Consider the following 137,010-nt stretch of genomic DNA (forward strand, 5'->3'; position numbering starts at 1 on the left):
CTACCCGTGCTTAGGGGGTAAGGAGCTTATCCAATATATATATATATAGGATAGTTTACCTTATTTTCTGACTTCACACAGCTGCTAGTTCCTTTTATTTTATTCTTGTTCTTTTTTCCTCTTTCTTCCTCTTTCCCTCCTTTTTCGTTCTCCTCCTTTGATTGGTTTTTCCTTTCTTTTTCTTGGATTACACAATAGTCTTGGTATCTTGTGTGGATTTTTTTTTGTTTGTCTGCTCCTTCCATCACCCCTATTTACAAACCTTCCCACACTAACCTACATACTTTTTCCCCCCAAAACTTTTCCCCATAATATAACTCCTGGTTTAATACTCAAAGTATTTCTTATATCCATAATTACTCTACTAATGACAAGAGTCCTACTAGTTAACTCTCTCTCATTCCTAGCAAGATATTACCTTATCATACTTAAAGTCTTTCTCAACCTAAACATATCCTCTACCTAATCCGACTCCTTTACCAATCACCCCAGCTCCTCCCACATCACCCACCCTCAACACTGGAAAGGCTCTGCTGACTTGCCGATACCCCTAATCTCCTAATATTAAGATTAGACTAAGCATAATACTCACGAATGATGGGTAGAAATCAGAAAAACAGGACAGAGAATGCTATAAATATGAGAACCAGGAATTATGAAGAGACAGCAGAAATCACGAATACTGACCTACTAGAAATGCAAGAAGGGGAGTTCAGAATCTGGAGGTTCAATATGATGAGAGGATTTAAAACAAGTATATAGGAGGTTAAAGTTGAATTAGAAACACTAAAAAAGAATCAGAAAGAGGTCTGGAATGAAATGAAAGAGGCAATAAGTGAAATGAAGACAGCAATAGAAAGAAATTCTGGAAGATTAGATGAAATGGAAAACAGAATATCAATATTAGAAGACAGTACATCCCAAACCGAAAACACAGTCAGCGATATACAGAAATCTTTACAGCAACAAAACCTAAACATCCAGCAATTATGGGATAATATGAAGCGTCCTAATTTACGGATAATAGGCATTGAGGAAGGGATAGAGGTATAGACCAAGGGCATCTGTAATATCTTCAAGGAAATAATCTCAGAGAATTTTCCAAATATGGAAAGAGACTTGGACCTTCAAGTCCAGGAGGCATACAGAACTCCACTGAGACAGGACCAAAGAAAGACCACTCCACGCCACATAATAACCAAAATGACCAATATAGAGGCTAAGGAAGGAATCTTAAAAGCAGTGAGAACAAAAGGACGGGTGACATATAGAGGCAAAACAATAAGAATCACCCCAGACTATACAACTCAGGTCAGGAATGCTAGGAGAGACTGGTACGATGTGATTCAGACCCTGGAAGAAAATAACTTCCAGCCCAAACTAATCTATCCAGCAAAACTACTATTCAAGATCAATGGGGAAACCAAAGTCTTTCAGGATAAACAGAATCTCAAAAAATTCATGAATTCAAAGCCAACACTAGAGAAAATTCTTAAAGAAATAAACCATAAGGAAGAAAAAAGAAGCAGACTTCAGAATCAGAAAAGAGAGGAAGTTAATAAGTGGGCCATTTAAGTAAAGAAGAAAGATCACACCACCCAAGAGTAGACAGAACACAAAATGGCAGAAAACAAAAATCATATTTCAATAATATATCTTAATGTCAAAGGACTTAACTCACCAATCAAAAGACATAGACTGGCAATGTGTATTAGGAAACATAATCCAAATATATGCTGTCTGCAAGAAACTCACCTCACAGCCAAAGACATTCACAGGCTGAAGGTGAAAGGATGGAAAAAGATATACCATGCCACCAGTGACCAAAAAAGAGCAGGGGTAGCAACCCTGATATCCAACAAAACAGACTTTAAACTAAAACACATCAAAAGAGACAAATCAGGGCACTTCCTTTTATTAAAAGGAACAATACATCAAGAAGATATAATGATAGTAAATATTTATGCCCCAAATGTGGGTGCAACCACATTTGTAAAACAAACCCTTCTGGACATAAGATCCCAAGTAGACCCAAATACAGTAATTCTGGGAGACTTTAATACGCCTCTCACACCACTGGATTGATCTTCAAGGAAAAAGATGAGTAAAGATACTTTAGAACTAAAGGAAACCATAAACCAAATGGACCTAATAGACATTTTCAGATTATTTCAACCAGGAACTACAGAATACACTTTCTTCTCAGCAGCCCATGGAACCTTCTCCAAAATAGATCACATCCTGGGACACAAAGAAAATACCAGCAAATTCAAAAAATGTAATATAATTCCTTGCATCTTTTCAGACCACAACGGAATAAAAGTAGAAATCAACAACAGGAAACTCAAAAGAAAGTATTCAAATTCATGGAGAATGAATGATACACTATTGAATGACGAATGAGTAAGAGCAGAAATTAGGGAAGAAATAAAGAAATTTATGGAAACAAACGAAAACAGAGACACAACCTACCAAAATCTATAGGACACCATGAAGGCAGTATTAAGAGGAAAGTTTATTGCATTGAGTGCCCACATAAAAAGGACGGACAACCACCAAGTAAAGAACCTAATGACACAACTCAAGGATCTAGAAATTCTGCAACAGTCTATTCCCAAACCCAGCAGAAGGCAAGAAATCATCAAAATTAGAGCAGAAATAAATGAAATAGAGAACAAAAAAAATTCAAAGAATCAATAAAACAAAAAGTTGGTTCTTTGAAAAGATTAATAGAATTGATAAACCCCTGGCCAACCTAACCAAAAGAAAAAGAGAATCAACTCAAATTATCAAAATTAGAAATGAAAAAGGAGATATCACCACAGATAGTGAAGAAATTCAAAATATTATCAGAAACTACTTTAAAAATTTATACTCCAATAGACTTGAAAACCTGGAAGAAATTGATAGATTTCTAAGCACAGTTAACCTTCCTACACTCAGCCAAGAGGACATAACAAGCCTAAACCAACCAATAACAACCAAAGAAATAGAAACAGCAATAAAAATTCTTCCACCAAAGAAAAGCCCAGGCCCAGATGGGTTCCAAGCTGAATTCTACAAAACCTTCAGTGAACAACTAATACCAATACTTCATAACATGTTCCGGGAAATTGAAAGAGATGGAACTCTCCCAATTCCTTCTATGGGGCCAGTATCACATTAATCCCCAAACCAAATAAAGATACCTCAAGAAAGGAAAACTACAGACCAATATCCTTAATGAACATAGATGCAAAAATTCTAAACAAAATACTAGCTATACGCATTCAAAACTATATCAAGAGAATAATACATCATGACCAAGTCAGTTTCATCCCAGAAAAATAAGGCTGGTTCAACATACGCAAATCAATACATGTTATTCACCACATAAATAGAACCAAGAACAAAAACCACATCATCATAGCAATAAATGCTGAAAAAGCATTCGACAAAATTCAACACCCATTTATGTTAAAAACACTGCAAAAAATTGGGATAGAAGGAAAATACTTCAACATCATTAAGGCAATATACTGCAAACCCAAAGCCAACATTATATTGAATGGGGAAAAACTGCAAGAATTTCCGCTACAGCCAGGAACAAGACAAGGATGCCCACTATCACCACTCCTTTTCAATATAGTCCTTGAGACTTTTGCTGCAGCAATCAGACAAGAGAAGGAAATCAAAGGAATTCACATAGAAAGAGAGGAATTAAAATTATCCTTATTTGCAGATGACATGATCCTTTATCTGGAAGACCCAAAGAACTCAACCAAAAGACTTCTGGAGCTGATTGACAAATTCAGCAAAGTCGCAGGTTACAAAATCAACCTAAAGAAATCAGTGGCTCTTCTTTATGCCAACAACGAATCCACAATGAAAGAAACAAAGAAAACAATTCCATTCACTATAACCTCAAAACCTAGGAATAAACCTAACCCAAGATGTAAAAGACCTCTACAACAAAAAGTATAAAACATTAAAGAAAGAAATTGAAGAAGACCTTGGAAGATGGAAAGATCTCCCGTGCTCATGGATAGGCAGAATAAATATCATCAAAATGGTCATTCTGCCAAAATTTATCTATAGGTTTAATGCAATTCCCATTAAAATACATTCTTCAGAGACCTAGAAAAATCAATCATGAACTTCATATGGAGAAAGAAAAGACCTAGAATAGCCAAAGCAATTCTCAATAATAAGAAACATGCAGGAGGCATTACAATCCCAGACTTCAAACTATACTATAGAGCAATAGTATTAAAAACAGCATGGTACTGGCACAAAAACAGATATACTGACCAGGATTAGAATAGAAGATACAGAAACAAACCCACACATCTTTAGTCAATTAATCTTTGACAAAGAGGCCAAACACATACGCTGGAGAAAAGACAGCCTTTTCAACAAGTGGTGCTGGGAGAACTGGCTAACCATTTGTAAAAAGATGAATCTAAACCCCTATATCTCACCAAACACAGGAATCAATTCAAGATGGATCAAAGACTTAGAAATTAGACCTGAGACTGTGAAGTTAGTAGAGGAGAGCATAGGTTCAACACTACAACATATTGGCACAGGCAGTAACTTTATCAACAAAACCTCCAAAGCTCAGGAAATTAAAGCAAGAATAAACAAGTGGGATAACATCAAACTAAAAAGTTTCTTCTCATCAAAGGAAACTATCAATAACCTAAAGAGGAAGCCTACAGAATGGGAAAGGATCTTTACCAGCCATCATTCTGATAGGGGGCTAATATCCAGAATATACAAAGAGCTCAAAAGACTCCATACTATCAAAACAAACAACCCAATCAAGAAATGGGCAAATGAACTAAATAGACACTTCACAAAAGAAGAGATACAAAGGGCCAATAGATACATGAAAAGATGTTCTTCATCACTGGCCATCAGGGAGATGCAAATCAAAACTACACTGAGATTCCATCTAACCCCAGTCAGAGTGGCAAGCATAAAGAAATCAAACAACAACAAATGCTGGCGAGGATCTGGGGAAAGAGGAACTCTTTTACACTGTTGGTGGGAGTGCAAACTAGTTCAACCACTATGGAGATCTGTGTGGAGATTCCTAAGAAAGATCCACCATATGATCCAGCTATACCACTCCTGGGTATCTTTCCAAAGGGGTTGAATTCAGAGAACTACAGCAACATATGCATACCTATGTCCATAGCAGCACAATTTGTAATAGCCAAAATATGGAACCAACCCAGATCACCATCAACAGATGAATGGATAGCAAAACAAGGACATATGTTTTTGAGTTGCACATATCACTTTATAGCATGCACTTCTTGGCATCAATCCTCATTAAAATATTCCTTTATCCCTAAGTTACAAAGTGAATGGTGTTTTCTCCAATAGACACCATTATGTTACCTGAAAAATTGGAGGCCTTCCCCCTCCCACTGGACAAATGTTTGAGAACCAAAATACTCCAAATCTAACCATGGTATTATTTTATCAAAAGTGTTTTAAAATATCAATGGTACTGATATCAATCTTTAATAAATATACATATGAGATCTGATTGTTACAGAAGCATATACTGAGAAAAGTCATAAGATGTGTGAGTGGAGGTAAGTGGAAATGATGTCATGGGGACTCAAGTCCATAGGTAAGCAAGATCAAACCCTTAGATGGTGAGTTAACCAGCTGACTGCCCAGTGCTCCACATCTTATGATAACATTAATGAAATAAAAGAAAAGGGTTCCTCTGTGATTAAAAAAAGATTTTAAAAGAAAGGTGATCCATTGTTTCTTGATAGAAGTAATGAGAAGACAGTTATAATTCTTAACTGGAAAATAGAATTTGAGGTAAATCAAGCAGTGAAATGTGAAATTCAGCAGTGACCTGGTTCTCTGAGCATAAACAATTCACCATATACTATCCACAGAAAAAAGAAAAAAAATCTTTTAAAAATAGTTTCAGCTGATGTCTCAGCTAGCATGAAAATTGCTCAAGTAGGAGATAAAATTTTAGTGGAATTTGAAAAGACAATTTGTGGTATGATGATATGCACAAGAAGCCTATGCTTATTGAGAAAACTGATTTGGGTGAAATGCAGAAATTTCCATAATTAATATCATGGGGATTTGTGAAAAACTACATACTTATCTTTCAAATGGATTAGGTATTTATATCTGTACCTATATCTATATCGATTTCTATCTGCTTGCCTGTTTGTCTACATGTATGCTTCTGTCATTAATGCATCTGCCAATAAAACTAGCTAGATACTACCAACTATCATTATCTATCACATATGTATATATATATATATATATATATATATATATATATATATATATGTATATATATAAAGCAAGGGTGATATATGTCAGACACTGTGCTAAGAGAATGGATAGAACCCTCAGGGGAGATAGATTCTGAGAGGAAGAGGTCTAAGTCACATCACCATGGAAAACACCTATGGGATAAGGACAGCCCTGTTTTAGAATTTTAAAAAAAACATAACCTTTATGGGTTACCGCTTCTTATTATCAAATTTCCACTCACTGTACTTTTCCTCACTAAGCAATTTGACAGGTACACACATCCACCCACTCAATCTTATCTATCCTTTGACTTTTTTTCTTCTCAACTGTTTTTTAAACACTCCTTGATTAATTGGCCCTGCAAATTATACATACATGGCAGCTAGTCAACAAGGAATAAGAACTTATACAGAACTGAAAATAATGGTAGTTCTCTGTGCCTTTCCATGGGATTCTGGTGACTTGAGAACAAGTACTAGGGCTTACTTCCTGTTGCAGAATTGCTTTCCACATGGGTGGGGAGACCAACATGGGTGTCAGTGATTACGTGGCTTCAGAAGGAGGAATCAAAATCTGGGATTCACTTTCTATTCTTTAAGGTCTGAATATATATACCCATTGCTTCACCTTATTACATTTTTTTTGGCAGTGGTAGGCTTTGAACCCAGGGCCTTGTGCATGCTAGGCAAGTGTTCGACTATTGAGCTATACCCCCAGTCCTTATTCCATTTTTTAGCTCCTTTTTCTACTCTGATAATAATAGCAAACACATTATGATACAGTTATTAAAGGGCCTTTCCTATGTTAAATCCTTTATTACTTGCAACTACCCTGGGAGGTAAGTGATATTATTACACCAACTTTGCAGATAAGGAAAAAGGGCCCAAAGAGATATAATAATTGCTCAAAATCACATAGCGAGTAAACTATAGACCCTGGATTCCAAATCACAAGCTCTGGCCCACTCTGCCTCAATTACTTACTATACTGCATCTTGCACCAAAGGTAACCAGATGGGGAAATGTCTCTTAGCTATCAGCTCCTCAGCATTGCAGGAAATGGAAGAAGACTCAAGGCAGTCTTCTTCCATCAGACTTTCTACTGACTGTCCTTTTCCATGTCATTTGATTGACTCTTGTGGAGAAAGGGCAAATACTGTTAAGTTTCAGAGTACAAGGCAGGGAGAACTAGGAGAATGCTGAGTAACATTTCCATATGCTCTGCTTGTGATCCTGGCTCCATGTCCATTTGGATGCAGTGAAGATAACAAAGGTCCTCACAGGAAGAGATGTGTTCTGTTAGAAATGTCTCCCTTACTCTACCACAGTAGGTCATGGATTGCTGCCTGATGAGCAGTAGCCAGGAAAGCTGTTTGGTTATTTATCAGAGGTTTCTGTTACCTTGTTTCACAATGATGAGCAGCAGGTACAGTGCAATAGAGGATCTAGGAAAATGCAGGACATGTGCCAGGCCACTTCTTCCCTAACTGGGCATCTCTAAGTCCTGTTCACTCTCTGCTTTTGACACAGTAATAAAACACATGAGAAATAAAATAAAAGTCTCAGCTCTGTGTAGTCTTGACCTTTTTATCCCTTGTGAAAAAGAGTTTTTGAGACTATTTGAAGTTGTTGAAAGAAGATTACACCTGGATACAGGTTAGAACAGCCATGATTGGGCTGGGGGGACAAAAGTTCAGGAGAATGACTAAGGTTCCAGGAGTTTTCTGCCCTTTTTCCACCAACTTTGCAATATAAGACCCTTGCCCGTGGTGTGGTTAGATGACAATTGGAGATGCTTGTGACAAGTATCTCCCTGAGTCTGGAATTTGTTTCTCTGCCATCTGCACAGGTGGTCACGCTGTCCTAAGCCCTGAAAGAGCAGAAGAATGTCCTGCCTTCCTTATATAGGATATCTGCTCCCCATTTTCTTTCCTTTGGGACTACAAAGAGTACATTTGTATGGAGGGGAATTCAATTTAAAATATGGTTGTGAATATTTTTGTCCTAGTTGGGCTGGATCTGAGAGTATAAGTTGCCCCACTTAGATTCACAGGACTGGGTCACTACTGGATTTTACATTCCAATTCTTCATTTACCTTAAACTTCTGTTTTCTGGTTAAGAATAGTAGCTGTCCTTGACCTCAACCTTGTCTTTGTTTCTATCAGCAAGGGAATCTTCCTTTTTCTTGGCTTTGATTTTCCTAATCAGAACAAGTTCTTTGGAAATAATCTTGGGATAAACTAAAACAAAAAGATATCTATCTTTAGTGTGTGTGTGTGTGTGTGTGTGTGTGTGTGTGTGTGTGTGTGTGTTGCTGGGAGTGGAACGTGGAACCAAGGGGCTTTTCTGACCTCCAGGCTATACTCCTAGAACTATTTTTATACTTTATTTGGAAACAGGGCCTCACTAAGTTGCTGAGAGCCTCACTAAGTAGCTGAGGCTGGCTTTGAACCTGTGCGATCCTCCTGTCTCAGCCTCCCAAGTGCTGGGATTACAAGTGTGCACCACCACGCTCGGCTCTATGTGTCTTTCTTTAAATCATGTGTGTATGTGTGTGTTTGTGTGTGTATGAGAGAGAGAGAGAGAGAGAGAGAGAGAGAGAGAGAGAGAGAGAGAGAGAGAGAGAGAGCCTGGTAATTGAACTCAGGAGTATTCTACCTCAGAGTTATATCCCCATCCCCAACCCCTTATTTTATTTTTATTTTAAAGCAATCTCATTAGGTTAATGAGAATCTCACTATTTGCTGAGGCTGTCCTCAAACCTGTAATCTTTCTGTTTCAGCCTCCCCAGTACTGGGATCACAAGCGTGCACCAAACCTGGCTCTGTCTTACCCTCCATCAGACTGTGCCTTCCCCAAGAGAATAGCTCTCTGACATAGATCAGAGCTCAAGAAATGCCCACTGAGTAATGAACATTCAGGCCACTTTCCTCTGCAGGAAACCAGATGCATTTTAATTCTTGGTGTCATTTTGCTAAGCATGTGGCCCATGCTTTACCACATAATAACCCGTGAAACTGGATAAGTTCCTTTACCTCTTTATTTCTTAATGTCCTCATTTTTAAAAATGGTCTTAATGATAGGACCTACTTCATTTGGCTGTTGGAAAGGGACAATCCATGTGAAATCCTTCCCGTGTCACCTGGCTTATTGTAAACCCTCAATACATATTACCTCTTGCTCTTGGCTCAGAGCTCATGTTTTCCATGGATGCTCAGCTGAGTTCCTCTTTTCTGCTGAGGATACCCTGATGTTCAGCACACTTTTGGAGCCGAGGTGACTCCTATGTCCCTTGCATAGGCCAAGGCAGCAGGTCCAGAGGCTGTTGTGCCTGAAATAGTGGTGGTCCGGCTCCATTTACCTTAGAGGTCTGATGTACCATCCCAAACTCAGATGCATAAAACTGCAACCACTGATGCAGTTCTGTAGGGCAGGGATTGAGGAAGGACCAAATCGGGTGGACTGTCTGCTCACAGTGCTGGGTTCTCAGCAAAGAAGACTTGCTTGGCTGGGGATTGCATTGTTTGTCCATTTGGCCCCTGGACAGGTGTACAGATGTGTAATTCCCACAAAAAGCCCATTGTAAGTTGAAAGTGTCATAGGTCCAAGATGTATTTAATACATTTAACCTATCAACACCCCAGCTTAGCAAGGCAGTGCACTGTGTAGTATTGTCATTTCACTCCATGACTGCAAGACTGACTGGGTTCTGCAGTCAGCTGCTGCTGCCCAGCATCTCCAGAGAGTACTAGCCTGGGAAAAGATCCAAACTCAAAATTCAAAGTCCAGTTTCTACTAGACACATATCACTTTCACACCATTGTGAAGTTGAAATATTGTAAGTTGAGTCATTGCAAGTTGAGGACCATCTGCATCCCTTTTCCAAAGATGGTTTAACAATATAGTAAGCACAAACAACAGAAATATATTCTCACAGTTCTGGAGTCCAGAGATCCAAAATCAAGGTGTCAGAGAGGCTGTGCCCCTCAAATCCCCTAGGAGGGGTCCTGTTCCTGTCTCGTCCAGCTTGTAAACACCAGGTGTTCCTTGGCTTATAGCAACAAAGCTTCCATCTCTGTCTTTGTCTTCATATGGTTGTCTTCCCTGTGTGTCTGTGTCTTCACTTAACACTTAATTTTCATAGAAGGACACAGAAAGACCCACCTACAGCAACACAACCACATCTTAACTAATTATATCAGCAATGACTATTTCCAAATAAGGTCACATGCTGTGGTACTGAGGTATTAGACTTCAACATTGCTGACATATTGGGGATTAGATTTCAACATATCTTTCAGTATGACACAGTTTAAACTGTAAGAGCTGGGATGACTTGAAGACCAGGCTCAGCTGGGACTAAAGTTTACACATGGCCTTTCCACCTGCCGGGCATCATAGCCTCGTGGCTGAGTTCTGAGAAGGAGCATCCTGAAGGCAAGTATTCCCAGAGAACCATATGGGGGCTGCACAGGCCTTCCAGATTCAGTCCTGATGCTGAACATCATTATTTTAACTGCATTTAATCAGTGAAATAGTCATAAGCCACCCACGTTCTCCCTTTCAGTGGGAGGAAAGTTAAAAATTAAAATTTTTATTGTCTGGGGATTGAACCCAGGCATGTTCTACCTCTGAGCTAACCCTCAGACCTATTTTATTTTTTGTTTGAAGCACGATCTCATTAAGTTGCTGAGAATTAAAGATTTGGGGCCCATGTTTTAATTCCCTTTTTATTATCTCCCACCCATTGATCTGGGAACAGTTTTTATGGATTTGCTTCTTTTGATTTCCCTATAGAAATGCAGAAGACAGGATCTCCTTTGAGGAAGTAGAAAGGTTCTTCTCTCCCACATTCCCCAAACACATTTTTTCAGTGTCATTTTGAAGACAGGATCCTGAGTGGAACCGGTAGATCTTTGTATTTTAATATTCAAATCATCGAAGAACTTTAAGGAGGGGAAAAAATAGACTGAGGGAAAAATCTGAGCTGAAAATAGACAACATGACTGAGGTGAATACAAGCTGTTGCTGGGAGGCAGGAAACGGCTGTCAGGTGAGAATACAGCGATTCTACAACTGCAGAAATCAGAGTCCTGGCATGAGCCTATTCGTGGCCGCTTGATTTTAGGGAAAAAAAACTGCCAAAATATTGTGGAGCCATGATGTGATTGTCAAATCATCTTATTTTCTTTTGATAGATTCCTAAATATACTCAGCACACACTTTCTTACCGAGCTTTCAATGGTGAGGCCTGGAGAATGGTTAAACACTTGACTTTTAGGTCTGATATTATTTAAAAATGTGATTTGCTTCATATTTACCCAAATCATAATAAATCAAGAGGTTTGTTCATAGCAGCACTTTTAGAAATCATCCTAAAGAGGAAGTTACCAAGGTGCTCATGGACAGCAAAATGAACACCTTGTGATACACACAGTGGGGAGAAAGATCGGCCCCTATTTGCAACCATGTGATGAATCTTACAATAAATGCTGAGGAGAATAATATAGACAAAAGATAGCATATTGTACCATTTTAGTTATATAAGATACAAGCACAGAAAATCTTATCTGCACTCTTAAAAGGCCAGAATATAGTTACTCTCCGGGGGAAGAGTGACTGGAGGAGGGAAGGGAAGCGACTTCTGGTGACTTTCTATTTGGGGACATGAGTGCTGGCTGCATGGGTGTATTCCATGTGTAAGGCTATATACTTATGACATGTAAGTATATTTTCCTTCAGTTAAAAAGATTAAGATAAAGTATACTCAAGTAATCCCCAGGCAGAAAATAGTATTATTTAGAGAAAACAATAAGAACTTGCATCACTGAAATTTATACTGCCCATACCCAAATGACCAATTCTTTTGACCTTTCTGGTTTTAAAATAGCCCCTTCCTGGGGAGAGAAGGGGATGGGGGCTGGAGGAGGGCTAATTGGATGATGTGTGCTTGTATATCCTCTCAAGTCTTGTACTCCAATGTGATTGATATATGACTACAATGCACCAATTTTAAAAATAAATTAATTAATTAAAAAAAATAGCCCCTTCCTTCCTTCCTCCCTCCTTCCCTCCTTCACTCCCTCCCTTCTTTCTTTCTTTCTTTCTTTCTTTCTTTCTTTCTTTCTTTCTTTCTTTCTTTCTTTCTTTCTTTCTTTCTTTCTTTCTCTTCTTTTTTTTGATACTGGGGATGGAACCCAGGAGCATTCTACCTCCGAGCTACACCCTAGCCCTATTTTTATTCTTTATTTTGAAACAGGGTCTCACTGAGTTGCAAAGGGCCTCACTAAGTAGCTGAGGCTGGCCATGAACCGTGATCCTCCAGTCTCAGCCTCCCAAATGCTGGGATTGCAAGTGTGCGCCACCACGCCCCGCTTCCTTTCTTTCTTTTCAGTGCTGGCGATTGAACACATGGCCTTGCACATGCATGTATTTTTATTTTCCAAAACCAGTAAAATGGATACCATATCCAAAAATGTCATTCAACTCCAACCTTTGCTTAAGGAGATAAAAGGGACTTCTGCCTCCAGGTGTGTGTGTGTGTTTGTGTGTGTGTGTGTGTGTGTGTGTGTGTGTGTGTTTCATATTGGGGATTGAACCTAAAGAAAATGTACTTCTGAGCTACACTCCCAGCTCTATTTTATTTTTTATTTTGAAACAGGGTTTTGCTTAGTTGCTGAGAGTCTTGCTAAGTTGCTGAGAGTGGCTGTAAACCTTGTGATCCTCCTGTCTCAGCCTCCTGCGTACTGGGATTATAGGCATGCACCATCACTCCCAGCTGGAAACAGAACAGGAGAACCATATATATGAGCTGGGAACAGAGAAGATGAGGAAGGTGGCTTCTTTGGAGCTGGGATCTTTCAGGATCCCAAAAGTTTTTCCATCTTCCATTGCTCACTCCTATTAGTCATTTTCTACTTCCCCAGGATATAAACATAGAGTTCTGCGAAGATTCTTTCCCCTTTTGGTGACTTCTCTGGTTTACTTCTTCCACTAGGGCTAATGTTCACCTGAACTTTGGGTCCTTGGTCTTTTTGACAAATCATCCTCATCAGGTTTAATTGAGGCCCATTGCCTCAAGGACCTTAGAGATTTTACGGATCTAGACAGTCCCTCTCCCTTGCCTTGCAGGAAGCAAGAGCTGAAGACAAAGATGCTTTTGGTGTGCAGCAATGGCAGGGAAGGAATGGGGGTCATTGGTTATTTTGTTAAGGTGGCAGCAGCTACCTTGGGAAAAGATTGTGTCACTGGTATTTATTCAGAAGAGCATCTAATGCAGGGGGGAAGCAGCCATAAGCCAAGGTTTGAGCTGAGCGATTCCTTGAATGCACCCATAGGAGCGCCATGTAATAACTGACCCGGAGCGCTTCCCTTTGGTTTGAACAGCCCTCACTTCCTCTGTCTTGGTGAGGTGAGTAGCATATTTAATATCAGTTTCCGGGGCCTTCTGCAAACCTTCCCAGCTCTACTCTATTCCTCATCTGTGTTTTCTTCTTTGTTCTGAAAGAGCAGCATTTTCACTACAAACTAAGGCACCATCTGAGCGAGCAGACTGGTTACTAACAGGGACACTGGCACTGACAACTTTTCAGGTTTTGATGGGAGAAAAAGGATATCTTCACATTAGAATGTTCTACCTCTCAATGAAGCATCACACACACACACACACACACACACACACACACACACACGGAGAGGGGGGGAGGGAGAGAAATTTAGTTGTCAGGCCGTGGTGCAGTGTCAAAGCCACTTAGATAATGAGAAATACATCTTTTCAACAGCTTAAAGGCCACAGATCTCATCTCTGTTTCTGGCATGAGCAGCTCAGGCAGGCTCCAGAAATGCTAGCCTGTAATTCATAGTTCCATCACTCATCAGAGGAAGTAATTAAGTGTTTGACTGTGGCATTAGCTATGGAATCTTCCTTACTAGTTTTATGAATCTATTAGATCAGCTAATTTCATTAGATTTATAGAAACATCAGAGATACTTTGAATTAGAAGGGTTCAGAGAGATAATCCAATCCCATGTAAAGATAATTCAGTCCCATGCTCTTGCTTAAATTTAAAAAATTAAACAACAACAGCAAACAAACAAATTGAGAGAATAAGTGATTTGTCTGAAGTATTCATTCAACAACAGAGCAGAGACTGACACTGGGTCTTACTGCCCTCGGCCTGCTAAGGGCCCTATTCACAGAGCCACTTTGATGACCCACTTCCTGTAGGAGTCTTGAGAGTCAGAATGACTTCTTGCCTGAGAGGTACATGTCTCTAGGATAAGAATAATTTGAGGAGTGATCAGAGAAGAAATAAGATGAGTCAAATGTCTTTTTCCTCATGCCCTCTTCTTTCCATGAATTCAGGATGTTGAATCATTTCCAGCATCCATTGTGTGCCTAGAACTTAAACACCAATGACTTCTAAGGAGCCTGTACTAGTCTCAATGACTCCGGAGGAGCTGGCTATGCCCTGAGCCATTCCTGCTACACAGAGTACTAGGGGGCTTAGGGATCATCTGGAAATGGGGGTTGCTCTGAGCTAAGTCCAAGCATTCTGCTCCTACCCCTCACCCCCATCCAATGCTTCCCCGAGCCTGCACCATGATTCCCAAATACCCAAGACAGTCAAGATATCTTCCTTTCCCCCAGAAGTCTTTCTGACATCAGATCTAAGCTGGAGGCAAACCATTAAACGACTTTCTACTGAATTTTGAATTTATGCCTGGAAGATTTGGCCCTTAGGGATAATAGTGTTCACCTATGTAAATTGTATTCCAATGACATTTTTATCCTTAGGAGACATTCACAGTGAGACCGAGAGAAGACTTATATCTTCTGAGTCATAGATGTGCAAGAGTTTTGCCAGGCAGGATTTACATCTAACAGTGACGGTGTGCAGAAAGTCAGAGGTAACACTCTGTGCCACTCACAACATTACAGATGAATTGGCAAGTCTGAGTTTCCCATTCTATGTGACAAATACAGCTGTCACAGGAAGCAATCCTAGGAATCTTGTGGATGCTTCAGAAAGATGTGAAATTTCAGAAATCCCAGATTTTATGTTTGCTCACACATATATTCCCAATATCTAATTTATTCAATAAATATTTATTCAACACTTACTGAAGACTCTTGGATAAAGCTGAAAAGTGATATTTTATTAAGTTCTTCTGGCATGCCAAATACTTGTGTTGCTCTCAAAGTACTATTGTGGGTTAGGTTTTTTTTCTTACAGACTCTGAAATCGTGGCTCAGAGAAGTTAGGTGAGCTGTCCAAAATATACAGCAGACACAAAGCCAACTCAGTTAGATCATGAGATTTGGATTTCTGGGGAGTTTCTACTACCCCTGTGTATTCTAAGAATGTACCCTCAACCACTGAAATTGTTGACAAGAAATGTGTGATTATTTTACCTAAAAGAACCTGCCAAACTCCAAATCTTTGATTTGGCCAACATTCTAATGTACCCATACTCAAAATATAAGCAATAGTGATTTGATATGATGACCAATCAATGTAGTATCATTTAAAGTCTACCTAGAAGTGCATTACATATCATTTTGACAACAGATTTATCTTCATTGTTTGGTTGCAAATAACTTTAAAATTACTTTTGTTTTCTGGGCTTATATCAATTTTAAAAAGACGGCTAATTTTGATGTGGCATGGCATGCGCGTCAGCTGATCTCTGGTGAGGGCTCTCAGCTACATCACACCATGGTGAAGCACATGTGTGAAGAAGAGATCACTTCAAGAAACAAGACACAGACTCAGGAGTCATGACACTGGGTAGAACGTCTCCTACGGTTTCTATGGTTCGGATATGGCCAGAGTGTATCCCCCAGTGACTTATGGACCTCCCACTACGTCCATCTCTTAAAAGTTCTCTCATCTTTTTTTAATCACCACACTGAGGACCAAGGTTCCAAGACAAGATTCTTAACCCAGCTCTTGTGGGACCCCCAAGTTTATATGGAAGGGTTGTTGTGCAAAGAGCAAGACCAGTTCCACCCAACTCTCTGACTTCCTGTTTTCCAATGTGATCACCAGACATATGCTGTTGCCATGATGCACTGTAACCAAAGGGGCCCTCACCAGAGTTTGGCACGTGTCCTTGAACCACCAAACTGTGAGCTAAATGAACTCTTTTCTTTATAAAGTTAGCTTGCCTCAGATATTTTGTTATAGTAACAAAAATTAACTAATCAAATATATACTTTCTTTTCACTAATGTCCTTTTCTCATTTATTCTGTCTCTTTTCCTCAGCGAACTTCTACTCATTTTTCAAAACCCAGAACTATTATTTCTTAAAAATTATAATATCAAAATACTTAAAGCCTTTGCTGTATGAATGTGTGTATCTGAGTAAGGAGAATATAGGGGAAATGTTGCCTTTTTTCTTTAACATGCAATGGATTGAGTCCCATTCCCCAATCTATATAACAGCAGGAGGTCTGGGCATCTCCCTTAAATATTTTGAGAGTGTTCTGAGCTCTCCCATGTCACCCAAGTCACCTTCAGCTATCACACATGCCTTCTTGCTCTGCTAGTTTGTTTTTTATAAGAACTTTTTTCATGTGATCACAGCCTTTTTTACTTAGTTTACTTCAAATCTTGGATATGGTATCTATTCTTTATTTTCTAGTGCTTAATACACATGTGAGATAATGATGTATAACATATCTTACTATGGAGAAAAGCAAAACTAAAGCAAATATAATATATTGTTGTTGCAGATTCTGTCATCCTGTCTCTTTGAAGATAACCCTCTGCTTGTTCTCTCTCTTCTCTGGCCCCTGTCTCCTGTCACTGGAACAAGGGTCTGCTCTCCTCCACATTTGGAAGTTTCCTTAATCTTGTCCTCACCAAATCGACAACCAACATAATAAAAAGCCTGTTGACAACATAATAATCGATAGTGTAATCAGTGTGCCTTGTACAGCTGAAGATAGAATTTGTCCTTGTTAGAGTAGTGAGCATTCCCCATATGAAGCATCCCCTTACAGTTGGAACGCTCCTTCTATTCAGGGCTTCTGCGAGGCGAGTAAGTAGGTGCATCTATATATGCACGACTGAAAAAGACTCACCAAAACCAACTGCCAAGAATAAATGTTGGAGAACCTACCCCCAAGGATACATTCTAAATCCTGCCCAAGGAGCAGATGCTTGGGATAACTTCCTAAAATAAGTTTCTTTTTCAACACTAGATATATAAAGAATGATATACAATCTCTGAGTAAAAAGAAATTCTCTCTCTCTCTCTCTCTCTCTCTCTCTCTCTCTCTCTCTCTCTTTCTCGTCAGTTGGCTTCCCATTAGACTTCTTTTCTGATTTTCCTAGACAGTATTTGTTGGTCCCTTATTGGTGTTCCCATTCTTGTATGTTTATGCAAACAGCAGTGAGATTATATCTCTTATCACAGTGTGTGATTGCTATTCTTAATGGGATGATCTATCCTGGTACGCTGTGAGCTATTTGAGGGCAAAGACTGGTATATTTCTCTTTATATTCCTGGCACATAGTAGGCATGCAGTAATGCTGCTGCCAAATTGAATTGGCCATGGAAAAAGAACTAAATACTCCTCAGTCCACATTTGTTTTCCAGGATCTATTCCAATATTCTTCCAACTCAAAACTGTGATTTAAAAGAAAAGCAGAGAGTGAACTGAACTGATTGTTTTTAAATCAAAATACTTTGTCTTTAAAGGTAGATTCAAAATCAACTACTTTCCCAAGGTGGATATTTTGTCCCACATCTTCTTATGTATGCAGTGAAATGTGTGCTCTGATCAGAGAGGACCTAAGAAAATAAATAAAAGTCCAACTCTACAACTGCAGCCGTGAGCAAGGAGGAGAATGATGACGGACATCATTACCATCCTGGTATTTTTAGAAGTTCTTTGGTGACAGGTCAGGTTTTTGAGAATTGGAAAATGATAAAAATAATCTTGTTATTCCACAAAGGAAGATCTAAATATATCAGGCTGATTTTGAGCACTGGCTGAGAATGTTGAGAAAATATTTTTAAGTGTTAGCAAAATGATAAGCTTTGGGGGCAGCCTTGTTTTATAAAAGATTTATTTTAGCCAGGCGTGGTGGCTCATGTTGGTAATCCCAGGGAGTTTGAGATAGGAGGATCGCAGGTTTGAGGACAGCCTCAGCAAGTAGTGAGACTCTCATCAACCTAGTGAGACCCTGTTTCAAAATAAAAAATAAAATAGAAAAGGGATGAGGGAGTAGCTCAGAGGTAGAATGCCCTTGGGCTCAATTCCCACTACTACTACTACTACTACAAAAAAACAAAAAAACAAAAAAACAAAAAAAATACACTATTTCTATTTGGGGGAGTTGAGAGATTTTTACTGATGTAGGCAAGAAGCCAGGGTAAGTGAGTGCAGGGTTTTATTGCCCAAATTTTCAAGAGAAATATCTACATGGAAGAATTTTATTAGATGTGCAGAAAAATAAAAGTTGTTGCTGAAGGCTTTAGTGGTGCCTAGAAAAGCCTTATCACCCCTACAAAATGACCATGCCATCTAGATCTTATGAAACGTTAGACTTTCATTAACTTGAGAATGCAGGGCTCCTCCTCCTCCTCTTCTTCCTCCTCCTCTTCCTCCTCCTCCTCCTCCTCTTCCTCCTCCTCCTCCTCCTCCTCCTCCTCCTCCTCCTCTTCCTTCTTTTTTTTTTTTGCGCAAATGGGGATGGAACCCAGGGGCATTCTACCTCCAAGCTACACCCCCAGCCCTATTTTTTATTCTTTATTTCAAAAAAGGGTTTCACTGAGCTGCAGAGGGCCTAAGTAACCAAGGCTGTCCACCAACTGCGATCCTCCTGTCTCAGCCTCCTAAATTCTGGGATTACAAGCATGTGCCACCATGCCCAGGTAGGGTTCTTCTTTTTTAAAAAATATACTTCTATTGGTGCATTGTAATTATACATCATAATGAGGTATAGAGTGATAGGAACATGCATGGACACAGCCCTTGGTGTGTTTTCCTCCAGATCCCATCTATTTCCCTCCCCATCCCCGTACATGTCATTGAGGTTGGTATTGGTAATTTCACATATGTACATATGTTATGTTAAATGTTGCCTTCATTATGTCTCGATCCACCCCTTCTTCCTCCTCTAGCCCCCTCCATTGCTGCACTGAAGTTTCTCCTCCTTTTTATTACCCATTTTCTCTCCAGCTTCCACATAGGAAAGAAAATATACAACTGTTCTCTTTCTGAGAATGCAGGATTCTGTAGGATTCTTTTCTAACTTCCATTGGTGGCTATTGCTAAGTGGCCCCATATATATGTGGAGGGCTTTGGGTTTCAGGCAGAAACAACCCTTTGTTTATCTGAGATGTTTGCTTTTTTTTATATACTCAGCCATCTGACTCACTTAATTGTTTAGGATTACTTATAAGTTAAGTAGGACAGGGAAGACGTTACAAATAGTTTATTGTAAATCCATTCAAGAAATTTAGGCTAAGTTTGTATGCCCAACTCAACAAAAAGAGAAAGTCTATTTAAAACATCATAGTTTATTTCTCATTTAAAATAGTAGTCTAATACAAAAACTGATTTTAGAAGATTTATATATAAGTTGTGCTTTTCTTCATTTTTATTTCACTACCCTTTTATTTCTTATTTTTTTCTAAGTCTGAGTTTGAACCTTTAAAAGTATTTATTTTTGGAGCGAGGAGAGGGAAGTGGGGGTGAATGTGGAAGAAAATGCACCAAGTGCTGTGTACATGTTTACATGTGTGTTTGTACTACTTTGAGCCTCACTGTGATGCATAATTATAATGCATTAACAAAAGTAGAAAAAAGTGTTTCCTTTATGTTTTTTAAGTGTTTTTGAAAACATGAGTTAAAATATAAGTAAGTTCATGCATCAAGGAAGTTTTGTATATCTATGTCTTTGGAGTAAAGAGGTAATTTAAGCCAGTACTCTGAATTTATTTTATTGTATACTGTAATTTTGTTGTTATGGTGGTGGTGGTGGTGGTAGTGGGGATTTAGCCCAGGGGCATTCTACCTCTGAGCTACACCCCTAGTTCAATTTTGTAATTTATTTTGAAACAAGGTCTCTCCATGCTGCAGAGGACCTCACAAATTGTTGAGGCTGACCCTGAACATGTGATCCTCCAGTCTCAGTCTCCTAAGTACTGGGATCACAAGTGTGCACCACCATGCCCAGTTGGACAATATAATTTTGATCAAGTGGACCTCACTGTAACCAATGATATCTAAATACAAAACTGAAATAATATTGAAATATAAAGTTGAGAAATGTGTAGGTACCTAAAAGAAAATTCCCCAAATTTCTACAGCAGAACATGGTTAACTGGAGGACTTCCAAGTAACCTGTATCACTTGCCACATCCAATACAGGTCTGGCACTGTGTGCGAATGGCCTTGGTTGTTGCCTCCTTGAGGAGAGTTGACACCACATCAGTCTACCTGATATGGTACCCATATGTCCTTCCCTCTGTCAAGTGCTTGGATTTCAGCATTGAAGACTTCCTGCAAAATGCTAGGTATAACTGGGAGGGACAATCTGTCAACACATACCAATTGGTGGTGTTCATTATTAAGTTATCTCATAAGCATAACTTGAAGAAGAGAGAGAAGGAGGAAGAGACCTGAAGAGGCAATGTGTTTCTGGCCCAGTGGAAAAAGAACCACAGAGCCTACACTCTCTGGACATCTAGCACTGGGGAGGGAAAGGAGCAACATTTAGAAAAGGAAGGAGAGGAGCCAGATAGAGACCAAGGGAACTAACCAATGCTTCTATGAGGCTGAAATGTCCAGTTTGACAGGGCCACTTGCAATAACTAATATTTTCAGCAGAAATTTATATATGCTTTCTAAAGTTTCTCATGGAAAGCTGCAGGTTGAGAGCTCTGTTATATTATTAACATGGAAACACTTTAGAACTTCTGCAGCCCCACAGCACCAAGCTCGAGTTGCTGCAGGTGACATGCCCAGGCCAGCACTCCCTGGGAGGATGGATATTGGGATGTTTTCTTTGGCAGGCATGAGTGGCCTCCCACTTAGGAAGTTTCCTGAGTCTTCCACTCCTGATCCCACCATGTGTGCTACAAGTGTTCTTTCACTGTAGCATGAGAGAGAAAGAGAGAGAGAGAGAGAGAGAGAGAGAGAGAGAGAGAGAGAGAGAGACGAGGGAAGAGGGAAGAGAGAAGAGAGAAGAGAGAAGAGAGAAGAGAGAAGGGAGAAGAGAGAATGCACCATGACTTGAGACTTTCCAAAGTTGTCAGGAGTGAGACATGAGTGGTTGGTCCAAGTGGTCACATCCTTTGGATGCTGAACACTATGTTGGTCCTTCGACCATGGCTCTGGATGAGTCTTTCCAGGTCCTTTCATCGAGTCCTTGAGTGTGTGACAGATTGATGATGTTTATAAGCCCATGGTGAAGGCTCTAGTTTGCCAGCCCCATCAGAGTTCCACAGGACTCAGGTAACCTGGCTGGCTTCGAACCTGCTCAATTCTCCTGTCTCAGCCTCCCCAATGCTGGGATTACAAGTGTGTGCCACCACATCTGGCTTACAAAGAAGTTTTTAAATGTTAAATTGTGATTCTAAATTTTTTCTGTTCCTTCCAGAAATTATATATGCTTATTTATCTTGGGTTCTCTCTTTTGTGTTGTAGACTTTTCTCATAAGTCTGGTGGTCTTTGTCTGTTCCACCATATTTAAGAACCAGGCAAATGAGACTCAAGGAAAGGAACAGTTCAAGTAATGTTATATTCATAAATGACAGAATCACTACCAATCTCACTAACATGCAAGGGGAAGGAGTGGGGTGGGATATGGAGGAAAATACACCCAGCGATCTGTGCATGTGTGAATGTATCGCTTTGAATCTCACTATGGTGTATAATTACAATATACCAATGAAAGTGTCAGTATATCTATGAATCCAGCAATTGGCTGATCTTAGGCTGTGTGTATGTGCATGTGCGGGGTGGGGATGGGAGCGCATAGTCTGCAGTCCCCTGGAATGTGATGTGGGAAAGTGGTAGGGAACAGTTCTGGGGAATCATAATTGCCAGTTTGTAAGATTTTCTCTGTAGTTATTCTATCTCTTGGAAAAGGAATCCTCTTGTCACTTTCATGGTGAGTACACGTATCAGTTTGCTCGGTGGTCATAACAAAATATTACAGAACAGGTGGCATGAAAAACAGAAAAATATTTCCTCACAGTTCTGGAGGCTGGCAGTCCAAGACCAGGGTTGCTCTTCTAGCCTTTCTCCTCTCCTTGCTGTGTCCACGCGTGGCCTTTTCTCAGTGGATGTGGATTCCTGGCGCCTCTTTGTTGGTTCTAATGTCCTCTTCTTATAAGGATACATGTCATATTGGATTTTAATTTTTAAATACTCTAATTGATACCTTATAATCACACAGCACAGTGAAGTTTAAAGTCAAGCATACACAGTAGAATTTTACTCAGCCATTAAGAACATCAAACTTATGTCATTTGCAGTAAAATGGATGGAATTTGAAAAATTATGCTAAATGACACCAACCATAACAAGAAAGACAAGGGTAGAATATTTTCTCTTATTTTAACTTAATACTCTCTTTAGAGACTTTATCTCTGAGTACAGCCACATCCTAAGTTGCTAGAGTTGGGTCTTTAGCATTTGAATTTTAAGAGGGCAAATTTAGCCCATAACCGGGGTAGGGGGTAGATGGATATCTGTCAGTCGCAAATAAGGAGCAGGTCTGAAAGTGGGAGAACTCTGATGAGACTATAGTGGGATTTCTTAATTTGGTTACATTGAGGTTTTTTTCCCCCAGTACTGGGGATGGAACCCAGGGGCAGTGTGCTTCTGAGATACACCCCAGCCCCATTTTTTTGTCTTTTTATTTTTTGAAACGGGGTCTCACTGAGTTGTGAAGGGCCTCACTAAGTAGCTGAGGCTATCCGCGAACCACAATCCTCAGGTCTATGCTTCCCAAATGCTGGGATTACAAGCATATATTGACATTTTGAACTGCATAATTGTTTTTGGGGAGGGGCAGTCCTATGCATTTTTTTTCTTTAGTGGTACTGGGGATGGAACCCAGGGGCCTTCTACCTCCGGGATATACTTCTAGACCTATTTTATATTTTATTTGGAAACAGGGTCTCTTAAGCCAGCTGAGGCTGGCTTCGAACCTACATGATCCTCCTGTCTCAGCCTCCCAAGCACGGGGATTACAAGCGTGTGCCACCACGCCTGGCTAGTCCTGTACATTTTAGTTACAAGTAGGTTTCAGGACTGCCTCCCCAGTTGTGACAACCAAACATATCTCTAAACATTGATAGAATTGTTTTCAGTGGAAAATCAATCTGTGGCTTTCTTTTATCCTTTTTTTTTTTTGTAACTGACATTCCAGAATCTCAAGTCTCTGCAAAGGTCAATATGCCTGTATTTCTTTCTTTCTTTGTTACTAAAGCTTGTGGCTTCCTGTAACCTGTTTGATCAGTCGCCCTTCCTGTGTCTTCTATCTCCTGGAAATTTACTGACATCCTGCATCCACAGTGGGTTCTCATGGATAACATTTAATGACATTTTTTCTTAAATACTTTGGAGAATTTTTAGAAGGGAATATAGATAAGTATGGATGGTCAGTGTATACTCTATTCAAGGAAAGACTGTCCACCCCTCAACTATAAATGAGAAGCCTGAGACTTATAGAGATATATAATTTGCATTCATTTGCAGCTGCATTTAATAAAGTAAGAGAAAAAAGGCAGTATTGGAATCCATTTCATTGGTTCCTAATACCTTTTCATTAACTCTTCTATGAAAGAACTTCTCTCTCTAAAAGAATAAAGTTCCTAACAAATGTTGAATTTTAAAAATTATACAGTCTAGCCAGGCATGGTGGTGCACGCTTGTAATCCCTGCGCTTGGGAGGAGAAGACAGGAGGATAGCACAGGTTCAAAGCCAGCCGCACCGGCTTAAGAGACCCTGTTTTCAAATTTTACAAAGTATAAAATAGGTCTGGGAGTGTTTCCCAGAGGTAGAAGGGTTTCCAGGAACCCCAGTACCACCACCAAAAAAAAATATATATATATACACACACACACACACACACACACACACACACACACACACACACACACTAGTGACTGTAAAAGATTTGGGGAGTAATTTTTTCCTTAACTTTTGAATTTCTTTTTAAGATAAGTTTAAAAAATAAGTTAAACTCACTGGGCATGGTGGCATATGCTTGTAATCCCAGCATTTGAGAGGTGGAGACCAGAGAATCACAGTTCATGGACAGCCTCAGCTACTTAGCAAGTAACTCAGTGAGACCTTGTTTCAAAAATAAAAAGACTAAAAAGAAGAGCTGGGGTTGTATCTTGGAAGTAAAATGCCTCTGAGTTCTATCCCCAGTACTGCCCCCCCCCCAAAAAAGGTTAAACTTCAGTATTAGTAGATAACTCTTTAAAACAAAGGATAAAAGATTGAGACTGAATGGCTACTATGCTTAATTTTCTATTAAATTATTACAGATAAAATACTAATTTCATTCATTCATTCAATTTATTCTTTTATATATTGAGAGAGGAGTCAAATTCCTGTTTCTGTCTATGTGCGACCAGTGAGTGTGATGCTCATGCATTTCTTTGTGGTCTGGGTACACATACACGTGAACTGGGTGCACTAAATTTGAGTTTGCTTAAAAAGAAATAAAGAGAAATGTACTAAAATTGTCTACATTGTGCTTCCTCCAAGGACAAATGCCCACATTCAGTTTTTCTGATTTTAAGCCTTTGCATCCACAGAGCACTCTGAGGTCTCTTCTAACAATATGACAATGGGGATTTGACCCCAGGACCCTCATCCCATTTGGGCTGACAGCACTGGCAGCCTGCTGCCTGGAGGGCTCCTGCTGCCCATCAAAGAAGCTCTGTGGACATTTTCAAAACATATATGTATGTCAAGTTGGTGTAAGAGAGTTGAATAAAAAAAAAAGTCCCTACTTACTGTCTTCATTTTTGTTTCTCAAAGCATTGTTAGAGGCCTTTCCTACAAACCATTAGACTAGACTGGCAAAAGTCACTGTCCTGAACATAAATAATCCAGTTGCTTGACTTCACACCACCTTTTCAGACTTTGCTGCAGGATCCTGAGGCCAAGAGTTCACCAACTGTATTTCTTCATTGCCACCTGGTTTCCATTGTTTTTTTTTTTTTTTTTTTTTTTTTTTTCCTGGTAGGGGCACTAGAGGGAGGCTGGAAAACAGAGAGGAAGGAGAGAAGGGGCTTCTTTTGTCGGCATGTTTGCTGCTTATGTTAGCACAGTCCTGCACTTCACCACCAGTAATTCTGCTTCTACCAGCCCCCTCAGAACTACTCACATGCCACTCTCCTCGGAGGTCCCAGCCCTGCTTCCTGGGGACCATATTCTTTCCATCTGAACTCTGAAGATTCTCAAACTATCTGGGCAGTGGCTTTCTGAAGAGGCTCCATGGGGCCTCTCTGCCAAGGGTCTGGGTTCAGTGACTCCTTTTGTTCCAGGGTTCTGAGGGAGGTACAATCTTGGTTTTTTCCTGGTGTTCTCTTTTCCTATTTCATTTCTCTTACACCTGTTTACCCAGTTCGTTCAGTTTTCTCTGCTGAAATAATTAATGTGTTTCTTTGTTGTTAAACTGGACCCTGATTGGTAGAGTCACCAAAAGTTTCCATGTTGCCAAATCTAGTGGCTCTCACCTCTTAATCCTTAGATTGTGGCACTTCTGTGCAGCTTTTGCTTTTCTGACCACTGTCCCCCTGGACTCAAGACACCATTCTTTTTTGCTTTTCCTTCCCACTCTTGAACTATCCTGGCTCAGTACCCCAGAGATGACCTCTTCCTCCAACTGCCCCTTAGGTCCCGGTTTCCCCAGGTCCCTTCCCTGGCCCTTCTTCCCTCCTCTCCCTGATTCTGCCTGTTGTTTGGAGCCACGCTTCCCACTGCACTGCTTGCTGCAAACTCCAGTTCTCTGACCCTTTGCAGACCTATCTCCAGAACTTACTTTCCTCCGCACAGCTGCAGGTTGGCTACTTCTACCTGAATGTTGCCCAGATTTTTCACTCTCAATATTTCCCAAATAAATCTTATCATCTTTCATGCCAATCTGCTCTCCTCCCGCGCTTACCATCTGCCTCACCGCCCAAGACAAAAGAACAAGATTCAGTTGGACGTCTTTCTCTGCCCTACCTCCTGCTTCTTGTTCTTAATGTTTCATGACATGCTAGCTTCTGTCTCCAGTTCTTACTGTAGTTTAAATAATGATAACTAACACTTATAAAGCACTTAACTGAACTGGACATGATGGTGCATGCCTGTAATACTCAGTACTTGGGAGGCTGCGGAAGGAGGAGTACGAACTTGATGCCATTTCTCAGAAACTCATTGAGACCCTCAGGAACTTAGATTCTGTTTCAAAATAAAAAATAAAAAGGACCAGGAGTGTAGTTTGGTAGAATGCCCTTGGGTTCAATTCCAAGTACATCCCCCCCCAAAAAAAATCTAACTGTGTTACAGTATCCTCTCAAAGGGCTTTACATACATTAATAACCTTGGGGTAGGTACTATTCCCTCATTTCACAGATGAAGAAATGGAGGCACAGAGAAGTTCTGTGACCTGTCAAACACACAGATAAAAGCTCACAGAGCTGGGATTTGATCTGTCATCACTCCATTTGACAGCTTCTCAAAGGCTTTGGGCTGGTCTCAGCTCGCTTCCATTGGTTTGAAGATTTCTGACAGGAGCCTCTGTTCTTTTTGTCCCTAGCATTGTGCCTGGCACACAGTAGGCACCCCAAAGTGCTTATTATCAGTATCATTTTACAGGTTAGCTACCTAATATAGTTCACCTAGCTTGAATATGCTTTCAAAAATAAAAGCTTTTCCTTGTAATTTCCTTCTTATGCCCCTTGGGGACTCTCAGAATCTTGTTCCTGGATCCTTGCCCTTTCAAGCTTAACCTCTGGTCAACTTCTCAAGCTTAACCTCTAAGGCTTTTCTCTATGCACACCAAGGAAACCACTCCCAGCTCCTGGAACATCTGGCACTTTCTCACAGGTCTGCATCTTTCCACCTTCTCTGGAACGACCACCCTCCCCTGCCTGCGGCCAACTCTTGTTTTTCCAGTCTCACAGTGGATACTGCCTGCTCTGTGGAGCTCTTCTTAAACCCTTCCTCCTTCCCTCTGTCAGAGGGAGGTTTCCTTCTCTGTACCCACACACAACAATTACCATGAGTGTTGTTTTTAGCACATCTTCTTTGTGAGCAGTGGACATCTCAGTGCAAATGAGGCAGAGTTTTACTCCTTCATTTTTATCACCAGCATGTAGCACAGGGCTGGGGCACAGGAACTGCTTAGTAAATATTTCAGGGATGACTAACAATTGTTTTCAGTCCTTTCTGGCCTATTGGTGCTCAGTACTCAGAGCTTAGACTGGGGTCTTTCTCTGGGCAGAGGTGTATCAGCTGAGGGACACATTCCAGAGACAGTTGCCCGTGTCAAGATAGATTTGGTAGGTTAATCTTAGCCACCCAGCAGTCCTCAGGATAATGAAAAAAAAAAAAAACTTTGGTGAAACAGTGTGGCCTGCACTTGGCTTTGAGAAGCACGCCTCACAGAGAAGGCAGAATACTAATCAGCTCCCCATGTCTTGTCTCATATTGCAAGAAAAATGAATCACGCAAATGCTGGATAATTGTTTTCTTCATTATGAGAGCTCGTTCCTCACTTCATTATGCTCAGAACTTGCAAGTTGCTTTCTGCTTTCCTCCCTTTTCAAATAGCAGATCTAAATATCTCAGCCAAGGTATGCATTAACTAGTGGGTTTCTATATAGCAAACATTAATTTAGAAGAGGGCATGAGGCATAAACACCAATGTATAACATCTTCCACTATAGGATGAGAAGCTGCGAATCTCCTCAGGGCCCAGAGCTCTGGGCAGGTTGGAGTCTATTCTGAGGCTTTGCATGAGCACACTTGTTAGTAGAGCGTAACCACTGTTCTTGGAATGGCTGCTGAGGATGCACAGAATGAGCCGCCACCATGGTTCATGTGGAAGAGGTGTGAGAATTAAAATTAAAGAGAAAACACTAGTAGTGAGCAACAGAGGGAGAATGATGGTGTTTGGGTGACTTTCCAGGGATGCCTCCACAAAGCCCGACTGTTTGAGTCTTCTCTAAATGACAGTGCACAGAAACAAATGGCATACCACATTGTCACACTTGTGGTTAGTGGAAGGAAGGAGACGTCTTACAAGCATGGTTTATGCATGGGGCCTTCTCCTGCAGCCCCTCGGGACTTCCCCACCGCTCCCCAGATCCCCTGGGAAGCCCGAGTGAGAAGGAGAGGGAGAGAGGAGAGTGCCAGCACCTTCCTCATGCCAGACTAAGAATGGATTGGTTGTGAGGTTGGTTAGCAGCAATTAGTTTGGCTAGCTGTGAATTAAGGTATAAAAAAGAATTCCTAGCCAAATTGATGTGACTGTCATCCATGGCAATTTTCAGACTCTGTTGTTCCATTCCAGCCTCATGGGACAGCAGGTTCCTATCAGGAAGAGGTCTATTTCCTAATCTTGAAGTGGAAAATGTCTGCATATATTCTTGCATTTCATTTTCAACTAGGAACGAATTGCCAATTAGCAGTCGATCACAGCATTTTAATCGTTGCTTTTAGTCCCTCCATCAGATGTGACATTTCCCTTTGAGTGAACATGTTTTCAGTTAAATCAATCCATGATTAGGCCGCAAATAGAGATTTCAATGTGGAAATAGTCCTTAAGTTAGCAAATATTTACTAAATAGAGAAATTATAGCCAAACAGATAATTTCAAAGACAAAAATGATACGATTCCTAGGTAAAAATGTATCTTTGTTTAAACAAGTATGGAAGAACCTAAAGTGCTGTACTGTATATGTGAAAGAAACCAGTCAGAAAGGCTACACACTACATGAGCCCAATATATGTCACTTCAGAAAATACTGGAGACACCAAAAAGATTAGAGAAGGCCAGGGGCCAGGGGAGGGAGGGCTGAATAGGTGGAGCACAGAGGTTAGGGAAGTAAAACTGTTCTGTAGGATACTATATTGGTGGGCTCTTTGTCAAAACTTGTGGAATGTACAATACTAAAAGTGACCCCTTATGCAAATTACGGATTCTAATGAATAATAGTACAGCACTGGCTCATCAATTATAACAAATACATCACAGCAATTTACTAATAATTGGGAAGAACTAAGGAGAAGACTTCCAGAGAGAGCACATAGGAATTCTGTACTTTTTGCTCAATTTTTTTCTGTGAACTTAAAACTTCTCTTAAAAAATAAAGCTTATTCATTTAAAAAATTAAATTGGCCGAGTTGTTAAAAAGATTCTGGTACTAGAAGAAAAAAAATATAGTGACTGTATTTGCTTTAGTTCATTAATAAACATTTATTAAGCCTAATAAATACTGTGCTAAGATTTGAGGACCTGATATTTGATAGGATTGTGACCTTCAACAGTGACAACAGCCACATCATTACCCAGACAACAACAATGTGTTCAATGCGTGCACGTTGTATATTAGGATCTGAGTTTTATCTCATTGAACCCCAGGGCCCAGAGGGTAACATGAGAAGACACACATTTTATAATGGCCTGACAAATAAGGCAACAAGTTTAGAAAAATTTAAACAATTTCCTCAAGGTTTCCTACTAGGAAGTAAGAGTCAGATTTATATGAAGTCTGTACACCTCCCCAGAAAAAAGTAGCAAAGTTGCTTGGAAGAGTTTTGCTCTTAGTGAAATCTTCAAGTAAAGAAATTAGAACAAATTTCATTACAAATAAGAATCAGTACGCTGTTCATTTTAATCAGTTCAGGCTACTAACACAGCAGGATGCCATGGACTGCCTGTCTTCAACAGTAGGCACTCATTTCCCAGTTTCAGAGGCTGGGAAGTCCAAGATCAAGGCGCTGGTGGACCCATGTCAGGCGAAGCTAATTGTTTCCTGGCTGGCAGATGCTGTCCTCTCACTGTGCCCTCGTGGGCGGGGCTGGATCATCTCTCACGTCTCTTCTTATGAGGCCACTGATCCCACTCAAGGGGGCACCACCTTTAGACCTGCTTGTCTTCCAAAGGCCCCATCTTCAAATCTCACCACATTGGGGATTAAGCTTCAGCCCAGGAATAGGGTGGGGAAGGGCACAGATACTTAGTACGTAGCACTGTCCTTCTTCAAAAGCTGAATAGCACTTTTTATAGAAGAAATATATCAGGTTTGTAATTATATTTCTCCATTCAGATGAAAAGTTCCAACATTTTGTTGTTTCTGAAAAGATAAAAGTACATTAGCACACAGCAGAACTTTACAGTTATTAAGAATTACAGTACCACTACTTAGTGAGGCCCTTTGCAACACAGTGAGACCCTGTTTTAAAAAAAAATAAGAAAAAAAAATAGGGCTGGGAGTGTAGCTCAGAGGTAGAATGCCCCTGGGTTCCATTCCCAGTACTGCAAAAAAAAAAAAAGTATTAAAGTATAAAGAAAAGGTTGGAAAATGAGGTGTGTCTCAAATATGTATCTATATTTAACTTTATATGAATAGGAACATTAAACTCCACTGTTGCTTGAGGCCACTAAGGCTTTTCTATTATCCTAAGAACATTTCTATTATCCTAAGAATATTGTTGCTCAGATCACTCCTGAAATGATACTGAATGTGGCAAATCAAATAGATTTTTCCTTCCCAGACATGGGTGTTTCATTGGCTTGTATTTGTCGTTGTTTTTGGTACTCGAGATTGGAACCAGCAGCATTCTATCTCTGGGGACACACCCAGGCCTTTTTATTCTATTTTATTTTATTTTTTATTTTGAAGTGGGATTTTGTTATGAAGTATCTTGCTTAGTTGCTGAGGCTGGTCTTGAACCCGTGATCCTCTTAGCTTCTCAAGTACTAGAATTACAAGTATATGCCATCGCACCTAGAATCATTGACTTTGATAGTTACAAGATCACCTAAAATTTATGTGGCCTTTCTGCTAAGTAAGAAGTATAGAGTGTGTTTCCAACAACTAATACTTATGTGTAACGCATGTATTGAGAGTCACATACAACAGAAAAGTGGAAGGCAGCCTCACAGTCAAGGCAGAAGGCAGACAAACAAGTACACACATGAAAATAATTGCTGCTAGACGCTAATGTATTTTCCACAGATGGATGACAGAAGCCTTGGAGGAAAAAAAAGGTGCTGTTCCAAGGTTCACAGAAGATCCGAGTCCACAACCAGCAACAGCATCTTGGAGCTGCTCAGCTCCTCAGTGTGGGCTGTTCAAAGTCTGTCTGCCCCTGCAGCCTGCATTTCTTACCTCCTCTTGAAAAACCAAAATTTCTTTCCAGTTTTCTGAAAAACTCAACATCACCCATTGTAATCAGTTTTGCCTTGGACACTCCTGCCTTTTCATACAAAAAGTGGATCCTCCGTGGCCAAGTAAGTCCATAGGTCTCCACTGGGCTAATTTACTATGGAGACAGACTCCATTTCCTGGCCAGAAAGTATGCAAACAGATTTGACCATTTTACTGGTCTGAGCCAGAGCTTAGCAGCTCCTTCTGTTTCCAGGGCAGGTATCTTCAGAAGCCCTGAAAATAGATGGGTCTCCACTCACTGACCCTCTCTCCACTCCCTCAAGAGCAAAACTTACTATTTTTAATTTTCTTGCACAAGTAGTAAAAAAAACTCACTAATAGCTCTAATAATGGATCTAAGTATTGGAAGGTAATTTAGCTGTATTCCTCATAAAATGTCTCCAGGCTTAGTATGCTCCTAACTAGTCTCACAATAGACAGGCTCTGTGGACGGAGAAGTCTGGGGATTCTGAAGATCTGAGGATTTACATTGCAGAATAAAAATGTAAAAACACTAAAAAGTTCTACAGTTAAAAATGTGTTTTAATTTTCTTTAACTCTCTCCTTTTTCCTTTGTTACACTGATAACATGCCTAGGAGCCTTCTTTGGGACATCTTTCTTCAGACTCAAGGAGTGTTCATGAATATAAATAATACCTATTCAGGATGCTTGGTTGATGGATTTCTTTCTTAAGACCAACTATTGTAAGACGATTAGTTCCTGCAAATTGCCCTTTGTGACAGAAAGTTCACGCACGTCCTCTCACTGCCCTCCATCCATTATCTGAAGCCTAAAACAGAAAATTCAATGTATTATGATGTAAATAGAAAGGTCAGTTGTGTCTGTCAAGACCAGGGCTTGTTAGAGAAACAGAAACGTGCCCCTGTTCCAATGCTCTGAGTCATAGCCCCACAGTTGGTTACTACTTAACATCTGGAAAAAAAGAGAGGGATGAATAATAAAACCTGGGGTAAGGAAAAGGCATCCACTTTTGAATGCTGAGAGAATAAATTAACTGATGGCAACTGAAAGGTAGCCTGTCCAAACCCAGACAGTGCATGGCTGCCCCCAGGTAAGGTGTCCTTGGTCCTCCCCATTGGCTTCTATAGCTCCCATCGTCTCTGGGCATACGACATTCATTCTGTAGGACTCTAATTCCAACAACCCAGAGGCTAGAACTCATTTTTTCCACCTCCTTGTCTTTCTAATCTACTCTCAACATTACATTTATTTATTTACTTGCTTACTCATTTTTATTGCATACATTTTAATTTTATATCATATTGGGGTACAGAGCGTTAGAAAAGCACATGCACACAATTCTTGTTGCCCTTTCCACTGGATCTCCCCCTTACCCTTCAAGTCTTTGAGATTGGAATTGGCAATTTTGTATGCATTGATAGCATTATTTTTTACTAATGCATTCTTGGCGACTTAGTCCTCCCCCTCCCTTCCCTAATCCCCCTCAGTCATTCCCTTGGAGTCTCTGCTCATCTATCTGATGTTGCCCTTATTTCCAAATATCTCTCTAGCTTCTACATATAAGAAAGAACATACATCTACTTATTCTTTGGGATTGGTTGTACTCACTTAGTATAATATTCTTGAGTTCCATCTATTTTCCTGCAAATGGTATAATTTTATTCTTCTTCATGGCTGAGTAAAATTTCATTGTGTATATACATACCAAAGTTTTGTGATCCATTCATCCAGACATCTAGGTTGGTTCCATAATTTGGCTATTTATTTATTTATTTATTTATTTATTTATTTTTGCAGTGCTGGGGATGGAACCCAGGGGCTTTCTACCTCTAAGCTACACCCCCCAGCCCTATTTTTTATTCTTTTTTTTTTTTTAAACAGGGTCTTACTGAGTTGCAAAGGATCTCACTTAGTAGCTGAGGCTGTCCGTGAACCACCGATCAGCCTCCCAAATGCTGGGATTACAAGTAGGCAACACCACACCCAACTTAATTTTGGCGATTTCAAATTGTGCTGCTATGAACATGGATATGCAAGTCTGATTTTATTTCCTTTGGGAAAATGCCCAGAAGTGCTATTGCTAGGTCATGTGCTAGTTCCATTCCCAATCTTCTGAAAAAGCTCCACACTGATTTCTAAAGACTGTATTAGTTTACAGTCCCACCAGAAGTATAATAGGGTTCCTATTTCTTCACACTTGTGTTTTTTATGATTGTCATCCTAACTGGAGTGAGATGGAATCCCGTGCTGTTTTAATTTGCATTTCCCTGATTGCTAAAGATGATGAACATTTTTCATACATTTGTTGGCAATTTGTATTTCTTCTTAAAGATTGCTCAGAAACCTAGAAATTACACCAGAAACTTTAAACTGCTGGAAGATGGTATATAGAACCAATACTCCAACACATAGGTACAGGTAGAAAATTCCTCAAAAAGACCCTGAAAGCTCAGGAAATCAAAACAATAATTAATGAATGAGATAGCATTAAATTAAAAAGCTTCTGCTTATCAAAGGAAATTATCAAGATCCTACAGAGAGAAAGCCTTCACAATGGGAGAATAACTTCACCACCCACCTATCTGACAAAGATTTAATATCTAGAAAATATAAAGAGCTCAAAAAGCTTAACACAAGCTGGGTGTGGTGGCGCATGCTTGTAATCCCAGCATTTAGGAGGCTGAGACAGAAGGAACGCAGTTCGCAGACAGCCTCAGCTATTTAGTGAGGCCCTTTGCAATTCAGTGAGACCCTGTTTCAAAAAATAAAGACTAAGTAAATAGGCGGTGTAGGCGGTGTAGCTCAGAGGTAGAGCTACACCTGGGTTTCATCCCCAGTACTGGGGAAAAAAAACAAAAAAGCTTAACACAAAAAAAGACAAATACCCCAATTTAAAAATGGGCAACTGAACTGAATAGTTTTTGACATTGCATTTAGGGGGCTCTTTCTAAAATGTGTGAATGTTCACCTCCCCTCCCTCTGAGATCCCCTTAGAACGATAGTGTAAAATTCCAGTGATGAAAAGATGAAAAGAGCAGAATCAGGATCACTGTAAGTGGGTGAAAGGGTTTAACAAAATTCTAAAATAAAGACATCAGAAAAGATGTATTGTTTGTGGAAGCAGGTCAGGAAACTACTGTGGTGTCCACAGAGGGGCAGCAGGAGAAAAGAAAATAGGATTAGGTGGGTACTGAGAAAAAAGGTAGAGGAAGCAGTTGTTGAAGGTGTATGAAAAGGGTGGGAGCAGAGGAAGGAACCCACCCAGAACCCAGGAGGGGTCAGTATGGGAAATTCCAAGTTCCACTAAAAGCAGGAATGAGGAAAGATACCAGAACAGGGGAGATACCTGAAAGTCTAAAAATGGGATAACCACCCCTTAACCAACTATTCTTATCCCATGTGGAGAATGCCAGGCATTTAAATGTCTACTTGGTAGTAAAAAGCAAATAAATTGGGCTGGTGGTATATCTCAGTGGTAGAGCACTTATCTAGCATGCATGAGGTCCTCAGAGTGGACTGTGTTTGGAGATAGAGCCTTGAAAGAGGTGATTAAGATAAAATGAGGTCATATCATAGGCTGTGATCCAATATGATTGGTATCTTCATCAAAGTAGGAGACCAAAACATGAACATATGCAGTGAGACAACTGTGTAAAAGATGTAGGAAGACGAGAGCTACCTATAAACTAAGGAAAGTGGCCTCTGGAGAAATCAGCTCTGCTGACACCTGTTCTTGGACTTCCAAGAAAAACTGCTGTTGCTTGAGCCATGCAGCCATCTGTATTTTGTCATGGTAGCCCTAGAAAACAAACCCATATATTTTTCTTAAATGAAATTGAATAGCTCCAGAGGAAGGTTCTCTATAAATGGCATTAAGTGGTATCCCCAGAGTAATGAGTGGCACACTATCTGATCAACCTAAAAGGAGGGCTGCTTGGTGACAAACTCTTTGTCTTCTACATAGAGTTCTGATCAGCTTTGTAGTATCTAATTCTTGTGTGTGTGTGTGTGTGTGTGTGTGTGTGTGTGTGTGTGTGTGTGTATACATGGTACTGGAGATTGAACTTAGTTACACCCCAGCCCTTCTTTTATTATTATTATTAATTATTATTATTATTATTATTATTATTATTATTATTACTTTTATTTGGTAATAGTGATTGAACTTAGACCCATTCCTCTTCTGAGCTACACCCCCAGCCTTTTTTATTTTTTTATTTTGAAACAGGGCCTCATTAAGTTATTGAGGCTGACCTTAAACCTATATTTCTATCTCATCTTTCCAAGTACGGGGATGGATGTACAGATACGAGCCACTGTACCTGGCTATTTTAAAATATTTGAGACAGGTATCACAAAGTTACTGAGGCTGGCCTCAACCTTAGTGAACCTCTTGCCTCAGCTTCCTGGGTTGCTGGGCATTACCTAATATATATATATATATATATATATCTTTTATGATATATTTTATATAATTCTATATAATGTACATAATTCTTTTACATATAAAATTCTGTATTATATAAAAATTATTTTATATACAAACCCCTAATTCATATATATATAATACATATATTATATATATATGAAAGAATATTTTTATTGGTGCATTGTAGTGTCACAACATAATGTAGGTCAGAGTGATAGTAACATACATGCACACAACACTTGGTGAGCTTTCCCCCAGCTCTCTCCACTTTCCCATACATGATTTTGAGATTGACTTTGGTAGTCTCACAAAAATATGGAACGCTTCACAAATTTGCTCAGGGGCCATGCTAATATCTGTATCTTCCAATTTTAGTACATGTGCTGCCAAAGATAGCACCTAATTCTTAAATATCAGGATGTAACCATTCATAATACATAGGTTTACCTTAAGAGATTTAAGGAAAAATCTCCAACATAAAATAGAAGATAAATAAAATTTTTAAAATTACTTTGGAGCACCGGGTGTGGTGGCGCATGCTTATAATCCCCGTGCTTGGGAGGCGGAGACAGGAGGATTGCTTAGGTTCGAAGCCAGCCTGGCTGGCTTAAGAGACCCTGTTTCCAAATAAAAATATAAAATAGGTCTGGGGGTATAGCCAGGAGGTAGAAGGGTTCCATCCCCAGTACCACCAAAAAAAAATTACTTTGGAGGGAATGGATAATTTAAGAAAAGAAAGCTTAGATACCTTATAGTTAATATTCTTAAAGTATTTAGGAGACTATAGTACCACAAATCAAGAATAGGAACTATGAAAAAAGAATGGAGAAAGAGAAAAAGACTGGAAGTTGAACATACAGGTTTAAAATAAAATCAAAGAATTAAAAGATATTTAAAACTCCTCCTCCAAGAAAGTTGAACCCCAAAAAGAGCCTAAAAGGAGAGCATATAATACACATAAGCCAACAGGAAACATCTTATAACACTAGTCCCAGAAATAAAGAACAGACAATGAAGGTAATGGTCACAGAAATAATACAAAAGATTTTTTTCTGCACTTGAAGAGTAAGAATATCCAAATTCAGTGATTAGAAGAAAAAAAAACACTGAACATTATTGTAAAATTTTAGAATATTATTGACAAAAGAGACTGAAGAGAGAGGGAGAGGGAGAGGGAGAGGGAGAGGGAGAGGGAGAGGGAGGGAGAGAGAGAGAGAGAGAGAGAGAGAGAGAGAGAGAGAGAGAGAGAGAGAGAGAGAGAATATCAAATAGCCCATGTAAAAATGAGAACCAGGATAACATTGGATTTCTTAGCATTCTTAGAAGCAGCACTGGACAATACAACACAAAGAAATAATACTTAAAATTCTAGAGGAAAATTATGTTTAGCCTGAGATTTTAGACCTTGCCAAATTATCACTCAATTATCTGGGTAAAGTAAAGCAATTTTTAGAAATGCACGAACTTGAAAAATGTACCTACCATAATCTTTTCTTATTAAGTTATCTGAGAATGTGCTCCAACAATATAAATGCAGAAATCAAGAAAGAATCCATCAAGTGAATCTGGGCAGTGAATTAAAACCAGAAAAGAGAAGTCCCAGGAAGATAGCCATATATCAGATTTAGAAAGTATTTCTTTTCAAAGCAGCAAGTCAGAATGCTCAAAGAAAGAGGTCTTAAATGTAGTAGAGGGCTTAATATATTACTTAACATAATTAAATATCTGAAAAATTGGGAAAAATTAAGACAGTTTATAAATCTAAAAAATGGGAAAACAAAAATGGCAATTGGCAACTGTGGAATAAACAAAAAAGAAAGAAAACAATCAGAATTGGTGTCTTGTTCTGTGGTGAGCAACTTTTACATAGTCAATAATTTTAAAAGTATCAATTTTAACTTTCAGAATCAATCTATGTTCAAATCATAGAAGACTTAACTAGGTTATAAATAAGTAACACTGACAATCAAAGTAGAAGTACAAATGAGAACAACCAGGAGATGAAGGTGTAGGAGGATGTATGAAAAGGTGAAAGGAAGCTGAGTGTGGTGGTGCACACCTGTAATACTAGTACTTGGGAGGCTGAGTCAGGAGGGTCACAGGTTCAAGACCAGTCTTGGCAACTTAGGGATGCCCTCCACAACTTAGTGAGACCCTGTTTTAAAATTTAAAAAGCAGGAAGGGCTGGAGTATAGCTTAGTGGAAGAATGCCCTTGAACTCAACCCTCAGTAACACACACACACACACACACACACACACACACACACACACAAGGATTCTAATATTCTGTGTGTGTGTGTGTGTGTGTGTGTGTGTGTGTGTGTGTGTGTGTGTTATTGGGGATGGAACCCAGGGGCATTCTACCTCCTAGCTATACTCCCAGCCTTATTTTTTATTCTTTATTTTGAAACAGGGTCTCATTGAATTGCAAAGGGCCTCACTAAGTAGTTGAGGCTGTTCATGAACTGCGATCCTCTTGTCTCATGATATTCTTATCTCATAGTCTGGGGGAGGGGAGTAAAGAGATATTATTGATATTATTTGTATTTGAAGAATGAGGAAATAATTTCATGGTGCAAGGGTCAGATGTGGAAAAAGAAAAAAGTAGGTCATCAGAATGATGATCAGCAATGAGAAATGACTAGATATTTTTGGCATATCTCCTTGTTGGAATAACATAAAGTAAAAAAATAGATACCATTTAAACATAGAAAAATATTTGAGATATTGCTTTAAGTGAAAAAAGAAGATCACAAAATTTTAGTTATGAAATGTTATTTGATTATTTCCAGATGATAGGCTTTGTGGGTGGTTTTGCTATACCTTGTTTCTTCAACATATTTTCTGTATTTTGTTTGTTGAATAGGCTTATTGAGCATCTTCCATGTTTTCAGCAGGAGAAACAGATGTGGCAACCTACAAAGAAAATCAAGCCACAGTTACCGTCCAGCAAGAAAGAAACATATTTATAATAAATAAAAAGTAAATAAACTCCAACAATTATAATGAAATGCAAGTTTATAACTGAGGACACTCACTGTGTTAGGAAAACATATGACATGGGTACTAAACCTAATTTAAGAACCTGAGAAATAGTTTTTAATGAATTACTTTTTAATTAATTGATTAATATATATTGAGAAGTAAAAAAAAAATTCAGTGTGGTTATCTTCATTCTGAAGATCTCTGTATTTGCACTTGTTGTATTCTTCCAAGTTTTCTACAAGAAGGATGCATGGCTTTGGCAACCAGAAGAGACTAATAGATGTTATTGTACTTGCTTCCGGGGAAGCAGTTATATATTTCTGCCTTTGGAAAACGTCTCCCCAGATCTCCTGTGGAAGTGAGAGTAGTTATTAATCTATCTAAAACACAATTACAAACAATTACTGACTCATCTGTCTACCCTGGGCATTTTTGAAGGTTGTCCTTGGAGATAGAAGATTAATGTAAAAAAAAGTTTCAGTTAGCAAACCTGGAGACTGCTTTGAGCTTGGCTAGTAGAGGCATGTGAGGGTGCAAGGGGTCCAGGTAACAGGAATATGCTGCCTAGTTAGTTATTATTTCTGCCATTTCTTTAGCTGAATACTGCATATTATTTAACTCTGCTCTGTTTTATGTTGTTTTTGAAAAACATGATTTTTAAACATGAATTAATCCCTGAATTTTGTGCCCATAATTCTTTGATTGTATTTTAGATTCTAAAAGCATTTAACTTGATTCCCAATGACTCCTTTCAAGAGGAGTATTTCTACCTGCAAGATAGGTTCTTTTAGTGGTGATTTCTGTGGACTTGGATATTTAATTTACTGTGCATATAAGTTCTCTGCCTTTGTTATTTTTCTAATCATACATCAATATCTTAATTTTGAGAACCTCTCTTACTTTCTATATTTTATCAAATGATTGCATTTTTCAAAGGTCATCTAAGGAGCAAAAATAAAATTAATGTTTTTTAGTTGGCAATGCACTTAAACCCTAATGTCATAATGACAAGATTAAGCTGAAATGTAAATTTCAATGTGTGCACACAGAGATTTCAAATCAAGTGTCAGAGACATAAGCATGCACAGAGAGTCTGCATTCTAGTAGTGCTTTAGGAGATCTCCACAAATAAAGAAAAGTCTAAGAAAGGGTCTCCCATGGACTAATGTGTGAATATGTTGCTTTATCTAAATTTGTCTTCTCATCTTACCTTGTTCATGTACCCCTACAAGTGAAACAAGTCCAAAGGGTATTGCCATACTGTGTAAATAATATAGGCTGGTAGTCAGAAGAACTGGATTTTAATTCTGACCTTACTACTAACTAGCTGTGTGACTTCAGATAAGTCATGTGACCTCTTTGGTTCTCATTTGAACCAGCTGATTTTTTCAAGTCTTTTTAGTGTGAGCAATCTCTGATTTGTAGAGATCTAACTTTTGAATCAATTGTGGTTCTCCACAATTTATTCTTCCAGAAAGGCTCCCAGCAAGGACTCAACAGTGTTGAGAATGCTACACTTAAACAGTGTCCTCCAGGTAGCTCAAGGGGAGAGAAATCTAAAGAAGTATATGATTAGTCAGAGCCCAAAAGTTTTGTCTCCTCTGAATCAGCCCCTCAGACCTCCCCAGATAAATTCATGGTCTTAGTCTTTTCCTCGTTCCTCTCCAGCATCTGTTACCTGCAACTTTCCCTTCCAACTCGACTTTGTACCTCCAGGTTGACATCCTTACTACAGTTTGCCCCTAGGGACAGAGAAATGATTATGAAAGAGAGTAAGCAAAAATGCTGAGATACATTTTAACCTAAAAAAAGCTTACAATAACAAATCCAAGGTCTGCATGCCTCCCGCCATTAGAAAGTAGCTTTCCTCCAGAAGCTCAACCACTTTCTTAATCATGATCTTCCCTAACTCCCATCTTCCCCAGAAGACATGTTTATTTCTTTGTTCTTGTATATCAAAAGTATAGTCTATGGTGGAATGATCTGAGTGTACCCTGACTTCTCAGGAAACTGTCTGCACTTCTCTCCCCATCTTCTTTTTGTTTCTAGGAGTAGTTGTGGATTAGTATAGACCCAAAATAGGAGTTGAAATCTGCATTGCATCATTTGTCACATTAGCTACAAAGGAAACAGCAGAGGTAACCCAAAATAAGGAAAAGGAAATTTTTTTATAAACAACTCTGCTGGTTATCTGGAAGCTGAACTGAATCACAGATACGAGTTTGTAACTGCATTTTAAATTGCAGCATCAAAAGTAAATGCCTCACCTCCCACTTATATGATAGTGACGATTTAACTCAAGATTTGAGTGTGGTTTTATAGGCTTAACATTCCATTTTGTAGGAGTGTCAGCATTTCCCTGAGGCTCACAAGGAGCGCACTTGAATTTGGAAAAAGAAATAATAAAAAATAACACATAACCTGTGTTCTGATACATACTATCATGAATGATAGTAGTATTTGGAAAAGAAATGAATGAAATTACCCTTTTACAGACTCAGTGTAGTCATCAATGAAAACATATAACTGACTGTTTAACTCTGTTATCAGTTTAAGCCTTTTTCAACACAAAATAGAAAGCTAGAATGGATACTTTTCTCATTGGGTCACGTTGAGTAGACTAAAAGCAAAAACAAAAACTAAACACTAAAACAAAACAAAAGATTGTTGAACTCATGCACTTCTCATGGGTCCTCTTTTACTTTAACTTGAAAAGAGAAAAATCCGTAGTTAATTTTAAACTCTGAGAGAGGAGACAAATGAGGAGCATTGAGACTCTGTGAGAACCCCAAATTCTTTCTGCATCCCGGACTGGCCCTTGCTTGTGCTCCCTTCATCACCGGAATAGCTCTTGTCGTCGTTAAAACAAGAATAAAGACCCTTAAGCGCTGTTTCAAAAGATTTCACAGCCTTGTCCTTGCAGACTCATAATTATTTTATCGGCTCTTGGCAGGAAAAACGGAAGTATAAAATCTAGGTGTTCCTGCACACCCATCTCCTGGTTCTTCATTCTTTTACAGGTAAAAAGGCAGTGGGACTCTTTGTCTCCAGAAAAGACATATTTTCAAATACCGAGATGTTGCCTGAGACAACTGGTCAGAGGAATCAGGAGGGAGAGGGAGGAGGGGTCCAGATGCACCACTGTAATTCATAGTTCCCTGCAGAACTGCATTGGCGGGCCACCCTTCCTTCCCCGTCTTCTCCCCTCCTATTCTGTCTTTTTCCACCCTCGATTTGGCCTTCTATAGTAAGAGGTCAGTATGTTTTCCACACTTGGGAAATCTCATTCAACAATTTTTGTCAATGGACAAGTCATAAGAAGCCCTTCCATTTTAGGGCTCGTTGACGTCACCAAGGAGGCGATAAATATCTGTTGATATAATTGGATGTGAGATTCAGTGTTGAAATAGCAAAACTCTGTCCCTCGCTCCTTGGCAGGGCCCTATGATTTATGCAGGAGCAGAGGCAGCACGCAATCGAGCTGTCAAGAGAGCGTCAGCTTATTAGGCAAATGCTGCGTGCTTTCTGAAGAGGGTCGACACTATAAAACCCCACTCCAAGCACTGGGGTGGGGAAACTAGGAGCCCAATTACGTTGAGAGACTGACAAGAAAGAGAAGAGACAAAGAAAAAAAGAGTGGGAGCAGGAAGGATAGAGGGAAGAAAGCCTCCAGAAAAAGCCCGGAGAGGTCCCTCTGCAGAGAGGCAGCAGCGCCTGCCCAGCTCACCTGCGAAGCGCCTGGGAAGGTAGGGAGCGCCTAGACGGAAACGCGCCGCCAACTTTGCGCTGCCTGAGCTCCCGCGGTGTGCGCTGCGGAGCCAGCTGCGGTGTGTGTGTGTGTGTGTGTGTGTGTGTGTGTGTGTGTGTGTGTCTGGCTGACTGTGCAAGATTCCAATAGTAGCCGGGATGTGACAAAAGCAAACTTAGACGGCTGCTTTTTCTTACCCCAAACTGCCAGTTATTCATGGCTGTCTAAAGGACCCCTTTCTCCGCCCCACATCGGTCCCGACCCCTTGAAGGAAGCCAGGGCAATATGGAGAGATGGGGGGAGAAGGGAGGAGTTCTCAGTTTAGAAGAAAATGCTGAAATATCCGGAAGGGAGGTGATCAGAGCAGGCGCGATCTTATATTTGTGGCTCTTCTCTGGGCGTAGGGGAATCTGTCTGGGAATGGGTTTGGAAGGTCGTTAGGAAGAAACTCAGAGCTATCCCCCCGGGGTCTATTGTTGCCTGGCGAGGGGACGGGTTTGGTGCGGGGTCTTGCAGAGGTCTTATTCCTGGCTTCCCAGAGCACCTACTCCAGAAGTCCCAGGATCAGTGGCTTCAGCACCGCGGACAGCTCCCGCGAGCCCAGGCGGCCGAGCCCGGGCACCCTTGAGGGTCGGCTGGGAAGCCCCCCAAGTGCGCCTGTCAGTGGGGCTAAACTCTCACCAACTCTTTCTTTCTCTCTTCCTTCTTTCCCCTGCCCTCTGCCCACCTCCGTGCCGCAGCAAGCGCCCCAAAATGCGGCTGCCCCTGCTGGTGTCCGCGGGTGTCCTGCTGGTGGCTCTGCTGCCCTGCCCGCCGTGCAGAGCCCTTCTCAGCCGGAGGTCCGCCCCGGGCGCCCGGCCGGCCCCGCAGTCCCTCCAACCCCTGGATTTCCTCCAGCCACCGCAGCAGCCCGAGCAGCCCCGGCCCGTTCTGCTCCGCATGGGAGAGGAATACTTCCTTCGCCTGGGAAACCTCAACAAGAGCCCGGCTGCTCGGTTCTTGCCCGATTCCTCGCCCCTCGCCGGCGGCAGCGGCAGCCGCCCCTCGCCAGACCAGGCAGCCAACTTTTTCCGCGTGTTGCTGCAGCAGCTGCAGCCGCCTCGCCGCTCGCTCGACAGTCCCGCGGGTCCTGCGGAGCGCGGAGCCGGGAGGGCCCTCGGTGACCACCAGGGGGCACTGGAGAGGGAGCGGCGGTCCGAGGAGCCTCCCATCTCCCTGGATCTCACCTTCCACCTTCTCCGGGAAGTCCTGGAAATGGCCAGGGCAGAGCAGTTAGCGCAGCAAGCTCACAGCAACAGGAAACTGATGGAAATTATTGGGAAATGAAATGGTGCGTTTGGCCAAAAGGGTTCTGCGTTTAGCACAAAGAATAATAATTAAAAAAAACACAGTGTTCTGTACCATAGCGCTGCTCTGATATCATTTGTTTATTTTTATATAGCTTGAAACATAGAGGTTGTACAGGGAGAGAGCCTCTACCCCTTAATTAGCATGCAGAAAGTGTATTCACGCGCAGTAACAACGCAATGTTATCTATATTGTCCACTTTCAGTTTCCACGTCGAGGTGTCTTTATAGTGGTGTTTAAAGAATGTAGACCCAGGAGGAAACATTTTGAAGAAGCAGATGGAAGTCACCTGCTTGTTTTTTCGTGGTCACAGCCAAAAAGAATGTCATTCTCTTGAGTGGGTGGGTAGGATGAAATGTGTAAGCTCTTTGAATCAATTCTTTCTTGCAAATGTTCCAGTAATAAAACATCTTTCCAATCCTTGGTCAACTTGGTTGTGTAAGAGAATGTTGATATTTATATTTTTAATAAAACTGCAAAGGTTATTGTGCTTTTATTTTTCCTTTTCGATGCTCATGGCTCCTAGCTTCCTCCAAATTGTCTTCAGCACAATAAACAAAACAAAATAAAACTTCCTGCATTTTTTTTCTACTAAAGATACTAGCATCTGTAAGCGGCTCACACAGACCCTGTAATCACTTGGGCTCATTGATGTACCTCAGACTACGCTTCCAAGATTCAATTAGATAATTTGGGAAGTTGCTTCTAGCTCTAAAACTTGGTAATTTTACAAATAGAAGATCAACCACAATGGAAATAATATTTAGTTCTGGTTAATAATGAGATATGAAATAATCGGGGGAGAATAGGGAAGGACGAGAGGGCAGTTAGGGCAGGTATTCCTTCAGACTATCCAAAGTCTGCACTGTCTGCCTATGACCAAAGCTCACTTTTTCAAGCTACTATTTTGGTACCATATTTTTTTTCCCCAAGCTATTTTCCAATGACTGCTTCTAATAGGAAAAATCTGATAGCATCTCTATTCAAAACAACTACATTTAGTTGCTAGAAAGTGACACTTGGAGCCAGACGTGGTGGCGCACGCTTGTAACCCCAGCATTTGGGAGGCTGAGACTGGAGGATCGCATTTCACAGAGATCCTCAGCTACTTAGCAAGGCCCTTCACAACTCAGAGAGACCCTGTTTCAAAGATAATAAAAGACTAAGAAATAGGGATGGGGGGGTGTATCTCGTAGGTACAGTGCCCCTGGGTTCCATCCCCAGTACTGCAAAATAAATAAATAAATAAATAAAACAAAAACCAGAAAGTGACACTTGGGGTAATTTTTCTTATAAAATACACTTTGGCTTTAAACAACAGCACAAATATCTTCTTCAGTTATGTCTCTCCCAACACTAATCACTTTTATTCTTGGGAATGTGAGCTATCTTTACTCATTTCCAAAACTGAATAGCACACCTAATTAGTTTTAAAAAGCATTTAACTTTAGTAGTTTGGTTACAGCTTAAACATTTTTAATCAGTGATTAAGTACTTCAAAATTAATTTGTATGTATGAAAATTCTTCTTCCCCTGCGGCCCTTGAAGTACACTTGACTAATGGATTAACAAGATAATATGAAACACTGAATGATTCACCATAAGACCAAGTTTTTAAAAAGAGCATTTATTTAAGAGTTCATACAGAGTAAAGTTATGCTTAGGTTCTGAAGGAGGCATTATGGTATGACAAGTAAAGCATGATTTAAATATATATATGTATATATATAAACACACACATATATATACATATATATATATGTTTGTATATGTATATATATTGAATGCATGCAGTTGCTCTGCAATTTATCAGACTGATGCTATAGCAAATACATGAGAAAGTAGACAGATTTTGCTGGAAGGTCTTTTTCAGTTAAAGTTCCTGATATATGAACATTTAAAACTAAGATGACTAAAATGTCACAAGAGATGTCCTAGGCCTTCAGCCTTCTGGACTACAAAAGTGTCACCAAATTCAAAGGACATCTCTGGATATGCATCCAATGACATCTATTCTGGAAAACGGCAAAATGTTTTCATAGCTTTGGTCAATGATTTACCTTTTATCCAATATTGATAAAACAATTACTTCTGAATCAAAACTGAATTTCACTGACCACCTGCATTCTTAAAGAGGAAAGGAAGTAAGAGCTACTAGGGTATAATAACAAAAAGTCAGTGCCTATTAGAGATAAGAGTATAGTGCTCACTTTTGTCAACACTTGCCTCTTGTAACTGATGCACACACACGTAGCACACCTACGTACCCTTCATGTTTCCTACACAATAAAAGATTTGCATAAGATAAAGTTTGTTTTTGTCCCTAGTGTTTTCGACACTATTTCCCAAAAGTATTCTTTACTTCATTAGGTAAGTTATCTGGAATTAATTTTTCTTCATTTCTTTTATAAATCCTGTCCAGAGGTCCCATTCACCATCTGCACTGTGTTAATATCACCTAGGTTCTGCTGCCTGGGTGCATCTTAGCCAGGCAGATAGAAAGGCAGCTGTTGGAATGAACATCACTCATTCAGGGAGTTCAACCAGGAGAAGGAGAAGACATGGCGAGCTGGCTCAGAATCAGCTCCACTCCCACTCCCAGTAGCTGCAGCCTGTCCCTGGAGTGGAGGGACCTCAAATCCAGTCTGTAACAGAGGAAAATATGGGTCAGAGGTCGAGGAGGCAAGTCTTTTGGGCTCTGTCCACTCACTTTTCTATTGAGGAGAAAGGATAATAATAATAGTAAATATAATAATAATGTATAAATAATTATTATTAGGTACAGACAATACGCTCAGGTTATCTTGGCTATGGTCAAGAGCCATGAGAGTAATACACATTCATGAGCCACAAAGGGACAACAGAAATGCATGCAATGGAAAGGAGTTCTTGGGAAAGGGTAGAGATGAAAGTCTTGGGAGAATCTGCAGAATTAAAACCAAAACCCAGGTGAGGGTGTAATTCAGTGTTAAGAGTGCTTGTAGCCAGGCATGGTGGTGCACGCTTGCAATCCCCGCCCTTGGGAGGTTGAGACAGGAGATCGCACAGGTTCAAAGCCAGCCTCAACTACTGGGTGAGGCTCTCAGCAACTTAGTGAGACCCTGTTTCCAAATAAAAAATAAAATAGGTCTGGGAGTGTAGCCTGGAGGTAGAAAAGCCCCTGGGTTCCACCCCCAGTACCACACACACACACACACACACACACACACACACACACGAGTGCTTGTATAGCATGTGAGAGGCCCTGGGTTGGACTGAAAAACCCTGAGTTGACCAAGCACCACATATACAACTACAAATCCTTATTCAAGTGTCATGCTGTGCCACATGGCATTGGAGGACACACAATAATATCTCCATTGCTGAAGTAAGAAAGTTCTACTAGATACACATCTGTGCCAATTAATTTCAGGGATATGTTTAGAGAAATATGTCTTTAGGCAATTTAATCATTGTGTGAACATCAGAGTTTATTCACACAAACTAAGACAGCTACAATGTCAAGATAGCATTATAGAACCGCCATCATATATGTGGTCCATCATTGACCAAAACATTGTTATGCAGAAATGTGTGTGTGTTTATATATATGTATACTTAGTATGAATTTTGCAAAACTCCAGCCTTAGTTTTGAGCAAATCATGAGGGGATTTTTTTCTCTTGGACAATAAAATCTAATAATATTTTTATTAAAATTGAATCTAATATCAATAATTCTAAAGAGATATATTTTGTAATATGTGATAGATACAGGTTCTAATGTATTGTATTGTATTGTATTGTATTGTATTGTATTGTATTGTATTTGTGTGTACTAGGAATGAATCCAGAGGCCTTCTACCTCCGGGCTACACTCCCAGACCTATTTTATTTATTTATTTTTTGTTTCCTTTTTTGTTTTGTTTTTTTTGTTTTGGTGGTACTGGGGTTCCTGGAAGCCCTTCTACTGCTGGGCTACACTCCCAGACCTAATATATATATATATATATATATATATATATATATATATATATATATTTTTTTTTTTTTTTTTTTTTAATTTGGAAACAGGGTCTCTTAAGCCAGCGAGGCTGACTCTGAACCAGCGTGATCCTCCTGTCTCCGCCTCCCAAGCATGGGGATTACAAGCATGCACCACCACGCCTGGCTCCCAGACCTATTTTATACTTTATTTGGAAACAGGGTCTCACTAAGTTGCTGAGAGCCTCAATCAGTAGCTGAGGCTGGCTTTGAACCTTTGCGACCGTCCTGTCTCAGCCTCCCAAGTACCGGGATTACAAGCATGCACTTCTGCACTCAGCTAAGGTTCTATTTTCAATTAACAGGCCAACCTAATCTCCTAAACAAACTTTACTAATGTTTTGAGTTTAAAAAATAACAACTTAATGGAATGAGGGACACAAAGAAGTCTTGCCGAAATGCAATTGTATTTTATTTTTTAATTAAGCAATTAATTTATTTATTTTTGTGGTACCAGGGATGGAATCCAGGGGCATTGTACCTCCGAGCCACACCCCCAGCCCTATTTTTTCATCTTTTTAATTTTTGGAATAGGGTAATAGGGTCTCACTGAGTTGTGAAGTGCCTTGCTAAGTAGCTGAGGCTGTCCTGGAACTGTGATCCTCCGATTTTTGCCTCCTGAATGCTGGGATTACAAGCGTGCGCTATCACGCCTGGCCTTGATTTTATTAACTCAGGCTCTTTGCATATAAAGGTACCAGGACAAACATGGTTCTTCCCAGAATTATGAAAAAATGGGCAAATATATTCTGCTGCTCCCCTGGTAAAACTATCCCACCATATTAGAAGGCCATTAATTGCAAAGCAATGAAGTAGCACATGCATTCAGCTCAGAAGCCCTGTGTGACTTTATGACACTGCTCTATGAATGGAAAATGTCTAGGACAAACAAAGCAGACTTTCTGGGGTAAGTGCATTATTTTATAGCCACTTGAAGTAGATTTGAGAGAAACTGAATGCTTGGCCTATACCTTACCAAAATGTACTCTAAATATATGTTGTGGGGGTGTTGTTTCAAAAATCAATACAATAATCCAAATCCTTACAGCCTTGGGATTATCCTTTTCACTGTCAGATTGCTTCCTCATAGGAAGTTAAGAAGGGCTATGAAGTCATATTAGCCATTGCAGAATAAAACAAGAGTACATGGTTTTACATAAGGAAATAGCTGAGACATCAAGCAAGACTGGTCTTTAAAAAAAAAAAAAAAAAGAATGTTACCAGATTCTGTTGGTCATGGATTAGCTAGCTCAACATCCTTGAAACCGAGGTAGAAGATGCCTTATCCTGACAGAATCCTATGCCTTATTTGTATGTCAAACTCTTTCCCACCATCGTTACTTTATCCTCACTAATCCTAACAAACAAAACAATAAAAACATTCCAACTGAAATGGGCCTGTTACTGATGCGTAAGACTTTTTCTAACCATTCTTCATGAGTGAATAGTGAGTTCTGCCCGAATAGAGCATTGTGATTTATTTTGTAGCCTATTTTCGTGAAAAGCAGTTCCTCCTCTATGGGGAAACTTTCATGACAGCTGTGCTGAAATATCTAAAAGTTGAAACTAGTAGGGCAAAGTATTTTATGCAGAGAGGAAAATTTGGGAAATAGTTGGTGGCTAATCAGTCATTTGGAGCTGCTTTTGAAATTATATATAGATGTTTGTGCTTTTCTGTACTAGAGGTTAAAATCTATCTTCTGCTTAACATGTTTTAGCTGTTTTTACTGTATAGCCTTCAAAATTGGGGATTAAATTGTTTCACTGCTTCCCATATTTCCAGGAAATTATCAAATAGTTCCTGCAGACAATATGGATTAAAGCTGTCTGTTAGAGAAGAAAAGCCAGTGTCAGAGAGAGAGAGAGAGAGAGAGAGAGAGAGAGAGACAGACAGACAGACAGACAGACAGACAGACAGACAGACAGAGAGCCATGAGCAGAGATTATCTGGAGTATCTGTAGATGATCACACCATCTTCTTGGTCTTGTTTATATAAAATGAGGATCCACTAATCATGGCAACAAGAAAGTTCTGTGCAAAGAGACTCAGCCTATTTACTAACCCCAGACCAGTAGCTTAATAGCTGAATGACTTGAACATGTTACCTAATCTCTGAGCCTTGGTTATCTATTCTATAAAAACAGAAATGAGAAAAGTTGTTTTAGAGACTAAATAAAGTGCTACACGTAAAGCACTTTGTACATGCCCCACTTATATAAGGTACTCCCTCTTTCCTTTCCTCTCTTCTTCCTTACTACAGTGAAGAGGCTCTTTTGCCATACAGAATGCGTTGAGGACTGTTTATGATGAAATATGAGCAATGGCACTAACCCTGAGTAAGGAGACAGCCATGGGAGCATGCCTATCTCCAAGAGGCCTGACTTCCTGTATGACGTCCTTTCTGTAACTCCAACCTATCAGATCAAAAGCAGACATTCTTACAGCCTTCCCCAAATGAGATTGTATATATGCATCCTTTCGAATGGTTTCCACAAAGCTGGCTCTCCTCCATTGGAGGAAATATTTTTTTTTAGGAAGGTTGATGTCCAATGAAGCAGAACAAAGCACTAACTGGAGCTTGCCTGCCTTTCAGTTTAGTCTGAAGTGTATAAAAAGTGGACAAAGGCTTGACAGACTTGTATTTTTTCCAAACTTTACACATTTTTCTCAGATGACAAAACAAACATATAATCATCATTCGACCCTTTGCTCTATCACTATAGGGCTATAGATAACTTGAATAATATGGCTTTTAGTCATAAAGTCAGGAAATGGAACAACACGGCAGCACTTCCCTTCTTTCTAGCTCTCAGACCCAATCTAGTTGAGATTTCCAAAGACCAGTAGAAAGCAGTGATATATTTTCCTTAGAGGAACAATTATTTTTTTAGACAGGCTTGGACAAGAGTTCTGAGTATTCATAAACTAGACTGACTCAGGAATTAAAAATGTTTTATATTCCCTTAATTTTTTTCAATAGTCACTACCAAATGTACTTTGAGAGGAAAAACTAATGTCAGATTATGGTACTAGAGTGTTGTTTTACTCCACAGAAAAGCAAGGTGAAGTGAGGTGTTTCCATCAGAGTCCACTGATGTGCAGGAATCCCCTGGACAAGTTATGTTATCTAGTGTTACAGGGTGTGCATCCTGCCAGAAGCTGGTAAACATTAGACTCTATGCAGGGTGGATCCAGGTTATGGACAGTGTTTGCTTGAGCTGGACTGTGACTGCACAGTATTTTGAAAAAAAAAAAAAAGGATTTTCTGCCAACATCAAAAAATCAGAATGGAAGAGAATACAGAAATAAGAATCCTTGTAAAATAGTGTAACCACTATGGAATAATTATGATATAGTATGAATGCTTCCTCCAAAATTAAACAGAGATACTGTATGATCCAACAATTCCACTTCAGAGTATATTCTCAAAAGAAATGAAAGCAGGAATTTGAACAGATACTTACACACTATGTTCATTGCAACATTACTCACAATAGCCAAGAAGTAGAAGCAACTTAAGTGTCTATCCATGGATAAGTGGATAAATAAAATGTGCTATGCATGTATAATGGAATATTGCTCAGCCTTAAAAAGAAGAAAATTTTGGTATGTGTTAAAACATAGACGAACCTTGAACACCTTCTACTAAGTGAAGCAGATACAAAAAGACAGATATCGTATGATTCTACTTATGTACAGTGTCTGGAGCAGTCAAATTCTTAGAAATAGAAAATGGGATCGTGATGGTCAGGGGGATGGTAGGTTTTTGTTTAATGGCCCTTGGATTTCAGGTATTATTTTTAGATTTCAGTTTTGCAAGATAAAAAAAAGTCCCAGAAAGTGGTTACACAATATTAATATAGTTGGGGATTGTTACTGAAACTGTATTAAGAAATAGTTACAATGGTAAATTTCATGCTCTCTGTGTATATATATATGTGTTTTACCACATTCATTTTTTTAAATCAGGCAACTTTATATTAAAAGCTAGATTTATAGTTTCTCTGGAAAAATCAGAAGTTAACCTCTAAAAGCACAGAGGCTTGTAGATTTTTTGTTCTTGTTCATTTTCTTCTTTCTTTTCTCCTTCCTTCCTTCCTTCCTTCCTTCCTTCCTTCCTTCCTTCCTTCTTTCCTTCCTTCCTTCCTTCTTTCCTTCCTTCCTTCCTTCTTTCCTTCCTTCCTTCCTCTTCCTTCCCTCTTTATTCTGTGGTACTAGGGGTTGAACTCAGGGGAATTCTACCTCCAAGATACACTCCCAGCCCTTTTAGTTTTGGTTTTGAAACAGGGCTCACTACATTGCTGAAACTGGCCTTGAACCTGTTATCCTCCTGTCTCAGCCTCCCAAATACTGGAATTACAGGTGTATGCCTCCATGCCCATTGGAAATTGATCCCAGGACCATGAGCATTCTGAGTACAGGCTCTACTACAAGCTACCACAGACCCAACTTAGCTTTTACAGAAGGTTTTTTTTTAGTAAAAATGTATCGAAGAAAAGAAAGAAAAATGCTCAATGGAGTCTATGGAATGAGTTTTTATGCTACATGTGATAAATTAAACAGAAGACCCAAGTGAGCCTCATGGCAAGATTCATTTTTCTTTTTTCAGAAAGATATTCTTTTATTTAAGATTCTTTACAGAAATACTTTAAGAAAAACAAAATAGCACCAAGTAATGTACACGTTTTTATGTATTACTTTGAATCTCACTATGATATTATATTACAGTATACCAGTAAAAACATTAAAAAATAATGATAGAATTATCAGTAAACAAAATTTCATGATTAAAACTAAAGATGAAATACTATGACAGAAAAATTTATCACAAAATATTACTGAAAGATCATTTTGAAAAAGTCTTTCTATTATAAATATTTTTATATTTTACTTTGAGCCTAAAATTAATTTTATGAGGTAAATTCCCTTCTATTTTATTTATTTTATTTTTTGGTGGTACTGGAGCTTGAACTCAGGGGCATTCTAACACTGAGCTACATCTCCATTTTATTTATGTATTTATTTACTTTTTGAAACAGGGTCTCGCTAGGTTGATGAATCTCACGACTTGCTGATGCTATCTTTGAACCTTTGATCCCCTGGATACTCTAATCTCAGCCTCCCAAGTACTGGGATTACAGGCATGCTCCATCACTCCCAGATGATAAGTTCCTTTTTATCAGAAAAACATCTGCTTAGTATTTAACCAACCATAAACAGTATTAAAGTATAGGTGTAAATATTTACCATATATATTTTCTCATTTTAGGTAAATGCCTTTACTTTATCTCCAAAAATTCCTTCTATTTAGACTCATTAGACACTTACATTTAAATACTTCAAGATAATATATTAGGTGTTTTAAAAAGTAAAAGTTCCTCAAATGAAGAAATTAGTCTGATTTGGTTTTATAAACATGAAGATAATTAAAATGTAAAAATTGAGCTTACAAAAAAAAATCAAATCACCTGTTTCATTAAGTCTCAGCACCTATCTACTTTGAAAAAGTCTTTGTCAGAGCTATTTTGTTACACTCAACATTTACTAACTCAACAGATAGGTTTTAAAAATGAGGCATGTAATTTTACTTTCAACTCATTGATTTTTATATTCAACTGGAGGCTTTGAAAATATTTTAGAATACAAACAGAGCTCCTGAATTAAACTATTCATAGCATTTACTCAGGACTGTTTTTGTTGTTGTTGTTGTTTGTTTTTGTTTTGTTTTTGTGGTCCTGGGTATGGAACCCAAGGGCATTGTACCTCTGAGCCACACTCCCAACCCTATTGTTTAGTCTTTTTATTTTTTGAAACAGGGTCTCACTGAGTTGCGAAGGGCCTCACTAAGTAGCTGAGGCTCTCCGTGAACTGCAATCCTCCGGTCTCAGCCTCCGGAATGCTGAGATTACAAGCATATGCCACCACGCCCAGCATGGCAAGATTCTTAACAATATAAGCCTGAAACTGCCTCCAGCGTTGACTTGAGAGCAGACAAGTGGCTAAGCATAGGAGATCTCATGGGTGCAGATGGGTTGGGCATGCACTCGATTGGCCTTGAGGGTCAATTCCGTAGCCCCCTTTACATAAATGTATCTTGCTGCATGTGATTCTCTGACTGAACAAACCAGAGGCTTTCCTGACATAAACCCTGCACAAATCTCTACAGCCATGCTCAGGAGGGCCATTTTTTTTTTAAAGCTGGCCCAAAGAAGAAGAGTGAGCTCATTTTTGTCAGTGTCCATTGGCCCCAGCTGTTGCTAAGCTTCTCGGGACCTCTGTGGGTGCCAACCTCTGTCCTTCCCCATATGACCATTCTCTACACTGCCTATGACCCTGACCCATTAAATTTTACCTTCCCTGTGTTCAATTCTCCCAGGATTAGCCAAGTAATAGTGACCAATTTGATAAAAGGTACTGTAACTAAGACATTAATGGATGGTGATGGCATAGTGTACACCCCTGCCAGATAACATTTTGCTAAAAATGTCCATGCCTTATGCTGACAGATAAGTGACACCAGGCCATTGAGGCCACACAGCAAGTAGTGAGGAAGTTTGTATCCAGGTCCCCTTCTGTGCTGCTTGGCTGCTGCTGAGAAATTCAACCTGACAGAATCTGGTTACCACTGTGTGCTAAATGTCAGGCTTTCTAGGCCAATTCAACAGAACTGTTGCCTATCTAAAACAAAATTCATTTGCCTTCAAGGAATATGGGTCGTAAGGTTAAGGCTAGATCTGAGGCAGCTGTGTGGGGAGCCACCCAGTATCTATCCTGAACCTTCTAGGCTGGGTCAGAGAATCAAAGTCAGATGCTGGAAAACAGCTGTGAGCTGGAATCATGTCTAGATGTTTACTCATAAAGAACTGACCTGCACCTTGGCTGGCTCCCTTACTTTGTATTCCTGATCCTCAAACCCTTGGATGCCTTAAGCATCAAGGACTTCTGACTGGAAAGGAGAGTACTGCCAAGAACGTAGGCCAGTCACCACCAGTGAGAAGCAACTGAACCTGGTCTACTGTCCCTAGTCAAGGGCCTACTCCTTGGAAACTCCATTAGGTAACTCTGCCATTGTAGGACATCTTTTTTATAGGAATGTGGACATTTCTACTTGGGACAGAGCCAGCAGCAGATGTTAGGAATGAAGTGCAGAATGGGGAGAATGTAGTCCTGTCTTTAGAGAAAGAAGAAAATAGGATCCCCCAAAAAAGTTCCAGAAAGAAAACATTCAGTAAAAATTAATTTTCAGGCTGGGCATGGTGGTTCATACTTATAATCCCAGCATTCTGGAGGTGGAGGCGGGATGGTTGTGGTTCAAGGACAGCCTCAACTACTTAATTAGGCCCCTGGCAACTCAGTGAGATCCTGTTTTAAAAATAAAAAGAATAGCCGGGCTTGGTGCCGCATGCTTGTAATCCCCGTGCTTAGGAGGCAGAGACAGGAGGATCATGCTGGTTCAAAGCCAGCCTCAATGGCTTAAGAGACCCTGTTTCCAAATAAAAAATACAAAATAGGTCTGGGAGTGTAACCTGGAGGTAGAGGGGTTTCCAGGAACCCTAATACCATCAAATAAATAGATAAGTAAATAAATAAATAAATAAATAAATAAATAAAATACAAAATAAAAATAATAAAAAATTAGGGCTGGGGGTATCGCTCAGAGGTAGAATTCCCCTGGGTTCCATTCCCAGTACTGAATATATATATATATATATATATATATATATATATATATATATATGCACAGTGATTACATACCTGTTATCCCAGTACCTGGGAAGCCAAGACAGAAAGATGGCAGGTTTGATGTCAGCCTCAGCAACTTAGCAAGACCCTGTTTAAAAATAAAAAATAAACTAGGCCTGAGGGTATAGCTCCGAGGTAGAACTTCCTTGGTTTCAATCTCAAGTACCCGTCCAAAAGAATTCTCTCCCTTGGAAGGACTTACAGGCATACACGCTGGATGATGGGTCACGGATAAAGGCAGCTGACATAGGGACTTTGTGCTATTTGCTTCTTCTTGCCACGGGAAGATCAGAAGCTAACATTATTTCCTCAGGCCCGCCAAACAAGGAGAAATTAAACTCATTGGGTGATGCTTTCTTAACCTGGAGGAGGGTGGTGGGATGTATTCTGTTTAATTTGTTTCAAATGTGGTGTCTAGGACTTGATGGGGTTGAGGGGAACAAGTCATGATGCCGTCTCCTTACAGCCAGCCTTCTCATGAGATACGGATCTGGTTGCTGTGTATCCTGGAGAGACACTCTTCCAGAAAAGAGAACAGAATGACAAAGGGTTAGATATTTAATTCTTCACAGACTGGGGCTCCAGCTAGAAGCAAACAGTCTGTGAAGAATTAACAGTGTGTGTTAGGCAAACGGGCCAAACAAGGTGTCAAGCACCACAAGAGGTCAAGAGTATTGCTGTGCCAAAACTCAAGTCAAGAAAACTCAGCCTCAGGAAGGTTGAGGAGCTTGCTCAAAGTAGCCCCAAAATGAAGTATTGAGCCTTGCCAATGGTGACCACACATGGGAAGGGAAAGGGGGTGGCTGGTGCTGCGAACATGACTCTCAGGGACTAAGTCTGCCCTCACTGCTAGTCAGACGGACTTAATCTGAGACTCAGCTGAAGGACTGGATTCTCTCCTATGCAGCGGGAGCCATGTCCTGGAAAGCAGTGGGGCCCTGGAATGACCCAGCTGTGCTTCTGAGGCTGTGCCCATCTGCCCTGTAGTAGTGAATCAAAGAAGAGGAGCCCTTGGTGGTGCTGATTTTTGTTTCAGTCACATCACCTCTGGTGAAGTGTGTACCAGTATTGGGAATGGCCTAGGAAGATTTGAGAAAGCTCTAATTATTAAGATATTTCAAAAATTGGGTGAGGGGAAAATCTGTGAAAGACTTGGTCTTGGTTTGGTCAGGAAGCAAACAGCTATTGAAACTTAGATTGACTTAGCTAAAAGTAATTAGCAAGTCCATAGGAGAGGGGAACTAGGACTTCCTCTTTCTAAAGACAGATCTACATAATAATCTAGCTAGGATGGGAGGAGGGGATGGACCTTCATGAAAGAAGACACCTTGGTGGAGAAGGTACCAAGAACCCGCGGTTTTTGTCTTTTTGTGGTTTGAGGGAAATTGTGTCCAGGACCCTAATAGGGGTCCCAAGAGACAGTTTTCCCCAAACCGTAACATCACTTTCCAAACCATAACATTTTTTTGGTGCCCACAGGAGGCTATCTTTTGAACCAAAGGTGACTCTAGCTGACGGTGGCCTGAAAGCCACTGCATCTTGAAGGTCAGTAACCCTCCCCAAAATGGGACTAGATCCTGGTGGATGATTGGATAGCCGGCACCAACAGACTTTCTGGAACCATGGAGACCCCCCTGCCATGGACTAGCTATGGCAGAATCTCCAGGGGAGAGGAAAATTCCCCATTAAATAGTGTAGGCGTGATGGGCCCAATGAGTGCCCGTCCATTCTGCCCATATCACAGATGGGACATTCTTTTTAAATCCCTATACAAAGTTAAATCTAAAAAGAAATGCCAATGGCCCACCTTCAGAAAGCTCCCCAAACAGGAGACGCCAGCCAACACCAAACAGGAGATGCCAGCCAGCACCCATTTCTAAAATGGTAGTGAGGGTTTTTTTCGGTAGTTGGAAACAGGTTCTAGGGAGATAAGCTAGCTTGCTTTTAGCAGCAGTGTCTAGGAAGCATTGCCATTAGCAACTGTGGCCACTTGCACCCTGTTGGTCTGTGAACTATGGCAGTTCGTAGTCCCCAGCAGCTAAGTCAGTTGTTTCAACCAGATAATAGGCTGGCCTGCTCGGTGAAAGGCAGCACCCAGGAGGCATTGTCTGGCATTCAACAGGCAGATACAGCCCATTTGCATAAGAAAGCCCTCAACTAGGAAGCTCAGGAGTAGGCCACACATGATTGCTGGCAGCTCAGGATTCTTAGGTCCCTTAGTAATTGGAAAATATTTTCAGGGAAGCAAATTAATAAGATTATTATTTTTTGAAAACAGCAATATTTTCAGCTAGAAAACCTTATTAAGAGAAGGGACGGGCAGGTGAAGGCTCAGATGCAGAGCAGAAAGGAGGTGGCTAAACTTCAAGCCTGCACTGCCCTTCTGGTGGACTGTGAGGCCACTCTCACTGCTCCATGCCATCCCAGCTGGACGCCCCCAGCTGGGCCACTAGCTTTAGGGGTGCAGGAAACCTCATCCAGATAGAGAAAGGCCATGCAGACCTCTCTGTCTTAGATGGGATTCCAACAATATCCTTAATGCTAGGGGTAATTGATTTTAGATTGAGAAGCTCTGGGAAGGGGAAGCAACCTTGCTCAGACAGGCCACTAAAACCCCACCCTTTCTCTCTCAGATGGGATCCCGACAACCCAAAGTAGAAGCTGGATCTCCACTCGCATGTGTTTTCCAAAACTGGGAAAAGTTTGACACCAAAATGCTAAGGAAAAAAGATCTCATATTTCTCTGCACCTGAGTATGGCCACAGTATGTGCTGGGGGATGGAGAAATCTGGCCTTTTCAGGGAAGTTTAAATTATAACACTATTCAGCAACTAGATCTATTTTGTAAAAAGGAGGAAAGATGGATAAAAGTAGCTAATCTTCAGCTGTTCTTTAACTTCCGAGACCACCCAGATTTCTTTAATGTTGGGAGGGTTGAGACAATTGTGGCAGCCTTGGCTAAAACAAGATCTAAAGACCAATTAGAGCCAAAACAACAAGATGCCAAGCTGGTCCATCGGCCACTCTCACTAAAATACATGCTGGAACAATTAGTGCAGGCTGCTAACTCTGTCTGCTATAAGGGAGATTTTAAAAGAGTAAAATAGGACTTCCGGGAAGATGGCAACTGAGAAAAGAAGCATTTACGAGTCCTGCTAAAACTTGATCTCTATTGCCACAAAATTAGTGCTTTTCATAGCCAGAAAACACTAGCAACAGAGGGGGGAAAATGTAAACACAAGGGACAGAGAAAAAAAGACTAGAAGAACAACCAGAGACCAGAAAAGAAATCAAGTCCACAATGCAATGGTGGAGCCACGCCGACACCATCTTCCCTCAAGGCACCAGGCTCCAGAGAGGAAAGGTAAACAAGGAGCTGAAGAGAGCAGCTGTGGATCATTTGGGTGTAATTCAGCAGTTCTTTCAGAGCAAAGAATATCTAAAACTCCCAGTGGCCAAGCTCATCACGCCTTCCAGGGACTCAGAACGGAGCTCAAAACGAGAAAAGAAATACACCAGCCTCACGGCTGAGGGCATGGCAGCAACGCCATTTTGCCAGCAGCGCCAGCCTCACGGCCGAGGGTGTGACAGCAGCACCATTTTGCCAGCAGCTACAGTGAGTTCACCGCACCCTGTGACAGCTCCTTATCAGCACGTACAATAATCATGAGTAAAATTGCGGCCCCTAAAGGAGAAATCCATGTATTTCACTCCCAGGGACTTGGCTCAGCATTGATAATCTCCTTGGAGATAGTGGAGGCTGAGATTACCATAGAGTCAAGATACAGAGCACCCTGAGTGAAGTCATAGTGACCCAGGGAAGGCACAAAATTTTGAAATCATGGGAAAGACGAACAATAGAGGAATGAATGCCCACAACACCATATCATCAGAACCAGATAACACAGAAATTCAGAGATCTCCAGAAGATCAAATCAGGAATATAACTGTAGAAATAATAGAGGTGCTTCGAAAAGAATTTAGAGAGAGTCTAAAAGAAATAAAGGAAGCAATCATTGAAGTAAAGGCCTCAATTCAAAGTATAAACAATCAATTAAACCACATGGAGAATAGAATCTCGCTCATAGAAGATGATCACTCCAAAAACGAACACATAATTTCTAACACATAATTAGAAAAAAAAAATCAGACAGCGGGAATCTGACATTGAAGAAATATGGGCCCATTTTAAGAGAACCAACCTAAAAATAATCAGAATAGAGGAAGGAAAAGAAGGTGAAACCAAATGGATCAACAATCTCTTCAAGGAAGTAATAGCAGAAAATTTTCCAAACATAGAGCAAGAGGTCGATACGCAGGTCCAGAAAACTTATAGAACTGCCTTTAGACAGGATGGGAATAGAGGATCCCCACACCACATAAATGTCAAAATGACCAATGTGGAAGCCAAGCAGAGAATCTTAAAGGCAACAAAAAAGAAAGGCCAAGTGACATGCAGAGGCAAACCAATTAGAATCACTCCAGACCAAGTCATGAAAGCCAGAAGGACTTGGAGTAACATATTCCAAACTCTGAAAGAAAACAACTTCCAGCCAAAAATTTTCTACCCAGCAAAACTTCCTATCAAATTAGATGGGGAAATAAGAAGCTTCCATGACAAACAGAAACTGAAGGAATTTATGTCTTCAAAACCAGCGCTAGAGAAAATACTCAAAGAGATTAACTCCAAAGAAGAAATAGGTAATACACACCAGAACCAGAAAAACAAGATTTTCCATCCAGCAGACAACTGAGATTGGTTATCTTTGGAAATTCATTATTTATTTTAGTCTTTTACCTATTTCTAAATTGTATTGTTTGCTTTTATTGTTTCTAATTTTTAGGATTTCTATTTGGATTATTAATATACCTTCAGATACAGAATTTGAAATATTTTATCCCATTCTATAAGTAACTTTTAACTCTGTTTACATTGTCTTTGGATGTACAATTTTTTTTATTTTTTAGAAAGTTTGTTTATTCTTTTGTTGCCTGTTCCTTTGAAATCATATCCAAGAAATCACTGCCAATTTCAGTGTTGTGAAGTTTTATGACCCAGATTTTCTTCTAAAAGTTTATAGTCTTAAGATTTACATTTAGGTCTTTTATCTACTTTGAGTTAATATTTGTATATGGTGTTAGGTAAGGGTCCAATTTTATTCTTTTTTGTGTAATTATTATTTTTCAACAATATTTAGTGAAAAGATTATTATTTCCACCACCAAATGTTCTTGGAAACCTTTCAAAAATAACTTGACCATATATGGAAGAATTTATTTCTAGGCTTTTTATTTTACTCGACTGGTTTATGTATCTGCCTTTATAACAGCACTACAGTTTCAATTATTGTAGCTTTCCAAGGTTTGAAATCAGAAAATGTACATCTTCTAGCTTTGTTCTTTTTCGAGATTGTTTTGGGTATTTAGAGTTCATATTTCATGTTAGGATAGATTTTTTCTGAAAAATAAATAAATAAATGTATGACAGTTTCACCTTAAAGAAATAAATAATAAATAATTTTAAAATAAAAATAATAAATTAAAAAAGAGAGAAACAGGAAGAAAAATGCCATGAGGAAATCTTGGTGACCATGTGTCTAACTGCCAATTCCACTGGAACCCAGGTACAGATGAATGCTGACCCCATAAAAATCAAGGCTCAAGTCTGCTTCAGGTGTGGAAAGCCAGGGCATCTCAAAAGCTACTGCCCTCACTCAATAAGCTACAAACACCCACCAGCACCCTGCCCGAGGTGCAGGGGGAACCTCTGGAAATCTGATTGTCCCCAGGTCTGAAGGGACCCCGGGGTCATCAGCGCCAGATCCCTAATGATGGGCCCCAGAGCTGCCTTTCCAGGATTCCACCGCCTGGATAAAGAGAGAGGAACCTTGGTAACCTTAATGAGGGCTCACAAACTGTCTAGTTCCTAGTGCAGGCAGGCGCCAGGTTCTCTGCTTCAAGGTATTCTCCTGGTCCAAGATCCTCTCTTAAGGTAACAGTCCAGGGCATCTCTAGCAAGCCCTTAGAACACTCCCCCCACCCAATATTTCAGCCTGCTTTTAGATTCCAGCTCCTATGTTAAAAAGGGAGAGTTTAGAGTTTGATCTGTCCATGTGATCTGTCCATACACAGTTTTCTTTTAAGGGCTGAGTGTAAAGCTGTATCACTAAGTCAAACAGTACATGCTGGTATTCTTAGTTAATTTTTTTACCCGGTAGAAGGGGAGGCCATCCTCAGACAAACACTACTACTGCAGGCTGCCAATTCAGTTTAACAGGGACTTGAAAAGGGAAAGACAGATGGGCACAAGCCATGAAAGAATTCTGGCTGAGCACAGAAGCCTAGGCTCAGGTGTGTGTTAGGAGGGAGAACAAGGGCATCTCTGGCGTAAATGCCCTCAACCATGAGGCCAAAAAGGGCCTTCCGAGTCCCGGCTCACAGGGCAAGGGGGACCATTGAAATGGCTAAGCGCCCTTTGGAACTGGGGTCCCCAGACCGAGGTTCCCAGTGATTCCTCCCAACTCCCACCACCTGAGTTAAGGTTAAAGAGCCTTAGGCGATCACAGTGAGATCTCAGAGAAGGCCAGATTTAAGGCGTTACCCTCCTTTCCTGGCCCAAGGTCCAAAAGCTTAGCTAGGGTGAGAAGCATATCAGGCCAGCCCCCAAACTTTTTTTTTTTTTTTTTTTTTTTTTTTTACCCAATACTCAGCCTGCAGTTTTCACTTGCTTTTCTTAGAAGCCAGCTTGACCTCCACAATACTGTGTGGTAGAGGACTAGAGCCACGAGGCAGCAAGCTCCCAGCTGTGGTGATCCTGAGCAAGTCCTGCTTCCTCTTGGGTCCTCACTTCCCTCTATTATAAAATAGGAAGCTTAACAGGTTCTACTGTGCAGGGCCAAGGTGAGATTTAAATGAAAGCATCTCTACAAAAGACTTTGGATGTGATAAAGCAATGTACACACTTTAGTTAAAGCCGCTGCCACTGGCTATCAGATTTTCAGATGCATTAACAAAATGGTGGATTGACCCTTCACTTCATGGGCTGTAGAGGGGAAAAGGCATTTCATGAAAATCACTGAGATCTATGGATGAAAACAGAAGAAACCCACAGGATGCATATCACTAACAAGGGTTGGAGGTTAAATCAGAATAATAAACAATTGGAAAACACAGGAGACAAAATTGTACCAGCTATATCATAACAGCTTCCCCAGAGAGCTCTCCCCAGTGCCCGTTTTCATGGAATTGTATAGCTGCAGGCACAGGTTGCTAGGGGAAATGAATTCATTACACTGCTACACACAGTGTACAAGATATTTTCCTCTTAAAAATGGATGCATCCATTTTAGCTTCTATTAAAATGACATTTAGTTAGAATGATATTTAATCCTGAGAAATGTAGTCAAAATTTTTATATTATTAATTTATTTATTGTCCTTTTAATAAAACCACCAAATTGATAGTTATTAGGATTTTTTTTTCCCAGCAGGAAAAAAAAAGCCCAGAAAACTAAAATTCCAGTTTTAGGACACAAATATTAAGCATTAATAATGCTAATGTAATAATCTCATTAAATTTACTTGTTAATAAAAAAACTTATTCCCTCCTACAAATTTTTGTCTATTTAAAAATGCCTGCATCCTATCCTATCATAACTTTTTATAATTTCTAGGATTATTAAGTTCTGACAATGTTATATAGTCAATGCAGGTCAGTCTTGAACACCAATCAATTTTCTCTGATGTTTTTTTTTTTTTTTTTTTTTTTTTTTTTTTTTTTTGTGTGTGTGTGTGTGTGTGTGTGTGTGTGTGTGTATGGTACTGGGGGGTGAAACCAAGGGACTTTCTACCTCCAGATTATACCCCACCCATATTTTATAATTTGGAAATGGTCTTGTTAAATTGCTAAGAACTTTACTAAGTAGCTGAGGCTGGCTTCAAACCTGTGTGATCCTCCTGTCTCAGCTTTCCAAGCGCTGGGATTACAAGTATGTGCCACCATGCCCAGCTCTCTGTTTTTTTTTTTGTTTTGTTTTTTTTGTTTGTTTGTTTTTGTTTTTGTTTTTTATCCAGTTGAAAGTTCAGTATAGGACTTCTGGGAAGATGGTGACCGAGAAAAGCGGGGCTTAAGAGCCCCGCTAACAACTAATCTCCATTACCACAAAATCAGCGCCTTTCATAGCCAGAAAACACCATCACCAGAGGGGGAAAAAAAATCACCAGGCTCCAGAGAGAAAGCGGACTGAGAACAGAGCTCAGAGCCACAGAGGAGATACACCGGCCTCACGCCCGAGACTGCGGCAGCAGCGCCATACTGCCGGCGGCAGCAGCAACTTCACCAGACAGCTACAGCAAGCCGAGGTGAGCCGCTGTGGAACAGCCAGGCGGGATTTCTCGCCGCAGGTAAAATCTAAAGCTCCCAGTGGCTGAGCTCAGCACACGCTGCAGGGATACAGAGTGGAAATCAAAACCAAGAAGAAGCCGGGCGTGGTGGCGCACGCTTGTAATCCCCACGCTTGGGAGGCAGAGACAGGAGGATCGCGCAGGTTCGAAGCCAGCAGTGCTGGCATAAGAGACCCTGTTTCAAAAATATAAAATAGGTCTGGGAGTGTAGCCAGGAGGAAGAGGGGCTTCCAGGAACCCCAGTACCACCAAAAAAAAAAAAAAAAAAAAAAAAACAAAACCAAGAAGAAATACGCCAGCCTCACGGCCGAGGGCGTAGCAGCAGCGCCATATTGCCACTGGCGGCAGAAGCAGAGAATTCACTGAATCCAGTACAGCTACATCTGCGTACTCAAAACAGTGAGTCAAATTGCGGGCCACAGAGGAGAAATCCCAGTACTGTACTCCCTGGGACTTGACCCAGCGGGGGAGGGGCGGTGGCAGAGATATCACACCATAGGAGAACGGGCAACCTGGCACCCCCCACAGTCTAAAGCAGCCTCTATCGACTCCCTGGGTCGGAGACTCTGTGAAACAACCCAGTAAAGGAGTAGTGGGGTCTGAGATACTACTGACTCGAGATCCAGAACACCTTAAGTGAAGTCATAGTGACTCAAGGGAAGAACCCAGAGAAGGCACAAACTTCCGAAATCATGGGAAAGAGGAATAACAATGGAGCAATGAATGCCCACAACCCCACAACATCAGAACCCGATAAAACTGAAAATCAGAGATTTCTAGAAGATCAAATCAGGAAAATAACTGTAGAAATAAAAGAGGTGCTTCGAAAAGAACTCAGAGAGCCAAAAAGAGATAAAGGATGCAATTAATGAAGTAAGGCCTCAATTCAAAGCACAAACAACCGATTAGACCACATGGAGAACAGAATCTCGCTCTTAGAAGATGATCACTCCAAAAATGAACGCATAGTTTCTAATCTAGGAAAAAATATCCGACAGCAGGAATCTGATATTGAAGAAATATGGGCCCATTTTAAGAGAGCTAACCTAAGAATAATTGGAATAGAGGAGGGAAAAGAAAGTGAAACCAAAGGGATCAATAATCTCTTTAAGGAAGTAATAGCAGAAAATTTCCCAAACATAGAGCAAGAAGTTAATACACAGGTCCAGGAAACTTATAGAACTCCCTTTAGACAGGATCGGAGAAGAGGATCCCAACGCCACATAATTGTCAAAATGACCAATGTGGAAGCCAAGCAGAGAATCTTAAAGGCAACAAAAGCAAAGGGCCAAGTGACATTCAGAGGCAAACCAATTAGAATCACTCCAGACTTCCCAAACCAAGTTATGAGAGCCAGAAGGGCTTGGAGTAACATATTCCAAACTTTGAAAGAAAACAACTTCCAGCCAAAAATTTCCTACCCAGCAAAACTTTCTATCAAATTAGATGGAAAAATAAGAAGCTTCCATGACAAACAGAAACTGAAGGAATTTATGTCTTCAAAACCAGCACTAGAGAAAATACTCAAAGAGATTAACTACAAAGAAGAAATAGGTCACACACACCAGAACCAGAGAAACAAGAGTTTCCATCCAACAGTCAACTAAGATTGGTTATCTGCGGAGATTCATTACTTATGTTAGTCTTTTACCTATCTCTAAATGGTATTGTTTGCCTTTATTGTTGTTAATTTTTAGGATTTCTAGTTGGAATATTAATATACCTTCAGATATAGCATTTGGAAATATTTTATCCCATTCTATTAGTAACTGTTAACTCTGTTTACATTGTCTTGGGATATACAATATTTTTTTTTATTTTTTAGGGAGTTTGTATATTCTTCTGTTGCCTGTGCCAATGAAATCATATTCAAGAAATTACTGCCAATTTCAATGTTGTGAGGTTTTATGACCCAGATGTTCTCCTAAAAGTTTATAGTCTTAAGATTTATATTTAGGTCTTATCTATTTTGAGTTAATATTTGTATATGGGATTAGGTAAGGGTCCAATTTTATTCTTTTCCATGTAATTATTATGTTTCAACAATATTTAGTTAAAAGATTATTATTTCCACCACCAAATATTCGTGGAAACCTTGTCAAAAATAACTTGACAATATAGGGAAGAATTTAGCTCTAGGCTTTTATTTAACTTCAATGGTTTATATATCTGCCTTTAGAAGAGTACTACACTGTTTCAATTATTGTAGCTTTATATGGTTTGAAATCAGAAAATATACATCTTCTAGCTTTGTTCTTTTTCAAGATCGTTTTGGGTATCTAGAGTCCATTTTCCATATTAGGATAGATTTTTTTCTGAAAAATAAATATATAAATATATGATAGTTTCACCTAAAAAAAATAGAAAAAAAATATTCTCTGGTAAGAAAGAAAGTAAAAAGAAATATTGAAATGTTATCTTTAAGTCATCAAAATCTTGGTATCAGACAAATGAAACTGTTCTGTGAGATTGTCATTGTTAATTTTGGATAAATTGCTATAATACTAGATGTCAACCACTAAGCCAAGCATGGGAGGGAGGGATGGGGAGAGAATGGGGTGGGGTTCGGGTGGGGGCTGACTGTGCGATGTGTGCATGTATGTCTACAAAAGTTTGTATCCCACTATGATGTATGAATACAGTGAACCAATAAAAAAAAAAAAGAAAGTTCAGTATAGCCAGGGTACATGGCATAGCAGAGATTTGTAAGTTTGAATTTCCTAATTTATAAAACAGGAAGCAATCTCTCTCTGTGGGAGTGTCTGTTTGAAAATAATTTTACACACTGATTCCCTCAATTAAATTTAGAGAACATAGTTAAATTTTCATTCATTTTGGTTTGTTTTGAAAAATTAAATAGATCATTTCAAACAACACAGGACCTGTAGTCACACTCATGGGAAATCGTGTTTTTGATCTCCTGTTTAATTTTTATAAATGCTCTGTAATACCTTGTGAAATTAATCTCATCCAGAAAGAAGGTTCCCAGTCCTCTAACCTCTGGCATTTCTCACCTCTCAATCTCTGGTGGCAGCTGGAGTGGATGTTTGCACTTGAAATACAAATGTATGGCTTGGTCTCAAAGGTTATTTGCATGAAAATAATCTTATCTTTTTGGGTATTATACCTGGTAGAGATAGAGAACTCTGCACTGGCTCCTTCTCCTTGGAACTTTGGCTTATTGTTCATCCCAGTTTAAAAAATATGAACTTTTTTCAAGAGACCCAAATCTTGGATGATGAGAAATATGATAAGGGGCCAGGTTGGGTGTACATATTGGTTCCTGAGAGTCTAGGAATTAAACCCTGGGCTTCAAGGAGAGAAAAAATCTTTGCTAACAAACCCCTTCCCAATCCTGTCTTCTTTGTTTTTTTGTTATGGTACTGGGGGTTGAACCTAGAGGCATTCTAACTCCAAGATATGCCCCAGCCCAATTTTATCTCTTTATTTGGAAACAGGGTCTCATTAGGTTTCAGAGAACCTCCCTACATTGCCTAGGGTGGCTTTGAACCTGCAATCCTCCTGTCTCAGCCTTCCAAGTACTGGGATTACAAGTGTGCGCCACCACACACAGCCCCAACCCTGTCTTTTTGACCATTTAACAGAAGTCTGTCTGTTCTTCCTTCTTCCTAACTCCCTTTCTTTCCTTTCTTTTTCTTTTCTCCCTTCCTTCCTTTTTCATCATTTAAAAAATAAAATGCAGCCGGGCGTGGTGGTGCACGCTTGTAATCCCCGTGCTTGGGAGGCAGAGACAGGAGGATCGTGCAGGTTCGAAGCCAGCCCCGCACACTGGCTTAGGAGACCCTGTTTCCAAATAAAAATGTAAAAATAGGTCTGGGAGTGTAGCCCGGAGGTAGAAGGGTTTCCAGGAACCCCAGTACCACCAAAAAAAAAACAAAACAAAAAAAAAAACAAAAAAACAAACAAACAAACAAAAATAATAAAATAAAATGTCCTTTTATTTTCCTCTGGGAACCTTTTTTTTTTTTTTTTTTTTTCGATACTGGGGATGGAACCTAGGGGCATTCTACTTCTGAGCTACACTCCCAGTCCTATTTTCCAGGGTCTCACTGAATTGGGAAGGGCATCACTAAGTGGCTGAGGCTGTCCGCAAATCGTAATCCTCTGGTCTCAGCCTCCCAAATGCTGGGATTACAAGCATGTGCCACCATGCCTGGCTCTCTGGGAGCATCTTTGTAACCTCACTAGACAACATTTACAGAGCCCGGATCAGAACTAAGATGGCAGTGGACAGGTTTCCTCGGTGACATTTGTCCCATGCTTCTGTCTGTAATAAGCCACAGGTCTTAACCGCCACACATCCCTTCTGCTGTTTAAGAGGGAAGAACTCTAAGGTGTGGGGCCTCACATTTTCCGGAAGCTCTGTCTTTTTGCTTAATGATACACCAGAAAGAAAGGAACTGATAATACTGGAGATGGGGGAAAGGCCATCTGCACCTTCCTGGGGACCCTTGGGTTGGGCTTTCTCAGCCAAGAGGACAAGCCATGACCATCAGACCTTCTCAGCCAACAGGAAAAGCCCAGTGCTGGGAGTCGCGGGCCCACAATAAGGTGAACTCTGTCGTTCTGTGGAAAACTTAAACAGGACGAGGGATGAACTAGGGCAAAGGCAAGTCATAAAAACGGACAGAGATATTAGCTCATAAAGCAACTGCCATCAAAACTAAAAACAGGGCCCACAGCACAGTGACAACTGATCACCAGACCGTAAAGTTTAGCTTAATCTCTCAGTGCAACTTTACTCAGCCATAAAGAAGAACAAAATTAGTTGGGTGTGGTGGTGCACAACTGTAATCCCTGTACTTGGGAGGCTCCTACAAGGAGGAATGCAGGTTCAAGGACAGCCTCAGCAAGTAGTGAGACTCTCAGCAACCTAGTGAGACCCTGTTTCAAAAAACAAAACAAAACAAAAAAAATAGGGGCTGGGGTTATAGCTCCAAGGTAGAATGCCCCTTGGTTCAATCTCCAGTACCACACACACACAAAATATGTTGTTTGCAGGAAAATGAATGGAACTAAAGAATATCATGCTAAGTGGGACCAGTCAGTTTCAGAAAATCAAGGATCATGTGTTTTTTCTCATATGAAAAAGCTAGAGAGAAAACAGAAAACAAAAGGTACTTCAAATAAATGAAGAGAGACCAGTAGAACAGTAGGAGGGGATTAGGGGAGGAAAGTGGGAGAGAAAAAGGAGATCTGATGACGGTAACAGTTTAGATAATGCTATGTTTGTGCAGGAAGATGTCACTATCAATCTGACTAACATGCATGAGGAGGAGCAGGGAACACGGCAGTCCCCGCACATTTGTATGCTGTATGCATGTATTTTTGTATCACATTGACATTCACTATAATGTTTAATTACACTGCACCAATAAAAGTATATATAAAACTAAAAATAATTTATGCAACAACAATTAAGTGCCTCAACCATCCTGACCCTTGCTCAAAAAATGAGTAGATGTATTTTCTTTCTTACATGTGTAAGCTAGAGAGATATTCAGAAACAAGAGCTACATCAGAGACAAGCAGAGACTCCAGGAAAGTGAGTGAGGGGGATTTGGGGTGGAATATAAAGTCATAAAGAGTTAATTGTAGAAATAATGCTATGGATGTTTACCAAACTACCAATGTTAATATCAAAGACATGCATGGGAGGGGGAAGAGACCCAATGGAGTGGGCACCGAGAACTATGTACGTGCATCTGTCTGACACCCTGTATCCCAATATGATGTAAAAATATAATATACCAGACTTTAAAAAAAGAAACACTTATTTTGAAAACCATTATTTAAGAAAAGATAACAACAGTGCTAAATATGATTGAACCTAAACAGAGTTTTCAAAACATATGAAGCAAAAACTAATAGAACTGAAAGGAAAAGAAAATCCTGTTATAATCAGAGATCTCATAATTCCTCTCTCAGCAACTGAAAAACTAGGTAAACAGAAAATCAGTATGAATATAGTATACTTGAATAGCACCATTACTCAACTGGCTTAATTACTCAACAACAACAAAAAATATTTGTTTTCAAGTACATATGAAACATTCACCAAGGTAGATCATGTTCTAAGTCATAAAAATCTTAATAAACATAAAAAGATTAGAAACAATAAACTATATTATTTTACCACAAGAGAATAAAACCAGAAGTCAAACAGAAAGATATCTGAAAAATCTCCAAATATCCAAATTTAAACACTATTCATATAAAAATACCATTAGTCAAAGAAGAAACCATATGTTTTGAAAACTCTGTTTAGGTTCAATCATATTTAGCATTGTTGTTATCTTTTCTTAAAGAATGGGTTCCAAAATAAGTGTTTCTTTTTTTAAAGAAATGTAAATTAGAACATACTTTGAATTAAATGAAAATAAAAATACAACAATTCAAAACTTATGGGATGTACTAAAGTAGTGATTAGAAGAAATTTTATAGCATTAAGCATTATATTAGAAAAAAAATCTCAAGTCATTAGTCCAAGACTTCACTATGAAAAAACTAGAAAGATGAAAAAATTAAATCCAGAGTAGCAGGATGTGGTGGCGCATGCTTGTAATCTCAGCATTTGGGTTTAGACAGGAGGATCATGGTTCAAGGCCAGCCTCAGCTACTTAGTGAGGCCCTTTGCAACTCCATGAGACCCTGTTTCAAAATAAAGAGTAAAAAATAGGGCTGGGAGTATAGCTTGGAGGTAGAATGCCCCTGGGTTCCAACCCAGATATCACACACACACAAAAAAAAAACCAGAGTAAACATAAGAAAATAATAAATAGAAGCTCCAGTGGAGCAAGGGAGGTACTTTTTTGGGAGTGGATAAAGAATTAATAAAGGAAACATTTCCAGTGATATTGATATTATGCATATATGTGAGAATATCAATGCCAAACTCAGTGCCTAGGAAGAGACTTGGAAATTAATACAGTAAGTGAAGGTTCATATAAGAGTATCAAGTGGGCACATATATCTTTTTCTTTTTTTTATTTTCAGTATTGGGGATGGAACCAAGGGATATTGTACCTCTGAGCTACACCCCCAGCCCTATTTTTTTAGTCTTTTTATTTTTTTAAATAGGGTCTCACTGAGTTGCAAAGGTCCTCGCTAAGTAGCTGAGGCTGTCTGTGAACTGCGATCCTCCGGTCTCTGTCTCCCGAATGCTAGGATTACAAGTGTGCGCCACCACACCCAGCCAGGCACATATGTTATTCAGAATAAGCAGTGTTAGGCCTGTCTATGACCTTTCCCATAAAAAACATCCTGAAATAAATTTTAAAATTCTTGCTATTACATTCTTCACTGCTCAATTTTGTATAAATAGAGGAATTATTCATTGAGCAATCCTGTCATTTTCACCATGAGAAAACTGAGACTCAAATAAATTAAGTGTCCAGAGTCAGACACATTAAAAACTGAAGTCCTTTCTTCTAAAATTTCATTGATCTTTCCATTTCACTGAACCTTGACAGAATTTCTACTCAATTTGCATGTTTATTTTCATATTTGAAGAATGAAATATGAATATTCCATTCTTGAAGCAACAAACTATGATATGGTAAAGTTTTTAGGGTCCCTTGCCATGGATCTTTATGCTCTGGTGAAATATACCAATAGTGATTCTTTATAAAAGTGGAAATTGAAGAGATTTCAATGCCAAAGACTCATTGGATGTATGTTGGGGAAGGGTCCTCTGACCTTGAGACACATGCTGTATCCATCCCATCTCAAGTATCAGCCACAGTAGCTACTGAATTAACCCACCAAAGATAGAGGCATTTCTCTCGGAATCCCTCTTTCCTGCACAGCTTCCACTAAATGGTTTGGGCAGATTCTTCCACAGGAAGCCCTACGCTGTACTGGGAAAGAAAGAAGGATTACCAGGAGGGGGCACACCTTGCTGCTGTTCCCACCTTTGTAAAAATGTTCCCCCCAGAAAGTTCCCCCCCAAAAATGTCCCCCCCCAAAAATGCAAACTGTCCACAGGAAGTGGGTGGGGATGGGGGCAGTACCTGTGTTAACACTCAGGTGTAACATGCAGGTAAATGACAGGACCAGGAGAGACTGCTTTCCAAGGGGAGTCAATATGATTTGAATATATCCTTTCAAAGTCTATGTGTTGAAAAACTCATCCCCAAATCTGCATGGTAGTGGTATTTGGAGGTGAGGCTTTGGGAGGTGAGATTACATGGGATTGATGAGGCTCTGATGGTGTGGTGAGGCCCCAGTGATGGCATTAGTGGCTTTACAAGAAGAAGAAGAGAAATTGGAGATCTCACACATGCTCTGTCTTGCCATGTGAGCCCTCCACATGATATGATGCAGCAATAAGACCCCACCAGATCCTGGACTTCCCAGGATCATGCCATGAGCTAAGTAATGCTTGGACTGCCCAGCATTCAGGGCTGTGAGCTCAGTAAATTATAGTTATAGGAACAGAAAATAGTCTAAGACAGTTGAATAGACAGTAGTCAACTTGTATTACAATATTGCCTTCTCTTTTGAGGTTGATTAGGTCCTGGTGTAGCTTTTTCCAAATAAATTTAAAAAATAATACATGAAGAAAATAAAATTTCATTTTGCCAAACTCTCTGCATCAACTAGGTATACAGCATTCATGGCTCAGAAGGTCAGAAATATAGAGTGCAAATCTGCAGCTAAAGTCAGTTCACATATGGGGACTGCATAGTCTCCTGGCAGGAATACCATCTGATAAAGTTCAAAGTTCATCCTGAAAAAGTATGCATGGGAATCTATGCCTTGTTAAAACATTATTATTTTTTTTTCTTGGAGAACAAGAGTGGGAAGTCACAGATACTCCTCTGATCCAGGAAAAAGCTGAAGCCCTGTCCACCCCTCATGGACACCTGATCTTGGGTTTTTCCATGACCTGCTTCTAAGACATCATCTGCTTGTGTGCGTGGGTCAGGAGCAGGTTTCACTGTGTGAGTTGATATAGGAAAACACCTAGAAATAGAACATTTGCCTTCTTTAAAGGATTGAGGTTAAGCTTCAGAGAGTTGAAGTGAACTTACAGATTAGCAAGGAAGCCTGAGATGGTTCTGATCTTCTAAGGCAACATCACTCCCTGACATGTGACCAGCGTGACATGGGTAAAGAGAAGTAAGACCAGCAGAGAATCAAGGAGAACTCTTGTATCACATCCTAAATAGTCAAGGCAAGACTAATGATGCCATGTGAAATTCCAACAAACTAACCTCACACTGGAAAAATATTAATCTGACAAATTAGGTTCTGAGTGATTAAAAAAAAGTGAATCAGACCTATGAAAAGTTCACAGAGGCTAAAAATATGTTACTGTGGTGAGGTCTTAATTATTGAGACTATATCCCATTTCAGGGATCAAAGAGTGGTACTCCATCAGAAACAGGTTTGCTTCTCTATGTGAAAGGCCTATTCTTAAACATTGAGAGCGACATACACAGGTGCTTTGCAAGACTGGAGGCCAGCACTGTCCCCCCACCTGCCTCACCCTCATCTCACCACACAGCGAATGAATGTCAGCGAACATGACAGGGGCTCAGTGGATGGCAGCCTTGAAGCGTGGACTCTCCCTCTGCAGCCTCAGAGAATTTACAAGGGTATGTTTATGGTAACAAAGCCCCAAACCCACATTCTCAGAATGTAAATAGAACCCTTCAGACAATTATTCAGATTTGCAGTTATGTCTGGCTTCTAATAAAATGTGTTAGGATGTGTTGTTTTTGCCCCTTACCTCCCATTTGTACCTTTTGAATCCGTGGCCAATACTTCTACTGCTCTTTTCTTTTCCACAAATAATGTCAGGAGGAGGAGTTAGGTAGCTGAGCGGGCTATACCGACTTTCAGGGTGCATAGGTCTCAGCTGACTACTAGACACGGGGCAGGTTCTGCACCCACAGCTACCGCCATTGCTGAGCAGAGGGTGAGGCAGAAAGAGGCCTCTGATGGGAACTTCCAGAAGAGCCAGTGCCGACCCAGAGAAAAGTCAGCGAGCCAGAAATAACTGATGACTCCCTCCCAGCATCAGGGACCCTGCACTGCTTCTGAGCTAAGGGCCCAGGGAGTGAGGTCTTAGGCCAGTAGAGGATTAAGGTACAAAATCTAATGGGCTTTATATCTTTAAACTTTATTCATTAAGCTGGTACTTTCAAAAGACTATCTGAGGCATATGGTGTCAGTCCCCAAGCAAACCTTCTAAGGGTAATCAAGCAAAGGTTTGATAGTGAGAAATCTGACTCAAAATAATAAGCAGGGACTGACAGGTGACATGAGGCTTCTTATTGGCCCTGATTCCTTATGGCTGGTGAGTGCACATGGGCCTCTGGCTCTGTATTCACTCAGATCTCACTGGCTGTATCCCATGGTGGCTGCAGTGCCCAGACCTTTATCGTAGAGATCTCCTCTCCTAGGAGGAACCCTGCAGAGACTGAGCTTCAAAGAGAACCAAGAAGCCACCTGGTCCACCTGGTCATCCATAGGGGACTGCCTATGACAGCATTCTCAGCAGTAGTCACCTGGCCTGGCCTGGACACTCTGGGTGAGCAGAGGAAATGCTGCTCCTTCATCTACCTCAGCATTGCATGGTGGCTCCTCCCTCTACTGTGAGAGCAGCGCATCCTCACAGCATCATGGACACCTGGGGCAACTGGCCTCCCTGATGGCCATCCTGTGGGCTCACCCCACTGGATACTGAATAATTGTCCACAGAGTCACTGTTCTGAGTCAAAGCTCCCTCCATGTGGGAACAGGTAAGGGAGGGATTCTCAGGAAGGCACCTGGAGGCGATCGCACCAGAGAGAGCTTGAGGCTTTGGGTGTTATCTGTGAACAGGGCTCAGTTTAGATGGCTGAGCCTCGAGATCTGGAGAGAAATTCATCTCTGGGCCTACAGAAGAGGAACATTATGGAAGAAACTACATGAAATGTTAGTTAAGGGGAAAAGAAAATATTTCCTACCCATGAAAGAAAAAACCAACCACTGGATCTGACTCCAAATGTAGTGAAGGATAAGAAAAGCCAAGAGTGCTAGGCAGATTGCTAACTCCTGTGAGGAAACAAGAAGAGAGCTTCACTGATTTGATCACAAGTCACTTTTTTGTAACATCATTCAGACATACTTTTCACTTTGGGTCAGAGACCTACTACATGCTCCTCATGGGGTCATTGTATTTTTGGAAAATAGCTCTTCCTTCTCGAATTCAACAAAACATAAGAATTTCTATAAACTTTCCAGAAATAATCAGTGTACTCCATTTTTTTCTACCCAAAAAAACACCTCAAAATGTTTCCTCACACCAAATGTTTACCTTTGTCACTTTGAAACACATTGTTCATTGTTTATTAGTCATCATTACCTGGTGGGTGACCGAGGAGCACAGAACTAGAGAATGTTCCCCTGACAGCCTCTTGCTGGGATAGCACTCACCCCACACATCACGTAAGAATGCTCATGGGTGACTATGAACATCCTTCCTCCATAGAATACTGGAGACTTCCTCTATGGACTTTTTGAGACATGCAAACAATGAACTAGGCGTTAGGGAGAAGACGTGGAAGGCAAACTTTCATTTTAAAAAGAATTTATCTAGAGTCCTTTCCAAAAGTATAGGGAAACCCATGTTGTCCTGCTCCCAAGGGAACTAGCTTAGGAAGCACAGGTTTAATCAAGCCAAGACTGTCTTTATCCAGCCATTGCCAGCACATTCCTAGAACCCAAGAATCCAAGGTTATTTTCTAGAGCAGACTTAAGACTAATTTGAACGTGCTCGTTGGAGGTTGTTGGGCAGGACACTGAAGCAGGTGATTAGTCTTTGGAAGCCCCAAAAGGACATAGGAAAAGTTGAATGAGTACAAGTGGAGGCTGCAAAGAACCAGGGCCACCACTCCATCAGCCGGTCACTGCAAACAAAGCAGCTTTGAAGGGCATGCCTAAGGGCCAGGCTTGTTTGCACCCATGCCCTGGTGAGCCGGGTGTGGGGTCACCATGCACATATAGTCAGGGTGAAATCAAACTCATTTTGCTCATTTATTGATAAAACACTTAAAAAGCAAGCCAACATTGGAGGATGGGTTGTTCCTCTATGTTCCCAGGGACTATGGTTTCTCCTGTCCTTTTGAAAGCTCCTCCTCCGTGCTGAAGTGTATTCTAGCAGGGCCAGAGGGAGCATGGGAGAGCAGTCAGACACAGAGCATCAACACTAACCTGAGAAGTAGCTGCAGGTGAACTAGATTCCTTACCGCTCACCGCTGCCCTCTCATTGGCTGCGGTTTCTGCCACGTCTGCCTTCTGCACATTTGAATCCTCAGAACCCGGAGGCCCTATTTGCCCCAGACCTTCGCTCCCTGGGGTGCAAGGTGGGTTGGTGGTGGCTTTCCGGGTCTGGCCTTTATACCAACTAGGGTAAAACAAGGGGTCCATGGTTTCCGTTGCTGCAGGGACTGAAGTTTCAGACTCTGTGGTCTGCTGGGAGCCAGTGGACACAACCTCCCCCTTAATCAGAACAGATAAATTCAAAAGAAGAGAAAAGAAAAGAAAGCAGTCGATTTTAGTTCCCTTTGGGTTTGAACACTGACAGCCCCATTTGCAACACCTGACTTATGGCTGAGCTCATCCCACCTTCTGGAGTTGCTAGGGGTGGAATGCTGCCCATGCCCTCCGACTGGCTTTTGCATCTTTCCTGGATTTGCTGGGGGCAGGCAAGTAGAAAGCAGAAGCCTCCTGTGAAAGTTGTTTATAAAATATCAGATACAGGAGAAATGTCAAACTATTGACCAGAATTATTTATTTATGCATTAGATGTGGGGCCCCCAAAACTGTTTTTTTAGAAGCCAACAATTGACCTCACTGATCAAATCCAACACTCATTTAGTTACTACTCTGCTTTCAATTTCAGTGCAACTAGTTTACCCAGAATTTCAATATTTAAGAAAGTATAAATAGAATTTTAGCCTGGTTTCCTATGGAGACAGAGCATAGAATATAATTCCATTTCTGAGTTTCCCCTCTTGGATTTTTTTTCTACAGATGATTTCAATCCAGTCTGAAAATGGGTGCAAAACCAGGGCTCCTCTTTGATGACTCTGCAACGCCCAAAAACTGCTCAAGTGTCATGAGGTCAGAACAAACACTTAAAAACTAGACAGTGACTCCTAGGAACAGGAGGCCGGCTTATCTGGAAGGAGCTAACTTCCTAAGATACATTTTAAAGTTGACACACAGTCTCATCAAATGACAAACACAGAAAACCAGTCTACATTTGCTTGCCCACCGAAAGAAAGATGTAGTTGCATTTCAAGGTATAGGACATGAGCAAATCATGTGGTCTATTTACATCCTCTGTTACCTACAGAAAACTCAAAATTCTGAAAGTATAATCACTTTTATTTCTCACCTCAGATTATTTCTCACATGATACCCTATATCTATATTCACTAAGCAACAAAAAAGCAGACCAAATTCCCATGATAGCAGTTCTTGATGAATTAACACCTTACACACACACACACACACACACACACACACACACACACACACACACAATTTCCAGACAAAGATTACCTCAGATTTTAGGGTGGTGTTAATGGTGGGAATGTGGTATTGTCTTGTCAACCAGCTATAACAAGGAAGATGTTGGATTGCCTAGAGGGCTTTTCTTCCTGATGTTGTGACTATCCTAAAGTCTTGTCTGCCACATAAAACATCTGGCATATAGTTTTTCCCCCCTTATGATAGAATAAATTGTTTAGGGTGCTCAAAAGAAAGGCACACCCATAGGAAGAAACTCACAAGTGCTCACCTGTGTCACCGGGGCATCCATAGCAGGTGGCAAAGCTGGAGGTGGCTCTGAAGAGGAAACTGGAACTGCCCCTAGTGCAGCCTGGAGTTCTGCCAGCTGAGAGGGCTCTGAGGCTCTTCCCAGACTCTCATCTTCTCCTGAAGACTCTATCTGAACGTTTTCTAACTCCTCCACTTCTACTACTTCCTCTCCTTCTTCTTCTTCTCCTTCTCTTTCTCCTTCACCTCCTCCTTCCTCTTCTTCCTCTTCATCTTCTAGTAAAGTAAGACAGTTTTAAACTTGTTAGAACTACTATTACAGCTGTAGAAACATGTGCCCAATAACTCCAGGCTGGGCTAAGGTCAGGGCCAGGGCAGTCCTCTCCAGCAGACACTTGACCATGGTCCAAGTGTGACACATGGACAGGACAAGTGTGAAGAAGCCATAGCCTTCTTCCCTGCTCTCCTCTCAGACAAAAAGTCCCACCCCTGCTGTGCACCCTTCACTTCCCCTTACCAGGCAGACTACTCACATTTTTATCATAGTCAATTACATCTGCAAGCTCCTGGAGGGCTGGGATTGTCACTTATTTATCTCTGTCAATTAAATAGAGAGATGTAGCCCATCTCCCTATCTCAGAAAACACACTTGCTTTCTTTCTTTTTCTTTTCTTTTCTTTTCTTTTTTTTCTTTTTTCTTTCTCTCTCTCTCTCTCTTTTTTTTTTTTTTTTTTGTGGGGATGGAACTCAGGGGAATTCTACCTCCAAACTACACCCACAGCCCAATTTTTATTCTTTATTTTGAAACAGGGTCTTACTGAGTTGCAAAGGGCCTCACTAAGTAGCTGAGGCTGTCCATGAACTGTGATCCTCCTGTCTCAGCCTCCCAAATGCTGGAATTACAAGCGTGTGCCAAACGGCCTGGCTACACACTTGCTTTCATTTCTTGCCTCCTTTGTTCAGTGAATACATCAACTTTTGCCACAATTAATGCCATGACTCTTTCTTTTTTTCTTTCTTTTTTTTTTTTTTTTGGTGGTACTGGGGTTCCTGGAAGCCCTTCTACCTCGGGGCTACACTCCCAGACCTATTTTTATATTGTTTTATTTGGAAACAGGGTCTCTTAAGCCAGCAAGACTGGCTTTGAACCTGCGTGATACTCCTGTCTCTGCCTCCCAAGTGCGGGGATTACAAGTGTGCGCCACCATGCCCGGCTGCCATGACTCTTTCTAATCTGCTGATCTTAATATTTCCTCCAACAACATTAAGAAAAGGCAATAGGAGGTAAATTAAAAAAAAACATGATGATTTTCCTCTGGAATTGCCTTTTGTAAATACTAGTGCAGCCTCACAGGGTTTAGCCAAGGGGTGTTGTCACCTAGATGCGCTAGGATGAGTCAAGGTGATCGCAATTTGGGTCGGCTCTAAGATTACTTTCCTCTTTTTAATTTTTTTATTCGAATAAATTTCCAGAAGTTATATTTCAGAGCCAAAAGTTAGGGATATGTTCCTAGCTCGTGGAGTGCATCTAAACACACAGACCTAACGTATTTCCAGGTTGTGACCTAATCTATGACTTTTTACTATTGTACTCCTCTCAGAGTTATCACATTGATGTACTAACATATCCAGCCTAGAAGTCTTCTGTTTATTTCTGCCTCCTGCTTAACCTTTAATTATTAAGTATTTGACCACCCAAAGTCAAATGCCTGATAATGGCATTAAAACAGCCCTAGGATGTGCAGAGTTAAATAAGCACTGTTGGCACACCATGTGATCCTATAATGAAATACAGGATTATGTCCTTATGAAGGTGTAGACATCAATTCTGGGGGTGATTCTGAATTCCCACTTTTTTCCTACCTAACTTGTCTGCAGTTTCCTCCCACCACCAATTTTAGCCAAGTGGCCAAAAGAATAACAGACCTCTGTAAAAATCAATTTCACGTATTATCTTTTCTTCTCTATTGAGGTTGACTGTGAAGTGGTTCATGTTCTCATAACCATGTTCTATTTTTTCCATCTGAAATGCCTTTGATGCTTCTGAGATTCTGCAATGAAGATAGGTTGTCACTTCTGTCACTGTTTAAAGTTTGATAGCTTTGGGTAAAAAAGAAAATATTCATTTTCTCCATATAATAAAAATGACTTACTTTTGTAACAGGGTTTTGGCATTCTGTGAAAGCAAACAAAAGATAGGCTTACTTAGATTCTTTCCATCAAAAATGGCTATGAGACTTAATTCTTTTCCTTCCTGACCCTGAGAATCTCATAGCTTCATTTCTAAATGCCATAAATAACTGCTGTTTTTCCAATAAGCTTCTTCTGTTTGAGCAATGCCAAATAGAATAAGATTTTAGTTAGTAAAATTGGTAAAAAGTAAAATGTACATAAAATTATAAATATGTGGTAGCAAATTCCCACCATTCACCTTTTGAGTTTATTTCTTTGGTGCCTAAACGAGGCTTACCTGCAGGAACACAGCCATTTCTGGCTCATCCATGAACTGGATCCCTGATTCTACCAACTTTGATACGTTCTCCAAATGATCGGAATATTTTTTGATCAGGGCACGGACATGTTCCAGTTTCTCCTCTTGGGTTCGGGTGATGACTTGGGTCATTTCATTCTTCCTCTCTTCCAGAATGCCATACAGGTAATCGAATTTCTCACAGAGGTCCTGTTTCTGTTTTCTGCAGCATTCCTGTTAGTTGGGTTAGCTAATGTTAGAAAATGTTTGTGAGAAAGTCTATTTGGAGAAATCACTTGGACATTTCGGGAGGCAAGAACATTTGCTTATGGGCGATGTTTTGTTTCTTTTCCATTGAGTTGTCCCTTTTGTGCTCATGTTTTGAAAGTCTGATTTTTAACAAATTTGATTCCCACACAATCTAAAACACAATCACATTGATATGTGGTGAATGATTTTTCAATATTCTGTTCTTTTTTATTTTTACTTTTTTCAGAACTGGGGAATGAACCTAGGGATATTCTACCTCTGAGCTACAATCACAGTCCTATTTATTCTTTATTTTGAAATGGGGTCTTACTAAATTGTGGAGGGGCTTACTAAGTAGCTGAAGCTGGCCATAAGCCTGTGATCCTCTTGTATCAGCCTCCCAAGTACTTGGATTACAAACATGTGCCACCACATTTGGCTCCAGTCTTTTGTTCTTTTTAAGTGGAGAATTTCATGGGGGAGATTTTGTTTTATAGTTTATTTGGGTTACACAGTCTATGGGTTATATTTTGCTTTGGGGTGTGTGTGTGTGTGTGTGTGTGTGTGTGTGTGTGTGTGTGTAATAAAACAACCCTATGGTACTTTCTGGTTTGTACCCTTCTGCCTCTCTCTACTTTGTACCACCATGTCTTAGTTTCAGCCCTCCCATGTAGATTCTGTAGCTTTCCAAGGGCATGTGCCCTATGGGATTCCCTCCTCCAAGAACTCACAGGCTGCAGCCAAATTGATTTACTAAGAGTACAATTGTGATCATGTTTTTTTCTTTTCTGTTATGGCTTCTCATTATATAAAAAATTGTATTTAAACTTCATAACTGGTTTTCTAGACTGTCCATGATCTGATACCTGCTTTCCTTCATAATATTCTACTGTTCTCTATTGCATGCCTTGTATCCCAGAAAACAAACAATTTACTATTTTTGCTTCTACTTTGCTGTCTACAATGTTTTCCCCCACATGGCAGTTATGAACTTTACACAACCTTGAAGACATTGTTGGAATACCACTTCTTTCATAAAACTTCCCTTAATCTCTGTGGCTGAGTGCCATCTTTCACCTTCTAAAATCCCATAATGGGTACAATTTATGATATATACCTGCATCGACTATTTATAATAGGTCTTCTATTTACCTAATACTGTCTAAGAGAGGGAAATACTGGAGAGAAAGGCTATATTTGAAGTTTGACCTTCACATTTGCATAGTATGGCTGAAGCTTTTGCAGTACCATCCAATTTCCTTTACTATGAGTTACAATATTTAAAAAATCATGATTAATTTTCAGTTGGTTCAGTCATTGGGCTTTTATTTATTTTTCATAATGTATTGGTGCATTGCAGTTACACATCATAGTGAGGTTCCATGTGATCAAAATATTCATGCACACAGCTCTTGGTGTATTTTCCTCCACATCCCACCTGGCTTCTCTTCCTCCCTCCCCACATGAGTTAGTGAGATTGGTAGTGATACATTTACATATTGCTGTGGTATTATTTGAACTATTTCCTTCCCTTTTCTCCTCAACTCTCACTTTTAACCCCCTTAAACTACTCTACCCATCTTTGCATTATTTGAAGTCCCTTAGGTTTCTTGTTTTCTCTCTAGTTTCCACAACCACATCACCTTTGTTTGAGACTGAGTTATCTCACTTAGCATAATATTTTCCAGATTCATCAATTTCCCTGCAAATGACAATTTTTTCTTCTTTATTGGCTTTTGATTTTTTAAGCTTTAATAAGCTTGGTGTGTGTGTGTGTCTAAGTCTCAGAGATTTAGCCGTCTCTGAGTCCATAACCTTCACAGTTATGATGAGAGTACATTGTGAGCCACAATGATCCAACCTAGCTCTCTTGCCCTGAGAGTCCAACTAATTTATCTCTGACCTGTGCATGACGTTTATCACACCTTCTTTCACTTTAGTATTATGTCATATATTGATTTCTTCCTTTACGTGGGTCTCTTAAATATATAAACTATGGTCTCCCATAAAGATGGAATCTGGATCTGCCTAGCATACATCCACTAGTTATTAAGATATTCCACAAATGCAGAAGAAATGTATCCCTCACTCCCCTGCCTCCCTTGGGACACAGTCAATATTATCACAGTATCTAAATAAACTATATGTATGAAGAAATCCAATGGTTCCAACCATTGCAATATCACTTCTATCATCCACCCAGTCATTCAACAGGTCTTAATCACATCATTTGTGTCAAGCACTATGCAAGATCTGAGATCCAAAAATGAATTAAAAGTGCTTCCTGTTCTTAAGGAGCTCACCGTTCAGGGAATGAGAAAGAATATGATGCAATGATGTAATGCAAAATAGGAGGATTAATAATGGAAATATGGTAGATATGAGGCTGAATAATGGAATCTGTTAGAGATTGATGCTAGGGTGTGTTTTTTTTTTTTTCAGTACCAGGAATGGAACCCAGGGGCATTCTGTCTTTAAGCTACACCCCACAGCCCTATTTTTTATTCTTTCTTTTGAAACAGGGTCTTACTAAGTTGCAAAGGACCTCACTAAGTAGTAGCTGAGGCTGTCTTGGAACTGTGATCCTCCTGTCTCAGCCTCCCAAATGCTGGGATTACAAGCATGTGCCACCATGCCCAGCTGATGCCAGGTTTTATAGAAGCATAGAGATAGAGCTTTGATTGAACCCTTTGTGTAGGTATAGGTCATTCAAGGGAAGCCAAGAGTGCTGGCCCAGGAAAAGCTTCTTAGAAGTGGCACCTGAGTTTGGTTTTAAAGGATGAGTGGGAATAGAGAATGTGGTAGGAGGAGATAAAAGTTTGGGAATCTTGGCAGTTTCCAAAATAATAAACAAGGGACTTTATAAGACATGGAAATTTCTGGGCTTGCCAAATTTCCATCAATTTTCATTCCCTTTCCTCTAGACTTGGACTGTTACAATCAGACCTAGGAACTGGAGCCAAGTAGTACCTTTCTAATCCAACTTTCTTTTACTGTATTATAGGCAACCATGTGCCAACTGTATAACTAAAATATGCCTCTATGATAGAAGTTCTACTTCTTACTGGAATCATATGATGGCTTCCAACTTATTCTTCACATATGAATTAATTGTGCACTTGAAACATTTATAATGAGTATTATTTTAAGATATGATACTGGTAGAATGTCCTTTCATAAACATTTTCTTCTATTTAATATAAGTAAAAACACACATGCTTGAAGGTGAATAAAGGTTAAGTCATTTACAATGAGATTTATGTGAAAGCATGTGTATTTTAATGCATTATCTCAATTCAGATAAGAGTAAATAATTTATTTAAATCATATATATTTTACTTAATGTTTTTTTTTTTGGTGGTACTGGGGGTGGAACCCAGAGGGTTTCTACCTCTGGGCTATACTCCCAGACCTTTTTTATATTTTATTTGGAAACAGGGTCTCACTAGGTTGCTGAGAGCCTCACTAAGTAGCTGAGGCTCGCTTTGAACCCATGTGATCCTCCTGTCTCAGCCTCCCAAGTGCGGGGATTACAAGCGTGCGCCACCACGCCCGGCTACTTAATGGTTTAAATTAGATAATTATGCTGTCCTTCCTATGCCAATTTTCTGTTCCAAATATTATTATACTTTCTGTTTTGGTCTTCATGATTTGTAGGTACTGAATTTTAATAAAATTACCATCATTTTGCTTTTTTGCTTATACTTTACATTGTAGGAAGTGCTACCCCTATGAAAACTCTATACTTTAATTATAGTTATTGTATTACTACATATTTTGAAAAGCACTTATAATATTACTGGGTTCATAGAAGGCACAATATCAGCATTTACTAAATTTGTTTTTTGTGTGATTGAAATAGATTAACTTTATTGAACTTTCTTTTCTTGGCAATTAAAGTCACTTGAACGCTGAGGTATGAAATAATTGCATGGGGTTCCCAGGACAGGTCTTCTTATCCACCAATTAAACTTTCTATCAATCCTTTTAAGCCACTACTATAATTTTCAATCAATGTGAATTGTTACATTCTACATGCAGAAAACTAGGCTAAGTATGGAAAATATATTAGCAGTAAGAGTCATCTATGGCATCTCAAACTTCAAAGGACTTACCATTTAGTTTGGTGAGCTTAGGTCATAATTTACAAGGTCTAGTGTGAAATGAAAGTAAGTGCAGAACTAATCATTAAAAAATTATTAAAGAGCCAGCATGATGGCGCACGCTTGTAATCCCCGCACTTGGGAAGCTGAGAGAGGAGGATTGTGCAGGTTCTAAGCCAGCCTCAGCTGGCTTAAAAGACCCTGTTTCCAAATAAAATATAAAAGAGGTAGATGGCCCCTGGGTTCCATCCCCAGTATCACCACACACACACACACACACACACACACACACACACACACACACAATATATATATATATATGAAATTTAAGATAGCCACAACAGAGCATAAAATCAAGCACAAGTCCCTTCTGAGTGGGAGGGCTCTTGGGTGATTGTTCAAGTCACACATATGCATGAAACAGGCTCTCAGTGAAGTCAAAGAAAACAAATGTTTAGCATTTCCCTATGATAGATTCAATATGAGAAGCTCTTTTTCTTTAAATTATCTCATTTAACACTGACAATGGCTTTGTCTAGTGGCTGTTGTTACCCACAGCTTATTGAAAAGTAAAATCAGGCTCAGATAGGTTAAGAGTGGGTCACAAATTAGACTTTAGTCAAGCCATTAGTTAGAAGATTTAAGACAATATAAAAATGTACTTCATTTTTATTCAATGTTAAGTGACTGAATAGTGTATTTGGTAGATATTTCAATCAGGGCAGCATTTAGGAAATTTAGGTCCAAACTCCTAATCTGAATTATTCCGGTATAGAATGTAAGAAGTAACATACTGCAAATCAATCAACTCACTCATGCAGAAACTGGAACTCCATAGAGCTGTCACTTTCTCAAGGCCTTTCTGGTATTTATTGTTGCTGCCTGGTCTGGAGTCAAGGGCTCTGAACTCCTGAGTCATTGTTACTTCCACCACACCCAGCTGTGCCCACTCTATTAAGTAAATTGGACAAAAAATTATATGAAGTGCTTATGAATATATGCCATCTAAGAAATCTACTGTGTGGAAAGTAGGCTTTCTAAAAGGCAATTGTTTTAGAACTATATTCATTATTTCATGTATTCAACAAAACTCATTAATTTCTTAAGTATAAGGTATTATATGATCCAAAAACTCGCCATAATTTTCTAGTGTTCAGGAGAATTATGAGAATAATATATATAATTATTATAATTGGGACCTCTAAACTTTTAGATGTTAGTTTAAGATGTTCAAGTTAACTTAATATCAGGCTCAAAGGTAAAATATTCTGTGAAATGGAGAGTCTTCTATTTACCCAGATCTTCTTTACTAGAACCAACACATGAGAGACCAGCTTAGGTGTCCATCAATCTTTCTCAGCTATAGGACCATGAAAGTGCTTTGAAAGTCAAGGAGCAGAAAACACCTCAGTTACCATGCTAATTAGGGAACAGGTATGTGCTACCAAAAAGACAATGTTCTCAGAGGCGTCCCAGCTGCCAATGGTGATTACTCTAAATGGAGTACTTTTTGTGTCTTTGTAAATGTGAACCTGTAACACTTTGAATAGTGACTTTCTATTAGCCTGAAAAATGGACTGGGAAAAAATGCAGCCCTTCATTTATCCAAATAATCCACTTTAAAGGATGAATTTTATCTGTAAAAGCATAATAACAACCACGTTTATCTCTTCTGTGAAAAAACTTCCTTTCCTCAGAGGTTTCTTGCTTTGAGCATAGAAAGTATTTTACTCAATTCATTTATGTGAGTAAAAAAGGTATCTATTTTTAAGCCCAGTTCCATATTGTAGACCTATTCTTCCTCCCCTTACTTCTCTGGATAGTAATGAAATTAAGATATGTACTATTTGGATTTTCAAGTTTATATTTTCAAATATCCCATTTTCTTGCTTTTGACGTAGATGGGTTCCTATATAGTGTGTGTGTGTGTGTGTGTGTGTGTGTGTGTGTGTGTGTGCGCGCGCACATGAGTGTCTGCGTACGTGCACTTAATAATGAAGTAACCCCATCTGAAGAACAGTTGGTATTGGCCTCCAAACATCTGATGCCAGGGCTTCAGCTGCAGCGCTGCCCTCCCCCTGGGTCTGCCAGACTGTTAACATTCGTTGGCTTCTTAGGGAAGCCAAATTCGTTTTCCATACTTTGATAAAAATAACAATTCATCTCATCCCTAGGGAGAACCTGGTATGAATGCAAAGGGGTGATTTTGTAAAGGGAAGATTATCCTTCCATATTGAAATGGTAAGGTAAGAATAGGTGGAATAATTTGTTTCTAACCAAAACGTTTGAATGTAAAAAGATCAAGTAGTCATTTGGTCATGTCCTTAGAAGGGAGTAGGTAACCTTTTTTTAATTTAATTTTTATTTTTATAAGTGTAACATATTGAGATTGGTGTACATTTACATTGTGCTTCATGCCCTTCCCTCTCCCTTTCCCTCCCCCCCAATAGAGAGTGTCCAGGTTATCATGTTGTATTTAGTAGGTAACCTTTAATGCTGAATTAAAAGCCACTGTTCAGGTATAGCCTTCATAGAAATGTTCAAATTGATACACTCCAGTTTGTAGCCACCTTTATATTTTAGTAGCAATAAGGTAAGACATACAACTAGAAAAAAGGAGCTTTTGTGGTAAAAATCAACAACCAATTATTTGATAATAAAAGAATAGGTAGCCTGCCAAGAAAGTACCATGATACCACTATTTTTAATAATTTTTTATCAGCTCACTTTTCCCCCAGGCACTTATTACTTCCTGAAAGTATCCTGCTACTCGTTCTTATTGTCTAACTCCTCTACTGGAATAAAAGCTGCCTGAGAGAAGGTGCCTTTTTATTTTGTTCATTATTATCTCCCAGCATTGTATGTGCAGAATATGGCACGAGATGCACACTTGAGAAATATGAGTCTGAACAACTGATTGAAAGAATGAGTAAAATATGACATGCATCTAGAAATACTTAGCCCACCCTCAACAGCTTCTATTGAATTCTCTAAGAATTTAAGTAGATACCCTAAGACTCTTCTTTGTTCAGTGACCAAAAGAAAACATTTCTGGACAATTTCAAAGTGTCATCTACCGCATTAGGACATTAATGTCAGTCCCAGCTTGGACACATGCTATGGCCACAGCAGGAAAAGCTTGAATTAATTATGACCACTGCTCTTACCATGTAAGGAGCACAGCTCTGTGACCAAAATAGAGCTGAAGATAAATTCTGAGCCTCACCACTTGTCAGTGAGCAGCTGTGGCTAGAGGCCCATTCAGGTCTCCACCACATTCCTGCAGCATTCTAGAGGCAAACCTGCTCTGAGCTGCAGCTGCATTTGCGACACAGTACTTCAAAGATCTTTCCTTAACTCACAGGGTTTCTTCCCATTCTCACCCCCCCCCAAAAAAAAAGGAAAAAAAAGAAAAGGGGAGGAAAGGAAAAAAGAAAGAGAGAAAGAAAGGAAGGAAAGACAGTAGACTAATGACACTGAGGAAGAAACTGTCTTAAAATGGTGCATGCCTATAGTCTCAGTATTTGGGAGACTGAGACAGGAGGATGGCAGGTTCAAGGCTAGCCTCAGCAACTTATCAAGACCCTGTTTCAAAATAAGAAAAGTGCTGGAGGCATAGTTCAGAATGCACCTGGGTTCAATCCCCAGGACCGAAGTAAATAAATAAATAAATTTTAAAAATAAAATAGTTAAGTAAGTTGCACTGGAGAATGAAATTGACAATATTATGTTATGTGTATGTACAAATATGTACCCGTGAATCCCCACTATTATGTGTAATTATAGTGCAACAATAAAATTAAAAAACAAAATAGACCAAAAAAAAAAAAAACAGTGGGATGTTCCTCCCAAATAAATTGTCTAGTCCTTCATCCATAAAGCTCCAGTTACAAGCTCTTGGAGAATTCCCAACCTCACACTCTTTCCTACTATGGTGCTGCCCCTCCTCCATGTTAAAAGGATAATTATAATTTGTGGCATTTCTCATACTTCTCTTGAGGTCCTTGGCATCAAGGCTTTTGGGAGAATAGTTGAGACCTTTTTGAATCTCCTTGAGAAAATCCTGTGAGGGCCAGGCCAGGTGGACCTGTTCTAACCTGACCCCATGGTTCAGGGAAAGTCACAGGACCAAGTATGAGCAGATATGAACTCTGCACTTTTCAGTGAGCAGATGTTGAACTCTGCACTCTGCCGTGATCATCAGTATGCATTCCAGGAGCGGCTTGTCTCCCTTGGTTTCTAATATTCAAAGTTGGCACAAAGCCTCTTCAATAAAGAATAGAGCTAATACTGAGCTGCATTCATTTTCAATTTTCCTCTCTCAAGGGAGCTGCTCAGCCCTGCCATTGCAATTAACCAGGACCCTGATAGCCTTCAGATTCTATTTAAAATGAGCTCCAGCAGTTCAAAAGATAGTTCGTTTGGTTTGCAGAAGGAGTGAGGTCTTTTTCTGACTCTGTGGACCACAGGTGATACATATGTGCCCTTGGCACCTGCCCCTCACCCTAATCTGACCACTGTGGAGAAGGTATCATCCACTCACTGTTGAAGCTGAGGGAGTTGCATAATTAAGCAGCAAAGCTAAAATACAAACTCTGAAATGTTCTTAAAAAATGGTATATTGCCATGAAAATATGGCCTTAAAAATTCCAGCATGCATATTAAACCCATTCTTATACATTCCCACTTTGAATTTGTAATTGCATGGACAATGATGTTGTACTAAAGAATAGAGAACCAAGCAGGTACCATCATGTCACCATTTTTAATAACCAAACTTTTTTGTGTGTGTGGTACTGGGATCCCTGGAAACCCTTCTCCGGGCTACACTCCCAGACCTGTTTTTTTATATTTTTATGTGGAAACAGGGTCTCTTAAGCCAACGCGGCGGCTTCGAACCTGCTCAATCCTCCTGTCTCTGCCTCCACGCATGGCTATAACCAAACTTTTACTGGCTCACTTTTTACCAATCACTTACCAAAATTATCTTGTTATTCTTTTTTTTTTTTATAACTCCTCTATGAGAAAAACACTGGCTGAGAGCAAGTACCTTTTTGTTTAGTTTATAACTATTTCCTAGCATTATATATAGAATATGGTAGAGAATATACACTGGAGAAATATGGGTTTCAAGCTTTCCCAAAGCAGTCTCAGGTAAAATTGCTGTTTTAGAAATACAATGGAGCCAGGCGTGGTGTCACAGGCTTGTAATCCCCGCGCTTGGGAGGCGGAGACAGGAGGATTGTGCAGGTTTGAAGCCAGCCGCACTGGCTTAAGAGACCTTGTTTCCAAATAAAAAAGTATAAAATAGGTCTGGGAGTGTAGCCTGGAGGTAGAAGGGCTTCCAGAAACCCCAGTACCACCAAAAAAACAAAACAAAACAAAAGAAATACAATGGATCTATTCTTGCAAAATCATTGGATGCTTTGCTAAAGTTGTTATTCCCATATATTGGAAACAATATCAAATATTTATTATGGAATTTGTGGCAGTTCCCCCTAGACAGACATTCATGCAAAACAGTATTACTTCTAGGGTTGCCTGTTAGCTATGGAATGGCCACTATTAATAGCTTGCTCCTTGGGGTATCCAGTGACATAGGATAAGTGCCGTTGGTAAAGATGATAAGAGAGAGGTTATGTTTTCTAGGGATGAGAAATGAAAGTCAAGTGTGTTTCTCTGGAAGCAGAGGGCTCCTTCCTCTCCTTCCTAGGAGAACTTCAAGTCTATGAACAATAGCCTCCCCCGTTTCTGCTCATCCCAGGACATCTCCAGGCCTGGGGAAGCAGTGGAGCTCCAGATCAGGCTAGACTCATTCAGAAAGCTCAGAAACCTGTAGCCCAGAGCTAAGGGAACATCTTAGGCTGGGCCACTGTCATCCAGGATGGCTAAAAGGACTCAGAGCCCCTTCATCCCACCATCAGCCCACAGAGAGGCAGCCCAGGCTACCCTTTTGCAACTACAGCCACCCTCAAAGCTGCTCTCATAATCAGTTTAAATACATGCCAATGTCAGATTGTCTTGTAAAGGATAACAAGTAGTCCATGGTGTGATTTACCCTAAACTAAGCAACACTCCAGACCTGGTCTTAGCCAGGTGCCTCTCCAGGCCAAACCTGCAAGGAATTACATGATTAGGGACAAAATTAAATGTGTGCAAGGAACAGGCACTGCTGCCACAGGGCAGGTGTCAGGGTTCCTGGAGAAGAGACAGGTAATTATGGAAGGACAGTGCCCACCCCAGGGGCTACTCCATTTCATATCCACCAATAGGAACCACCAATGGTCTCTCAGAAAAGGTGTCTGGGCAAGTGGTTAGCAAAGCTAGAGAGGAAAATAACAACCTCAAATAGAACAGAAGACTGGAGCTCCCCTATTCCCTCCCCTTCCCTGTTGCAAAAGTCACCCACTGTGCAAGGTGGAACCAGTTCACTCCTGGTCAAAGCCTTGGTTTGCTCCAAGTTGTCCTGAACTTCAGGCTGGTAAGAAGCTGAGCCTCTGCGATTTTGCCCACTGAAGGGCCCGGTTCTATTGGAGATCACCTCAAGTATTACAGGTATATTGTGATGATGTCCCTGATGTCAGGGCAGCTTCAAATAGGACAGGAAAAATAAAGTCACAGACCTCTGTGGGGCTCTGAAGCAAGTCCTATATTTCTAGATGAGACACCTAAATTGATATGAAAGAACCATGCTTATGCACACCATATCCATTCATTTACTCTTTATTTTACTGGTTATTAAAATGTGCATGTGATGGCACATGCTTGTAATCCCAGTATTTGGGAGGCTGAGACAGGAAAACTACAGGTTTGTATCCAGCCTCAGCAACTTATTGAGGCCCTCAGCAACTTCATTAGACCCTGATTCAAAATAAAAATAAGGCTGGATGTGTAGCTCAGACTTCAATCCCAGTAGACACACACACACACACACACACACACACACACACACACACACAGAGTCAGACTCACTTTATAAGAATGTGAAATATATTAATATATAATAAAGGTACTGAAAATAACCCTCAGTTTTACTATTTAAGGGTCTTAACTTTTTGGTATTTTTTCTTCCTGTTTTTTCCTCCCATGAAAGTATAGAAAGTTAGATATCAATATAGTCATTCTGTTTTGTTACATCTGAATGTATACATCCTACAGAGTATGCCTATATATGCTTTCATCTTATTTTCTTAAAATAAAGTCCTGAAATAAAATAAACAGACAAAAAATATGGGCATTTTTTAAGACTCCTATCAACTTAAAGACTTATAGGGACCAATTGCGTATCCCTCTCTAGGAACTTGTGAAAATATTTATAAAGTGTCAGATTCCATGAGTGTCATTACCAGTAAGAATGGATTTTGACTTTACTGTCAGGAAGTTCTCCCTGATATCGTCCCTAATTCCCTTCTGCTGAATTAACTTCAAACCTGTTCCTTCTTGTCTTGGTTTCAGTGTAATTAGAAACAGCTTGGACGGAAGGATAGGAGAGGAAGAAAGCTGAGGTTGTTCAATGGAGGAGCTACATACGAATGTGTGTAATAGCATAAATACAACACAATTAACCTGGACACTCTCTATTGGGGGGAGAGGGAAAGGGAGGGGGAAGGGCATGAAGCCCAATGTAAATGTACACCACTCTCAATATGTTCCACTTATAAAAAAAATTAAAAAATAATAAAAAAAGAAACAGCTGCTTCCTGGCCTCTACGAAGAAAACCTATTGTTGTCAAGTCTCTTTCCACCTTCCCGGTGTCCTTGTGCTGACTTAAAGAAGCCAGAGTCACGTTTGCATTTGCTCAAGGCTCCAATGTCACCCACAGGCTTTTCTCTTTTATGTGTTCTCTAGTCTCTCTGTCCCAGACAGAGAGTCAGTTGCTCCTCGGGGACCTCTCAGATACAGGCCCCACCAGCCCAGGGCTGTACAGAGGTTCCCTCACTCACCCACAAGCAACAGACTCCTATGTATATACTCCAACCTCAGCATGGCCCAGCATTGCAGTCCTGATTCATTGCTAATGATTAAACAGTATTTAGCCTTTACTGTAAATAAGTTAAAGAAAAAAGTTTATATTGTCCATTTCTGAATCTCTGGGCTCTTCACCAAGATAATACTTTTCTGCTGTAAATGAACCCCAGATTTATCATGGATCTTTTCAGGAATGAAATGTGGAGAATAAAGGAGATTGGTTTTAATGATGTAAAAATCTAAAATGAGATCATTATAGCTAATGTCTTGAAGTAAGTCATCATCTAGGAAATGGCCTTTGGTTTTTAATAGAATTGGCCTTTTAATGATAAGATAATAAGAATAGCTAGAATTTATCAGGCACTCACTATGTACCGAGCACTGTCTTTTGCTTATGTCTAATTTCTCACAGCAACTTTGTAAAGTGAGGACTGATCATTCCCTTTCTGCAGAGGAGAAAACTGAGGGTCTGGATATGCTTGTAGTAATATGAATGAAATGTAAGAACATACGCTTAGTTAAAAAAAAGAAGCAGAATGAGGAACACAGAATAACACCATTCATAAAATTAATAGATGTATGTGTAACACAACAGTTTATGAGACTGCAGACTGACAGAACATAAAATATGTTAGAGTGGTTATCAATGAGAGGAGAAGAGGAGTGGGCAATGAGGATAAAAGAGATGAATAGATAATAAGAGAGGCCTTGTACACAGAGCAAGGGGAACACTGCACCAGGAACTGAGTAGCTCAAACCCACAACCCTCTGTACTGAGGGCCTATTAAAGACAGCAGAGAACGCCTGTGCTTAGTGCAGGGAGGTAGTAATAGGCTGCTGCACATCCCCTATGGAGCATGTCCTAACAACCCTGAGGATGATCCTTGAAAAGCACCTGCCACATAGCTAACCCTCTTTCAGTCTAGCTATGGTTTATCTGGGTGCCTCCCATAGATCCATATATAGAGACTTAGTCCCCAGCGTGGCATACTGAGAATAGCTGTGCACCTCTAGGATGTGGGGCCCTATGGAAGGTCCCCTGGCCAAGGAGATTATGGGACCCTGGTCTGGTCCTGTCCTCTCTCTCTGCTTCCTGAGCACTCACTCTGACACTTGCTCCCACCATGATGTTCTGCTCTCTCCAGATGCCCAACCCTGGGCTTGAACCTCAAGAACCACGAGCCAAAATAAACTGCTCTTTATTTCATAAATAGCTTTGTCAGGTATTTCATTATAGCGCTGCAAATCTGACTAGCATGTTAAGTTCCTGTATACTGCCTTCAGTAAATACAGTTTATATTTGATGTTAAAGAAAAGTAGATTTACTAGATTTCTTATGTGCTAGTCAGAGTGTGGGCTAAACTGCCAGCCATTCATCCATTAAGGTTTTTTTTTTTTTTTTTTTTTTTTTTGGTACTGGGGATGTAACCCAGGGACATTCTACCTCCAAGCTACACTCCCAGCCTATTTTTTATTCTTTATTTTGAAACAGGGTCTCACTGAGTTGCAAAGGGCATCACTAAGTAGCTGAGGCTGTCCACGAACCTCAATCTTCCTGTCTCAGCCTCCCAAATGCTGGGATTACAAGTGTGTGCCACCATGCCTCGCCCACTAAGTTTTTAATAGTATTTATTATGTGCCAGGCATTGGACCGGGCAGAGAGCACATGGAGATGAGTGAACTCCAGCCTCCTTGAGCTGGGCAAACCAAAGCTGGGCAGATCTCTTACCTCCTCATGGCCCCCTGGAAGCCAGCTGTTAGAGCACAGATACGCAGCTCAAACCTGAGCATGGCTCTCCAGATCATTAACTGGCATGTCTTAAGACTTTGGGTTTCCACCAAGAAAGTTTGATATAGTAGCAACAACAGTCATTTCCATGACTGGAAACGGATTTTTCTTGCTGTTAATCTTTCACGTGAGAACAACACATGCAGCAAAAGCTGGAGTAACTGTGGTAAAATATGCGTCATTAATTCACATGGCCTGTTCCATTTAATGTCAGGAAGTAAAATTTGCAGAGATGCACCAAGAAGGAGGCCATTCTATAAGGAAAGAGTGAAATGCTGGGATGGGGATGTCTAGTGTGGCACCAAGTGGCACCAAGGAAGCCACAAACCCTCAGGAGTTGCAGGCTTGGTGTAAACCCCCGGCAGTTACCTGGCTTACCTCAATAGTTTTACAGGTGTCCTCCAGCTGGCTGATCACTCCCTGGACTCGATCGTTGCTTCCCACAAGAACAGCAATGCCATCACTGAGCTCTGACTGAAGGTGGGGAAAGAGGAAATCAAGGTCTTGGGATATCGTGGTCACCAATGACTGTGGGTTAAGTCATAGTATTGTCTTCATGGAGTTCCTAATTTAGGGCCATGCAATTCCTAATAACAGTGAAGCCTGGGAAAGCTGAGAGCCTCCTGGTACTGCAAACAAACTTTCACAGAGAGCTGTGTTTGTGTGGGAAGAGGTTTCCTAGCTTCCATCACACTCTTATGGAGACTTATTCTGTTGAAATAATGAATAACACTGAGTTATAGGACTTCCAGAGCAGCATATTCAAGATAAAGAACTATAAACATTGTTTATAAGTGCAATGGGGTCTAATGTATGATTTCATGGATCTGAAATGAATTATTTGCCTACTGTAGCTCAGGATCAGTTTTATTTGGGAAAGGTATACAGCAAGCCTTCATTTACTTGACATATACCTATTACAAGCTTACTATATTAATAATACGGTTTATAGACTCACAAACATGCACCATTACTAAGTCACTGTAAACTGTAACATGCAACTGGATCCAGGAGAGAAACTTCAAAGTTGAAATTCTTTGACTGCAGAAGAGATTCCTTTGTTCCAATTTACCTTCTTCCCTAAACTGGCTCTGGAGCCAAAGGGAGCACTGAATGGAGACTTAGGAAATATACATGGGTAGTCCAGCTCTGTCCTCAACTCCTCTATGTTGCTGGGCAAAATGTGTAATCAATTCAACCTTAATTTTCTATTATTTAAAGGGGAAGGTCTGGACAAAATCAGTGGTTATAAAACATTTTAAAGGGTCAGAGTCCTTTATTTAAGTGGAAGCTAATAGGGAATAAAAGTGAAACTGCTTTGGCCAAACACGAGTGGGGCGGAATTCCACCTTCTGTCCTTCTGCCCGTCCCATGAGTCCCCAGGGCTCTGAGGGAAGCAGTGTGAACCAGGGACCATCCAGCTCTAACATGCTAGGATGTGGGGGGCGGGGGTGGAGAAGAAGGGGGACTAAGCCAAAAGAAAACTAAAAAATAAATATTCTAGATATCTCGAAACATCCTTCTTTTGTAGCTCATGGTTATTGGTTGTAGGTGGTGTTGCCCAGGAGTTTGGTCTCCATGTCTGACTTAACTTATATCTTCAAATGAGGAATTGATGACTGGAACTGAAAACAGCCGAGAGGAGAAGTTGCTCAAATTCTCAGCGCCCGGAACAGCTATGGATATTAGTGCCACACTCGCTTTCATCTGCCCCAAAGGGTAAGTTCTGAACTGCTTCTGCATGAAGCTGGTTGGCAGGTTAGGAGTGAGCTGATGTGGAGACTATTTGGTCAGAATGAGGGGGCTGAAGCCCAGGTCTTGGGGTGAAAACATGCCCCATACTTAGAGGATGCCCTTTAGCAACTGGTCTAGGTAACATGAAAGTTAGCAGCAGGTGAAGTTTTAAAGCCTCCTTGTAATGACACCTCATGATTACTGCCCTCACCTGCAGGTAGTGGAGATAAAAGGCCGTTAAGAGGGCAAAAAGAATCTTCCATTATTGGATAAAGGCAAGTCTTCTGTGACTGCAGAAAAGGCCATTCTTTTCTTACCTATAGTGTAAAGTTCAAATAATCTTGAGCAGTTTGAGCTTGGACCATCCCTCAACACTGCTTGTCTTTAGCAGCTGCCAAAGAGCACAAAGACTGAGACCCGGTCCTTCTGCACCTCTTCCTGGAGCCCAGCACCCCCGCTGCCCAGCCCCACTGCCCTGCAGGGAAGCTGAAGTGCAACTCCGGCTCTGCGCGGTGCACCAGCTGCATAGCGCCCCTTCCCTGAGGGTCTTGTGAGCATGCCTTCCAGCATCCTGTGGCCCCACATGGATTCAGAGGTGAGGAGCTGACCACGGAGCACTTGGGAGGGACTGAGGAGGAGGGACAGGGGCAGCTCCCTCACCTTCTGCCTCTGGAACACGTGAGTGAGAGGAGCCACCTGGCAATCCTTGTGTGCACCAAACACCTTGCACAAGGAGCAGGTGGGCACCTCACAGTTCAGACAGTAGATGTTGATGCGCTCGTCTTCATGCTCCTCACACATGGGCTGGTCCGACTTCTTCTCTGGCCTGGGAAGAGGTAGGCAGATAAATGGCTGTCAACTTCAACTGGGGCAGAGCAGAGACCAGTGAGTTGCCTTGCAAGCCCCAACTTGTCCCCAAACCCCCAGCCTCCCCACTTCAGAAATTGCCAGGGTCTCTCTCATGTGCCTGGAGCCTTCCAAGTTCAGCTTCTCTATGGGTCTAGTGGTGCATACTGACAGATCTCTAATAACCTGCATGGGGTGAGGTTGGGAACTTGGAGACACTGACTGGTAGCATTCATCAATTTTTGGTGGTGTTTTTTCATCATGGCCAATTTCAGTTCAAGATTTAAAAAATAGCTGGTTGAATTCCTGAAAGTTGAATGCTGGGCTTGTTGCCGATAAACTAAATCTCAAGTTTAGGCCAGGGGAAGAGCAAGTTGTGTCCCTCATTTCTAAAGTCAAAATAAAGTTGAACAGTAAATACTGTGATTACATGTAGTAAAAAAAAAAAAAAAAAAAAAAAGGTATCGATAGGAGAACCTTTTGTTTTATTTTAGAGGAATATATATATATATATATATTCCTCTAAAATATATATGTGTAAATATATATGTAATATATACATATATATGTAAGTATGTATGTATGTATGTGCATGTGCACATATATGTGAAACAAAATATATATTAAAATATATATTATATAAAATTATTGTGTTATATCCATCCATATATATAATTGGTCACTGTGTCATAATGTAAAGCATACATCCTACTGTGATTCATGAGTAAAAATCTTTGAACACAGTGATATTGATGTGTGCTATCATTTAGCTGTAGTGTCAGAAGTCACAGAAGGTTAGAAAACATGCTGAGATACTTCTAGTAAGTCACTAGGCAAAAGTCCAGTGTTTGAGATTGGGAGAACTGAGCATTAGGAAAGCTCTAGGTCTCATAAAAAAAATTTCACAGGCTTCCAGCTTCAAGATTTTGGAATCTGATGTTTGCAAAAGGAATTTCTGTCTGGCCTTATAACAACACACTTTTATGAAGTCTATGACCTCCTGACTTGACCATATGCCTGGAACAAAAACAAAAGAAGTGACCCTAAAACTGGAAAGCTCATCCTCCCTCCCAGGCCTGTTTTCCTCTGCTAGACTGTGACCTCCTTAAGGGCAGGGGCCTTGGTCTGTCTTTTTTATTGTGCATTTCCCAGTACTCACAGCAGTGCCTTGCATGGAGAGGGGGTTCCTTAAATATTTGTTAAATGAATGAGAAAAGGGAATTTGCCTGAATAATGATTAGTGCACCCTGTGCATATTGGACATACCTAACACCACCCAGCCGGAGAAAGCATGGGAAATATGGGAAAGCCCTGGATCACTTAGTGCACCTGAGTGGCAAAGGACAACACCAAACAGTAGCTGAATACTCCATTAATAAACAACAAAGTTCTCTGGGGATTACCCACAAACTAGGACTGGCAAGGTAGTCTTTGCCTGGTCAAAGGCATCTCCACCTCTGAAACATTCTCTCCATCTATCTCTGCCTCATAATGAACAGGAGTTAAGCAAGAGTCTGTGGCACATCTACCAGAAAACAGCACAGGCAGCACTACTGCAGCTCTTCCTCAGGTATTTCCAGAGAGCAGCGGTGTCCATGAGCTGAGGTCAACTGCTGTGACCAGAAACTGGTATCGAGTACAGGTACATGCAGATATTGAACATGTGGAAATAGCCACAAGGCTGTAATGTTTATTTTATGATTCAATTTATCCTTTTTCATGATGCCATATATACTGAGAACTGCTTCCCATATTCCTTATTATGTTTTTCTTTCTAAGTGGCAACACAGGTACAGGGGCACGATTCACTTCAAAGTGAACACACAGCTGGGTGTGGAGGTGCACAGCTGTGATTCCAGCTACTGGAGAGGCTGAAGCAGGAGGATTGCTAGTTTGAGGGCAGCCTGGGCAACTTAATGAGACTCTGTCTCAAAATAAAAAATAAAAGGGGCTGAGGATATAGCTCAGTGATACATGGAGGGAGGAAGGGAGAGAGAAAGGAAGGAGGAAGGGAGGAAGGGAGGAAGGAAGGAAGGAAGGAAGGAGTATAGCAGTATAATGGAAACCTCTGGACAACTTACAACACATGACAGATTTGGGACAAATATGACATGTAGAGTAAATATGTGAATACATTTTTATGAGGGGAGAGTGGCTGAGCTCACAGTGTGGTTCAAGGGTCAGTACCAAATATTGGCAGGGCCCCTAGCCTTGCAGTAGAGGCTAGACAGAAGGAATTGGTAGCTGGCTTTGACTGGTCACTGAGGATGCAGGGATAATTCTACTGTTTACTGACAGTGGGCATCTGGTCTTGGTGAAGACATTCAGGCAGTACCTTTGTAGTTAAATTTTTATCCTAAAGCTTAATTCCAGTCGTGTGGCTTTAGGTAAGTTACTTAACCTCTTTTGGCCTCCATTTTTACTTGTATCTAGAAACTGAGCCAAGGCTTCCTAATTAAATACAACAGAACAAGCATGGGCATTTATTTATGGTTCTTTGCTGTGAAATACCACAGAAATTAGAGTAAATAAATAAAATGGTATAGATCAGTAAGGACAAAAAGTGAGCAAGATGAGAGATGTCTACCAAGAGTTGGAGGCTGGGAACACCTGAGTGAAAGGAAGTGACCTACTTGACTCACATCTTAGCTCTGCCAGTGCCTGCAGGGAAGAAGCCTATAAGGAGCCATCAGACCCCAGCTGTGAAGCCCTGGAAAGGTTCCAGTATTCAGCCCAAAGCTGCCCCTCAACCCCTCCCCACAAAGTATCCTGAAGACTGGAATGTGAGGGAGGCTGAAAAGATAAGCCAGGGCGTGGTGGCGCACACTTGTAATCCCAGCATTCAGGATGCTGAGACAGGAGGATTGTGGTTCGTGGCCAGCCTCAGCTATTTAGTGAGGCCCTCTGAAACTTAGTGAGGCCCTGTTTCAAAATAAAGAATAAAAAGATATAGGGCTGGGGGTGTAGCTTAGAGGTCGAATGATCCTGGGTTCCATTCCCAGTGCCACAAAAAGAGGAAGACTTTGTGCACCTTTTAATAGATCTCTTCAGGTGCTCCATGAAAACAAGAGAATAAACCAACAAAGGGGAAGACATAGGATCCAGGGTGTGTAGGGTTTAATCCAAGGGAGAGTAAAGGGAATTCACAAGTAGAGAGTAAAGCCCAGCCATGTGAGGGCTCAGTGCTGCCATGGGAAGTCAATAGATACTGTTTAAAGTAGAAAAATCTAGAAACAGAAGCATAATAGTAGAATACACATCTCATTGGTGATAAAAAAAAAAGCAACTAAAAGAATGAAAAGTGATTGACTTTGGGAAGTGATACTTAAGGGTGAAAGAGTAGAGAGAGGACTATAAGTCTCATTAGAGGCCTTATAGTATTGTGTGAATTTAAAAAAATGTTGTTTACCTTCACTAAAACACTAAACATTTTTGATAGGGTGATGATGATGATGATAATGATGATGATGATGATAACCGGCATGTCACAAGACTGTTGTGAGAATTATAGAATTGAAATGGTTCACATATAAAACACCTCAAACTAACACATAGCACATAGTAGTTTTGCTAATTATATTTTAAAACCAATTATTATTAATTTATTATTAATATTAACCAATCTGGTGCCTTCTCTTAATAATCCCACAAACTGTGGCTAGTTCAGCACCATGCATGCATTGTTCTAGGAAAGGCCAGAATGTGCTGAGACCTACAGTCTCTAGTTCTGCAAGAGGTCAAAGTTGAGCAGTCCCAAGAGTCCATTGTGGATACTCTCTCCCCTCGCCATGGGCACCCCCAGTGACCAGAGCTGGGCTCATCTCACTGTTTATATCTAAGGTTTTTCCAGAGTTATCTAATGTGCCCAAGGCTCATGGTTCTGATCTTTCAAGGCTTCCAGCCTCCAGGGAACAACTGGTTTTATACCTAGACATGTGGCCAAGCTCTCTGGTCAACTTGTGGTTTTGCCCCTGAGTAAAAATATCCCAATGACAAGTCTCAAGTTCAAGAAACAATATAAGAAGAATTTGATCATCACAAAACATCCCTAGTCTATTCAGATTTTAGCTCTATTATTGAAAATTTGGCTTATAACTTTCATGAAATTTGCTTTCTAGCCCATGGGTATTATTTTTGGCAACTGCAGGAAGCAGACTTCCCAGGTAAGGTCTTGTAGTTTTACTAATGCTACAAGTTTTAACTTTTTTTTCCTTTGTATTTTATAACACATATTACTGTTCTTTTGTGTTTCAAATTCCCCAGTGTAATAAATAGTGAGACATAAAATTACTTCAATAAGTAGGACATGTAAGAATATTTATGGTGTTGCTTAAAAAGCTGGTACTGTGGAGCAACTATTTTGTGCAAGGTACTAAAACAGTTGTCACATAAATTTATTTTAATATTTCGCTGGTAACTAGTTGTCTGGTTAATTTTTTAATAAAACAGAGTGTGTATTTTAGTGATAAAAAGCAATAAGATTAGTTCTGTGAGGTGACAGGGGACAATAACACTTCTCCTTGTCAAGAGATGTTGAAAGAAGGGAAACAGGTGGCTGAAATCTCCGTGTTCTGCCATCAGCAATTCTCCTTTCCACTCCCATCTATATCCTGGTACTATCTAATTTAGCTTTGAATCTTAAGCAGAAACTAATAACCATAATAATTGCAATAATTACACGTTAGATTTATAGAACAGCTTTCCTTCTGAGAGCGCAAGGCTCTAAGAGCCCTGCAGATGTTCCATAAATACATGTCTCCTAATAAGAATCACAATGAGGCCATTTCTAGATGGTCTCCATATTGCTACCAAGCTTTGTAGACTGCGCTGACCTCTGCACAGTTGTAAAATGGCTCTTCGCACCTTGCATTATAGGAATAGACTCCTTTAGTTTTGTCTCTAGGAAAGAAACTGTATAGCCAATGTGGTTCCCTGAATAAAAAACCTTTAATTTTTTTTTTCATGAGTGGATATATATATTATGTAACAGTCAATCAACAAGAAAATGCTACAAGTACACAGTAAATACAATCTAGAGAATAGGGAAACAACCTGAATTCTCTAAACTATAACTCCTTAAAGGCCAGGACTTATGCCTGGCCTTCCCATAGAGTCATATAGTGATGAACTATGTTATAGGATTTTGTTTTTATTATTATTATCTAGACAATGTTAAGGCTGTCTGAACTAGGAACTGGGCTATTCTAGAAGGTGCCATTTTCATTAAGTTTATATAAAGTTTTGTACTGGAATGTTTCTGCTATGTAGAATCTAGAACCACAAAAGAGCTGCGATGTAGAAAATGTCTGATATATGTAGTGCAAACTCTCAGGGGAGGGCATCATTGTGTCTCTTTCAGCATCATGGTTGGAGGTGGATTAGTGATAGTGACTCCTTCATTCTGAAATGATACAGATGCTTTGGCTCCCTTCTCTCCTCCCACCAGCCACTGGGAAGGACTGACTTGGAAAAATCTTTTTCAATAAAGCAAGCATTAGTAGGCAAGCATTCAGAATAGAACCCCATTAAAACAAACAAAAACAAGCACAGAATGACTTTGGCACAGGGAAGAGCCTTACCTAGTAGACTCCTGCTTGTAGATGTCGATGATGTTTTCCACCAGCAGGTTCCTCTGGAGTCCATATACCCCGTGTCTGTCCAGAACCACTTCATGTCTACAGGAGGGGCAGCGAAATCTGCCCCCTGAAGCCACAGTGGTGCCTCCTCTTGTGGGCAAATAGGGGTTAGAGGCCTGTTCTTGCCAAGCAAGAAAAGATAAATTGGGTAATGCCACAGGGAGCTTTCCTGAGCCTTATTTTCACTCTGTAGCAGCAGACAGCCTGGACTCTACTTTAAGCTTGCCATCAGATAACCCCTTAGGGACTTCTTGCAAGTGGTTCTAAAACATGGCGCCAACCCGAATCCACGGCCATCTGCCATGATCCACTGTTAGCACAAGGCACTTTTTCATTTATGTTATGTTTTCATAACCAAGAGTTCTAGCCAGAAATCCCAACATCCATGTCTTAGGCAGTAGTTCATTTTCAACTTTGAAGCCAACTCAATGCCTTGGTTTTATTAAAAACAAATATGATTCCTAGACTTAAAGAACAACTCAGTTTGGGAGTAAAGTGGAGGTTGATAGCAAAGCATGAAGCAAATTATTCAAGTAAATTGAAAACAAAGGCAGCCTTATGAAGCTCTCTATAGGAAATGACTTTGATATGAAGTACTTAAAGGGTTTCGAAAGAATCCTTTTCACTCCCCAAATCAAAACAAGCCTACCTGAAAAATGTCACTGGCACATTTCCTGCACAGGTTATGCTGACAGGGGAGAATGACCACTGGCTTTGTGAACATCTCCAGGCAGATGGGACAGATCAGTTGCTTCTCCAAGTTATCCATGGTCTGCTGCTCTTTGGAAAAGGATTTGTAATTCAGAGATGCACTCATCTCCTGGCCGTCCCCGAGTGCGCTGCCAGGAAAAGGGTGCCCCGAATGGCTTCGGCAAGTGTTTCCTGGAAATAATTCCGAGGACTGTATGTCAAGTGTCCTTTATGTTTCTCTCAGTGGATGACATTGTTTCAGGCCCTGGTTCGGAGTGGATGCCATAGCTGTTTTTAGCAGTCTGATATCACGTGACAGTGGGCCGACTTGTCCATATAAGCTAGTGACAGGAGGATGGATTCTGACAGGTGACAGAGAACAGCAGTCAACATTCTTGCTCTGGGAGTGAAGAGAGTGGGTGGGAAGGAGGATTACTAGCCCCATTTAGACAGGGGTTGGGAGGGGAAAGAGGTTGAAGCTGACAGTTGTCAACAACAAATGCAAATGTGCATGCCTGGTCCTGGGCTGTGCCTCCCTGAGCACTCAGCAAGAACTGGGTGGCAGGCTGCTCCAGGCAGGGGTGGAACGCAGCCCAAGAGTCTAACTGTATAACAAATACCATCTGTCTTGAGAGTTCAGGAAGCAAATTAATGAAAGTAGCATGATCATACCTTCTTAGGCAAAACAAAACATCTTGAAAATCATTATCTTGGCTGTACAAGGGCAATGATCTAAAAAAGACTTACTAACATTAAATATTTCATCTTTACCAGGGTAGTGGTCTGGAGAAAATTCCAATTTATGAGCTATATTCAAATATTTTCACCATAAAAGCATCTACAAAATTGAAAAACAAAATAAAATACCAGTTATCCAATTTTTAAAAAACTGTTGCATAATGAAACTCTAGAACACTCCTTTACATGTTGCTTTCTGTCCTTAATAGCCTTCTTTCATCCTGTACTCCCACTCCTCCACACTGAGAAACATAAAGAAAATTTGGCATTCTTAAAAATTTTTAATTTTGTTTACAACAATAATCCATAGTGGGGTAGCAGCTAGCATGTGGACTTTGGACCCATGATATCATTTTGTCATGTATCAGAGGGCAGATATCAGTGCCATAGACAACTGAAATAAAAATGGGATCCTTCCATACCTATTTTTTACCTGTTTCTGAAATACCTGTGCCCTTGTCTCTTCCTCCAAGATGATTGTGTGTGTGCGTGTGTGTGTGTGTGTGTGTGTGTGTGTGTGTGTGTGTGTCATGCTGGGGATTGAATTCAGGGGCATCCTACATTTGGTCTACACTCCCAACCCCATTTTATTTTATATTTGGAAACCGGTTCTTGCTAAGTTGCTGAGAGCCTCACTAAGTTGCTGAAGCTGATTTCAAACCCTCAGTCCTCCTATTTCTACAGTCAAAGGACTGGGATTACAAGTGTGCACCAACACATCCGGCTTCCAAGATGATTTTTAAAATGATAGCTTCTCTGGTCATTTCTGATCTTCTTGTTCTGCTTTAGAGTCATAACATGAAGTCTGACATTTGCCAAGAGTTTATGAAACAACCATTTAACTAACATGTATTGTAATTTAAAATTTTAAATCAGATAAAAATGAAAGAGAAATATATATCTTTAAAAAATAAATTTACACCTTATTTCTACTTGATTTTAAAAACTTTGAACAAAGAACACATTTTGTTAACGACTCCCAATGCACTTAATTACCAGCAAAGGGTAGGTCAGCATGACTATTTACGTGTGGCCTTAGTGTTATGTGCACTGAGAGCTTATTGACCATCTAATAAGCTTTATTGTCTAATAATAAGTTATATGTATTTATAGACATTTAAGGAATCTTTGGTGTATTCTCTTAATACCTTCAATATTTATTTAGCAACTTCAGGGAAGAAAAGATCTGATGAAAGATTTTACTGAATCACATCTGGTCACCTAGCCTAGGTGGTTAATTCTGTTTATCATTACTTTTGGCTATGAAGGTTTGAGCACAATATGTGAGGTATTTTCTTGGGAAGATAGATTCTATTGTAAAAGAACTTTCAATCTAAGGAAAAGCACTTGTATTAGTCAGCATTCCCCAGAGGAACAAAACCAATAAAATGTATATATGGTTATAAAAGGGGATTTATTAGATTGGTTTATATGATCAGAGGCCAAATGGTCCCACAGTGACATCTGTGTGCTGGAGAGCTGGAGAAACTTGCTCAGCCTAAGAAGTTGGAAGTCTCTGGACAGGAAAGACCAGTGATGCAGCCCCAATCTGCAGCTGAAGGCCTGGGAACTCCCGGGGAAGTTGCTGGTGGGAGTCCATATTCAAAGGCTAGAGAATCTGGAGTGATGTCAAGGAACAGTGGTAGCAGCAACACCCGCACCTGCTCAAGAAGAGCGAAGGTTGCCTGCACATGTATGAGCTGCCCCCTCCCTCCACTTTGTGTTCTGTCTGGGCCCCAGTTTGTTGGATGGTGCCGTGCATGCAGGGCAGGTCTTTCCCACGCAGTTCACTTATCCATATGACAGCTGTCGCTGGAGACAATCTTGCAGATACACCCAGAAGGGGGCTTTACCAATTCTCTAGACATATCTGAAGTCAGTGGACAACCAAGATTAACCATCACAGCACTTAAACTAATAAAATGGCCATGCATCACTTAATGATATTCTTTCTGAGAAATAGCATTGCTAGGCAATTCCATCATTGTGCAAACATCGCAGTGTTCTTACACAAGCCTAGATGGTGTAGCCTCCGACACACCTAGGCTACATGGTAAAGTCTATTGCTTTCACCTGAAAACTGTACAGCATGTTATTGTACCAAATACTGTAAGCAATTATAATGCAATGGTATTTATGGATCTAAACATAGAAAAGGTCCAGTGAAAATACCATGTAGGAGATAACATGTTACCACGAATGGAGCCTGCCTGCCTGGAGGTTGTTCTGGCTGAGTCAGTGAGGTAGTAGATCATGAAGATGAAGGCCTAGGACATTACTGTACACTGCTGTAGACCTTATAAACACTGTGCACTCCAAATTTATTTTTAAAAATCTTTCTTCAATAATAAATCAAACTTAGCTTACTATCACTTTTTACATTATAAACTTCTAAGTGTTTTTAGCTTTTTGACTCTTGTAAAAGCTCTTAGTTTATCAAACAAGTACATCATCTATCTATGCAAATGTATTTTCTCTTATATCCTTATTCTGTATGCTTTTTATATTTTTAGTTTTGAAATGTGTTTAAAAATTTGGGACACATAGCTAGATGTGATGGTATACACCTGTCATCCCAGTACTTGGAAGGCTAAGATAGGATTGTAGGTTCAAGGCCAACCCCAGTAATTTAGCAAGACTCTTTCAAAATAAAAAGCAAAAAAGATTAGGGGTATACCTGGGAGGTAGAATACCCTTAGGTTCATCCCAATAGTAAAAAAAAAAAGGGGGGGGAAAGTACACAAACACATTAGTTTTTATGCACAGCATCACCAAAAACATAGGTTGTGTGTTATATATTATGTTATGATGGCTAAGACATCATTAGTATATATAATCTTATGGGGCCACTGTTGTATATATAATTAGTCCATCATTGACTGAAAAGTTGTTATGAAGCACATGATTGTACACTGTGGCAGAGCCTATTCTTATAGAGTTTATTCTTTCAAAAAGCACCCATATGTTTCCACTATTCAAAGCTCTAAGGATTGAAAAACAAACAAGGCACAAGTCATTGTCCTCAAGGAGCTCAGTCTAATAGAGGTAATATATGCATATATAGAACCATAGTTCAAAACCAAACTATGATAAAGAGCTACAGAATATTAGAGTGAGGGGAATGTGGAAGGCTTTTGAATCCAACTATTAAAGAACTTAGGCAAATGGGCAGCTAGATGAGCCCTGGTGGGGCTCCAGGGCAGGCACAGAAGCAAAGACAAGGAGGTGCAGGTATGCAAGGAGTCTCAGAGCACGTGGTAGCTTGGGCTGGAGCACAGGCCATGCTGCCAGCACATTGACAGGTCATATGTACTGAACTACAGAGTTTTACCACTTAAAAAATTAGACTCTAGGAAATTGTTAAGCATTTCCCATGGGGCTGCTTCAATAATTTCATGTGTTGGTTAAGTTGATCTTGCAGTAGCGATCAGGATGGATGGGAGTGCAGAGGACCTGGCTAAGGACCATATTGGAGGTGGGTGGTCCAGGTGAAAAGTCACAAAATCTTGACACTGGCGAAGGCACTGGGGAAGGAAGGGAAGGCATGGATTCTGAGGTTGTTATGAAAGTGGAGTCCACAGAGATGACTCATGCCTCAGCGTGAGCAGCAGGCAAGTCGCAGGGAGGGCGTGAGCCAGGAGGCAGGCTTCTCTTGGGTTTTGTGTGGTCTTGGGACAGTGACCTCACCTGACTGGCTGTTAGGTCTTACATCTCTAGTGACTGGGGATTGTAACTAACTTAGCAGTATTCGAAGGGGAAAAGAATCTCTGAGACAGTAGTGCTTTGACTTTGAAACCCCCCCAGCTCCATTTGTGACTCCTTCTGGCCCTCTGCCTTCCACTTTTTCCTGGAACTGTCACTGGAGGCTACACAGGAAGTCAGCAGCAATCTCATAGGAATATGAGTCAGGCTGGTGAATAATACCCACCTTCCCTTCCTCATCCTCTTTTTTTCTTTCTTTTTTTTTTTTTTTCTTGCTTCTCCTCTAACAGATCAGTGACTTATGAGGCAGGTATGTGGGTTGGAGTAAGAAACAGGGAGAGTGCTCTGATCTAGGGAGGAACCAGAAAATTGTAGTGTCTTCCCAAACCCTTTAGAGTCTGACAGACACCATTCTGCAAATGAATCAGAATTTAAACCATCTTTAAGGCTCTGCTATTTAGAGTAGACCTGAGCCTCCAGAGAGTAATGAAAACCAGTGTTGTCCCTAAAGGTATCCTGGACTGTGTAGAGGGTGTGCTACTTGCTCCCCTTCTCTCACCCCCACCCTCACCACACATTAGAATAGGGCTGGAAATCAGTCCGGAACAACTGCACGGGCAGTGCTTCCCATTCCTGGAGTGTATTTAGACACTGAGAAACTGAAGCAAAACCATAGCTCTCCCCTCTTTCAGCAGTTTCCTAACCCCTCAGACAAGTCTGAGGGAAGAGGGAATGGAAAGGAGAGAGGGAGGGAGGGAGAGGGAGAGGGAGAGGGAGGGGGGGGACTGGAGATTGAACCAAGCCAGGGGCATTCTATTATGAACCACATCACCAGCCCTACTTTTGTTTTATGTTGAAACAAAAGAGTTTTATTCAGTTGCTGAGGGTCTCACTAAATTGCTGAAGCTGGCCTCAAAATTGTGGTCTTTATCAGTCTCTCAAATACCAGGATTACAAGTGTGCACTACCTCGCTGGATTTTGACCTTTTTTTTTTTTTTTTTTTTTTTTTTTTTTTTTTCTCAGTAATGGGGATGGAACCCAGGAACATTCTACCTCCAAGCTACACCCCCAGTCCTATTTTTTAGTCTTTTTTGTTTTTTAAAACAGGGTGTCGTTTTGAGTTGTGAAAGGCCTCGTTAAGTAGCGAGACTGTCCACGAACTGTGATCCTCCTGTCTCTGCCTCCCAAATGCTGAAATTACAAGTGTGCACCACCACGGCAGGCCAGATTTTGACTTTTTCCAACCTCCAGCTGCCAAACCAAATGGAAGGAGGCTTCAGAGGCCAGGGAGAGGAGCTGATATGGAGACCTGTGGTACTTCTGGCACTGGAGTTAAGGGCACAGTACTCCAAAGATGTACTCACTTCAGACTCCACCACCAAACTCATGGGTTCCCAGGGCCCCTGTACTTCTGACCAACAGTCTACACATTGGGGGTTACCACTACCTCCTCAGATTGATAGTTTGCTAGAATGATACAGAGTTCAGGAAAGCATGTAGTTATGATTGCAATTTTATTTATTTATTTATTTATTTACTTACTTATTTATTTATTTACCTATTTATGGTGCTGGGGTTAAACCCAGGAGCATTCCACCTCTGAACTACACCAGCACCCCTCTGAACAACACTCCTAGCTCCTTTTTGAAAGAGGGTCTCACAAAGTTGCTGACAACCTCATTAAATTGCTGAGGCTGGCTTCCAACCTACACTCCTCCTCTGAACCTACACTCCTCCTCTGTCAGCCTCCCAACTGTTGGGATTATAGGCATGCGCTATCACCCCCAGCTGCAATTTTATTTGATAGAGGGAAAAAAGATACAAATTAAGACCAGCCCAAAGAAGAAATGCATAGGGTAAGGTATGGGTAGGCGCTCCTAAATGTAAACTTCCATTTCCTTTCCCAGTCAAGTTAAGATGCATCACCCTTTCTGTACATAGCTGCACAATACACACAGAGCACTACTAACCATGGAGTTAAGTACTATTAAGGTCACTCAAACTTTTGTGTCCAGGGTTTTTATCTGGGTTTCATTATGTAGGAATGATTGAATAGTTAGCCATATTACTAAGAGATCCTATTTCAAAATAAGAAATAAAATAAGGCTAGGGTTATAGCTTAGAGGTAGAACATATACATATAAATTTATATATAAATATATAAAAATTGTATTATATATAAACATATATGTAATTCATATATATAAACATATATATAATTTATATATATAATTCATATATATAATATATATATGAATTTTAAACTTACAGTGTGTATATATACTTTCCTAGCTTTCCCCTCTGGAGGCTGGGTTGATATTACATGGCTTAAAGCCCCAACATTCTAATCACAGTTACTCTTTCTGTCCTGGTCAGCCCTCTCCTGAGTTGTCTTATTAGCATAAATTATCAGGGCCCACAATGAATACCAAAGACAGAGACAATCTATCACTTGGGAAATTCTGAAAACTTAGAGGCTCCCTTCCAGGAACTTGAGAAAAGACCAGCCGAATTCTTTATTATACAGTAAGACTTCAGTGTGTTCTTCATTTCAGGAAGGAAGAAGGGGAAATTCTATAATTGAGTTTACTTTTAAGTAATAAATATGTACTGCGTACTAGGCTTTTTTATACTAGCTCCTTTTGGTAGATGTCATTAGCACTATGGAGCCAGCTGCACATGAGCAAAGTAGTCATCCAGAGTCATATCATTGCTAAATTGTGACACGTATTTAGAGACTGTCTTTCTATTACAGAGCCTGCGACCTCACTCCCTAAGATCTGCCACAGCCAGGCAGTGAAATGGCACTGTCCACTAGAATTTTCTGAGATGATGGAAATATTCTATATCTGTAGGGTCCAATCTCTAATCACAAGTAGCTACTGAGTACTTGAAATGTGTATAGTGAAACTCTGATACTGAATTTTAAATTAAAAGTGTGTGTAAGTTTATACAAGTTTAACATTCATATATGTATTCGTATATACTCTATCGAATATTAAAATGAATATTGAACTGAATTTTAACTTATATATTTTAAACTGTATATATTTAAAGTATATATACACACTCTAGGTTTAAAATTCATATATATATTCTACCTCTGAGTTATAACCCTAGTCTTATTTTATCTTTTATTTTGAAATAGGATCTCTTTAAGTTGCTGAGGACCTTACTAAGTTGCTGAGGCTGGTCTTGAAACTGCAATCCTCCTGTCTCAACCTCCCAAGTATTGGGATCACAGGCATGCTCCACCATGCCCAGCTTATAGTTATTTATAAATGGCCACATATGGTTAGTGGTTATTATAATGAACAATTAGCCCTAGAACATGAATTTAAAAAAATACTTAGAGCCAGGCATGATGGCACACGCTTGTAATGCCAGAATTTGGGAGGCGGCCGGAGGATCAAGGTTCCTGGACAGCCTCAGCTACTTAGTGAGGCAAATTCGCAACTCAGTGAGACCTTGTTTCAAAACAATAAAAAAGCTGGGCGTGGTGGCACACACTTGTAATCCCAGTGCTTGGGAGGCGGAGACAGGAGGATCGTGCAGGTTTGAAGCCAGCCGCTTGGTCTGGTTTAAGAGACCCTGTTTCCAAATTTAAAAAAAATATTTAAAAATAGGTCTGGGAGTGTAGCCTGGAGGTAGAAGGGCTTCCAGGAACCCCAGTACACCAAAAAAAAAAAAAAAAAAAAAAAAAAAAAAGACTAAAAATAGGACCGGGGGTGTAGCTTGGAGGTAGAATGCTCCTGGTTTCCATCCCCAGCACCAGAAAAAAAAAAAAAAAACAAAGAAAGAAAAACAAACAAACAAAAACTTGGGAGCAAATTGAAATATATATGGAGGAATCTCCAACAGAAAATATGTCTTATTATTTTGGTGGAGTCTATAGTTAGGGAGATATCACACACACACACACACACACACACACACACACACACACACACCCCATGGTTAGAAGAACAATAAAAAAGAGGTGAGAGAATACTTGCCACAAGAGGCCTTGGAAGAGGAATCAGTATCAGGAGTAAGCATTCCAGAACATCTTTAGAATTCCATTTACTTTTGTTCTCTTTTGTACATGTGATTGCAAGTCCAAGTCCTTGAAAATAATAGGGGCTTAGCTCAACAAATATGTTGTGCATCAAACAAAACAAGATTTATGGTCAGATGAAGGATGGCGCTAAAGGGAAGTAAAAGGTAGATAGAGCTTAAAACAGTGAGGCAATGAGAGGGCAGTCCTTATGGGAAAGAAAACGATAGGAGCTGGAAGGCTGATCTGGCTTCTGGCTCAACCCCTAAGGTGCAGAGGAAGGAGAATTCTTGCTTTCTTGTACTCAGCAGAAGCGATAAAACTGGTGGCTAACTGAATAATTAATACAGAGAGATAACACCAGATGTGAATGTGGTGGCACAGAGTTGAGCAGGAGGAGCTGAAGGAGGTTTAGAAAGGTGCTAGGACACTACTGGCCCAAGACTTTCAGGTCAACTGTAGCATCAGTCAAATTTCATGAAAAGTATTTTAACACCATATCAAAACAAAGGATCAACCCTTAATCTTGTGCAAACTAGGTCCTCTTAAATTAAAACCACAATAGTTAATTATTCCCTGCAATATCCATCCATCCATCCATCCATCCATTCATCCATCCACCCATACACTCTACCCCTCCATCCATTCCTTGATTAGTGAAAGCACCATATAAGGTTGGTGGAGAAAGATGCACTTGATTTGAAATTTAGATGAGCTGCTTGGTGTTCCAAGAGCCAGGTTCTGTTTATCATTCCTGCCAGATACAGTACATCTTATATGGGGAGACACATGTGGGGCTATAATGTTATTTCCTTTGGTATCCTAGAGAGTACTTTGATGTATGTTTCAAAAAAGCACTTGCTAATCATTATTTGCCTTCAGGATTTTCCTTCATAGAACAACCTTAAAAGTTACAAAACAAAACAAACACCCAAATTTTCTAATAAAAGGATTCATGCCATCTCATTATTTCAAGGATCTGACTCATGACATCTACAAAATACTTAACATTATCTTTCTGTCTACACTGTCAGTATTTTCAATTTAGTTGTTTATCCAGCAACAGGCAGCTTAGCTAGATGATTTTATTTTTATTTTTTAATTTTTTGCAGTACTGGAGATTGAACCCAGAGGCATTCTACCTCCAAGACACACACCCAGCCCTAAATTTAATTCATTATTTTGAAAAAGGGTCTCATTAAGATGTGGAGGGTCTCAGTAAGTAGCTGAGGCTGGATGCAAACCTGCAATCCTCCTGTCTCAGCCTCCCAAGTTCTGGGATTATAAGCTTGAACCACCACACCCAGCAATTTTAATTTTTTTAATGAAAAATATTTTATAAAACTGAAAATCACAGAGAAATAAACTAGCTTAAAAAGCACTTAGCAAAAGCTAACACTTTGTAGCATTTCTTTCATTAGATAGTTTGAAAACTTCTAGTTCAAATTTTTTTATCCTATTGATAATTGTTCCTTCCTCAAATCTGTTGTTTATAAATTTTACTTCATCATAAAGATCTGAGGAAATGTTAGCAAACTAACATACTTTGCTCTAACATTTCTCAGCATAATCCAAATGCCAGAAATAAACAGTAAAAGTCTCAACAAGTAGCAAATACTTTATAGCCCAAGGTTTTTCCAATGGCTCATGACTGAAGTCCTTACCTGAGGTCCAGGCCCTCCTTAGCTCCACCCTAACCATATGCCCCCTCCCACTTCCCTTACACCCATTTCAGAATTCATTACTCTAAATTTACTTTTGCCTTCTGAAATACATCTCTCACACATAACTCCTTTTTGTTACGGTTAAGATGTTATAGTTTGGGGTGAGGGTTACTGTTTGGGGGAACAGTCCCCAGGGACCCCGGTTAGGCTCCCTGAGATTACTTCCATAAAACTGCAGGTTCTTGTCCTGAGCTAAGGATAGATATACAATAGCCTGGACTCTTGCTGAAGATTTAAAGGAATTTATTAAAAAGATAGAAATACAGAAGATAGTTACAGCCCCATGCTAAAGCATAATGGGGTGCTTCAAATGAAATCACTGAAATACAAAACCCAGAACAGCCTTTTTTGCTTTTTCCTACATAGGTAAAGTCTGTCCTCTTAATTTTTCTGCTGAACTCTTAAGTTTCTCCTTTCTTGTTTTTGTTTTGTTTTGGTTTGGTTTGTTGTTTGGTGGTACTGGGGTTCCTGAAAACCCTTCTACTTCCGGGCTATACTCCCAGACCTATTTTTATACTTTTTAAAATTTGGAAACAGGGGCTCTTAAGCCAGCGCGGCTGGCTTCGAACCTGGGCCATCCTCCGGTCTCCCCCTTCCAAGCGCAGGGATTACAAGCCTGCGCCACCACACCCCCAGCAAGTTTCTCCTTTCACGAAGGTCAATCCCCTCCTCCCATCCTAATTAGATGCCAACTATTATATAAACCTGTCTTTTGCCGGGCGTGGTGGCGCAGGCTTGTAATCCCCGCACGTGGGAGGCAGAGACAGGAGGATCCTGCAGGTTCCAAGCCAGCCACGCATGCTAGCTTAGGAGACCCTGTTTCCAAATAAAAATGTAAAAATAGGTCTGGGAGTGTAGCCCTGAGGTAGAAGGGCTTCCAGGAACTCCAGTACCACCAAATAAATAAATAAACAAACAAATAAACAAACCTGTCTTTAGAATGAGGAAGTCCTAGCTCCCCTTCCCTTTCCATTTGCTAATTACTTTTAACTAAGATGTTTTACATTATAATAGCTGCTTGGTTCCTGGCCTAAACCAAGTCCTTCCATAGGTCTGCCCTTTCTCTTCTACAAAATGATTTTTGAAATATATTTATTAATAATCAGAGCTTTCTCAAATCTTCCTTGGCCATTCCCAATACTGGTACACTTTTTAAAATCCCACGAATGACCAAACTGTTCCTAGGATAAAGACATTAATCACTGTGATCCCTAAGGCCTGACAGGATGTGATCTTTATCTATCTCTCCAACCTGCACTGTCAAAGTAAGATGTGATGACAAATATGACCCACATGTATAATTTTTCAATTTTCTAGCCACCATATTTTAAAAAGTGGAATTAATTATATTAATACATTTTATTTAACCCCAAAACATCTATAATATTTCCATTCCCACATATAATCAATATTTTTAAAAATGAGATACTTCTTTCTTTCTAATCTGAGATTTTGTTTTTTCTTTATTTTTCTTAATGCACTGGCTGTTTCTGAAAACCCAGAATGGACATACTTACTTTGTTCCTGATCTTTGGAAGGAAACATTCAGTCTTTTACTATTAAATATAATGTTAACTGTATGTGTTTCATTGCTGCCTTTATCAGGTTGATGGAATTCCTTTCCTTCTAAGCTTGGTGACAGTTCTAAAAATCAGGAATGAATGTTGAATTTGGTCAAATATTTCTTTGGTTTGTTTAACATGATGAATTACATTGATTTTTGAAAGCTGAACCAGTTTTTGTATTCCTGAAATAAATTCCATTTGGTCATAATAAATTTTTCCTTTTATGAATTGTTGGATTTAAGTGACTAAATTTTTGTTGAGAATTTTTGCATCTCTGTTTGTGAGGTATATAGTTTTGTTTTCCTGTAATGTCTTTGGGTGGTTTTGATATCAGAGTAATATTGACATCATAGTATGAGTTGGAAAGTACTCCTTCAGTTTTCTGTAAGAGTTTATTTATAGTTGGTATTATTTCTTCCTTAAATTCTTAGTAGAATTTCCTGCTAAAGCCATCTGGACCTGGTGTTTTCTTTATGAGAAAAGTAAATGAGTTAATACATGTAAATTTCCTATGTTTGGCTTGTAGAAAGTGCTAAACAAATATTAGTTGTTAATTACCTAATTATTATCATCACTATTTTATAAATGAGAAAACTGAGGCAATATTTCAATATTAGCTATTAATATAGTAATTTGTATTTCCAGTTAAGGAATAGTACATGTTTATTTAAGAAAACTTAGAAAATATTTTAAAATTTTAGGGAAGAAAAAAATTAAAGATCACTACTGTTAATTTATATGAACTTTCCAGTATTTTCTAGCCCTTTCTATGGCTGATTTATGTTGTTATTATTTATATTATTCTGTATATTCATTAACTTATTAACATTTCTCATGCCCATACAAGCTCTTAATATTATTTCAGTGGTTATGCAATTCTATTATATGATCATATCATAACGTACTTATCCATTATCCTGTAATTTTACGATTGTTCTCCTTTCCTTATACCATAGATCCAAGCACGTTTTCCCTGCATTACCATATGTATTTTTATTACAGATCCTCAGAATAACTTCTCCAGGCCCTCACACTTAGTATAGTATGCTTTTCAGGCCTCTAAATGCTGAAATATGTCCCAGTCTCTGCAGTTTGTCAGGAAAATGATGCTTTGTGTTTATATTCCTCCCTTCCCTTCTCTGCTTCCTTCACTCCACGCTGATAAGTTAATGTTTACTGAATGTTTACTATGTACCAGGCACTGTACTCAGAGCTTTATAATTACATCTTAATTAAAAATAAGTATGCTTTACTGCCTCCTGATTTATACCTCTAAACTTTTTATGCCACTTCCGTTCCCTACCTGGGCTGCTGATCCTGAGGTGTTTGGGTATGGTGCTTACCTGCCCAAAACATGCATCCTTCACTTGGAGGCCCTGGTACAGTCCTTCCTACTCCTTTGACTAGTTACCCATCCCTTGCTCATTTTGTCAATTACAAAAAAAAGAGTTTTTCTAACTTTTAAAATGTATTTTCATGAATATATTTCAGGTGATTCATGCACCTAGTTAAGAAAATTTATTAAAATGATGAAAATGGAAAAATAAGGCAATAAACCACAGCAGATTGTATACACTGGTAACAAAAAGCTAAGTTGCACAGGACTTTAAGATGTACATGAGGAAAGAACTGCCATTTCTTTATTATAGTCCTCAAAAGGGGTAATAATTCTACCCTTTTGAGGGAAGATTAGTGGTGAGAATTACAACAGCTCTTGAGTGATTCTGTTCTGGAAAATTAGGATAGAAAGGATTTATTACCAGAAAGATCTTGGTGTGTTCTGTTCAATCTCTGAATCTTCCAGCGAGTTGTTTCTGTATTACTTGCTTTTATCTTGTCTTTGTGTAACACAGTTGCACTCAAGGGGAGCCTTAGACAGAACTTCTTTTTCCAATTAATTCTTTCCCTGTTCAGGTCTCCAACCTGACATAGTTAATTCTCAGAAGGACGCTGACTTTAGAACTTAGCCTTTCCACAGCCAAACCCACTCCCTCCCTCTCCACAGGCAACTCCTGGCTACTGGTCTGCCTCTGTCTGGCCAGGGGGAGCACCCCACCATCCTGAAAGTGGAAGTGGGGCCCGAGCTGGGCTTCCCAGGCTCAGCCAACATTTAAAGTAGGAAGCGTCCCTCTCCAAGTTCGAGTTTCTTGTTTGATTTTTCCATTTGTGGGTTCTCCTTATCTTCCCGCAGCTCAGCCCTGCACAAGTCCCTGGAATATGCAGACATAAAACACAAAGGAGTCGGAGTGGCAATAGATACATGGCAGTTTGTAGCCATTTGTGAAAAGAAAATAGCCAAGTTCTTGAATTTCCCAAAATAAATGGATCTAAAAGATTCTAAGTTTGAGGACCTCTCATCCCTTGTCTGGGAAGTTTTACAAACTACTACTCAAGTCTGTCCTACTTTTCTTTTTCACTTGCTTGACTCTTAGCTCAAGTTCAGGCTGATCTCAAACCGAAAGAAAAACTACGAAGAAAACTGGAGGATGCGGGCATCGATCCCGCTACCTCTCGCATGCTAAGCGAGCGCTCTACCATTTGAGCTAATCCCCCACCACTGGTTGTGCTTGGTTATCTGTTCCTCTAGAGAAGGGTCAGGGCATTGAGAAACGAAGATAATTTTCTTTTACACATACTTTTAATCCTGTGTTATAACAGAAACCAAAGTTATAAAATTAAAGACCTCTCCTTCGAGCCGGAATCGAACCAGCGACCTAAGGATAGCCATGGCGTGCCTACAGTCCTCCGCTCTACCAGCTGAGCTATCGAAGGGAGCGGATGGAGCGTGCGCCAGCTCGTCCCCTTAGCTGCGCGCCAATTCCAGGCTCCGGCCTGGCCAGGCCCCAAGAAGGTCCCCGCGGCCGGGCTCCGTGACTGGAAACCCGAGCCTGCGAAGGCAAGAGCGCCGGCCCTGAGCAGCCGCACTTTGGAACTTGCTTGTCCTCGCTCCGAGGTGGCAAAAAACTGCGCAGGTGGGATGCAACATCCCAAAGCGCATGCCAAGTGCCGAGCTGCCAGCGGGAGGGTGCGGTGGATGGAGAGGGGCGCCCTGAGGGGGCCCACGGACCCTGGGAAGCTGGGAAAAAAGTGCGCCTCCTTCGAGCCGGAGTCGAACCAGCGACCTAAGGATGTCTCCTGCCGAGGATAAGCTACAGTCCTCCGCTCTACCAGCTGAGCTATCGAAGGGACTTGGGAACGCCGCGCCCGGGAACTTCCACAGCAAGGGGCCACGAACGCCAGTTCGCCAGGGTGGCTTTGCGCATGCGCAGCGCAAGGGCGGGGGGGGCTTCCGCGCGGCGAGGTGCTGTGCGCCTGCGCAGAGAGAAGGCCGGCGCCAGCACCCGGCCCGGGAGGAGCTGGCCCCGCTGCCGCCCGCCCGCAGCCCTCCTCCTGCCTGGCCCGCCTGGCGTGTGGGGGCGGCTGTCATCCCAAGGCCCCTCGGGGAAGCTCTTGCAGCGGGCCAGTGGCGCAATGGATAACGCGTCTGACTACGGATCAGAAGATTGTAGGTTCGACTCCTGCCTGGCTCGGGTTTTTATCGCTTGAGTTTTTAAAGCCCATGATCCTTAGTTCCTTCTCGGTTTCCCGTGAGTTCTGCAGTGTGGTCCACTCTGAGCACAGACATCCCGGCTCGCCTGGGCTGGCCTCGCCTGGCGTGGCTCGAGTCGCCCCGCGGAGCCTGCTTCGCTGGGGCGGGAAACCCGGGCGAAGTTAGATGGGGAGTTAGAGTCACAGTCACCGAAAGCCCGCGCTGGGCAGTGCCTGGAGGGGAGAGAGGACTTGGGGCTCTGAACCCAGACAGCAGTTTCTGTGTTGAAGTTAAGTTGATCTTATTTGTAGAGGAGGATTAGGAGTTATTTTTAAAGTCTCCCGATACAGTAATTCCCCAAAGTAACAAAGTAAAATCTTTAAGGAAATGTGAAGCCAGAGAAGAAAAAAATGTGAAGTTAGGGAAAAGGAAGACTTTTTGTTGTTTGTTTTTAAGTAGGAATGCAGCTTCCTTAGGCTGCTTAAACTTGGTCAAAAGAAACCAAAATTTAAGGGGGCAGGGTAAACACAGGCTATTTGGACAGAATAATGGTGGTTTTAGTTTTTGTTTCCTTGTGAATGTTTGCCATATAACATAATGTTTACATATAACAAGCTGATATATCTTTAAAATTATATAGTGATCCTCAGAAGTTGCTTTCTCTTTTTAATCACCTTCATGGGATTTAGATGTGTTGCACCCCTCCTCTCAGGGTAATGGACAGAACCATATAAATTAGGTTAAGAGGAAAGAACTTCTGTCTGTTTCTAAGTTTCTCTTGTTTTACAAGGGTAGCAACAAGGCATTTATTATCTGCAGAGGTCAAGGTCATTTATTATCTGCAAAGGTCAAGGCCATTATTGCAGGTTGGCAGAGAACATCATCCCTTATTGTGTTCTCCCTTCCACCAGCCAGCCTAAGTAACAGGCTCCAAGGGAACTAAGATGTGCTTGATTTCTGGCTTTTTTTTTTTTTTTTTTTGGTGGTACTGGGGATGGAACCCTTCTACCTCTGGCCTACACTCCCAGACCTATTTTATATTTTTATTTGGAAACAGGGTCTCTTAAGCCAGAGAGCCTGGCTTCAAACCTGTGTGATCCTCCTGTTTCCTCCTCCCAAGCGCGGGGATTACAAGCATGTACCACCACACCCGGCTTTCTGGCTCTTTTACTTGTGACAAAAGTTCACACAGAGCTAGTGTAAGCAGGGAGACATAGACATTTATTATAATGATGCAGCAGTGCACCCCATGAAACCAAGAATGCAAGATAACTTGGCTTTCTTGGAGGCTTCTTTCTCAGTGCCCTCAGCTCCCATCTGTGTTTCTCTAAGTGCCATACAGGAAACACGGTGCTGCCCTCACTCCCCAGCACTTCCTGGGTTTTATCCAGTGGTCAGTCTTCTGGAGACTCTGTTCTTTTTCTCGAGCCATACTGCAAAGTTCTCCATTGTTCTAGACTCATTTAAATGTCCATTCCCTGTGTCCAGGGGTCAGGGAAACATGTATGGCCAGGCATATGGGATTGCATCCCCTCCATCCCGGGAAGGCATTGAAAAGATTGTAATAAACACACACACACACACACACACACACACACACACACACACCTGTTGCAACATGGCAAACTATAGTAGGTACAATCAGCAAACTAGAGCTCAAATGAGATTGAATGGCATAGCTCAGGATGGAGAAAACCACAGTTCAGTACACATTCTGCAAACTAGCAGAGACAGAATCTTTCTTTCTATAGAGCTCCCAGGAGGTTTTAGGCAGAGGCAGCAGCAGCACAGAGGTCAGTTGCCCACATTATGCAGCTGTTGCAGAATCTGTCCCCAGCTAGAGCAGCCTGGAGAGCCACTTAAGCAGAATAGATTTGCCTGGGGAGAGCTCATGGATGGGTAGAGTCTGGGGAGAGAGGCAGAACATAGACATGAAAAGCAAAGGAAGGTCACCCTACCCCAGTCTCAGAGTGAGGCCCTCCTTAAACTGACGGTTTGAGGGATCTCGGGCTACATAGCTCTACTATTCCCAGGTACCATACATTTTTAAAAGCTTGCTTGTCCCCAGGACCTAGCATTCTACAGATATGAGTCATTCATTCATAAATATGAAAAATGTTTACCAGACATTTGAAAGGAAACAGCAGCTTAAAAAAGAAAATTTAAGATGAACAAATTAAATAAATGACCCAGTAGGAAACAGATATAATGTGAAGAATAGAACAGAACTATTGTTTTCAGTGCTAATGAATATCCTCAGAGAAATCCAAGAAGGTATTGCAACAGTGAAAAACAGAACACAGTGATATTTAAGGATCGACTAGAGAATAATAGAGTTCTTGAAAACTAAAAGTGTTATTGCTAAGAGAGAGACTATCAATCATGGCTAAACACCAAATATGAAGACACAGGAGATAAAAATGGAAGATATAAGCCACCAGACCATGAAAAGCAAAAAATATAAAAATAAGATCATGGCAGGTCCAAAAGACACAAAAGCTATCTAATAAGAATTCCAGAAAGAAAACCAGAGACAGTACAGGGGGAAGAATAAAAGGAAAATTTTGGTCATCAGTTCAAAAGGACCATTCAAGCAGGATGAATTAAAAACCATGCCTGGACACACCCTAGTGAAATTTAAACGCTTTAAGGATAAAAATGGAACCATAAAAGCTTTCATATGTATGGAAAATTATGTAGCCGTGCAAATAATGCTACAGCAATATATAAAGGTATTGCTCTCAATCTCTCTAACATGTATGGGGAGAAGTATGGAATAGGGAAGGAAATATACCAAGTGTTATGTGCATGTATTTTGTTTCCCTTTGAATCTCACTATGATACATAATCACAGTGTACTAATAAAAGTTTAAAGAAAAGAAGAAACAAAGAAAAAAGCAACAGACAGGCTACAAAGGAATAAAAAATTGGACTGTGATCAGACTTATCAGCCACACTGGATGTAAAAAGACAATAAAGCAAGGTCTTGAAGATTCTGTGGGGAAATAATTTGGAATCTGGAATTACATGCCCAATCAAGTAAGCAATGACATGTTAAAACAAACACTTGATACTTACAAGGTACCTAAAATTTAAATTCCATGATTCCTTTCTGAAACAAAAGAGAGATAAATAAGCATTATTTAAGGGTGTCATATTGTTTGGATTCTCCAAGAATATGAAACAGAATTGGAATGCAAAATTTAACTAGAAGTAACATCTATGAATGTGGAAGAGGAGAACATAAGATTGGGTAAGAGTAGCCATCAGACAGTGATGCTGACCTAAGTTTCTGCAAGCCCCTTTGTAGTTCCAAAACACAGATTTTCTTTTAGAGGAGTCCTGAGCTGGGCAGAAATGGTGGTTGGGCCTTGCTCAGTCATTGGCCAGAGGCTGATAACTCTGGAGGATCCTTCAGACTCAGTTAATTAGTTCTTGCATCAGAGCATGAGTCCTTTCCTAAAAAGTAGTCTAGCAGCAAGCCTCTGTATCTGCTATAGATATGTTTTTGCAAAACAAAATAAAAATCCAAGAAAGGGTAGTATATAAGATTTAAGAAAAAAATAAAACCAACCCAGAAACTCAGTGAAAATAAACCAGATGGACAGTTGCTGTGGTGATTTGGAAGATTCATGTGTTGGAGGTTTGGTCCCCAGCGTGGTGTCATGGGGAGGTAGTAGTGGGACCTTTAAGAGTCAGCGCCTAGGGGTAGGTCCATGGGTCCAGACATATACCATTCTCTCACTGACTTTCTGTTCAAAGAGGTGATCCTCTCTCCCACAATCATAATTGCTTTGTCATTTGCCACGGTTGCCATTGCCAGAGACTACACCATGCTATTTGGATTGTTAGCCTCCAAAACCATGAGCTAAATCAACCTCTCTTCTTTATAAAGTTGACCTGCCACAAAGTATCATTGTAGTAGCAAAATTCTGATTAATACAACAGTGACACAGAGGACTAAGAAGCAGTCTGGACAATGAATGGTGGTGGTGTACAGGTCAGAGGGCTCTGGGGAAATTATTTTCAAGAAAAAAGTGGATTCTTTTACAATAGGAATGTGTTTAAGGACCTGGAATATTTTAGAGATATGAAAAAAATCATATGATATTTTTCTCAAAAAGACTAAACAAAGATACTTAAGAATTTCTAAAAAGTACAAAAGGCAAAAATTTAAAAATATTGCCTCAATATAAAGCAAGCTAAAATGTGGCATAGTTTTGAGAAATTGATGGCATGTGTTATGAGCAGAACTGTGTCATTCCCCTCCACATGCACAAATTCATTTATCAAAAACCTAACCTCTAAGTACCTCAGGATGTGACGGTGTTTAGAGATGAGGCTTTGAAAAAAGTACTTCATTTAAAATGGGATCATTAGGTGGACTTTAGTATGACTGGTAGTCTTATAAGAAGAGGTGGTTAGGACATGGGCATGCATGGAGAGATGGCCAGGTGAAGAGGTGAGGAGAAGATACCTATCTGCAAGCCAAGGAGAGAGGGCTGAGAAGCAGTCAAACCTGCTGACGTCTTGATTTTTAACTTCAAGCCTCCAAAACTGTGAGAAAATAGTTTTCTGTTGTTAAACCCACTCAGCCTGCAGTATTATGTTATGGAAGCCCTACAAACTAATGCAGAAATGGTGAGGGAAAATAAATTTGTTCTTTGTGTGTATGTGTGTACATTCTTTTATATTGTTACAATTTTGTCTAGCCACATACAAGTTATTTATATAACATATATGGAGAAGAGAGACTGTAATTACAATCCAAAAGATAACATCTAATAAAAAATGCTTTAGGTGCGGGGCACGCCAGCCAGGGCCCGGGTCGTGGGACTCTGGGCCCCTGGCCGGACCGCATGCAGCACGTCACACCCCTGGAGAAACCGGGCCCAGTACCCTGGGTCCCGGGGGGTGGGGGGGGGTCGCGCAGGGCATGCCAGCCAGGGCCCGGGTCGCGGGACTCTGGGCCCCAGGCGGAGTAGTGCAGAGCACGCTGGACCCATGGGGAAACCAACCGGGTCACAGTGCTACTGAGTGCCTGATCCCACTACCTCCTCAAACCACATATACTGTCTTCTCTTATTAAAAAAAGAAAAAAAAAAAGAAAAAGGAAAAATATCGGAGAGGAGTTAAGAAAGCCGTGGCAGATGCCAGGACACCGGAGATACACACAAAACTTATCCAAATGCACTGGAACTTATGGAAAAATTCCTCGTGAAGGAGGACTGCTGTTTCTCTATATTGTTAAGAATCTTGGACATCACCTGTAAGGAGAGAGTTTAGCGGAGACCAAGGAGAAAGGTGGTGTTGAAAGCGGTCTCCGCGATGGCAGTGGAGACTTGTATTCAGGAGAAGCAGAAATCGGAGCCAACCAACCTTATTTTTTTGGAGAAATTACACCAAATGTTGAATGTAACCGTCACGCATGCTTAGGAACACTGGACAACATTCAGAGTGGAAAAAGAGCCTGGGAAGGATTTGAAATGGTGGAGGCAGTGGCAATGGCAGTGGCCAGTACTCAGGGGAGGCAGAGATCTGATGCATTACACCTGGAACCTTTGAAATAATAACCCCAGAGGCAGAATGTTACCACCACGCACCCTCAAGAACGTGGGACAATTGGTTGGGCGAAGAGGGTACTCGGATTGGAGCCTGCCAAGGGGTGAGGCTGGCGACAGACACAGCAAAGCTGGGATTGGAGCCTGCCATGAGGCAAGGTCGGTGCTGGAGCCTCCAAGGCCGGGATTGGAGCCTGCCGAGGGGTTAGGCCAGTGCTGGGGCCAGTGAGGCCAGGATCGGAGCCTGCCGAGGGGTTAGGCCAGTGCCGGGGCCAGCAAGGCCGGGATAGGAGCCTGCCGTGAGGCAAGGCCGGTGCTGGGGCCCCCGAGGCCGGGATCGGAGCCTGCTGAGGGGATAGGCCAGTGCTGGGGCCAGCGACACTGGGATTGGAGCCTGCCATGAGGCAAGGCTGTTGCTGGGGCCTCCAAGGCCAGGATAAGAGCCTGCCAAGGGGTAGGCCGGTGCTGGGGCCAGCAGCTGGCATCAGAGCCTTCCGTGAGGCAAGGCCGCTACTGAGGCCTCCGAGGCTGGGATCGGAGCCTGCCAAGGGGTTAGGCCAGTGCTGGGGCCAGCGAGGCCAGGATCGGAGCCTGCCGTGAGGAAGGCCAGTGCTGGGGCCTCCGAGGCCAGGATAAGAGCCAGCCGAGGGGTTAGGCCGGTGCCGGGGCCAATGGCCGGCATTGGAGCCTGCTGTGATGCAAGGCCAGTGTTGAGGCCTCCGAGGCCGGGATCAGAGCCTGCTGAGGGGTTAGGCCGGTGCCGGGGCCAATGGCCGGCATCAGAGCCTGCCGTGAGGCAAGGCCGCTACTGGGGCCTCTGAGGGCTGGGATCGGAGCCAGCTGAGGGGTTAGGCTGGTGTCAGGGCCAGCGATACCAGAATCGGGGTCTTCCATGAGTAAGGCCGCTGCTTGAGCCAGCGAAGTCTGGATCAGTCCACCGGGTAGCCAGGCCACTACTGGGGCCGTCAAGAGTGGGATCGGTACTTGCAACGCGGCATGCACAGAGAAATATCGCAGAAAATAAAAAGCAGTTGCTTCCCCTAATCAGCAATAACTAGGAGGAAAGGGGCAACAGGAAGAGGTCAAGCTATAGAAAGGGCCCTAGAGTGAAGCAACTAAGGTGACCTATCAGAGGGTATGGAATAGGGGAGGATGGAGCCTCTTTAAAACGCAGGAGGTACATAAACAAATGTATCAAAGTTAATCACCAAACAAGCATGGGTTTGAGGGAGGGGGAGGGAATGGGATGGGGGCTGGATGAGGGCTAATTGGATAATGTGTGCTTGTATATCCTCTCAAGTCTTGTACTCCAATGTGATTGATATATGACTACAATGCACCAATAAAAAAATAAAATAAATGCTTTAAAATGAAGTAACTGGTACTCAAAGAGGTGAAATGACTCACATAAGGTAACAGAGCTGAGCAGTGGCAGATGAGAACTCAGATCTCAGTCACAGCCAGGACTCTTTCTCACACTTTTTGTCTCCCTGTCCTCATTTGGACACAGACATTGGGAAAACTGGACAATTGGCTGCCACCTTGGGAGGAAGGCAGCCTCTGATACCTTCCATTTTTTTGTCTGGTCAAACAATGATTGGGACATTCTGGGAGTAGCATAGTGTTCTACTGGCTAACAAGAGAGCTATTCTTACCTCTGAAGTCTGAAGGTCACATCTCTTATATTTGTTAACAATGTTTCTCTAAAAAGATATATTGGGACTCTATGATACCTGAAGACAAAAAGCAATGTTCAGCTTGAAAAACTCTCTTACACAGGGGCATACTAAAGAGCTTTCTATTCATTCAACAGAGCAGAAAGCTCTACCTAGAAAGATTAGTCATCCAGGTTGGGGAAGCAGGGCAGCTAGGCTTATGTATTTCTTGCCCATGGTTTTTGCTACATAGGCACTGTCTCCAAGAAGGATATCTATGAGAAACCACAGATAATGTGTCCAGATTCAGAGGGAACCATTCTGGGGAACTCTAGAGACCACTTACTTCTTACCACTTTTAGGCACCGATTCTTGGCAGACAGTGATTTTGAGTACTAGACCATTGCTTCTAAGAGGTCCAGTAAGCTTCTGGTTGCAACATTCTTACCAACTGTTCAGTACAGAACTTTGTTTCATATGTGTTTCTGTTGAAGCACACTTGATATAACATATATTGATTCATTTATCTTGAGCTCATGACTGACAGCACTGTAACTCAGCCTGAAGCTTAACTGACAAACATGTTTCCGGTTAGGCCTCTTGCATCACAGTCTCTTGTGCTTAGGAGCTCATGCATACACCTATTTTAAACAGCAAACCAAAAGCACGAAAACACATGTCACTGAATAGACCTTGTAAAAGACAATGTTTACAATGAGAGCTGAAACAAAAAGAAGGTTGCCTTACTCAGTCTAAGGTGGGAACATGCACACTTCGAGGCTCACATCTTTTACATCTGTATGCACATCTTTGAACAAGAAAGTGCCATATTAGTCTCAGGTTTACAAATAAATTTTAGTGGATAGGTGAAAGGGTTCAGAAGCTGCCACCCCAAATATGTTGGTTTGACATTTGTTTACTTTGTCAGAAGCCATCTGAGAAATGGTGTAGGAGCTTTCCCCTTTTTATTTAAAAGCAAGTCATAAAATTTCCAGTGAGAAAGTTGCCCTCATTGTATCAAAAGGAAAAAAACATTTTTATGCCCGGAGACTGGGAATTGACACCCCTTTTTATTTTTTATTTTGAAACAAAGTCTAAGTTGCCAAGGCTGTACTTGACCTTCCAATCCACCTGTCTTAGCCTACCAAACACTGGGATTACAGGTGCCCAGGTCACCTTTAAAGGGCAGCAAATATTAAAGTTCTTTAAGAAAAAGTTAAAGTTTGCCAAGTTGTACTTCCTTTGTACCATGTTAAAAAGTAATAAAAGATTGCTAATTCAGTAGTCTGACAGAAGTACGGATGGTGTATTTTTTACTAATAGAAACTTCACAATTTGTACCTTATTTTGTACAATGGAGAAATTGGATATAATTTAAATTTTATTATGAATAGATAACATTTAAAATCATGAAAAGACTTAACATCTCATTGTATGAGTGGTATTAAAATGCTTTATTTTTATGTATAATAGAGATGTTCTTGTTCCAATAAGCACAATGGAAGAGAATGTATTAACTTGAATTTATAGACCTATGGTGTTCACTTCAGATGGGGGAGGGACTAATTAGAATATATATTGAATATAAACCCTACTTACACATTAAGTAAACAGAGTATCTGAGTTTACATAGTTCAAATATGTTTTAGGGCAACAGGGTAATAGGCTCTAAAGTCTATTAAGAAATAGATTTTATGATGCAAATCTGAATTTTGGCTCTGCTTTTATTAATAGTAAGGGTTAGTTAATGGCTCTGTGCCCCCCAATTATCCTATCTGAGAAATAAACAATAATAGCACTGATCACAGAGGGTTGCTCTAAGGATTGCATGTGTCAACTTATATGAGACCTTTGGAATAGCGCCTACTTCATAGTAAGTTTTGTATGTTGACTATTTTAAGATATGAGTAAAGGTTTTCTTAGCACCATTAAACATCCTGGGACGTTATAGCAGGAACTTTATGTAATCCAATTTTAAAATCATAATTGCTTATTTTATATCATTATTATTTTTTTGGTGCTAGGATGGAACCCAAGGGCCCAGGGCAGGCTAAGCATATGCTCTACATCTGAGCCACACTCCCACCCCATAATTGTTTATGAATATCAACCACTGTAGAATCACTTTTTTTTTTTGGTGGTACTGGGGTTCCTGGAAGCCCTTTTACCTCCGGGCTACACTCCCAGACATATATATATATATATATATATATATATATATATATATATATATATATTTTTTTTTTTTTTTTTTTTTGAAACAGGGTCTCGTTAGCCAGCGCAGCTGGCTTCGAACCTGTGCGATCCTCCTGTCTCCGCCTCCCAAGCATGGGGATTACAAGTGTGCACCACCACGCCTGGCTAGAATCACTTTTAAAATTTAAAAAAAAATTCAATTTTTCACTCACTTGGTTAATGTTGCAGCTACTGGTTGATCAGACAAGAAAAAATGGTGGAGACCTAACTACCAGGGTCACAAAGACTTTCCAAGTGAGAGGTGCTACAGGGAGTGGGGAGGAGTGAGACGAGAGAAAGACAGAAGAGGAGGAGGAGGAGGAGGAGGAGGAGGAGGAGGAGGAGGAGGAGGAGGAGGAGGAGGAGGAGGAGGCAGTAGCAGAGGACATCTTCTGACTCGCCCTTGAAGAAGTCATAGGTAGTCCTGTAGTCTCCTTGCACTGCAAAAGGCAGTTGAAGAGAATGGTAAATACTATGGGAAATAGCAGAAGAATATTTTCTTGAAAATAGGAAAACTGGGGAAAGGAGTTGGGGGAAGGCAGGGTTAGTTTACAAGAACAAATGTGGTTGGAAGAGGATTATCCTAGAAAGGCAAAACAACACTGTTAACACTGTGGCTGGACATCCAGCCTGCTCCATCCTGGGTGACACAGACTCAGTTACTTAATTAACCCTTCTCTTTAAATTTCTTAGTCTAAAATATAAGCAGTGATGATGGTAATAGTAGCTGTCTTACAGGTCTGAGGAGTATTAATGTGATCAATCAGAAGCTCTTAGGGCAGCATCAGGTATGAAGCACTATAACTACTGGCTATTATCCATTCAGAAGTTTATTTTTAATTTGTAAATGATTTAATCCTTTTCCCCATATAAATGAACACACCTATGATCTTAAAGCCAACACTCTCAAATCCTTTATTTTGGGGGATGGAATGCGGTGGAGAGAAGAGAGAACTAAGAAATGGAGGAGATACACAGGAAAGGAAATTTTATTTTCCACCAAAACCTGACCCTCTTACTCAGAATAATGTACATCCTTCAGATTTTGGTAGCTAAAATTTTTATTTTCTAATATGCAACACATTGACTTAAAATATTTTTCATGCTTTGTTAGGATGTTCATAATTATGACAAAATTTCTGAGAAAAAGAACCTAGAGGAGGAAAGGTTTATTTTGGTTCACAGTCTTAAATGTTTCGGGCTGTGGTTATCTGGCTCCATTTCTATGCACCTGAGGTGAAGCAGAATATCATGGTGAAAGGGCATAGCAGAGGAAAGCTGCCTAGCTCGCAGCAGCCAGAAAGCAGAGAGAAGAAGGAAAAGAGAGAGAGAAAAGAATCTGCAGCAACAGCAGCATGGGACAACATATACCCTTCCCAGCACACTCCTAGCAACTTGCTCCAACTAGCCCCCCATACCCACAGTTTCCACCATCTCCCACTAGTCCATTCCATTATGGACCCATCAATGGATTACTCAACTGATGGACATAGAGCCCTCCTGACCCAGTCACTTCCCAGAGCCCCACCTCTGAACACTACTGCAATGAAGACCAAGCCTTCAACACAGGATCGATCCATTGGGGACACCCCAGGCCCAAAGCATGCCACATACCAAAAAGAGGGAAAAACTTTTTTTAATTTTTATTTTCATTTTTTGCAGTACTGATGATGGAACCCAGAGGCATTCTACCTACAAGCTATGCCCCCAGCCCTATTTTTTATTCTTTATTTTAAAACAGGGGCTCATAAGTTTCTGAGGACCTCACTAAGTAGCTGGGGCTGGTGCAAGTCTCAGCCTGCCAAGTAATGGGATTACAAGTGTGTGCCACCACACCCAGCTGGAAATAATATTTTAAAATAAAGGCATTTCTTCTTTTTTGTGGTACTGGGGATGGAACCCAGGGGTTTTCTACCTCTGTGCTACACACTCCCAGACCTATTTTACATTTTATCTGGAAACAGCGTCTCACTAAGTTACTGAGAGACTCACTAAGTAGCTGAGGCTGGCTTTGAACCTGTGCGATCCTCCTGTCTCAGATTCCCAAGTACTGGGATTATAAGTGTGAGCCACCCTCCTGGCTTATGAAGGCATTTCTTATGAAGCTATTCTGCTAATAAGTTAATCGATATATAGACTTAACCACTTGCCATTGTCTGATGGTTTTATTTAGTACTTTTAGGCCTGTGTTTAAGTGTTGCCTCTAAAATGGTAACAAATACTCATGAAAAATCCAAGTCTGAAAATCAGTATGCATGCTCTAATAGATCATTTGTTTTTTAATTTAAGAAAGTCCTGTAGTTTCATTCTAAAAGGGAAAGCATACACTAAAAATGTCCCAATTATTTTTCACCAAAAAAATAAAGTATCTTACAGGCATAAACTTTGAGAAGATGAACATCTCAAAACCTGAATAAGAAGTCAAGAGTGAAGATATTTGGGTATCAGAACAGATTACTCAAAAGAAAAAGGGAACTTCCTGACCAGGTAGGACCCCCCTTCCTGGCCCTGGGAAGCAGGATGTGCCTGGTAGGCTTTCAAGCACTGGGGAAGCTGGAATCCGATTTCCTGTGATTAGAAAGCTCAGTTGGCAGCCAAGCAGTGAACAGGATTGTTAACAGCTGTCCTTTAACTGCTGATTTGGTTCTAGGAATTTAATGTTGCTTCTTGGAGACAGCTCTAGAACAGCAGGACAATTCCAGAGAGCTGTATCTCACTTGTCCATTCATTTGGGACCAAGCATGTGTAGATCTCCTTTTGGAGAAAAGTTTTTCTCAGAAATGGCATACATTGAGTCGGGCGTGGTGGCACACTTTGTAATCCCCGCACTTGGGAGGCTGAGACAGGAGGATTGCACAGGTTCGAAGCCAGCCTCAGCTACTTAGTGAGGCTCGCAGCAACTTAGCGAGACCCTCTTTCCAAATAAAATATAAAATAGGTCTGGGAGTATAGCCCAGAGGTAAAAAGCCTCTGTGTTCACCCCAAGTACCACCAAAATAAATAAATAAATAAATAAATAAATAAATAAATAAATAAAAGAAATGGCATACATTGTGAGAATTAACTGCTAACCAACAGGTAGTTATTTATAGTTTCCTTTAGTTCCTAGTGCTCTGGGAAATGCAGATTTCAACTCTGACTCTAAATGTAGTTCTGGAAAGCACTAATGTGTGTCATCTACAGCTTGACAGTGGTTTTGTTTTATAGAGCCCACTTATACAGGACTGATTTCAATCTGTGCCATTTGTAGTTGACAACCACATAGGAACTGAATGAAGATGAATGTTAAGTGCTCAGGACGGCTAGAGGCTGGAAGAAGATTGGTTTTGGAAAAGAAGATGGGTTTCTCAAAAAACAGTTTTTTGCCAGGCGTGGTGGCGTACGCTTGTAATCCCCACACTTGGGAGGCAGAGACAGGAGGATCGCGCAGGTTCGAAGCCAGCCGCACTGGCTTAAGAGACCTTGTTTCCAAATAAAAAAGTATAAAAATAGGTCTGGGAGTGTAGCCGGAGGTAGAAGGGCTTCCAGGAACCCCAGTACCACCAAACAAAACAAAACAAAACAAAACAAAACAAAAACAGTTTTTCACTGTTTGGAGAAGGGTAGTGTTCTGGAAATGAACATTTGCATTAACATAATGAATGGTGAGAGAGGGAAAAATGCTGAACTGACTCAGAAAGATGACTGTAATCAAGTGAGGGGAAGTGGGGCTACGGTGGGCACTTCAGTTTCATCCTCCCATCTTTATTTCAGGAGTATTTCATATAAAATGTTCCAGGGGTTGGGGGGGAGGGTGGCATCCTATAATCTCAGTACTTGAGAGGCAGAGAAAGGAGGATCACAGGTTCAAGGCCAACCCCAGCAACTTAAGTGAGACTCTTTTGAAATAAAAAAAAAATTTAAAAGGGGCTGAGGGTGTAGCTTGGAGTAGAAAGCCCTTGGGTTCGATCCCCAGTATCATACACATACACATACAAATTGTTATGCAAAACAGATTAGTATGCTAAGCCTCTAGAAAAGTGGAGAACTCTAGTAGTTTTTCCATTTGTAGCAGGTGGAGATTTCTCTTTTGTACAACACAGGGTAAACACTCATTTAGTAAATACTGCCTGGCTATCTACTACAAACAAAAAATAGTCCAAGATTCTTGTCCTCATGGAGTGAGACACAGTGATCTGGATAGGGAAGTGCAGTAGTGAGAGATGCTAAAGAGAAAAGGTATTAAAGGAGAATAGAAAGGGGGAAGGTCTCATTCTAGACTAGGAGGTCTCACAGAAAAAATACATTGAGGAGACATTTCACTTATATATTGATTCTATAAATAGGCTGAACTCATAGAAGCAGAGAGTGGAGTCCTCTCTTTATGCTCTTAATCATTACATGTTCTAAATTAATCCAAACCTGACTCAGGGCAGCAGCTTAACAGCGTAGCAAGAAATGTCACCTGAGCCAGGCTTTGAGTCTTCTCCCTTTGAAGGGTTGTAAGAGTCTCAGGGATATATGTCTGGGACCTCTGGCAAGTTTCCCAGACTCATCTTGCTCCAACCTGGTTACTTCTGAGGACTGGGTGCCTACACCTGCCTGGTTCTTTCAGAGCCAGATCTTTTGGTAGGGCTATAGAGTCATGATTTAATTTTGTCACCCATGGCATCCAAGTGCCATCCCATGGTAGGGGCTGTCACTCATGGAGACACAAGTCTGGGCTACTCTAGAAACTTCTCAAACTCTTAAATCCATCTTTAGTTTGGAGGGCCCTCACAACAGGGCCACTTTTTCTCCTCAGATTTCACCAGGCACTTTCTAACAGCTCTTTAAATATCCCAGACTCCCAAAAAGAAGCTTGGGTAGTAGAAGAAGATATCGTGTTAAATGAAATAAGCCAGGCTCAGAAGGTCAAGTACCATATGATCTCATTTATGTGGAATCTAAGAACACTGAACCCATAGAAGCAGAAAGCAGAATGGTTGCCAGATCGGGGAAGTAGGAACACTTTAGTCAAAAGATAAACAAATAAGCCTGTCTGGCTATTTCTAGGTCCCTGGCTGTTCTGTTTTGCTTTGAATCAGAGCCTAAAGAACAACCTTTTTAAGATGAGACTTGAAATTAGAACTTTTGTTTCTTTTACTCTTTTAAAGAACTAATCACAAAAACAAAGCAAAATGTCACAAGAAATTCAACAAAAACAAAACAAAAAAAGTCACAAGACATTATCTTGCCAAAAGATTTATCTAACAAACTTGGTCTCTGCAAATTATTTCTATTTGTCAATATACTCAGAAAATTGTCAAAATAATACATTTGTTCCACCTTTCCCTGCTAACACTGTGACTGTGCTTGAAGTCAGAATTGGGGAGACATTCTCTCAGGAATTGTTCCCAGACTGTGTCCCACTTTTTCCTCCATCACTGGCTGCTATAGATCCACTGAAGGTTTCCTCTGAGAGACTGGTAAGTGTGGAGAGACCGAGTTGGCAATGGAGAGAAAGAGATTGGGAGACAAAATCAGAGAAATGAGGGTCAGATGGAATAAAGGAAGAAGTGGGAGTATGGAATCCTTAATTGGAACCCTTTCTGCAAGCCAGAGGCTCCAGCAATATGCTGTTGTTACTGGCAGCCCAGCCCAAAGACTCTGCCTGGGCAGGCACAAGAGGAAATGTCTTACCGCTCCATAACACTATCAGGTGAGTGCATTTCCAATTCTGGCCATGCCCAATGTGTTCTACACACACACACACACACACACACACACACACACACGCAAGCACACACACACACACGCACGCACACATACACACACAAATAAGGACACATATATGCTTTTTATTATATTCTAATACGAGATGACAGGAAAATAAATGGATGACTTATGAATCCTTGTGTAAAATCTCCCATGCTGGTATCATGGTGCCCAGGATCAGGTAGGAGTGGGCTGTTATTTGACTCTGCATGACCACGGCTGAGCCCCATGACCAGCATATCCCTCATTCGTCAACACTTCTAAGACGCTTGTAGATTCAGAATGACTACAGGTGATTCTGCATAGAAGATGCTAAGCAGCCCCTCCACAGATAAAGGGCCTATGCTTGTCTCTGACTGAGGGGCTTCTGCAGCACTCACCCCCTCACTCACAGGTGTTCACATGTTTGTGTTTGCACACCTCATTGTAACCCAAAGCTAGCCCCTCTGTGCAGAACTGGCCCAGCCCCTCTATGAATCTGATTCCACTACTTGTTTGTGATTCATGTCCTATTCTCATTATAACCACTCTTGGACTTCCTCCTTGGACAAGCTGGAAATGAAAATTTAAAAAAAAATCCAGGAAAAAGAGAGGAGGTGAGCTTTGTGATTTTTAAGTTGATATTGCAAAATAAGCCTGAACTTGGCTTACAGAGAACACAGGAAGGAAATGCAGTGGCTCAAATTATCCACAGATTGAGCTATTTAGCCCATTATTTCCTCTAAATGCAAAGTAGCATGTGTGTGCTGAGTACAGGGTTCCAAGCACTTGTTAGCTACTGGGGCTATTAATACTGAATATTTTTATGGGTCCTGTTGAGTGAGAGAGTTTTATGCATAAGAAGTCACTTGAAATTTGTCCATATCAACATATCCAAATTCATGTAAAATCGTTTTACAGCTATTAAACCCCTGACTTTTTAGAAGTTCTTTCACCTCAGATATTTTATAGCAACTCTGAAAGTGGTCAGGGAAGATATTGAATCAGAGTCATAGAAAATTAGTCTTAGTTGAGCATGGTGACACACACCTTTAAACCCAGTACTTATGAGTCTGAGACTGGAAGGTCACTGGTTCAAGGTTAGCCTCAGCAAATTAGTGAGGCCCTCGTCAACTTAGAAAAGAGGTCCAGACAGATTTACAGCTGAATCCTACAAAACCTTTACAGAAGAACTAAATGTAATACTTCACAAGTTACTTAATGAAATCAAAAGAGATGGAATTCTTCCAAACTCCTTCTATGAAGCCTGTATCACATGAGTACCAAAAACAAATGAAGATACCTCAAGAAAAGAAAATTAAAGACCAATATCATTGATAAACATAGTTTAAAAAAATTCTAAACAAAATACTAGCCATGCACATTCAAACACACATCAAGAAAATTGGACATCATGGCCAGGTTGATTTCATTCCAGGAAAGCAAGGCAGAGTCAGTATATCCATATCAACACGTTATTAACCACATAAATAGAACTAACAACAAAAATTACATGATCATCTCAAAAGATGCTGAAATAGCATTTGGCAAAATCCAATACCCATTTATGTTAAAAAAAAAAAATACTGCAGAAAGCCGGGAGTGGTGGCGCACGCTTGTAATCCCCATGCTTGGGGGAGGCAGAGACAGAAGGATCACGCAGGTTCGAAGCCAGCCACACGCACTGGCTTAAGAGACCCTGTTTCCAAGTAAAAATATAAAAAATAGGTGTCTGGGAGTATAGGCCGTAGGTAGAAGTGTTTCCAGGAACCCAAGTACCACCAAAATTAATTAATTAATTAATTAATGGATAAATAATTTTTTAAAAAGGGGGCATAACTTGGAAACTGAATTCCCCTCCAACCACGCACACACATGGACATGAAAGATGAAAGGGAGGGAGGGAGAAATAAAATTAATTTTATTCTCATCTCATCTTGGTTCCAGGGATAGTTAGTGAGAGCCTACATTAGAACTAATTTTTTTAACTTTCAAACCAATACTCTTGCTGCTTGATTATGTAGAAGAAGAAAAAAAAACTCAGTAACAAGAGTTTGAGCAGAGTTTTAATGACTTCAGAACTGTCACAGCTAAAATACTAACTTTCACTTACAATATATATTTAGCAGCAATTGACTATAATTTGGTGGTGGGGGAATAAGAAACAAAGAAAAAAGAAGATGGCATTTCATGCAATATTATATGAAATATAACAGGATCTTGAAAATGCAATATTATATTAAGAACTAAGACTCAGGGAAAAAAAAACAAACAGTTTGCTGCTATACTATTTTAGAAATAGCACATGGTTTCTACCACATGATGAATGCAAGAATCAAACAAGCAAATGCAGAGACAACTTCTGTGTTTAAAATTTAAACAATGAAATTCTGAAATAATTTACCTCAAATATTTCTTTTCCTTAGTCTGGTTAATATGGTCCAGTTACATATAAATGGTCATCATTGTGTTTGGGGCTGGTTCAGGCTCAGAATGATTTCAGGGACCATTTATAAGATTTAAATAAGTTGGAATTTTCATTTGTTTGCTTTTTAAAGCCAGACTGAAAGCACACATAAAGCCTGTCTCTTTCTGGTTTTACTTGTTGGTTTTCAGTTAAGCATCAGTTGAAGCAGGGTCTTGCTAAGTTTCAGAGGGCCTTGCTAAAATAATACTCTAAAGCAATGCGATTTGTCTTTTTTTTTTTTATTCTAACCATCTCTTCCTATCTCTTGAAATATTTCTATAAGCATCTTAAACATTAACAGAGAAAGAGATCCAAATGTACCCACCCCTTAATTCTCTGGTGTATTTTGCTGATGTTTGTGGCAGATGTGAATACTGCATTTGGTTACATGGGTGGTAATTTCCAGCAGCTTCTGTCTTGTAACACTATTTTAGCC

At 40.5% G+C, this 137,010-nt stretch overlaps 2 protein-coding genes across 4 annotated transcripts; one reads left to right on the forward strand and one right to left on the reverse strand.

Moving 5' to 3' along the window:
- Window positions 1-43,603: 43,603 nt before the first annotated feature.
- On the forward strand, window positions 43,604-44,176 carry CRH (corticotropin releasing hormone; the record flags this gene model as incomplete). Its single annotated transcript, XM_080693866.1, has 1 exon — window positions 43,604-44,176. One exon carries the CDS (start codon window positions 43,604-43,606, stop codon window positions 44,174-44,176), a length of 573 nt encoding a protein of 190 aa, XP_080549992.1.
- A 2,543-nt stretch (window positions 44,177-46,719) lies between these two features.
- Window positions 46,720-103,773, reverse strand: TRIM55 (tripartite motif containing 55; the record flags this gene model as incomplete). 3 transcript variants are annotated; one of them, XM_080694059.1, is made up of 10 exons in its annotated part: window positions 46,720-46,842; window positions 76,589-76,876; window positions 78,183-78,436; window positions 80,087-80,211; window positions 80,314-80,336; window positions 80,631-80,864; window positions 95,119-95,214; window positions 97,135-97,300; window positions 102,900-103,072; window positions 103,606-103,773. In XM_080694059.1, 10 exons carry the CDS (start codon window positions 103,771-103,773, stop codon window positions 46,720-46,722), a joined length of 1,650 nt encoding a protein of 549 aa, XP_080550185.1. The 3 variants fall into 3 exon arrangements, with proteins under 3 accessions (XP_080550185.1, XP_080550186.1, XP_080550187.1); XM_080694060.1 differs by lacking the exon at window positions 76,589-76,876; XM_080694061.1 differs by lacking the exons at window positions 76,589-76,876; window positions 78,183-78,436; window positions 80,087-80,211; window positions 80,314-80,336; window positions 80,631-80,864.
- Window positions 103,774-137,010: the final 33,237 nt, after the last annotated feature.

This window comes from Muscardinus avellanarius (assembly GCF_963383645.1).
Source record: "Muscardinus avellanarius genome assembly, chromosome: 4".
Classification (NCBI taxonomy): domain Eukaryota; kingdom Metazoa; phylum Chordata; class Mammalia; order Rodentia; family Gliridae; genus Muscardinus; species Muscardinus avellanarius.